The sequence below is a fragment of the Apus apus genome, chromosome 2, assembly GCF_020740795.1.
Source record: "Apus apus isolate bApuApu2 chromosome 2, bApuApu2.pri.cur, whole genome shotgun sequence".
NCBI classification, from domain to species: Eukaryota; Metazoa; Chordata; class Aves; order Apodiformes; family Apodidae; genus Apus; species Apus apus.
Genome location: NC_067283.1, coordinates 2,484,955 through 2,629,133, shown reverse-complemented (window position 1 = coordinate 2,629,133; position 144,179 = coordinate 2,484,955). Strand labels below are relative to the sequence as shown.

The following is a 144,179-nucleotide window of genomic DNA, read 5'->3' as shown; positions in this document are numbered from 1 at the left end:
TTTGGTCCACGTGAGTCCTGAAAAAAGACAAATCCTTCCCAGCTGATTGCCTGGTATGAGGGCTATGATATAGATGTGATGCTGTTTGGAGCAGGGTGCACCATTAGAGGCTGGTGGTTCCTGCTGCTCCTTCCTCCTCAGGGAGAAGGATTCCTCACAGTCCTGCCCTGCTTCCCCACGGGGTCCTTCCCATGGCAGAGTCCTCCACCAACCTCTCCTCCATGAGTCCTTCCCACAGGCCCGGAGCTGCTCCAGCGCTGCCCGCAGAGTCACGGGGGCTTTGGGAACAAACTCCCCTGGCCCAGGGGCTTCCAAAGCTGCTCAGTTGGAGTCCACAGGCAGCAAATCCACTGGCCACAAAATGCAAGTCCAGTGGCCAAGTTCACCCCTCCTGGCATCTTCAGGGAATGTTGCACCACGTTCCTCCACGAGTGCAGGGGCACAGCTGCCATCTCGCCATGGGTTGCAGGGAAACTCCTGCTTGGGCACCTTCTTCCCCTTCTTCCTCACCAACCACCAGCACTGTTGTCCTCTACCAGCACCCTCTCCTCCTGCACAGCTCTTCTCCCCTCAAGTGCTCCCTCTGCTCAGGTGTCATAGCTGTTTTTTGGTATGTTAGTGGCAGAGGTGCATCTATTGTCCCTCTAGTGTCTCCTGGGCTGGTTTTGGAAGCAGGGGCAGCTTCTCAGCTTCTTCCCAGAGCCACCTCTGGGGCCCTTCCCCAGCTACCAAAAAACCCACCAAACGAAACCAGAACAGACTGTCACCAAGACTATACCAAAACTGCCACCATCTTGAGTGAGAACTCCATGTAGATAATTTTTTGAAGATTAGGCACCAGAAACTGTGTTACAGAGGTTAAAGACTCCTTCCTTCTTCTTTGCAGAGAAGCATGGCTACCTGGGGAAATTGCCTGAAATATCTCTAATAAAGCAACATTTGCATGTCCTTTTTCTCACAATAGCCACACTTTCCCCCTCTATATGTAACTCATCCCCCCCTCACCCCATTTCTAAAGCAGAGCTGTTTCCTTCCACAACCTCATCCTTTGGAGACAACAGAGCAGTCAAGAAAGCCCTAAACCAGCAGGTCTGACTGCCTGTGATGGATGTGTTTTCATAGAATCACAGAATGGTTTGGTTTGGAAGGAACATCAAAGCTCATCCAGTTCCAATCCTGCTGCCATGGACAGGAACACTTCCTACTAGACCGAGTTGCTCCAAGCCCCATCCAACCTGGCCTCAAACACTTCCAGGGGTGGGGAGGAGCATCCAACTGGGCAACCTGTGCCAGTGTCTTACCACCCTGACAGTGAAGAATTTTTTCCTAGTATGTCATCTAAATATCCCCTCTTTTAGCTTGAAAGTGTTCCCCTCATCCTATCCCTCCACACCATTGTATAAAGTCCCTCTCCAGCTTTCCTTAAGGCCCATTTTCAGGTACCTTTCCTGGTTAACAGCTGCAAACTTGGAGAGATGGGCTGAGGTCTGGTTCTATGGCCATTATTATGTAAATCACAGCTCACAAGGCTGCAGAAGATTATCATGGCTCCATTTTCTCAAGCCAACCAAATATCCTACTTGCTGAACTCTCTACAAGAAGATCCTAATCCCTCTCTGTTGTTTGACCCTCTTGAACTGTCAACCAACAGCAGCATGAGACATGGTGTAAGGAAACCCTTCTGCCTCTCTTTAGGGTTGCAGTGGCCAGGGGCTGGTGTGCCAGACTGTCTCCAGCCCTGGTGTTGGGGCTCATGCCTGGCCCATCTGGCCCATCCTGAGTGAGGCGAGACAGCCATCACCTCCCCTTGTTCTGCCAACACTTTCCCCCTTCACCCAGGTGCTAATTGCAGTTCACAAGGAGATACTTGCTAACACCTTTCACCACCTTTACCTTCTTGCTGGGAAATTGCAGGACTTTATTGGCCCGGGAACAGGCATTCAGACTTCAAAAGAAATACTAAATGTCTCTGGGGGAGGGGACACTGTTTGGGGCTCAGGAAGTGCATGCAGCACATTGCTTGGAGATCCTGCACAGATCCACCAAGATGTGGAGGGACTTACATCACTAGGACTGCTAAACCACTGGCAGATTTAGCTGCAAGTGACCAATGAACTTAAAAAGTTACTTTAGTGTGAGGGTGATGAGACCCTGGTCCAGGTTGCCCAGAGAAGCTGTGGCTGCCCCATCCCTGGCAGTGTTGAAGGGCAGGTTGGATGGGGCTTGGAGCAACTTGGGCTGCTGGGAGGTGTCCCTGCCCATGCAGGGGGGTTGGAATTAGATGGTCTTTAAAGTCCCTTCCACCCCAAACCAGTCTGTGATTTGATGAAAGGAGTGGGTGGGTGGTTCATGTGTTTTAAAATCATGGATAGTGGCAGCCAACACACTCTGATGTATCTGTCCAGGTGGACAGAGCCAGAGCTGCAGGCTGAGTTTGCTCCAACATCAGGAATCTCAGCTCTCAGTGCCAGTGCTGGGCAGGTGGAGGATGGTGCACAAACTGCTGTTTTTGGTTCACTGGCTTCCCAAATTGCTCAGACAACCAAAAAAATGTCAGAACAATTTTGCTTTGAGATGAATGGAATGCTGTAATTGACTCCAAAAAGATCCATTTTGGGTTGTTCATAAGCTCTCCCTGGATTATTTTAATTACTTATTTTTCTTTTTTTTAATTATTTTTATTTTTAAAGACAAGTAGAATGAATTAGAAAGAAGTTGAGAACTTCTACTTTTTAAAAATGTTCCCCTACTTCCCCAAAACATTTTGTTTAAATCAGCATAAATTTTCCCACAAAATCATCTTGAATGAATCAAAACTGTGTTGCCTCACAGATCACTTCTCCCCTTTCACAGATGGTGGAGCAGAAACCACCAGAGAAATGGTGGCTTGATTGCTCACTATATAGAAATACCCACCCAACCCTCACCACTGCAGTGTCCACATCCTCTCGCCTGACCAGTGAAGAAGGCTGGATTATCTCCACTGCTGAAAGGGAAGGGTGGGTAACACACAGAATTCACACATACTTGTCCTCCAGCTGGGACCTCAGACCTTCTGTGAGGTCCAGGATGAGTGTCAAGACTCTTAGATCAGCTTTGCCTATCCCTCTCTCAGCCTATAGGCCTTTGGCCTGGGATTTATTTCCCTGAAATGGATGTTTTCTATAAAGAAGAGGAATTTCTTTGGGATGTAAAACAGCTGGTGGGAATGAAGATTAACTTGGGATGAGCTCTGCACAGCCTCACTGAAATGAAGGTGGCACTTGTAGCTGGGTGGTGTGAACTTGAGATGGACCCTGATGAAGGTGGGATGTCTCTGAGGGTGTGTGTTGGATCCTGCTGGGCTGTGGGCACAGATCCAGAGCTGTTCCCATGGGACCTCAGCAGGACACTCATCTTCACAGAGGCAGGGTTAGCCTCCCTGCTTGTCACACTGCAGCATTTTCTGTGCACAGCCCAGGACTCTGGTTTTCTACGGAGTGATATGGAAGGCATTTGACATCTAAAGCCCTTAGGCTCCCCAGGCAAACAAACAAACAAACAAACAAACAAACAAGATAAATTCAGCTTGGGCTTTGTCTGAGTTGCACAGAAATGCAAATAGCATTATTTAGCTGTTCTCTGGCATGTCCAGGGCCTGGAAACAGGTAAGGGAGGGCTCAGTCACACCTGCTGCTCACCCTGGAGAAGCTTGGAGTGATTGTGGAGCAGCTTTTGGGCTAGTGGATAACAACAGCATCGGTCACTCCTTGACATTGACCTGGAAACCACCTCATTAATGCAGGCTGGAGTGGAGAATCCCACCACTGGGAGCAATCCTACCTCCACCCTCCCCATTCTGTAGCCCTTCAGCAGGAGCTCTTGGAGTAATCTGCAGAGGAGGCCAGTGAAAAACCCTCCTTCCACAACTGGGGAAAGCAGAGGAACAGAGTGGTGATATGATACTCCTCTTTTATTCCTGGGTGTAGAACCAACCATGCCAAATCCTTTTTGGCTGCCCTACCTGCCAGACTGTGTCATGGGATGCCCACAACGTCCCGTGATGCTACACCAAGGGACACCATTGCTGTAGGGAAAGGATAACCTTTGTATTTGAAATATGACAAATGCAGCTGGTTGACCAAAGCACCAAACTTCTCAAGTGACAAGCACAGCTTTTCAGCCTTGTTGAAGAGTGGACATGTTAGTCAAATTCATGAACTTCAGCTTGCTTCTTCTGGCTGGGCTAATGCAACAGCTGTCAGCAGCACCTGGAAATATGGCTTTCTTCTCCATTTTACAAGCACAACTCCCTGTGCAATTCACAGTCCAGCCCTAATTTAAACCACAACTTTTTTTCTCTCTCCCTTAATGAGGTAAAAATGCCCATCCAGAATTTCCATTTAAATCTAATCAGTTGCTACCTGGGCCCATCATCTTTGCTTGGAAATGCAGAGGACATGTCCATACAGCTCTACAGCACTACACTCCTCCCTACACCCTCTCCACCCCTGCTTCCCACCTCCCCCACTCCCCAAACTATGACTCATCTTAAGGCAGAAGGTTAATTTAGGTTAATTATCTTCCTGGTTAGCAGTGCATACATGTCCTGAGCAGCAATAAAGGTTTGACACCCCTCCTGCTGCTGCAAATCAATTTTCTTCCTCATTTACTGTAAATGGAAATGAGCCAGGTTCTCTGGCATCAAAGTAAACATTTCTCTGCATGAAACTCAACTTGTGAACCTGGTAATTTCAGATTTGCTTATAACATGCACATTTGCCAAGAAAAAAGAAAAGCAGCTGTTTGATGTCTCCAAAAACTAGAATTAGCCCTGTAGATCAAACATCAGTTTGCCTGCTGCTTTAATAATGGAAGGATCCAGTTGCATTAAGCAGGAGGATATCATTACATTATGTAGGGTGCTTACATATAAGCTAGCCCCTAATTCCCCTACTTAACAGCTAATGCATATTATTATTCTTTACTCTTTTGAGTTCGAGGCTCAACCATGATCCGAGTCCTGCGGTGTTAGGTGCTCTACAGACATGCACAAAAGGAGAGTCCTTGCCCCAAAGAGCTCTCAGTCCAAATAGGCACAGGAGACAACAAAGGAAATGTTCTTGCCCCCAGGGAAGAGGAGCATGAAGGGGCAGGCAAATAGCCCACAGCAAGTTTGCAGCAGAGGCAAGAATAAGATGCTTGTGGTTAAAGTCCTAATCTAGTCAGCTACCACTCCTGGCGGTGGATATCTTTACAAGGTGGAAGTGAGTTCCCCCTGAGTTTAGCCCCTTGAAAATTCAGCTTTTCATCTCAGCTGATGGGTCGGGTTGTCTCCCTAGTCAAGGGAGACAGGTCAGTGCTTTGGGAGGATGATTCACTGCATCGTCCATAGAGACTCTTTTCTCGCTGACCACAGAGTCTGAGGGCAGATTCACTTGCCCAAGCTGCTACTTTAGAGCCCTTTGAGATGCCTTGAAGTACCTCCAACAACCAAAAATATTGGCAGCTATAGCATATGTATTGGAGACCCTGCACTGGGGAGCCTGGTGGACACCAGGAAGGAGCCAAAGGGCATTTCAAGGGAGCTGAGCCCTGGATGAACATATAAAACTGAAAATGTCAGTAGGGGAGGTGAATCCTGAACCAAATTCCCAATCCTAAGTGCAGAACTGTAGGATTTAGGGTATTTCCCCTCTGGGATAAGTGTCCCTTTCCATGAGGTTTAGGAAGAAGGTGATATGTGAAAGTATGAGAAGACTGGTGGTCTTCCTAATGAAGAGCAAAACTGCTCACTATAGGTACAAATTCTGTTAAAAGACATTCTGTATCCTCTTGGATTTGTTATTTCTTCTGAAGAGAGGGAATGATGATTCCTGCTTTCACCCAAGATGCTGATGAAAGGTTCTGCTCAAGTTTAACCTGTTGCTCTGAGACACTTGAAGGAAAGAGGTTATCTTCTTCTTCTCTCCCATCCATGTTTTTGGCAGGGGTAAGATTTCAAATGTATTTCTCATCTGAGTGAATCCTTCCACCTTTTGGATTAGCAGGTTATGTCAAATGACCAACTCTGTCTCTTCCAGCCTCAGTTGTTCTAGGAATCTATGACTGAAGACAGGAATTTATGTTGACCTGATCAAAGCTGATCCTGGCATCGTGGGATCAGTACATAAATTTCATAGTAAACAGGGAAAAATATTTATTGTGATACATATTCATACTTAGGTAGGAGGGACTGGAGCAATAAAAAGGCAAATTGGCTTGAAAAGCTTCCAGATGGTTGGATTTGTTTGTAAGTGTTAAAAGGCAACTGGTAAATAGCACTAAAAAGGTCCATTGAAAAATCTGGTGGAGGGAAACTCTGGGCACTCTGACAGGCATCATGGTATTAGCTCTGTGCTCTCTGTTTTGAAAAATCTGTAAGTCAAGGGTGATTTTTTTCTCTGCCTTGCTAAAATCCCAGATCTGACTTTATTAAATTTTCTTTTACTACTCCAAGCAAGCTGAGAGTGCAAAAGCAAAAAAGTTTCTGTCCCTTCTGTATCTGAAACTTACACTGAGTCTGGTCTGAGTGGGTTTGGCAGCTTTCTGCAGGAACTGATGCTCCTCCCAGCTTGTGGCCCATCAAGGATGAGACCTTTCTCTCCAACACCTCAAGAGTTGTCCAAGAAATACGTTCAATTTGACTGAGCAATGGCCCCTGTCAACGATGCCTCCAAGTAGGTTTCTCCTGGAGTTCTGCCTAACCTGTGAGCAGAGAAATGGGCAATTGAACATAAAATTAACTCTACCCCAAAATATAAAAACTGAAGAGAAATATTACTAGCATTGTATAGGATTATTTTTGCAGGTTGTGAAGTGTCAGACTTCAAAACTTGAACTGCTCCAGGAAAGCTTAACAGCTATATTAATAGAATCCTAATTTCATCCCATTTGGAAAGAAAACACTCATATCCTTCTGTATTTTCCTTCCTCTCATTTATGAAGTTACTTGAAAGTTCTTAAGAGATTGGGACTGTAGCACTATCTGCTTCAAGAAAGGAAATGATAAGTAGACAAAATGATGTCACAGAAACCAAAAGTTTCTGAAAAGGGCAATTAATTACACAAATCTATAATTCATCACAATGAATCATATTTCCTCTCTGACAGCAAGAAGCATGAAAACCCCTTTTCATGCTGTATTGCAGCAGCTCAAAGACTGTGATAAGAACAAGCCAATTAGGAACCTCCTTGAAGGGATGTTCTATTTTAGCTAGAGTCAATTTTGCTCTGGGCAAAGAGATAGAGTAGATTTCTCAAAGTTCCTTCAAGCAGGATTATTTGTGCCTCCAGATATGTTTAGATCTCCAAGAAAAAAAAACACAAAAAAATATCCCAATCTCTGGATTATTTAGGTCAGGAATGAAAAGATATTTGATGGGTTTGTGTCATTTTCTAGATAGAAGTTTTTTCTTGTTGAGGATAGAGCTGGCAGGTCAGTGCTGCCATCCTGCAGCACATACTGCTGGCTAATTTGTTGGGGTTGCAAAGAAAAAGTTCAAAGGTGTTCATTTGCCTTGTCAGTTTGATGAAACAGTGATCAGAGCAGTAAAACCTGGAAGGGCATCAAAAGTGTAATCGGAAAAGAGCAGCTTCTCTACCTTACCCTAAGTCACACACACACAGTGTGATCTCATCTTTTGCCTTCTTGACTCTCCTTGACTTTCCTACAGCACAAGAATAAACCACAGAATCACAGAATGGTTTGGGTTGGAAGGGACCTTAAAGTTTATCCAGTTCCAACCCCCCTGCATGGGCAGGGACACCTCCCAGCAGCCCAGGCTGCTCCAAGCCCCATCCAACCTGCCCTTCAACACTGCCAGGGATGGGGCAGCCACAGCTTCTCTGGCCCCCTTGTGCCCCTGTCTCACCACCTTCAAATAAACACACAGTTTGGGTTGTGATACCTCCTTACCTTGGCTGGTCTTTACAAGTGAACTTTCTGTCTCTTTAGCCATAATTTCTCCTGCTGGTAGTGATTCCCAATGTTTTATACAAGTGGTACTGAGTCTTCTGTGCTCTTCCTGCCCTGTTTTGTGAGATTCAAGAGTGGAGTGGTTTTCTCTGCCATCTGAGCAAACCATAATAATCCTGCCTGAGAAGGAGCCACAGAAGACTACTATGCCAGGATCTCCATATTGAAAGCAGACAATTGGAGTTGAACAAGCAGCTCTTTCAATGAAGGTAGCACTAAGGCTTTTTTCTCATGGCAGGACATTTACTTCCAGCCCATTAAAGAAGATTCTGTCTCTTAATTTTTTGTTCGGTCCATTGGTGGCATCTTCCATCCAGCTACACCTTTCATTTCACTCAGGTTTCACTAAGCCATCTCCTTGAAAGAGCTGTATGGGAGATAGTGGAGACACTTTTTTTCAGTTCCGTGCTTGGTTTCCCCATCTGATGCTCACCTCTGCAACATTCAGAAGCCCAAAAATGATAAAAATTGCTGATAAATATTGTGTTGATACTGGAACACAACTGAGCAAACAGATGATGGACAAAGTTACCACCACTGGCTAAGAGGTCCATGAATCACAGATGACTGGAAGCTGAGAGGCCACATGTTTATGTTGCCATATTAAACATTTGTTTTATAGCAGTGTCTCAGTCTGTAAATAAATTAAATCTCCACTGTGCTCAGTTCAGTGCAGGAGCAAAAAGTCAGCATCTGTGCTTGGGCCAAAGGCTGTTCTTTGGTCATGTGGCCAACTGGCACAACTTGGCTTGCATCAAAGCTCATTTTCTCCTGAAAATGAGGTATCTGCATCCAATCGCCTTCCTTGGTCTCCTGAACTGAGGTGAAAATCATGACAGTTAGAATAAAACTGCATATTTTAAGCAAATTACACTTCTCTTGAGGTCTCAGAGCTTCCAGGCTGACACTTCAACCAACTTCTCATCCACAAAGGACAGCAGCCTGACTACCTTTAATGAAATGGTCATAGTCACAGGACTCAGGAACCTGAGTCCTGCTCAAAGAAAATGCTAAAAATAAGAGTCTAAAGTTATCTTCTGCTTGAACAACTCTGCTATAGTGCAATGGGTACCAAACTTTCTCACTCTGTCCCAGAAGTGTTGCCATCTCTGCTTCCACACCTCTAGATTTCTACTTCTCTTTCTACAATGCCTTGGTTAGGATTTATCTGCCCAAGTGTACCCGTTTAAAATAAATCAGATAAACTGCTCTCTAATGGTGCTTATTTGTTGACCCTGGGAAGATTCTTGTGTGAGCAGCTCAAACCTGAAGTGAGCTGAGATGAATCCCATCCCTGCTGCCTGCGCTCTGCTGGCTTGTGCTAGCTTGAACACCAGACTTGTTCAGCTCTGTGTGATTATATTATTCCCAAACACCTGGAATCCACATCCTAGTCCTGGAAAACGAATTATATCCCTTAACTCAAACAATCAGGGTCTAGGTGGTAGGACAAGAATGCTCTCCGTTGGGTTATGCCATGGGAGGTCTGGTGGAGCAGATGTCCCCTGTGCACGGGCAGCAAATCTGCAGCTGCAGCCAAGAAATAGCCTGTTGTTCTTTTCTTTTCTGAGAAGGCAAACTTTGCTCCAGGATTACTTATGCAAACAGCTTGCTCTCTGCATGGTTATAAACACTAATTTGGAGACCCACAGCAAGCCAAATAGTTGTTTATGAGATGTTTATGAGGTGGAGGCCAAAGAGGTGTTTATGAGGCAGTGGTAGTGCCAAAGTCAAATAGCACCTCAGAGCGATGACTGGCACAGAACCATCTCTTCAGGCTGAGCTGCAGAGGAGATCTTATTGAATTCACTGGTGCTTCTGATGAAGCACTCTTTGCAATTAACCCAGTGGTGAGATGGATGGGAAAGAAATGAGCCCTCCCCAGGTCCTGGCAACTGGAAACAAGAGACTCATTGCAAAGAAGACAAGAAAACCGACATGAGAAGAAGAGGCTGGAATAGAATCCTCTAGAGCCTCAATGTCCATTATTTCCCTTCCTCATTACTCTGCTCAGCCTAAAAGCACAACTCCTTGACTGTCCTAGTAGTCTGGACTCACCTAGGAGCTACAAGCTACTTTCAGACCTTTCCCCCAGTGAGACTTGAGGTCTCATCCTTTTGTAACTTGAGGCTTCCTATGCTCCCAACACTTCTTTTTAAGTATGACATGATTTTGAGCTGTTTACCTGCACTGGCATCAGAGTCTTCATTGTCCTGTGGAGATCCTGCAAAGCTCTTGGACACAGAAATGACATGACTGAGATCTATTAGAGGTTTTATGGGTAAAATACTAGATGTTACGGACAGACACTTGTTAACCTTTGTTCTTAAACTCTGTACTGAACTATTCTCTCTGCTTTAAGTTTTCAGTCTTCTCTTTCCCAGACCAGCAAATCTTTTTCTTCTGAGCTTCCTTAATAGCTTTTTCTTTTTCTAAGTAATTTAGCATTTTCCTCTCTCTACTCTGAATCTTTTCCAGCTTGGCTTCATAATTCTTCAAATTTGGTGTCTGCAATTACACCATTAACTCTGTCCCTTTATACAAAATCATTTTTGTGTAAGGAACTTCTCTCTCTTCTATTTATTCTTAACTCCAGCCTTTGCAGCTTCCCATTGTCTTTATGTTCCCTATGAGCATCTCCTCATATCTCACAAATTAGATATCAGGAGAATCACTTCAGGAAGAGTCTCAGGGGACAGAGTCTCTGCCCCCTTCTTTACAAACACCTGACTTGCTTGGTTTTGTGGATCAGAGGTCTGAGGTCTTTGGGGCAGGTGAGATGCATCCTGGAAGGTCTCTGGTATGAACTACTCTGGCAAGGATGCAGGTGCAGAATTCAGTGGTTAAAGGGGGAACCTCATTTTAATTTTCTGTGTAAGTTTTTGTGCCAGTGTTGAGGTCCCAGCTGGAGCAGGGAGCTCCTGAGATAGGGGAATGACTGTCTTCAGACTTCCCAAAATTAGGAATGGTAGATTCTGGCACAAAAGCTTGAAATAGTGGGTCATCCTCATGGGGAAGATAAAGCAATGTCACTGTGATGAGAAGATGGCAGGAGGCAGGATCCTGCCTGAGTCCTGGGCAGAGATCCTGCTGCAAACAGAAGTGTCACCTGCTCCAGAGGCAGAGCCCACCCCTTCCCTCCTCTGTCCTTGCCAGTACCCACCCCATGAAGTGTGCTCACTAAAAACAACAGGGTCACAATCCTGCCAGGACAAAATACCCCACCAAACACACACAAGCAAAACACAAGTACTAAGTAAGCCATGTCATTTAATCCTGGAAGGGGGTCCGAGATTATGATAAGAATATAAAAATCATCAATTAAAAAATGAGCACAGGAAAGAAGAGATACCAGCTACTGCCCTGTAATAACACTGCAGCTCATGCAATTGCAGTAACTTCCTTTAGAGTATCTGAACATGCAGACATCAGCAACACCACATCACCCCTAGCTATTTAGATGCTGGATGTTTATTTACACAGCAAAAAGCCACGTGGGAAGGTGTTCTGTCTGTAGTTAGTGAAACCATGTGGCCTTATTTAGAAGAAAGATATTACCAAGATAAACACAGCTGGTGTTGTGGCACAAGAACACGGGACTGAGGGAAAAAAATAAAAAGGCAAAGATGATGAGCCAGCATCTTCTCAAGCCTTGGTTAGGGGCCGCTGGAATCATAATTCACCTCAAAGGCACAAGAACAAAACCCTAATCACTCCCTCCCACCATTCTAAGATCTGAAAGCCTAGATATTGTGGTGGACACAGCAGGAAATCCTCTGTCTGGTGGTGAGATGGAACTTTAGTTGGGCTGCAGGTATGTGGAAGGGAGCAGAGGGTGTGCACAAAGTAGGGCAGATGAGGCACGTGGTGTTGTGCCTCCATGGCTGCCCTCTGAGCCACAGCTCACCTGCAATGACAGACCTGGTGCTCCCTTAATAAGACAGGTTGGCTCATTATTTACATAATCACCTGGAAAATGTATTTCTCAGGCTTGTTCTTGGCTGTATCAAAGCCTTGTTTCTGCATCACTCCCCTTTTGTCTTTCCCCTCCCCTTTCTGCCCCGTGAAGCGACCAGGGATGGCTTGCAGTGCAGCCCTTGCCTGTGATTACTGTGCTGACCTAGCAATTATTCACATCTGCATGGGTCTTTGTTCTACTTTGAAGTCTCTCAATGACTTCTCTTTCCCCCCCACCTGTCTTCATTTTCCCTTCTGTGCCCCCCATCCCACCTCCTCCCTCTCCACCTCGTCTATGACTCCTCAGAAGTGTCAGTGGGTCCAAAATGAAATACAGGGTTGACCAGAAATTCCTCCTTAATGGGCCCAGGTGAGCTTGGAGTGGGAAAGGGAAGGCCCAGACCTTGAAGATGACCTTTCCAAAGTGCTTAAGTCAATAACAGTGTGCAGCCTTCCCTAGCCCCTTGTTTATAGTTGACAAGGTGGAGATAGACTGGAGGCTCTTTCTTCTCTTCAAGTGTGTGAGACTTTTTAATCTTAACCAAAAAAAAAAAAAAAAGAAAAAAAAAATGGGGGAGAGGGAAAATGATAGAAAAACCCCTGGGTGATGGAAGAGATAGGGTAATTGGTTCACCACAAAGTGAGGCTGAGGAGCTGTGGCTCCTTCTGAGACTCTTCTGTGGTGGGAGAAGCATCAGTTGGGCGGCATTTCCTCTCACAAGTCCTTTTTTGTACGGCAGGAAAGGAGGTGGGGACGCCTCCCTCTTACACATTCTTACATCCAGCTACTGAGGGAGGTTCACCAGCAACTGGTTAAGAAGAAAGATTAAGGGTTGCAGGGCTCGGGGGAGTGGGAAGTCCCTTTGCTTTGAGGAGATTAACTTTTGAGAAGAAGTAAAACACAAGGCGATAGTCTTTCAAAATTGCCTTCCAGCCGTGACAAGCAATGGTTAGATTAATTAGATTATGAATGCTCTTTTATAATCACCAGATGGTTGAGACAAGGTGGGGTGGGGGGCTGGGAGAGAAAGACTTAATTTTTATTTTTTTTCCCAGTACTATTTTCTAATGCAACACAGGTGCTCTTGGCATGCAGAAAAGCTCAGTGGTCAGCCGAAGTCCCCCCAAAGGTCTGAGAGTGAAGCAAGCACTGCTGTAGAAGGTCGTGGAGAAAAATTGTCCATGGTCTCAAAGGATGCAGAAGCAGTAGATATGAAATGTAAGATGTGAGAAGTAACATGACTAACATTAGATTTTCCTCCACTATGTAGAAGGTTTAGGTGCAATGATCATGGGAAAATGCAAAGGTTTGGTACCCAGGGGGTCACATCCCAGGGAAGCTGTGTCTCTTTCTAGCACAGTTTCACTGAAAGATCAGGCTTAAATTTGCATATTATGTCCACCTATCCTTGAGAACCACCTTTTTCCAAGGCTTTCTGGAAGTAAGGAAGGAAAGTTGTCTGCACTTTGTTCCTATGGGCATTGGAAATATTAAGGATAGAAAAATGCACAGGTCGAAGAGACATCTGGGATAGAGCAAGAAAAAATGTGGGGTTGAAGACACAATATCTTAAAAGGGAGACCTGTTGTTCCTGGAACCATCCTCATGAATCTTTTTAGATGTCAAAAATATTCATGCCAAATAAGACACCTTACTCACTTTTTGTACCCAATTGGTAGAAGTAGACATGTCTAAGGATGCATCTCTCACTTTAGAAATCCTTTGATTCATTCTCCTTAATTGTCTATGGATGAGGACAATACAGCCAGCTGTCACTATTAAATCCTGAGCTACAGCAGAACACAGATTTTTTAAATTAATTTCCAGCTTTTGACAAATCTGAAGATGTTCCCCTCTGAAACACATTGTCCATTGGGCATGAGCTCCAGTCTATGCAGGTTATGTGAGGACATGTAACGCAGAGGGGTAGGACATACTGGGTATTTTAAAGACATTGCAGGTAGGAGAACCTCGAGGAACCTTGTGAAGAAAGACACTGATGGAGACACTTGTCACTTGTGTGGGAGCCTCAGTGATGTGCAAAGTGGGTGTGTATGGACCATCTCCACTATCTCTGCCTTCCCAGACCTTATTGTTCTCTGACAGGGTGAAAGGACCTCTTCAGAATACCTCACTGGACTACTTGTATCAAGAGTGTCCAACATTCCAGAAATTCATTGTGTACCTGCAAACCACAAGCCATTTTCTTCTGATCTCAGGCAGGAAAGAGGGGACTTTAGAAGTAATTTGCAGCCAGAAGATGCGTCTAATGAATGCTGTTGCTCCATGGTGGGCAGTCTGCAGTGGGAAGGGGCAAGGACCCATGATGCAGCAATTCAGAAGCCTCTCCTGACAGCATCTCCAATGACCTTGGAGGGAGCCATGCTTGAACTGCTCTGAGACATTGCTGTTTGCCCCCCTTCCAGTGCAGGAGGAGACTTGGAGACATGCTGTCTAGAAGGCATGTCCTGGTCTCTACTCCTGGCCGGTCCAACACTGCCACCTCTCCTGGCTCCCAAATAGTCCCAGCCAGACATGCCACACCCCAAAGGTGACATAAACACCACATGGGTGGTCGACTGAACAACATCTTTACCTTCCTTCCAGCTCCATATGCCTGTGATTTTGCCTGTGCTTATTGTAAGTATCACCACGGATGGGCATAAAGAGCTTTTCTTAGTGGTGTAGGAAATGTTTGTCCATCAGAATGTCCCATCCTTCTGTTTGCAGCTCCTGAAGGCTATTCTGATTTGTTCCTGTACCCCTCTCAAGGCCATATTCTTCATATATTGTTTTATTGCATTCCTCTGAGCTGAGTGGTACAGAGAACTATGTCAAAAAGTACAGAGAGAGAGAAAATAACATGGTAGAAATATGAATACTGAAGGATTTTGACCAAGGAACTGAACCTCATGGGTGGATGGTTTTCCTATTGTAGGCTCTGGTGAGAGTAGCTGACCTGATCATGCATGTGAGTTTGTTTCGGATTCAACCAGCACCTCCCCATCCCAAAGTGCTGTTCAGTGCCAGATCAGCCAACACTGCACAAACCAACCCCAGGCATGGCTGGGGGGGTGAATCAGCTGTTGTGACTTGATCATGACTGGGTAGATTACTCTGAGTTGTTTTATTTTTAAATTTTTAAACCAGTATGTTGGTATCCTGTGATAATCTAGCCAGCTCTGTTGGCTTTATCTCTTAATTATGTAGGGATTATTGCAGAATTAAAGGTGCATTTATAAGGCTTTTAGAAGGAGCCTACACTCTGACACTGGCCCTGGAGATGAACCAATCTAATGACTTTTATCTCCCTTCCAACCAATGCAAAAAGCCTCTTTTCTCCCCAGCTTCTAAACCTGCCTGTAAATAACCTGCCTTGAAGTAACCCCCCTGACCCTCCCTCCTCCCCCCAGAACTCCTTCCACCCGGTTTTCTTCCTGTAATAGGTCTGAAAAGGTTGAAAGGTGCTGAACTCTTGTGTGGGGAATTCAGCTTGAAAGACCCTGAACTTTTAGATTCCCTGAGGGGTGCAGAGGAGGGGAAGAGGAGGAAAGGGGGAGGGTGTCTTCTGCTTGAGCACAATGACCTAGATGATACATCTCATGTACATGTCATGTCAAGTGTCATCTCTAGGGCTGGAAGTACTCTGAATAACCTGTCTGGTCAGTAGAGGTGACTGAAAATACTTAGCTGCAAGCCATCACTTTGAAAAAGCTTTGTCTTTTATACTTCCTTTCTTATTTATTTATGGGCTGGGGAATTTTTTTCCTCTCCTTGAGCAAGATCCACCAACTGGATGACTGCAGAATGGTCTGCTGAGCAGCAAACAGCAGCTGGAAAAGAGGAAATAAGTGGTCAGCCCCATTACTGAGTGGTTTTGGTGTCAGAAACGAGAAAAAGTGCCTGGGAATGACAACTGAGGGCAGGAGCTGGAGCAGTTTAACTTGCCTGGGCTCAGCAAGAAGGAAGACACTTGACTGAGACCACTTGATGGAGCCTTCACACCTCATGGGCACATTTTAACATGCTCCTTGGGAAAATTAACAGGGGCTTGTCTGGAGAAGGTGGCAAGGGGCTCTGCAGCAGAGGGAAGAAGGGAGAGAATAGGTGGGTTGTGGGGTGAACCCTGATGGACAATGGTCATAGTTCTGATACTGCATGAATTAAAAATAGAAATAAGGCAGAGTTGCTTCAGGAACGGGTTTCAGTCCACTTGTTTCTCTCTAGCAGCACCTCCAGAAAAAGAGGAAATGGGCTCAAGTTGCACCAGGAGAGGTTTAGATCAGTTATTAGAAGAAAACTCTTCACTGAAAGGGTAATTAAACATTGGAACAGGCTGCTCAGGGAGGTGGTTGAGTCACCATCCCTGGAGGTATTTAAAAGATGTATAGATGTGGTAGTTAGGAGCGTGGTTTAAGCACCGGACTTGGTAGAGTTGGGTTAATGGCTGGTAGAGTTTGGTTATGGTTGGACTCAATTATATTAAACAACAATTCTGTGATTCTGTGGGATAGGAAGTCACCAATAGATGGAATGGCTTAAGCCAGCAGTCTTGTGGACACATCTGAAAGGGTTTTATTCTGCAGCAGTTTTCTGGAGGACAAGCAAACTCTTACAAAACAACAGTCGCTGGTCCTGCACAACGGGGGCTGCCAAGAGAGGACTTTTCCTAACTCAGGTGCTGCTTTAGTCTTTATACCAGCAGGATATAATTCATACTTGAGGTTTCAAGGAGAGGAGTTAGATTAATGATTGGACTAAATGATCCTAAAGATCTTTTCCAACCGGAATGATTCTGTGATCCTGTGAACAAGCCTTCCCAGAGACTCCTTTTTAAAAAAGAACACAAACGTGTTTTAAAGCATATGTCTACATTATGATGGAATTCCCTTCACTTTTGATAAATGCTTTGAACTTCCAGCTGTTCTTGGGAAAAGAAGAAACATCAAAGACATGTCTGCAAAGGCCATTTGTATACCTGAGCAGAGCAGTGCTCTGTTCTTCTGCCTGGATGCATCTACGAGACTGTGTAGGGGCACCAGGGAGGGTGAGCATCTGAACTTAACAATGAGAGAAGAAAATCCATCACAGGGAGCCCCACCAGAAGAGAAATGCCAGCTGCACCCAAGGACCTTCATATAATGCACTATCAATTTGCATATCAAGAAGGAGTGAGGATGACCAGGTGGGGCTGCAAAGCTCTAGCAGAGACGGTGCAAGGGCTGTAGAGGGGCTTGAAGTCAGCAAGGATCCACCTTGCCTGGTGAGTCTCTGCATGAAGACAATGTTCCCTCTGTGGGGAGCTCACTGTGGCTCCAGACCTTCAGTGCCTGTGTTTTCTGGGGAAAAGCAAAATTATTTAAGCAGCCAGGAAAGTGGGAGTGCATGATTTATCACGGGGAAAATCCACCACTTCGGCTATTGCTTAAATAATTGCAAAGGCTGTCGTGGGGAGAGGTAGGAATGACTTAGAAAGCAGCATCTATTTCTTTTGAAATCAGAGCTTCAGTAAATGCTTCCTGCGTGTTGTGACTGGAGAGATGAGCTGCCCTTTTTCATTTTTAGTTGCTTTTGTTTTCTCTCTTTTTCTGCCCTCCCTCCCCCCTTCGTTTCCTGAGAATAAAGGGTTGCTTGGAATCAAAAGAAACCAAACCAGGAGAACTGAAAGTGAAGGGATCCGACTGTGCAGATGAATTACTTTCCAGTTCCAGAGCTGAAGTGACTGGAGAAGGAGAAAGGAGGAACAAACACATGCAGCTTCTTGAGAGAGAGAGAGTCTCTGGGCATCTGGAGTGGGTCTGGAAAGAATTGCTAACACTGGATTGAGACCTTTCACCTGAATAGTCATTTTAAAAACACTTAATTGTCTCCTGTCCCTGTTTCTTGTGCTCTTGTGTCCAAATTGAAGGATGGGGGTGCTCAGTGAAGGCACAGTTTGGAACAGGGGTCTTGAGGAAAACTTGGGGTGTGTTGAACTATTTTGCCCCTTTTCATAGGAAATGGGAGAAGGAATGGTTGAAAACGAGGGAGAAGTTCATCAGCTGGAATGAGAATGTTGGAAAAGGCTCAAAGCAAAAAAGAAAAAAAAAAAATCAGGTTAAAATCTCTGACTTGGGATGGGGATGGTAACTGAGAGAGAAAGATAAGAGGCTGGTGATCCAGCCACTTGGCTGGCCCTTCCAAAGCCCCAGTGGTCTCTGAGATGTGAGAAGGAACTACAGATCATCAAAGCCAACACCAACCTCATCCAGCAAGAGAAACCCAGGAGAGGGGTTTTTTTATACTAAGGACTCACAAGTGTATCCTGTGCTAAAGAGCATTCCATTTTTAAACAATGTTCAAGGTTCAGCCTAAATTTTGAGGGAAAGGGGAAGGGGAAAGGGGTGGAAAAACATGTCTAAATTATTTGGGACACCTGGGTCTTCCCACCAAGCCAAGGCATGACCTATGTGGATCCAGAAGGCTGGGCCTTAGGTGGTGAGTGTTGGATCTGACCTCTTGGACTCTGTCCAAGTAGAAGCAATCTGGTTGCAAACTTGATGCCTTATGGTGAAACGTGGCTTCTGCATTCAGCAAGAGACCATCCCCAAAACGAGCAACAGCACATTAAAAAGGGCTGTGATACCATCAAGCTCTAAAGTTCAATATTTAATAAACTAAAAGAGTCAAAGAAAGTGGCTCAAACTCATGGAGACAAAGTTAGTTCAATTTTTCAGACGTGTTCAACCTTCATGTTTAGAAAAAACATATTTGTTTTAAACATTGAAAAAACAGTTTTTATAGCAAACATGGCACTGAGATATGGTGAAGATCAGAAACCATATCTCTTCCTCTGGAAAAACTGAAATAAACCAATTCCATTTTCCTCTGACCCTCCACAGACATTGTTTTTCGCCCTATAAATCAAAATTTAAAAAAACTCAAAAACATAAACCCCAACTATACTGACACAGGCCTGAAAAGCATTTCAGGACTAGGACTGTGAGGCAAAAAATGTTGATGGCTGAAGAAAAGTAATTTTGACAGGCTCCTGTTTTCACTCCAAGAATTACCAGTGTCCAACCTGAGCCCGTCCAGGAAAAGCAAGAGGAATTTTGCTACAAAACTTGTGGTTTTGGGTTTTCTTTATCTGGGGACATAAATCTAGGATGCTGCAGCTGGTTGTTGCCCAAACAGACTGCTCTTAGACATCCCCAGCCCTCGCATAATCTTGTGATGCTCCTCAACATCAAAGGCTGAATTATTCGTCCTGGGGTGTGACATGTGGGAGGAACGTCCCCAGCTTGGGAAAACAGTTCAAATAGCTCCTGCCACAGCGGTGGGGATGTATAGATATGCAGGAACGTTGTCCCTCCGGGCTGTTCCCCCTTGGCAGGGGGAGAACAGCAGTTATGGCCACGGGGCTTTGTGTGCGGGATGCGTCCGAGGGAGGGTGATTGCCCTGAAAGCTGCCCCCGACCCTTTTATATGGTCATTAGGAAACCTGATTGAGGGAGGCTGGGGGGGCTTCTCACGCCTCCAGCCCAATCCAGCCAGCAGCCCCTCTCTCAAGTACCTGCTAACAGGTTGACTTGCCTTTGGTCTCAGTCAGGTCTCAGCGGAGACCGGGCACCATTTCCTAGCCTAATAGGTGTGAGGCCAGCCAAGAATTTCACTCTTTATTTAGTTATTTATTTATTTATTTTAGGTCCTTTCAAGGCAGGCTATAAACCTCTTGTTTTCCTCCTCCTCTGGGTTCATTTTGTTGCTTCCTTTTTTCCTCCTCCCCCCCTCCCCAGGTGGTGTTAAAAGTCAACAAGCCCCTTTATCTCAGGACTGGCCTTTTCCCCAGGATGCTGGAGCAAATCCATGAAGCTGAGGGGGTGGCAGTCCTGCATCCTTTGGTTCTTTCCAGTTCCTCACAGGGACTTTCCCCACCTTTTGCTATGGCAGATGATACCCAGGCTTGGGGCAGGGCCCTTGTTAGGCATATTGCAGCTGGACAGGGCTGGCAATCCTCATTTTCTTTTGGTTTGCAGTGGTGCAGGTCAAGAAATGCTCCATGACAAGCTGCAGAAAGTTGTTAGCTGCTAACGAGCTTCATAAAGACCTTCAGAGAAGGTAACTTGGGCTCTACTCTCCAAAGACCAAATTTCAAAGCTGTGGCAGTTGGAAAACAGCTGAGCTGCTCTGCATCTTCAATCTTCTCCAGGCAATGGAGAGATGTAGCTCTGATGCCCCACTGAGTCCTTACTCAGTGGATTTGCTGGTCCGTGCACCAGGTAAATGCCTTGGCTTCTTGAGCCAACACAGTAGAAAATATTGCTCTTCAGGTCACTGAGTGGAGGATGATTTCTTACGTGAGCAATCAGATCTATAAGCCATGCAGCCCATCTGGTGTCTTCTTCTAGCAAGTGTCCCTGCCTCGGTTTCCCCACTGGCAAAATGGGGATGGTGAGGGACAGCTCTGAGCTGAGCTTTGGGAGCTGCAATGCAACTTGGATTGAAAGGGCTTTATGTTCTTTCCCCTCCTGCACTACACTGTCAGGGACCTGTGTTTTTTTTACCCCACTGCAGGAGATGAATTGGGCCTCGAGACATTTTCTATTTTGGTGTGGGTTTTTTTTCATTGCAGGCTTGACTTTTAACTCCTCATATGCTGTTTCTATTGCTCAGAGGGGGAATAAAAGGATGGCATCCAAGCCTCTCTTCCAACCACCATCTCTCATCCAACCAACCTCAGCCTTTCCTCATCAGGGAGATGTTCAATTCCCTTCATCATCTCTGTGGCTCTTTCAAACAGTTCCCTGTCCTTCTTGAACTGAGGAGCCCAGAACTGGACACAATATTCCAGATGTGACCTCACCAAGGCAGAATAAAGGGGGAGGAGAACCTCTCTTGACCTACTAACCACCCCCTTTCTAATGCACCCCAGGATGCCATTGGCTTTCTTGGCTACAAGGGCACATTGCTGGCTCATGGTCATCCTCCTGTCCACCAGGACCCCCAGGTCCCTTTCTCCTATCCTGCTCTCCAGCAGCTCAGCCCCCAACCTGTACTGGTACAAGGGTCTGTTCTTCCCCAGATGCAAGACTCTACACTTGCCCTGGTTGAACTTCATCAGGTTTCTCCCCGCCCGACTCTCCAGCTTGTCTAGGTCTTGCTGAATGGCAGCACAGCCTTCTGGTGTGTCAGCCACTCCTCCCAGTTTAGTGTCATCAGCAAACCTGCTGAGGGCACATTCTGTTCCCTCATCCAGGTCATTGGTGAAAATACCGAGCAGTACCAGTCCCAGTACTGACCCCTGAGGGACTCCACTAGTCACAGGCCTCCAATTAGATTCTGTCCCATTGACCACAAGTCTCTGACTTCTTCCTTTCAACCAGTTCATGATCCACCTGACCATCAAGACCACACTTCCTCAGTTTATCCACGAGGATGCTGTGGGAGACAGTGTCAAATGCTTTACTGAAATCAGTGGAGGTAGGGGGACAGTTTGGGCTTGAACAAAAGCTTGGCACAAAGAGCTGGGGACACTGTCACTTTAAAACCTCCAAAAAATGAAGATGCACTTTTAATAGGGTCTCTGAATATCCATGTCCAGTTGAGAAGAATGCTCTTTCTGAACTCTGCTGGGAGAGTGGCAGAATCTTCTCACACATTTTTTGGTTCATGGGCTGGGTTTTGGTCACCATGGTGGAGGTGGTGGGGCTGGATAGGGACTGAGGGGGCTCTTTGGGAAGTGCAGCCCAGGATGTGGTGTGCAGGGGGTTAATTGTATTAGAGTGAATACCTGAGGAATTAATAATGATTTGATGCTCATCAGGCTGCCTTCCTTCAGAAATGTAACACAAGAAAAAACACGTTAGGAAATGCCAGAAAAATGCAGCAAAAAAAAGAAATTGTGGTTGTGTGGGGGTGGTGGTGTGAAGAAGCAGCCTGGAACCTCAGTTGGGTTTGGTGTGGGAGTCACATAAGAAATTTTAGCACCTGGATGGGACCACTCAGCACCCTCAGGGCCTCACTCTGCCCTTCACTCAACTCCACCAGCCTCCTGGAGAATAAAGGGTCATGGGGACTTTCATGTAAGGCAGGATTCAGCTTGCTGTGGTGCTGCAGCTCTTGGGGAAAGCATCCATCCATGCTGGGAAGGAGAGGTGCAACTGTGGTATGACAAGCATTTGTGCTGAGGATGGATCCCCTGGGTTCCAGTCAGGGTGAAAGAGGTGGGATGCAAGCCCCCCACAAGCCATGCACAGCTGTGATGTAATGTCTCCATCTGGGGATCTGCTTGCTGCAGGACACTGCTGTGCTATCATAAAGAAAAAAGGGGGAAAAAAAAAGGGTAAGAAGAAAAAGGAGAGAGTGATTTAGAGGAGTGATAAAAGCATCTGGGGATCGCTCAGACAAAACTTAAGGGCATAAAAATGCTCGTGTTTCAGGTTATAGGGAAGTGAAGAAGGAGTGTTTAACAATGAACCCTGATTTTGCACATCAAGGATGAATGGAAACAGCCACCTTGTCATGGCAGCATCTCTGAAGCTTGCATGTCCCTACCACCATAGGATGTCTTTGGAGGGATGGGCATGCTGTGAACCTCATTTCATGGGGGGGCAAGCCGAGGTGCAGGGAGGTGACTGTTTTGGCACCATGTGTTGTGATAGCCCACATCCACCCCAGGCCTGAGCCACGTCTCCACAATAGTCCCCTTATTGCCTCTCTGGGCACTCGTCCAACTTGCCATGAGGATGCTCTGCCAGGGAAGGCAGGCATCAGAGGATGGCAGGAGCTGAACTACTGGAGAGGTTCCTGCTCAGCATCCTGTCCCCCACAGGGGATGTCCATAGTCCCCTGTTGCTTTTCTTTGGAGAGTGAAGCCCTTTGATTTACGTCAGCCCTACATTGTCCTCCTCATGCTGGTTGGTTCCCATCACTGTCTTTCCATAAGGTGGGGCTGCTGTTAGCCTGGGTCCTGCTTGCTGAAGGTTATTTTGACAGCAAAAGACAAGAGACTTGTCGCGCACTTCCCAATGGCCACCACATAATGACAGACTTCCCCAAACCATGAGAGGTCTTTTATTTTCCTCCCTTTTTGGACTTTTTTGGGATATCTACCTTAATTATTAAGCAAGCCAGCAATGTCAACACAATCTGCTGCCCATCTTCCTCTTTCTCTCCTATCCTCTCCTCCCCCTGTCTTTGGTGGGTTGGAAACGGCCCAGGCTGGATGTCAGCTGTTATCAGAGAACTGACACAGTCATTTTAGCTGTTGAGATACACTTTTTGATAGCCAAGGTGCTGCTCCCAACTTCCTTGTCTGTCACCCACTCAGAGGAGGGAGCAGCCTCGTGCATTTGATTCCGAGCCAGCCCGTTGATGGAGCAATTCTGCTTTCTTGTTGGGCTGGAAGCTTGTGCTGCTGCCAAACAGCTGATGAGCCTCTTCTCAGCCATCCCTTTCTCTGCCTTTTGCTAGGTGTGATTTTTGTCTAGGTACCAAAGAGCTGTCGGACCACGGGGGATGTCTGATTTTGAGAAGAAATTTATACTTACACTCTATCCAAAAAACATGCAGTGGAAAGAATATATGTGCTTACTTCCCAGGCATTTATTTTAGTGATCCTGATGAATATCAGATTTTAATTGACATCCAAGAACCTGCACTGGCCTAAAAAATGCAGAGACTGGACTCTGTCCCTTGGATTTGCAGCACCAATATAATCCTTCCTGCATGGCTTCTCCTGAAGCTGTCATCCCTGTGAGGAAAGCATAACAAAAAAATTAGGACAATTTGTGTCCATTTCCAGATCTGTGGTTCAACACCCCAGCTCATTCTCTCCTTTCTAATTGCTGCTTTCTTCTCTTCTCAGGCTCCTTTGTTTCTCTCTGCAAGCAGCCACAGCTTTCAGATGTTTAAGGGTCATTTCTCCATGTGCTGCAATGCTAATTATTTCTTCTGCCCTAATTCAGTTTTACATATCACTCCCAGCCACACAGGCCACGTAGCACACACATTCACATGATAAAACCTCCTCAGAAACACATGCAGGACAACAAAACCACAGGATCCCAATCCTGGAGAAGAAACCACCATTTCTGTTGTGCTGCCATCACTTCATAATTGTGCCATCTTAATTAGAGGGCTTCCAAAGCTAGAAATCTGCTGCTGCCAAATTTGCTCCGTTGATGCTTTGAAATCACGAAGACAGCATTGATAATAATTGCCAAGACTCCCTTTCTTGATGTTTATTATGGCCTATCCACGGCATCCAAAATATGTGAAAACTACTCAAAAGACTTTCTGGTTAATGAATGATCTGTGAAAAGCTTTCTCTTCCAGAAATGACCGATATTAGAATTGGGGCTGATGTCATGTAACAGATCCCATTCAGAAAAGCTATTGAAAACAATCCAAATTCCTCCAAACTGTTAAATTGCTTTTAATTCCTCCTCTTTGTGTATGTATAAGCTGTGGGGGTTTTGTTTGTTTGTTTATTTCCCTCTTGCGGAGACCAAGCTTTAATTTAATTTGCATGTTGGGTTGCTGCTCTTTTTGTGTTGCATTTAATATATTCAGAGCATTCGGGGAGCCTGAGGTTTGGAGGCAGTGGAGACTGAGATTGTTTCCATTGATGAATGTGGCTTTCAGAAAAGAAATGAAAAAGTTGGGGGAAATAAATTCCACGAGTTCCAGCATGGGCAAGGAAAGGGAGGAATTTTTTTTCCTTGTATTTTTCCTGCATAAAATCTGCAAAAATCCTGTCCTTTCTCTTTTAAAAATTGATTTTATATTTTATATTTCATATTTCATATTTTATATTTTATATTTTATATTTTATATTTTATATTTTATATTTTATATTTTATATTTTATATTCTATATTTTATATTTGATATTTTGTTTTATGGTTTAAATTTTATATTCGATATTTTGTTTTATGGTTTATATTTTATATTCTATACTTTATACTTTATACTTATTTTATAATTTATTATTTTATTTTAATTATTTTATCTTACCATTTTTAGATGGCATATGCCATATGCTTTAATAAAAATAACTGCAGTAATGGCAAGGAAAAAAAAATGAGGCAGGGATTAAGGTGGATAATGTCCTAAGGAAAGGTTAATGAAAAGAATGCATGAAGACATGCAGCTCCCATTTAAAAAATATACTGGAAAATGAGTTTAGAATTGTTTACGCAGAGCTCTGCATGCACAATGTTGGGTCTTGCATCTTGGCATGGTGTTTTGCAACCTGAGGGCTCTCCACCAGGATGAGGGTGTGTGGGATGGGGATGCATCAATGTGGCATGGTTTTCTGATACATAAACGACTCTTTCTTCCAGATCACTTCTTCCCTTCCCTCTCCCCTCCTCAAAGTTGTTTCTTTGCAAAGTGACATTTCAAATTTCATGTTTTAGAGCTTGAAATGAGCAATGTGTTATGAGGAGGAGGTTTCTTCCAGGCTGAAGAAGGGGAAGGTAATGCTGAGGACTCCCTGCTAAGGACCCTTGTCTCACCTAAAGGAAGATGTAGTCTTTTTCAAGAAGAAAAAAACCAAACAGCTGTAGGAAGACTTGTCCCTGGGCAGGAAAAGGCTGTGTGATCTAATCAGGTTTTACCATCCTGAGCTGGTGAGGTTTGGTGAGGTTCAAAGACACATCATGCACCTGCACCCAGAGCCAACCTTGCAGACTTTCTCTCAGGAGCCTTTGTAATGGTCTTCGGGAATGTGTGGCCAAATCCAGACTTGCCTTTCAAAATGAAAGAGGAGAGTCCCTAAGAGGGACCTTGAGGATGTTTATTTTTCTCTTCCCTCCCCCAAAAAGACACATTTAGAAAGTGCTTCTGTTGCCTGCCCAAGGGGATGCAAGGACTGGGGAAGAGGTGATGCCTGGGGATGCCCAGACAAGGGTCAAACCCCTTCGTTTCCAACTTAATGCCCCAGACCCGTCTCCGCTCCGATGTGAATTCCTGGGGACAATGTGAGCTACCCCCAGCCGATGAAAGGCTCCTGTCCTGCTGGGACTTCGGGGAGATAACCCCAACAAAACCCCTGCAAGCCTCCACCGAGCTCCTACAGCCCTTCCCCCCAGCTTGTATCCCCCCGTGTTGGTGTGTGTGGCACCATTAAGAATTGATATGCTCGATATGAATGGCCCATACTTCAAAACGCCTGAATAGACCCCGAGCTCCCCCTTCCCTCCCCCCCCCCAACCCCAAGCTTCAAAAAAAACCCCCACAAAAAAACCCACCACCACAACATTGTTGAAGAAAGTCCCCTCCTCAGCCTGGGAGGGAAAGTTTGTGTATCAATCTAGTTTTATAATAGTGTAATTTAGTGTCTAGGCCCGGGCTCTGGTGGTGATATTGTACTGCAATGAATGAGACAGAGGGCTCCAGGCTGAGCAAGAGCTCGAGGACCCGGCTGGTTCTATTCAGGCCAAACTAATCGGCTTCAGCTCAGCTCTCCGCCAAAGCTCCCCTCTCAGTAGTGGGTTTTTCTCTGGGTTTTTGTTACTGTTTCTTAAAGAGCTCAGCTGGCTGCTGAGGCTGAAAAGAATCAAATTATTAAAGATTTTGTGGAAAATCCAGTGAGAATGGGCTCATGCAAGAATAATAGCATTGTGCCACCGTGGGCCATTCCCAGCTTCCAGTCGGGAGAAATTGTCAACTCTGTCTTTGTTTTCTTAACCCTTTCAATGGAAACAAAATAATATTTAGCTCAGCACAAAATACCTTCTTTTTAATTTCTAATCCTTTAAGGTTCTTTTTTTTTTTTTTCTTCCCAGCTTCTCCTCCTCCTCTTCCTCCCTCCCTCTCTCTTCTGTTTCCCCTCTTCTTGTTGTCTGTCCTCTGAAATACATTTATATACCTCATACATTCCCCTTTTCCTTGCCAGTTGGCCAGAGGGGCATCTGTTATCAGGAAGAACCTTCTTTTTTAAACAGGGTGTAAAATGGGTGATTAAATCCTTTATCAACAGTCACCACCAGAAAAGGGAAGAGGAAAATGTCTCCTTTCAAGCTTCTGTTTTTAACATTTAGTAGCAGTTAATAAACCATTAGTATGTTGTTCAATGGGCTGACTACATAATGTGTCATGTTTTTAAATGTCTATGCATTGTAAAATTACAAAATTATTTAATTGGGACATTGTAATGTCACTAAAGAACAAAAAAGAAATGTCTGCCTGTCCATCCTCGATCAATCAGAGTAAATACAGACAAGCAATGTAATCACTCTCCTCCTCTTTTATTTAGGGACTAAGTAGCTTTCCATTTGTGGCCTGTATCTTTTCTTGGCTCTTTCTCCCCTGCATGTGCCGATCCTGGATGTGTTGAGGAGCAGCATCGTGTTGGTGATGGGAGGAAAAGGGCCCCAGGCTGGACATCAAACCCAAATGAGCTGCAGGTCTCTCCAGGTTGCAGAGCAACTGGGTGCAGGGAGCTTGGCTGCACCCCATTTGTGCAGGGGGGGCACAAAACCCCACAGCTGCAGCTGCTTTGTGTGGGGAAGTCAAAGCTGCTGCCACCCTTTCAAGGCTCCCTCGGGAATGGGGCAGAAGAAGAAGGGATTAAAAAAAAATATGTAAAAATCATCAAAATAAACTCAACCAGCTGGCACCAAGGATGGGATGAAAGAGAGCAGTTTGCTCCTGGTTTAAACTTGACACCAGCAAGTTAGTGAGTTACAGACTGTGAGTTACAGATGACCCTGTAACCCACCGAGTCATAATGTTGATAGAGAGCCCAGTATTAGGGTACAGGGGGTGAAAATGCAGGGACAAAAGGGTACTCACCGTCCCATTGTGGGAGATCCTCCTAATCAGGATATTCTCCCTCAACTTTGCTCCGCTCTAACCTATTGACAACAGAACTAGGTCATCTTGGTGAATAGGGTAGATTTTCTGCCTCCTCAGTGTCTTTGAGGCTGGGAGGGATTGTGTGTTCAGTGTTACAAACAGACCTTCTGTCTTTATTTCCCGACCAGCAGCTCGCCGCTTAACAAGGAGAACTGGACCAGCCATTTTTCCCGTAACAAATGGAGGGTCCCATCCAAGCTGTCCTTGCCAGTTGGCTTTCAGACAGGGGAAGCTTATTCATGTTTTTAGACCTCAGCCAAGTCCAGTCAGGAAGCTTGAGATGTTTTAAAGTGGGGGAAAGGCGGGGGTATCCAGGGCTCTTTTGCCAGCTAGGAGGAGGGAGGAGCTGCATTATTTTGGCATTGAGTCTTTTTATTTATTTATTTATTTATTGGTACACTCCCAGGGATAGAGTTGTCTCTCTCTATCCCCGGCATTAGGATGGCTTGAAAGGGACGTGGGCAAGGACTTGTTTTGTTCTCCTGGTGCTCCTGAAGAGGACAAGTCCACCCCTGCATGCTTGAATCACCTACAATGGCGGGAGAAGAACAGAGGATGTGCGCTGAGGTTGCTAGTAGTGAGGGATCTCACAGAGGAGTCACCACCAGTGTAGGTGGGTATTACACTATAGCCCAAGACACTAAAATGTCTCATGATGAGCCAGACACAGAGAGGCTGTTGACTATCTTCCTTTAGAAAAGATGTTTATTCCCCATCCCACCCTAGGATGTTTCCTCTTCAGTTGTCTGCTTCAGGGAAGGACAGAGCATCGCCATGCTTTCCACCTGAGGTCATGGTGCAGCATCCCAGAAAAACACTTACACCACCTTTGTGTAATGCTGCTCCTGGCCCTTTTCAAGTGTAACAACATCCTCGGATCCTTCAGGGTAGGTGATAAGAATATTCCCTTCTAAGGAATAGCATTACCCCGTCCTAGAAATCCCACAGACATTAGCTCATGGCCTTACACCCATTTTCCTAGTTAGTCAAACCTCATCTCTATGACTACGAATGCGTGGCTGATGTCCTGGATCCTTCTCTGCCTATTTTCAGGCATCACACAGAAATGTCACCTATACCTCACTGAACAGCCACCTCCTGTGGATACGCAGCAGAGCTCACCCTGCACTGTCCATCAGTTGCCCCATGACTTTCCCCACTCCTGATCCCACAGCCACCCCTCAGCATCCTGTTTTGGGACATCTGAGATCAGGACAAAAGGAGAACATGTGGACAGGGCTAAACAGGAGTGGCTGACACGATGTCTGGTGGAGAAAAACCTTCTCAGTGACATGTCTCATGCTGGGAATACTCAGCTTTCCTCTTCACCAGCTTGGAGATTGGATGATGAGGATCGGCAGGACAAAAGAGGGATCATTCTCAAAGTGTCCTTTTGGAATCCTGTGGTCATCTCTAGGTGTCCCTTTTAGTCTTCTCTCAGAGACAACATTTGGGACTCAGGGGACTTTTGGTCTGATCCACTAGAGCTGTTCTCAAGCTGTAGGATTCTTGTATAACTGCTACAGCCAGTGGTGAAAATATTGTAATACAGGAGACAATGTGTCCTAAACTTGGCTATATGCCTGGATTAGAAATTAAAGGCAAATAAGGCAACCTAAGCTCTGGAACTGCATCAAAGGCAAATCCAGGCTAAATGGGAAGGATCCAATTTCACAGTTAAGTTTGTTAAATAGGTGGGTGGTGGTTGCCGGTGGTGCGCACGTCCCTTTATTAACAATTTAAAAATGAAAGGTCCCTTGCTGGAGATAACTGGAGGATCAGAACTTTTTCTGGCTGCTTTTCCACAAGTAATCTTTCCTCATGCAAGCTTTCTACTAAAACTGACAGAGCTACTTGCAAGCACAAGGATCATTCTGGATAAATAGAATATAACGGCAAAGATGATGGCAACATTGCAAGGACAGTCAGACATGCTCAGCAGACCAAATCACTGCAGAAAGCAAGCAGGCAAATGTAGCTCTTTCTTTGTCACTTGTAATCTGGAAACAAATAATTCCCAGCCAGAAATTATTCAGCTGTTTGTTCATGCAAATGTGTTTTTTATTTTGGGATGGCTTCTGAATTTTGCTGGAATAAATGATACTTCAGCATGTGCCCCTTGCACGGAGCCTCTGACTGCTCTCCCTGAAGTTCACACTGGTTAAGGGTGACAATTTGCAGTAGAGAGTATGTCAGATTATTTTCTTTTTGGTGCAAATCACAGTGTCATCATTAGTGGGTAATCATTAAAGTTTGTAGAGCTGGCACTGTTGTGATGCATATTTCCCTTACAGACTGCTCTTTGGAATGTAAAAAAAAAGGCTCTTTATAACCTTAGAAAAAGTTTAATAGTTTCATTCAAAGACTCTTGTGTATATTTGTTTACAGTGTTCACTGGGCATGAATTATGAAAGGTGTCTTCTCTACCTACATCAACATCAGGATGAACAAATACAATTATAAGTCACTCGTGAAACCTTATATATATATCTTTGTGTACAATGCTGAACTATTACTACCTTTTGGCTGATTTTTTTTCTGCTTATGCTAATTTATTAGTATACTTCACACTTTTTATATGTGATTTTTTCCTACTGTTCTCCTTCTCAGCCAAATGAAAAAATTAGTTGAAAAGAAACAAAACCTCTGCTCTGGATTTTTAATACTGAGAACCAGATTTGAGAAAAAATCCCCACAAGGATTCATAAATAAGAAAATGAATTACATGAATCCAGCTATTTCTAAGATGTCATGATTTTTAAGTAGATATCATAATTTTAGCAAGGAAATGACTAGAGATGTTGGGCTGCTTGGCAAGGGCAGTGCTGTGGTGTGCTACATGAAATGGCCCTGTAAACAAAAGGAGGTAATTAAAATACATTTGCCAGAAAAGATCCCAGATTTCCCATGCAACATGCAATACTCTCTGCACAGCAGAGCTTTTCCTTTCTGTGCTCCCCTCAGCTCCCTGGTTTTATCATCTCTCAGTCAGAGGCAAGCAGGACAATAGATATTCTTTGAGAAATTCACTACAGGGGATACGAAGCTGAGGTCTGTGGTGCCAGTTTTACATCTCCTTAGCACTTGTCTTCATGGCAAATGTGACCAGAATAGCTATTTTAGAATTAGCTTTCTCTGGTGTCACTGTTCCAGAGGAAAGAGATTTTATTCCAGATGAATTGCCCTGTTTAGGAAAGTGCTTGCTATTTTGCAGCTAAAATGCATGTGTAGAACAACACATAATGTAACAGAGATACCTGATATAAGGAGGGTCAGAAGCACTATGACCATGTTACTGTCATGGTCAGATCATGTTTTTATCTGCAGCATCATGGAGTTACAGGCACCTAGAAAAAAAAAATAGGGTGTTCCTCATTAAAATATAGTTGCCTAAAATACAGTGTCCAGAATGAGCTTGTCACCTTGTCTCTCTCTACAGTTAACGGTTTGAAGGGATTCTCCTTGGTCTCAGCTGTCCTAGGTATTCTAGGGCAGGTAAACTGCTTTGTGTAACCGTTTCCCTCTCTGTTGATTAGAATGCAAGCCAAAATTCAGAACTGAACCTCAATTTGCAGCAGTGGTGATGAAACAAATCCTTCTTCAGGTGACTTGTGTTCTCAGACAATGGGTGCGACTCAACCTATTAGTTCAGATCAGGGGACACATTGCTCTTTCAGGGGTGAGCATACCTAACCTAAAAGTTGTTGCAGTCCCTGCACCTGAGTTCAGTTGTATATCTGAGTTTCTCACCTTCTCATGAATATCCCACACCATTTCCTCTTGACAAGCAGTGTCTTTTCAGTGGCTCAGCTCCCACTGTCTGCATATGCTGTGTTGGAGTTAACGTGTACTCAAATGGCCCTTGGCTTCATCTGGAAAACTGGCCTCTGGTGCTTGTTAATGACCTGCCTGCAAAAGCATCCATCCTATGTCTAGTGGAGATTGTAGAATCACAGAACAGTTTGGATTAGAAGGGACCTTAAAGATCATCATCCCTTGCTACGGGCAGGGACACCTCCCACCAGACCAGGTTGCTCCAACTTGTCCTTGAACACTTCCAGGGATGGGACAGTCACAATTTGCCTAGGCAACCCATTTCAGTGTTTCACTAACCTCACAGGAAATAATTCCTTCCTAATATCTCATTTAAATCTCCCCTTTTTCAGTTTAAAACCATTTCCACTCGTCCTATCACTACATGTCCTTGTAACAAGTCCTTCTCCAGCTTTCCTGTAGGCCCCTTCAGGTACTGAAATGATGGTGCTTCTGTTTTGTTAAGCATGTGTGACCCATCATGTCCAGGCAGCATCAGAAAACATCCCTGAGCAGCAGGGTCTCCGTGCCAGCTACCCCAGTGGAGAGATTCCTGCATGTTTTCTATCACTTTGATGAAAAATGAGGAATCTTAGCAGCTTTTAGCAGAAGTAGAGAAGAGTGAGGGTGTTCTCCTGTAGCTGAGTATTACTAGGGAAATTCCTCAGGCCCTCTGTCTTGTGGTGAAAGGTGATCCACAAATGCAGGGGAAAATCAATGTGAAAATGGATATAGGCTACTCTGAGCATGTGGGGAGAGGGAATATCTTTTATTAGGCCATCTGATACAACTGGTGTAGAGAGATGTGCTGCCAGGTACACAAGATCTACTTTTCATCTAGATTAGTCAAAATTAGGAGAGATCAGACAAATGAAGTAGGTAGATTAGATTGTGCCCTGTGGTGGTAAATGGTTTTCAGCCTCCTAGCCCTGACGTAGGCTGAGCCTTATCTCATCAAACTATGCTCAGAATGAACCTTGGGGGCCTTTTCCAGTTGCAATAATTTGTACAGGTTGGTCTTACGTGAAAGACAGTCCCTAAGGAAATTAATGGGCAGCTCTGGAGAGCGTGGACTGCAAGGTCAGTGTGTTGCAAGGCTGATTCCCTACTCAATATGTGGATCAGATGTTTTTCCTGGTTGCCAAAAGGTTAGGGTGAAAGACTGCCCCTTGGGATGGGGACACTCAACCCCTGTGAGGCAATTCCTTGCACAACATTGGGGAAATTATTTGATGTGAGACTCATCTCACATTATCAAAAATTAATATATAATCCAAGCTAGTCTTTCACCTTTTACAGTTAATTAGAGAGATCTGGTTGTCTAGAAAGTGATTTATCCCATCCATGTCAGGGCAGAGTGAGTCTGTAAGCTCAAGGTGTGGCAAATCAAAGTCTCATTTCAGCAAGCTTTGCAGAGTGAGACATGCCCATCTGTCTCTCCTGAGGGCAGCAAGAGACTTGATACCTGAATTTGAGAGGACCCAAGTCAGGTGAAATGACTCGTCTTTTGGTTTCTTTGTGCCTCTGCTCCTCATGTGTAAAATAAAGGTAAGGGCACTTAATTTATTATAGAAAAGATGTGGACAGAAATATGTTGAAGACCATGAGCTGCTTGCATGCTGTGGTTACAAAGATGGAGGGGTGGTGTAGGTTAATTATCCTGACATCTGCTGTCTTCTGCTTGGATGGACAGTGGGTGAAGGTGTGCAGCTCAGAGCAGGCAACCTGTGCAGTAACCTCACCCTTACTCCTGTATGTTCAGTAACCACAACCAAATGTCACCACTGGGAGGCATCACTGGTAGGAGAGAGTTTCAATTGCACTGATGAGTTTGGACTAGAGCTGAAGAAACCGACCTGGTCCCGGCATGAAGAAGAGCATCAACTTGCCTGAAACAAAATTGACTCAGGGAATTTTTCCAGGTGTTTATACACTGTCAGGAAAAATAGTGGTGGAAAACCATGGAGAAGTTGTTGAAGGTTCTACTGTTGATGCCCAGTGTGACATCCGGAGTAGGTCAGCCCACCACTGTGCTGTCACTTTTGGCTTCCTGAACCTGACTGAAATGCTGATCTAAAAACCTTGGCCAAAACTGACAATTGAGAGTGTATGGGAGCACTTTAGGTGGGGGATACTTCACAGCCTACAACAGCTGTTACAGATCTGTGTACCTTAGTGAATCCCATAGCAAAACAGGGACAGCAACAGTTAACCAGTTCTCTGCTGTACTTCAGTCCTTGAGGCACCAAGAACAATGGAAAAACAATGTCATGTGGGGCAACAGTGCAGAATGAAGCTCATTTTTTACTTGCCCTTTATTTAATCCCATGAGTAGACAATTCCAGAAAAAATTTCTATGCTGGTGACTGTTCAGGCTTAGTCTGGAGAAAATAGCAGCCCAGGAAAGGTGTTTTCTCTCCAGAAATGTATCAGGCCTAACATCTGAAGATCTTGAGGAGGTTTCCAAGCTAGTCATTCTGTGGAGGATTAGGAGGAGTTATTGACAGTGCCTTCAACTACTTTCCAGCTGCTGGTTTGAAAGCTGTGGCTCTTCTCTTTGGTGAGCTTTTGGCCAGGAGGACTGCAGGGATTAACTCTCTCACTTGAACCTCTGCTACCAAGTGCAAAAGAAGGGCTTCCTATGAAGCCTGGTTGGAGAAAAAAATTCTTTTTGCTAATGTTTTGTTGAGAAAAGGAGAAATCAATACCTGATTGATCAACACTCTTTCATTGTCCTCTGGGGTGAAATGAAAGATGGCAAAGAGACAGGGCTGGGAAGAGAGATATGGGCTTGAAGGCAGGACTGGAATTCATAGGATTTAGTTTCTATTCCCTGTTTATCTGCAACACCCCTCTGAGGTAATTTGATTCTGCTGTAAATCGGTTTAACATGATTGATCCTTCCTATCTATTTTTAAGATTTAATGAGCACAAAATGCTTTACCATGAAGTGCAGGCACAGTAGCCAACCTTTGGTTGTGACATAGTAGAAATTAAAAAGGTATTTTCTTGTGGCCATTCTGTCAGTAACACTCCTTAGCACCAGCTACCCTGAACCCTTTTGCTGCACTACAGCTGTGCAACATAATTCTGAGATTTGAGCCCTTTTGTGCTGGTATGGCCCCCAGCACAATGGAGACAATATCATTGTGGCATTCAGGCTCTATTTGAACCCCGTGGCTGAACACTGTGACTGTGGCATTGTGGTGTAAGGGACAATATGCACCTGCTGGCCATTGCCCTCTACCAGGACAATGCTTATGCAACTGCTCGTGTGCAGGTTATTGCCTGTTGAGCTCAAGTGGTAGATAATACAATTTTTAGAGCAAAAGGAATTGCATATTACGGTTACAAGAGGCTGCTTAGACAGATGTCACAGACCTTGACCTCCTCCTGTTCAAATCTAGACTCATTCTGCCATTGTCTTGGTGGAAGAAGAGGTGAGAACCATGCTATGTCCACTTAATTTCAGTTATGTCAGCAACTTCCAGTGAAATCCAAAGTTTGAGGCATCAAGAAGAGATCTCTTGTGTCAGAGACATTTCTGCCACCTTTTTTTTTGCACCAATGAACAGATGGCAGATTGGGTATTGAAGTGGGAGATCTGGAGGTGAGTGATGGTGCTTCAAGTGAACTGAGCAGCACGGTGCCTCTGAAGATACACTATCTTCTGGAGACATCCCATGTATCAAAGACACGTCCTGGGAGGATGTGTTTGCTTGCAGAAAATCATTCAGCCACCAGATGTCTCTCCATGCTTCCCTGGTGAACAACGAAGACAAAACTGGAACTCAAGTCATATGGAAAAATGCTCTTTTACAGTTTGCAACTCTTGTCTTTGTTAAACGTCTTATATCTGGAGTTGGTTTCACAGCATCTCAAGAGATACTCTGGTTCAGGGGTGGATTTTGGTGCATCTCCTTGGGTTGAGGAAACTACAGTAAATATTCTCTGGAGCTTTGTAAATCAAAGGTTTTTGTCTGCCTATGGCTATACATGACAGGACTGTTGAAAGATTAATACTAAGAAGGTCACTTGGGAGGTCAAAGGAGCTTTATGGAAGAGGTGGCCTTTAATGAAGGGGTTTCAAGATGGGGACTGAAGTAAGGCAAAGAAGCAATGGAGTGGAGAAGTCCAAGAAGAATATCTGATTTACAAGCTTATAGAGGACTCATTTCCAACGTGCATTGTTTCTCCAAACTGCTGACTCTCAAGTTTGTCACCCTTCAGATACCCTATGCTCAAATGATATGGAGCCTGAAGTAACTTTTACCTCCTCTTGATTTCAAGAAGGTTACAGTCAGAGACCATTGTGTCAGGCTGATATTTTGAAGTTTTCCAAACAAAAAGGGAGAATTGCACTTTTCTGACATGAGTCCATCATGGACCTGGAATAAGGGAGTGCATCTTCCTCTGTCCTCACAAATTGCAACTGGCTTTGGTTCCCAGTTGAATAGATCATTATAGATAATTTCATTCTGCTTAGTAGTCACTCTACAGCAGGCTAGAAATGAAATGTTTGAAAGCATTTGTCTCTTTTTCCACAGTATATTGATGTTTCAAAAAAAAAAAAAAAAGTTGCAGTATGAGTTGAGCTTGTGGCACTTGCAGAGTTACAGCCACTTACATTTACTTTTCAAAGTCACTCCCAATTCAGATTTACAACTGGCTCCTGAATCTGACAGGAAGCCCTACAGATATGGAAGTGAGAAGACAACAGGTCCCATGACTTTGGAACTGAAAGAGGAGTCCCTTCACCACCATTGGCATGTCCTGAAAGCCTCCCTGTTAAGGAAGGCATTGTAGAATGGTTTGAACTACCTAGATTGCTTCCAGCCACAGAGTCAAAATCCAGCTGACTCAACTCAACCATTTTGTGCTTCTTCAGCAGCTAAGTAGAGTTTGTTCAGATTACTCCCACTAAGGATGTGTTTTTTAATGGTCTGGACAGATATTAAGGCCATTTTTTGGTCAGAAATGTAATTCACTTCAGTGTCTTCAGTTAGAGGCTTCTTCCTAGCTAGAAGTGACCTTCATTCTTCAGCTCATGTGGTTATCAAGAGCTTTTCCTTCTTACAGAAAACAATGTGGACTTCAAAAGTTCTCAGGGAGAACTATTCCTGAGCCAGGACCTGGCATGTAAACCTGAGGGGTTGAAAGGGAATTTTGGTGCCAAAATTCACTTAGTCTATAGAGAACAATTTTGAAATATGTGTGCACTTTCTTTAGTCTTTAATAGATTTCTTGGTACCTTTCCTATGTTCTATGTCACGGTTGAGATTCCTGTAAATTTGAGGTGAGGCTTGCAGTTCTGGGAGGGTTTCATTAGCACTAATTTACACCTCTAAATGTTAGATGCCCAGGTCCAAGTTAGTCAGCCCAGGCTTGCTTTGTAGTCAAGGGAGAGGAGAGTCACCCCTAGGGGGAGATTAATCTCAATACCATGCTTTTAATGCATGACCCAAGGTTGGTCATGCAAATCACTTGCTGGACATGTCCCATTCTCTCCCTTGGCTGTAAAGATTTGTCAGACTTTTAATCTTATTAAAGTTAAGTGAAACGATCACTGTCTTCAGGTTTTTTAGACAGATTGAAAGAATAAATCACCTTTTTCCTGAAAGTCATATGATCACAGAATGGTTTGGGTTGGAAGGAACCTTCAAGACCATCTAGTTCCAACCTGGCTCCCATGGGCAGGGACACCTCCCACTGGACCAAGTTTCTCAAGCCCCACCCAAACTGGCCTTGAACACTTCCAGGGATGGGGCTTCCACAACTTTCCTGGGCATCCCGTGCCAGTGTCTCACCATTCTCACAGGAAAGAATTTCTTCCTAATATCTCATCTAAATCTCCCCTCTTTCAGTTGAAAACTTTTCCCTTTGTCCTGTCCCTCCATGACCATATAAAAAGCCCCTCCTCACCTTTCCTGTAACCCCTTCAGGCACTGGAAGGTGCTCTAAGGTCTCCCTGGAGCCTTCTCTTCTGCAGGCTGAACAACCCCAAATCTCTCAGCCAAAGGAGAGGTGCTCCAGCTCTCAGATCATCTCAGTAGCTTCCTCTGGACTTGCTCCAACAGCTTCATGGCCTTCTTGTACATGGGACCTCAGAACTGGATGAATTTGGGCTCTCACCAGAGTAGAGAGGGAGTATCACCTTCTTTGGCCTGCTGGCCACTCTTCTTTTGATGCATCCCAGGACACAGTTGGCTTTCTGGGCTGCAATCCACATTGCCAGCTCATGTTGAGCTTTTCATCACCCAACACCCTCAAGTCCTTCTCCTCAGGGCTCCTCAGACATCTCCCCTGAAGTGCAGAAAGAATATTAGTCTCTCCCAGGTTTGTTTCAAGAACATTTATGTGTCAATGAATATACGATCAGCTTTCCTGGATCAGACAGGAGGTTGTCAGGAGGTTGTATTGGCCGTGTCTCTGACAGACACCAAGAATAAGTGCCTGATAAAGAGCAGAAGAACAAGAAAAACACAGGGTGATATTTTGACTTTGACTCCTGGCATCCCCTGGACAGGATTTCTGTTTGAGGAGTCGTATCTTTGAGTGTAAGAAGTCCTCATCCAATTTTCTTCAGCAAATTTTTTCTAGTTGCTTATCAAACTCAGGTAAATTTAAATATCCACCCCTCATGAAGCAAAGGTTTCTACTGTCAAACCATGTTCCATGAGAAGAAGCCCTATTTTCTGTTGTTCTCCACCTACCAGTTACAGTGGATGTCTCCTAGTTTTAATAGCATGAGAAATGGTGGTAATTTGTTCTATACTCACTTCTCAGACCTATTGTCTGCACAGACCTGGTTGCTCCAAGGATTTCTTTTGTGGATCATGCCAACGTGCACTCTATGGCCTCTGCTTACAGAGCAGTTCCCACCTTCTTTGTGCCAGCAAGGTATAACCACATGCTTGGTGAGCTAGCAGAACTGTAACTTTTTTATTGACTTGTACTAATTCCAAGCCACAAGTGAAAAAAGTCATTTCCTTGACATGACATGCTTGATAAATGATGCTAGAAGGTGGACCTCACTTTTCTTTAGTTAAGAGAGACACTGTTACTGTTACTATCTTGATGTTACTTGTGCTTTTGGATGACTTGCAAGACATCTGCTTGATATGTACAACTTTGTGGCCTAATTGGGTATGGCTGTTGTGTCTACCAGCAAACTGGCTCAGGCAGCTAACAGTAATGGCTAGGAGCTATTTTTATGTATCAGCGTCACTGATGAATGTAGACAGGGTTAGGTAGAAACAGATCACTTGAAATGGAAGTTCTTTAGAACAGGGTCCACCAACTTGTTTCAAATTTGAGCACTAAGGGTGACCTTCAGCTGTGATGAGCACCAGAGATGGTCGCAAGGCAAGGAGTATGATTATGATTGGGATTATAGTAACAATGACACCTGGGTCTTATTGTGTTCCTCAGATATTGAAACGTCGTAATTAAAGGGGAGGAAAAAATAATTCAACCAGGTTGCACAGCCAGCCTTTTAGTTATGTTTTATTCTATATGAATTTGGCATATCTGCTGCTTTTTAATGTGTAACCTTTCTCTTTGCCCCAGGAACATCTTCTGCTAAGGTGAGGCATGTTGAGCCACCCCTCTAACAGCAGCTGGGCAGCCAGAGAACTTCTGCAGAGCTCTTGAGGACCACTCAACTATCATTCATTAACAAGTCCAAAGGTTCACTCCTTGCCAGCCCTCCATGTGCCAAACTCCTTGAACACAATGCCTGGGGGATGGTGTTCCCACTCCATGGTTGAACCAGCAACAAGTGTTCTTAGTGATTTAGCTGTTAATACAAGCCAAAGTCCTTCCCTTTACCCACTTCAGGGCTATTGACTTGTCCTGCCCTCCCAGCTTCATTGAGACACCCTAGTGTCCCAACGGAGGGCACGCCTGAGAGCAATCCTTGCAAAGTCTGGTCTGCTATTCCAGCCTGGGTTAGCAATGTGGAAGATCAAGGCATCCGTTAGGTGGTTGAAAGAGCTGTGTCTCATCACAGTCTACATGCAAAGGGGTAAGTCTTTGTCAAAAACCTCACTCATCTTCATTCACATTGACTAGCCACGGGCTACTGTCTAGTCTCTACTGTGAACTTGGCTTTAAAGAGTGGGTGGGACCCAAGTTACTTCTTTATTTTTGAGAGCACTTGGAATCCAGGTGTACAGATTGTGAGGGAGCAGCATGAGGAACAGAGACGGAGCAGCCATATCACAGGAGGCATTTTTTTTTCTTTGGAAAGCAGCAGTTTGTTGAAACCAGAATTCCAGCGAGGTTGCTCAAGACTAGACTGGAGCTCTCAGTCACTCAGAAATAGCTGGTGACTCAGGCAGGATATTGGCTGTGGGTTCAAGCCTCTGTCTGATAGGGATGGGAGGCTTGCACATGGCTTCCCGTATGCTGCCAGTTGTCCTCGCTTGTGGCTGTGCTGGGATACTTTTCTGACTGAAGATATCCCATTTTGCATACAGACCTTGATATTCCCAAGATGAAAGACACTGCCTGCATAACCCAACAGCATTGATTAGGACAGAAAAAACAGGTTCAAGACTCTTCTTGGATGCCTGCATGAAAGGCAGTCTCAGTGTAACAAGCTGACACCCCACCACTGCCACTGCTGTTTCCCACACACGCCAGTGCTGCAGAATGGAGAGCCAGCATGGTCTCACATATCCCAGGAAAAAATCTCATAGAACTACTTTATTTCTCAGAGCACAGATGCTTGGTGAGATATATTCAACACTGCCTTGCTATACCTCCTCTTTGACAAAAGAGCAGATGAAATGTAATGTATTGAGATGCTCATGAACCAGGAAGGACTGAACAAAGTTTCAAAGGGTGAGATCAAGAGCACAGATCGATTTTAGATCACTGTTAAAGTTGATTTAACCTTGCTGCCTTTGCACAAAACTAACTTGCGGAGAAACCAAGCTGACCTCACCTTAACACTACCACCAAGTTCATTAGTTAACACTTCACCTGTTGACACTCGCAGGCAAATCCCAGACCGGATTGTAGCCCTGTGGAATGCAAACCTGGCTATGTGCCTCCAAATGACTGTATGATGGGGGAAAAAAATCCACACCTGCAAATAAAAAAGATCAGTAAGCAAATTCCAAAGCCAGGCTGGGTAGCAATGTGATGGCAAAGCTTTTAAATTATGTTGGGTCACAGCTTCTTTCTTTATGGCCTGGTTAGCTGCTGGTCAGGAGTTGCTTTCAGCTGGTTTTTACAGCTTCAAAGGATGCTGTATTGGACTGATTGCTCAAACGGGATTCAACTTGCAGATTAAGCCATCTAAATTTGGGCAGCAAAATGTAGTGTGCTGCCTACATGTGCTCAGAGAGCCTAAACTCCCATTACAACCAGTGGAGACTGAATTTTCAAACTGCCTAAACACAAGTATCTGGTCCCATCTGCAACATCTTAGTGTAATTCCTCTGGGTGTCCTGTCGATCCAGAAGGATATGGATCTCCTAAAGGGTTTGTAGTATTGTATGTGCTTAGCCCATATAAATTTGCAGATGCCCTAAGTGATATAAGGCAGCAAGCAGACTTTATGGTAAAATGACTCTTTTGTTAGACTTTACTAACAATGATGGGAACTTGAAAGTCAGACCTCAAGTTCAGGCAAATTTGGCTCGATTCGCTTGACTTAAGTGTCTAGTGCCCTTTTACATGTCTTGGGGTATCTGAGACACTTTCCTGGAGCTGTAAGACATAACAGAGACCTCCAGGAGACCCACAGTTGTTCTGGAACAGCACCTGGAGGACAGGCAGAACACTTCAGATGGAAATGCCTTGAGGGCATTGATAAGCCTATTTGTGGTTCTGTGGGCACCTACATTTGTCTGTTTGAATCTATGAGTTGAATCCCACTCCTTGTAACCAGTGAAGCCTGTGTGGCAAGTCTGCAAGTTTGGGGAGACTTTGGGTTCCTTGTTCACATGCAGATTTGTCTGAGTATGGGTGGTTTGTTTCCACCAGACAGGTGCACAAAGACTCTGGGGGCTCTCAGAAACCTTGGAATCACTGCATGTACAGACCAATTTGCACAGGTGCCACGGATCTGGCACATCCCAGACTGGTTTGAGTTACTGTCTGAATGTGACTGAGAAGTCTGTGCATGGAAAGCAGTCAGCAGAGATGATGTTGTACTACCAGGAACGTGGCATGTGAACTGGGCCATGGATTTGCTTAGGAGTAGTGAAGTCAGTACTGATTTTTTGCTGGGAACCAAACCTTCAGCCAAGTGCAGTGCACCGTTTCTCAAAGAAACATGGAGCTCTCAACTCTGTTGATTACAAGGAAGTTAAGTGCCTAATTACCTCTCTACAGCAAGACCTGTGTGCACATCAGTCCTTAAATTATACTTGGGAATGAGGTTAGACCCTTGGCTCTGCCTATCAAATAGCTGCCACTTGGTAGTGGAAGGGTTTTAGGAGACTTCTTTGAATTAGGTTGTCATGAGCAAAGTCCATTGCCATGGCTAAATGTGATCATAGTTAGATTGTGATGCCTACCTACAGAGTGGAAAAAGACTGTTCAGCAAAAGAGAGGACTTTTTATAGTTTTCCTAATCATGAAAAGTTCAGGTCGTGGGACACTCCTTTAGTTCTTTGAAGGAGCAGTACGGGTTAATAGTATGTATAAGGTAAAGAGCAACTGAGATGTCCACTCATTCCTTAGTTTTTCCCTTTTAAGCCAAAAAAAAAAAAAAAAAGGTTCTTGCTCAAACCTGGTGAAGCAGGCAACACAGCTTAACAAATAAACTTATCTCAAGTGCTCTTTAATAAGAATGTTTATCATTTATTTCTGGAAAATATGTTGAGTCCGGTATGCTGAAAGCTCTCCTTGCTTTGACCCGTGTCACTCAGAGCAAGGTGTGGGTGTGTGTTTGAGGGGGGGCATATTTTGTCTGGGGCATCACACTATGCTACTTGCCTCCCAGCCCCTTCTCATAGGAAAGGTGCCCTTTTTTTTTTTTTAATTTGGTTTATAGATGTGCTCATTTAGAGTGTCTGTAGAAAAAGAAGTGTCTCTGGAAGCTGATTTATACCAACTAAGGTCTATGTTTTAAATAGGTGGAATAAATCTCTGAATCTGGTGAAATATGTCTATTATAAAGCAATCATCAAGGATGACTATAGAGGGGACACCTGATCTCTCATAAGATCATGGAATCACAGGATAGTTTGGGTTGGAAGGGACCTAAAAGATCATCTAGTTCTAACCCCCTGCCATGGGCACAGACACTTCCCACTAGACCTGGTTGCTCCACACCCCAACCAACCTGGCCTTGAGCACTTCCAAGGAGCTTATACAGCTTCTCTGGGAAGGGAATGGTGAGGACCACAAGAACACCTGTGGGATCTGATCTGCTTTAGTTTGTATGAGTGGGGTAGGAAGTGAACAGGCACAAAGCCCTTGGAAATGCTGCCTTCTCTGCTTGCAGATGTCTCTGCAGCAAGCCCATCACCTCTGCAGTGAACCCATCACCTCTGCAGCTAATCCAGTCAAACTGAAAGTGTGGAAGAGAAGTGTGTGCACTGCTTTCTGAATCAAACGAGCCCACTCAATGAGGATGCCTTTCCTCACTGTGGGCAGAAGAATGGGAGAGGCTGTAACAGGGTTTCTTGAGGGAGCAAATTTCTCTGTACACAGTCCATGCTAGGTGCAATGGAAGGCCAGCTATAATAGGCTCCCTCTAGAGGAACACCATGGGTTCCACCATCTTGCCTGTCAGCAGTGTCTCCCCCTAGTTGTTCCTGCAATCTCTTCACTTTTCCAGCACAATTATAACCTTGGTGGTTGCATGACTATGTCCAGCAGGCTCCGAACCTCATGTACTGGCAGAGGAAGAAAACTGCAGGAAATGGCAAAAACAACTCAAAATTTCTTAAGTCCTTCCAGGGTCATTGTGTAAAGTGATGTCTTGCCTATGCCAGGCTTTTTTTGCTCCAGAGAAAGAACAGTAGTCACAGGCCACAACTGTAGTGGCTCCTCATGTAACATCTCTTAACCTCGAGTAGCTACATGGTTGGTCTTTGTCCTCCCCAGGCTTGAAGCAAGATGCATGTTTTTCAGCCACCTCCTTTACATTGCAGCTGGAGTCTTGGAGGGAAACTGGGTCTCTGCTCTAATGGTGCTCAGCTGAGAAATGGGCTTGTGGCAGTTTAAGTGTATGTGTTTTACTCATAATTGGCTTGTCACCTACCCAAGCAGCTGGGCATGGCTTAAATCATGACAACTTAGGTGACATCTCTTCTTCCAAAACACAACTTGTGTCCTACAAGAGGAAGACATATTTGTTCCCTGTTTCTCCCCAGCTATATTTCAACCTCTGGTACCTTCCCATCAAGCACCCAAACACATGTTAAAAATAACACTGTTTGTTTTTTTTTTTTTAATTTTTTAATTTTCATTATAAAGTTAACACATCTATCAAACTTAACTGGTAACAAAAAACAGTTACAAGACATTGCTAGTGTGCTGTCAGTAGAAAACAGGGTAAAAGCCAATGAGGTCTCAAGCACAACAGCAGAGCAACAACACTGTCCCAATGAGTTATTTCCGCAAATATATACTCTTACTAATATATACATTTATTCATAAAATAAATAATCATAAAAAAATCATCAGACTTAACAAAATGGGGGGGGGTGGGGGTGTGGGGGGGAAAGGTGACAATCCTACTTTGTACAATAGCTTTGGAATTTCAGGTTGTATCATACATGCAATCTGTACAAAGGGGCGCTCAGGTGGGGTGAGGGCAGGGGCAGGCTGGGGAAGGGTTACAGACAGTGATGTAGCTTTGAAGAAGGCGATGTAATCAGGCAGACAGTCTGTGGGAAGGGAAAGCAGTAGTGAAAAAACCCACCCACAAGAAGATACTTGTCCTTGACTGCCGGACAAGCATGTTTTTGTACCATGGGGGAATCCCCTGGGGTGCTACAGGTCTGTGTTTTATGACTTCCACACTGCTGGTGGGCTCATCAGACAGTCCAAAGCTACGACAGGTCTTGTTCGGGCAGGTTTTGTCCTGGGAGTGACAGAAAGTGATTCCATAAGAGATAGATTGAGCAGGTCTCCACTGAGATTTAGAGGCATAAGGCTGAGCTGCAGTCAGTCGGGGACAGGAGGGCAATGGGGCAAAAAGGTCTGGAGGAATTCACACCAGTGGGAACCAGAGATTTAGTGGGGAGGATTTAATCACACACAGGAAAATTTTGGAGGATCTAGGTGCCTGCCTTGGAAAGACTCAGGTCTTTTGTGCTTTCCGAGGTGGCAAGTGCATGTTGGGAAGGAGCTCTGACAAGATAGTGCCTTCCCTCAAAAACATGGGTGACACTTGGCTGCTTGCTAGCCTATGTCTGTAGCAGACATGACCTCAGGAATTTTGGTGGAATAGAATGAAAAGTGAGAAATAAATAAATATTAATAAATAAGAAGAAGGAACTTGGAAGAAAAACAGAAAATGAGGAAAGCATGTCCTCACACCTTCCCCTTTCTCCATTTTCATGCTGGGCTCTCCGAGACCTCTCATGGTCCAAGAAACATGCATAAGAAAAGTAAGGTCTGCAGAGACAGAGGAGGAAATGAAAGTAATGTGGAAAAGACCCTTGTAACTGTTGTGCTTGCTTGAGGAGCTTTCTCTATCTGGATGGTATTCATCCAGATCTGTAGATGACTTGGTGGGACTTGTTTGTTTCCATTATGTGCTCACCAGCAGGAAGAGCAGAGGTCCTCCCTTGGGGTCGAGCACATTATATATCAGTCAGTAAAGTGGATTAAAATAATTATTCTTACAGAATACGTCCACCTTCTGCTCCCTTTGACACACTTGTAAGTCTGGCATTATGGAAATGATGCCCCCTGATTTATACCAGTTTAAGGGAGAGCAGAATTGAGCCCATAAACAATTTTCCATCTTAAAGCCTCTAAAGACATGAGAGTTAGGCATTTGGAGCAGGATCCACATCATAGATTAAGGTACACACTTGTAGATGTCCATAAGTTTGTGTCTCCATGTGAATTAGACATCTAAACACCCATATCTGATAGAGATCTAGCCAGAACAGTTAGTGAAATCTGGAGAGTCACTCAGCTTGCTCTACAGTGGACATGTGGATTTGAGTAGCTGAATTGTTCTCTAGCTTCCACCACTTATTGATTAGGAGCTCAAGTGAGCTGCGTTGCTTATGAACAGGTATATATTGCCATCTGAGGTGCCCTGGGGTTTCTGAAGCATCTGCATGGAGTTGGCAGATATGCCATAGGAATTAAGGGAAACCCACACTCTTCCAGAGCAGCTTCCAGAAGCCAATGGGGTACCCTGGGGCATTCAATTGGCTCTAGACACCTATCTTCAATAATTCATTTCAGCCCCAGATGCTATATTTAGGCAAATAGAGACCATCATTGGGCTATTATGGGATTTTAAGCACCTAGCTCACATGTAGATGCCTGCATTTAAGTATCTCACTTTGTATTCCGAATCCCACCTGAGTTACCACTGCCTCAGAGTTAACTGCTGGACTCTCACTTGTGCTTGAGAAAATCTACCCCTCCAAGGTAGAGATACATCAAAGACATCTCTGGAAACTGCAGCAAAGTGGGAGCAGAAAGACTTGCCCAAGTCCATGAAAACACTGTAAGTGTCAGGAATGAGGACTAAACACCTCTTTCTCAAAATGGAGGCCACAGGAGTCTCTGTTTCCCACCAAATGGAAGTGTCTGCATTCTGCAGCAGTTAACAGAGGTCTAGGGTGGGAGGGTCCTGTCCCCTTGCTGAGTGGTGATGAGCTGAAGATCAGTAGTTTTGTTGAAGCACACAAGAGAGGGCAAGAAACATGAGCATGAAGGGGCCAAGCCATTCATAAAACAATTCAGCAAAAGCAAGCCAGATCCTGCTGCTGCAGGAGAAATCTAGAAGATAAATTCTCCCCTACGAAGAAGTCTCTACCTCAACAGCCAAGATTTAGCTTGGAGGGAGGTAGAAATTAGGAGGCATATAACTATGAAGAAAAGATGGGATCTCCTGCCCATTCCACCTTCTCTCCCATTGCCTAGCTGTCTCTCTACAGCTTCTCATCCTAACAGCTGCTTGGGCACACCACGGACAGACCTGGGTGAACACCCCACTTCATCCAACCACTGACAGCAGAACTTTGCCTCCTCCGCAGCCTCAACTCTGGAGAAGGTCTCTGGAAGAGCTGGGAGTCATTTTCCTATGGGAAAATACCTGTTTAACTCCATGCAATGGCTGGTGTCTGCAGGGCAGTTTGATTTGGTTCAGTTTCATGGCCTTTTATCTTCCCAAAGCGATATCTTTAAGCCATCAAGGGAATAATTGCCATAGTGCAGAACCTAGGACTGGATTCACAACTCCTAGCTCTTGCGGAATGCTCATACTGTAACACTGAATATCCCCAGAATCATCAAATCCCAGATTTTCAGCACCAAAACCTCTCTTTAAAGCTAAAAAAGTGACTCAAAGCTCACAGTGTTTCTCCCGCATTTGAATTTAAGGATCGGGACATGACAAGCACACGACCAATGTATTATAATCCATGGACACCTCTGTGACAATGGACCTGAATGCACTGAAAACACCAAAATTATTTTAGATCAAGTGGCAGAAGAAATTGTTCTCTGAGATTTGCTAACACAGAAATCTGGCAATTCTTACCTAAGACTTCAGCACTTCTGCCTGCAAGGCTGATGTGGTGGGTGCTGATTGAGAGATGTCTGTACCAAGTTGCCTTTTGTGGTGTGGTTGTCTCTGCTGTCCCCTCCTAAAATTAAACCCTGACTGCTTTAGTTCTGCACGTGAAGCCCCTTGTAAGGAGTGGAAACAATTCTGGAGACTTCAGAATGCTTTGGAGAAGACTGCCAGTGTGGAGCAGGACACTCAGCCAAAAGAGGTACATCAGGGGGCAGAACAGAAAATGGCATGCACTTCCCTCCCCATGTTTTTCTTTTGTCTCAGAAAGAGAAGCCCCCACATCCTAAAACTAAGCCAAAACAAGAAAAAAAAAAACCCAACCCCAAAAAACCCCAAACTCCTAAAGTTTTCATTTCTTTCATAGAAAGAAAGAAAAGAGGTCACGTTCACCCCTCACAGGTAATTCCACTGTCTTCAAAGAGGTTGGATGTGGAACTAGTGGGGCCTGTCAACCCATCTTTTCAGCTAAAGGAAAGGCAGAAGAAGGCTCTAGGTTCGACTTAGACCATCTTAAATGAGGCCCAATGTAGGCATGATGATGTATAGGGAGGGATGGCACCTCACTCATCATTGACTCTATCTTTCATACAAGCACAGAGGCAACCCTGACTTAAGACATATCATGTAGGCAGTGGAGTGGGATCTTAGTTTTCCAAAGACACTTCTGGAATTCATGTGTATTAGAAAGATATGGCCCAAATTCCTTCTCCAAAGCAGTGGAGTCTGATGTAAGCCTAGCATGTGCACTCAATGTGCTTCCATCAGGCTGTGTCTCTTCCCTCCTCATAGGAGGACAGAGTCAAACCCAGGACTAGGACCCTCAGGTGCCCTTGGGGTGAATAATAGAATTCACACCAGCATTTTTCATTGACTTTAGTAGCAGCTGCTCAACCCTTTACATTACGTCATCATGGTGGATGACTAACTACATGGTAAAACCAAACAAATGTGCATAGAGTTTGTTAAAAATCCCTTGGATGTGGTGGAAGTCCCCAGCCACTGAGCTGCTTCAAGCCTGACCCAGCTTTGAACAGGGTATGACTTCCAGCCCATCTCAGCTGATGATCAGATTGTAGCTTCACCTCCTTGACTCATGGTGGACCACATCATCAGACTGTACCCATCTAAGAGCTCATCATCTAGTATGAGCTCATCAGCTAAAGTCAGTGGACAGACAGAGGTACACCCAGAGGGCAATTTACCAAACATAGCTTAGATACAATCCTAAGCTATAATGAATCACCTTCTGGACTCGTTTCTTGTCATTGATCCCAGCAGAAAACTCCATCAATATCTTAAACTAGATGACATGGTCAGATGAAATAAATTCCACTGTTGCAGTCAAAATCTGTTTGTCCACGTCAAGAGGCAATTGCTCAGCAAATGCCTCACGTGGGCTATTTTCTTTTTCCTTCCCCATTCTTCCCAAAGAGTTTCACCTGCTAGTGATGTTGGGCTTGGTTCTGATGCAAAAGCAGAAGCTGTGGATCTTTGCATGTTGTGGATGGGCTGGGGTCAGAGTCCAGCTCCCACATACGGAAGCCAAGTCCTTCAACCCATTACTTCATTGGTAATGTATAAAAGAAGGAGTCTGAAATCACCTTGCTTAAAAATATTAGGGTAAAATTAGTTGCGAGTGTGACCCTGCTGAAGTCAATGCATTCAGAGTGACTGTGACCTGCAATGATTTGCATCTTCACTGTTGGGACACTGTTCACTGACAGAAGCTCCTGGTGGGATGTGTCTAACATCTCTCTCTGTGCCTAGCACTGCATCATATTAAGTATGTCAGACTTGTTTTCCCTTGTCCCATCTTTTCCAGTTTGTCGATGTCTTTCACCATATATGTGGTTTTCTTCAGCATTTGCTTCCCTGGGAGCCTGTGTTTGAATATTGATTCTCCTGGTAATTTTCCCCTGCTGTAGCTTCCTTCTGTATTTGCCATAATGATCAGATTTTCCTTTTGTCCCAGTTTTGTCTCACAAAAATCAGTCATGCACCCATCAATTGGTCCATTTTCCTCTCAGCTTTTATCACTTTCTACCAGTTGGTGTCTGACCATCCACTGGGTGCAAGGTTTAAGTGTACAGATATGATTGAATGGTTTTCTCCCCACTTTTTCTTAGTCTCTCTTGATCTCTTCCTCTCTCCTTTCCTCTCCCTTCTGTCTCTTGTCTCTGCTCTTATTTCATTGCAGCTTTTTTTTTTCTTTTTTTTTTTCTTTTTTTCAGATCATTGATAGAAGTACCTCCATCAATAAGCAAAGCTTGCTGGTGCCCTTGGGCACAGCCCTGAGACAAATGGGTGACGCATCAACTGCACCAGCCTAGGAGTAGTCCCAGGAGACGCTGTTGACTCAGACTCAACCCTTGGAGGCATCATTTCCTCCTGTTTTCTCTCTGATGGGATTAAGCTCTGTTTGTTCCCTGCCTCTTCTGCATACTCCCTCCTTTGGTTCCCGGGAAGAAGCTGACATGCAGGGAGAGAAGAGCACTCTGATTTCTCTACTTTGATGTCCAAGAGTTAATTAGCCAACAGCCATGACTACATTGCCATGAAAAGATTCTTTTGGGTCACTGGGAGCTTGGTCATGCCCCGTTCCCTTTCCTGCACTGAAGAGGAGGAAAAAAATGCCAAGTCCTTTTCTCAAGAGAGGAACCCAGAGGAACTGGTAAGGCAAAGAGGACATAGAACAAGTGCATCTGAGGTTGAAGAGGCTGCAACTCCTTCCTTGATTCACTCATTGACACCAGTATTGACTAGGAATACTCAAGCAGAGTTACAGTGCTGTAAATAGTGGGGTGATGGGCTGAGATTCATGCCTGAAACCAGCGTGGCTGAAGGACACCTTGGTGCCCATGGAGGAGATGAAAGCTGTTTCTGAAGCCTCGCAATCCTGATCTGAAATCAGCAGCAGAGCAGCATGCAAAGACGGGGAGTCAGAAGTGAACAGCAGAGATGGGCCAGTGCTGCAAAGTTGGAATGTGGCTCTGAGTCCAAACTTGTACAGAGTCTGGGTTGTTTAAGATTCTGGGTTTTGTGCTTTTTAATCTGTGTCACTTTTAGAGACTGGAATGGCTGTAGAAATTAGGTGTGGAACAAAATTTGGCTGGAGTCTTAAACTGTTCCAGCTTGTGGGGGGTGGTGGTGGTGGGCAGGTTCACCATCACATAAATTAAAGGGTGACAAGCAGTCCTTCAGAGTCATGTTCCTGACAGACTTGTGGTCTAAGGCTTTTTCTAAGTGCCCAGGAGGAAGTTTGCATGAGGTGCAGAGAGAAGATGGATTAAGTGCACTTTCCACTGTTGGTGACGATGTTCTCTAACAAGGTGGGACGTGTGAACACTTTCCCTTTCCTCCTCTACGGGAACAAGCTGGGATGCTGAGGAGCTGGATGCCTTATGCCCAGCAGCGAGTGTCTAGCCCCAGGAGTCTTGCTCTCCATCACATGTTTCTAAGGAAGGCTCTTTGTCAGAGCCAAGTACTGAGCCACAGCTGGAGCAACATCTCCTTTTGTGGGACTGTCTCCTTCTCAATGCACACACCAAGTCCTCTTCACTTCACTTATCAGGCACTGAACTTTTCCATACTGTGCACATCGCCTGTGTGGCAACAGGGAATTTGCAGGAGAGCATAAGCAGTTGGTTCCTCTCCCTCTCCTTCTGCTTCCCTCCCTCTCTACAGGTGTCACTGCATGCTATGTCAAATCTGGCAGAAGTTACTATACTAAAAAGTTCATGTGAAGAGTCTGCCCACTCTTCAGCTCTATTTATATATTTGTAGACTTCTCTGGTTCCAGGGCAAAAGCAAAGGAGGATCTGCATATTTTTTATTATTATTATTTTTTAAATAATTATTTTATCTGCTTTTATTTCTTTTGCTGCTGCTGTTGTTGTTGCTCGTATTATCCACAGAGTCGGGCGATTTGGGTGTGTAGATGGAGCTCAGGAAGCTTAGTGCTGCTCTCCAACACAGCCTCTGCCTGGCTGAGGGAAAAGGAGATGCTTAGGAAAACACAAGTCTTTCAAAGGACACTTAATCACACGAGTCACTTCAGGTGGGTGGGAGCAGAGCAAACCCATGCTGTTGCTGATGGTCTCCTTTCGAACTCTGCATTGTCGGCTGGTTGAAGAACTGTTGTCTCCTACGGGAGGCATCGTTGGGGCGTAACTTGTGTGACTGCCAGATGTACTTTGGGATAGCCCAGAAGTCATTAGACCTATTCTATCCAACCAGTTTTAGCCTTTTTAAAAGTTTTTATTCTTTTAATATCAAAAAAGTAGACTTCTCTCATGTCTGCAACCTCGGAGGAAGTAGGCTCGAATCCGTTTCTCCGTTTGGAGCCCAGAGAAGGGTTTTGCCTGCTTTATTTGCACGTGTGGACATCGTAGACTCGTATGCACTCCTGGCAGCGGACGTAGCAGCACCAGTGGAAGATACAATGACACTTCTCTTTACGTTTCTCAGTCCTCGTGTTGTGCCCACGGCCGCAGCACAAAAGGTCGCAACCATCAATCCCGTGGGAAGTGACATTACAGATCCTGTCACGGGTCCCAAAGGAACCTGTCTCAGGATTGGGCTCACAAAAGTTTGGTGAATTCTCATAGTAAACCAGGTCCTTCTCAGTTGGAGCCTTGAAGAAGTTGTATTTGGGTCTGAGGGTCTCGACCCAGCCACGGGATTCCCGGTGTTTTTCCACCACCATTTCAGAAGCACTGTCGTACTTGTCCTTGAGGTAGTCACCAATGACCCTGAAGTCTGGCTGAGACCACCAGCAGGTTTTCACTTCACAGCTGCCAGAGAGGCCGTGACATTTGCACTTAAGATGCATGAGTTCAATAATAGACTGAAAAAGAGGAAAAGAAAGGCAATCACTTTATCTTTCAGTCACTGCTCTGCACAGATATCTGAGGCAGATAAAACCTCTGCAATTTTATTATTTTCAGTGACTACAGCTGATTCCCCCCCAACTTTAAGCATCTCCCAAGAGCTTTCTCTAAGGGCTGAAGTAATTTCTGTGCATATTGACTTCCGTCTTATTAACATTCACGGGTGAATATTGCAGTCCTGCTACCCAGGAACACAATTCAGACACTTCTGGGCAGAGAAGTGAAGAACACAGAAATCTTCTAAAAACAGTATTTTCATAAATGAAAAATACAGCTGGGAAACTACGGCAATATGAAATGTCCTAATGATCTAGTCCAGAATTCCATTTATGTATGTTTTCATTAAGCAAATAAAGTTCTAGCTTTGTTTGTGGCTATGTTTAGAAGCCTGAAAAGTAATGTTTTTATTTTTAAGCCACTCATTATTTTTTCTGAAACCATTCGGAAGAAAAATAAACATGACCCCAACTTTTGATTTTGAATATAAAACACTACCCTGGAACATATGGAAAGGTGATTACTGATCTCAGAAATGTATTATTTGCTTTTTATCTCTTACGAAATTAATATAAAGGTTTCTAGAGGTGTTGTCCTCCGGTATTCTGAGGTGGGAGACAGCCTTATGCAACTTGCTTGATAATCTGCATTTTCAGACTGATCAGCAAATTTCCAGGTACGTGAACAGACTAGTGCCAGCCTGAGTCCAAAAGATTTGCCATGAATCAGCACCTTGGTGCTCACCAGGTGCTTTCCTGGGTTATTTACGGAGTATCACCCGCCGCAAAGGAGGTTGTAATTAGCGATGAGAGAGAACCACAAAATGTTTGGTTCATATAATCATGCTGAACTTAATCAAAGCCTACCTGGTGGTAGGGTTTGAATTCATATGGGAACTAAGATGAAACATTGCCTATGGCTCAGGTTTAGCTGGAAACGCTTGAGCATGGAGACACAGAAGAGCTACCCCATAAAGGCTGGCACTGTGAGAATGGAAAACACCAGTGCTTTATAAAGCAGTAGGGTTTCAGAAAGTGATGTGACATCTGCTCCCTAATCTTTGGTATCTCTAAAATATTAAAAAATGCCCTTAATGTCAAGTAACAAGACTTACAATAAAAAAAAAGCCCTCTGCAGGCCTGTGATCACAGGAAGGATTGCTCAAAGATCAGTTTTTCCCATGATTCTCACGTGAAGGCCAACTCCTTCTTTCTACTCTACCCACTCCTTTTTATCTGATTATCTGTCCCAACAACTGCCACCAGCAATGGACCATACCCTGGGGTACCTGAAATAAATTGGGTCAGTGCTGAAGGAAACCACGTTACTGTTTTTGGTCATCTTTATTGTGGACAATTTTTGTTTCTTCCGTTATTTCATTTTGAAGAGTTGTCTTCCGCATTTCAGACCAGCTCTCCTACGGTGTGAGGTGGGATAACACCACTGGGGATGGACGGTGTTCACCTGAGGTGCTCACACCGAAGTCCTACACTGCCTGAGGACAGCTATTTCCAGGCACAGTGCAACTGTAGTGGCTTTGCTATAGCTCACTGCACAGCTGGACGTCTTAAGCATGTGTAAGGCCCACTCCTGAGGGAAGAAGACCATATTAATCTCTTTTGATTACAGTGAGGTATCTTTCATCCACTAAGGGATAAACTATCCCAAGTTTATTATTAGGGAAAAAAATGCTGTTAACTCAGACAATATGGTCTCCATTAGTAGGAGTTTCGTGACTGAATTTCACAAATGGTTTCCCATAGATTACATTATTCTGGCATTCTTGAGATGAAAAATGATTGTCCTACTGCAGGAATTGTTCCACCTTATGGAAAAGATTCACTATGTACAAGGCAGTTACTGTGATGAGGGCAACACTTCGTGCTTTCAGTTCCCTTGTACATTTTTTTCCCATGGCTGTTTTCAATGAAAACTCATCAGTTGGCTTTGGGGCATGGTCCAAGTTTAATCAGGTGGCACCAGAATCACATTTGTTCCCATTTTCTTTAAATATTCCCTGGGAAATGAAACCATGTTGAGAAGAGGAGTGGTGGGAAATGGTCTCCTGCTCTTCCCCACCCTCAAGCCTGTAGAGCAGAGTGGTGATCCCAGGGGATTGGACAATTTCACTCAAACAGGATTCAGTTGCCCAAGCCCATGCATTTAACACCATTTATGAGCTTCAGGGGTGTCTAAGGCATCAGTCCTAAGATGGCAGAGAACTTGCAGAAGACACACAGTTTTTCCCAGTAGCAGTCCAAGGACAGGCTGTATAGTTCAGGGTGCATTAGTTTATACTAAAATGCATTTACTTCAGCAGCTGAATCCTCCTCATAAACCCTGGCCCATCTTTCTTAGCTCTGGATGTCTGCAGATAGACATCTCTGGCTGTCCAGCTCACCTTCTTCCTAAAGCCAGCTGAGGTGGACAGGCTCAGTTAGGACACTGTTAACTGAACCATTTCAAATTACTTCTTCAATCTGGGATGAAATCTCATCTTAGACCTGTCTGTCTTGATCCAGTCTCTATAAAGACATGTGGAACACTGACTCCAAGTCATTTACATTTGGATGTGTAAGTTTACCTACAGTTTTCAGAGGTCAAGTCAATCCATCCCCTCCCTGACAAGAACTATGATAGGGCAGGTATAATTTCATTATATGAAACAGCCCAGATTTAGGCTTGGTTCTTCCCTCCCACTGTTCATTGTGGCAGGTAAGAAAAGGATTAAAGGGAGATTGAGAAAAGTGAAACTGAATGTCCTTTACCGTCCTTCCGGCTTCATTGTTGTGCCTGTTCATGGCTGAGCGAGCGTCTGGTCTGTTCTCTCGGGCGTCTGCAAACTCCCGAGACACCATGCTCCCAAACTCCACGTCCTCACTGCAGCCCCCCCATTTCCAGCCTTCCCCAGGGGAGCCCTTGTGGCGGGTGTCACAGCCGCAGATGGTGGCCGAGCCCTCAGCGCAGGATCTGGTCACGGCGAAAGCCACTCCGGCAGAGGCAATGGCATGGACAAAGGCTGATTCCCTGGTGGCTGTGAAAGAGAGAATCCAATGAGTAGTGGCCAGTGAAGGGATCACACACGGCTGTGATCTGCCTTGTGGATGCCTTGTCTTGAGGGCATGGCAGAAGACCAGGAAACTCTCCTTTTCCCTGTGGTCCGGCTTGGACCTACTCCAAAGACATTTTTTTATACTAGGAAATCAGCTCCTGTGTAGACAGAGCCAGGCTTGCTTCAAGCCCACAGAGGTCAGCCAAGAAGTTTTGACTAAGGTCATCATAAGGTCATAGGTTGAGGCTGTGGCAAACCATAAAGCCCGGGAAACCTGAGTTCCAGAGGCCATAGAGAAAATGCCATCTGGTACTTTGCAGACAGTGCACTATGTAGCCATACCCTGAGCTGCAGCCTTGGCATCAGATGCTCAGAATTTGGACTGTGTTTCCATAACATGGAAAATGCAGGTCTCCACTTAGTGACAACTTCCATGCTTAGTGGTGGGACCTACACAAGGTAAAGCACCTCTTCCTTCTCAACTGGGAAAACTGTCGACGGCTAGAAGGTAGGAAAATGTCAGGGTGGACAGATACTCCCCAGTCCCCAGTATGGAACTAAACATTGTCTTCACCCTCCATCCTGAAGCCACCTTCTTTTTCCCAGGCTTTCTAGCTCACTTGGAGACAATGGTCAATATACGGTGTCTTGCATCTATCCAGTTTTGTTCACTTGCTTAATTGAGGCCTGTGCCAAAGGGAATAGAGATGAGTTTTCCTTTTCTGCTCATTGCCTCAGGGTGGTGCGTGGCATCATCCAAAATATTTCATGGTTAGGGATTGAGGAGCTGAGGTGTCTGTGGAGACCCTCCCTCAAAACCTTTCACTCTGCTGGGGCTGGGTGGGGAAGGGCAGCTCAGTATTAGTCTGGATATCAGTGCTTTTCCTTCACTGTACCAAAATGAAACCCAAATATTTCAGACTGCTCTGTAAATGGGAAATACACAAAAAATACCAGTTTTTATTCCACCCCCCTCCACCCTGCCCAGTTTTGGTTTCATTATGTTTCTTCACTCAGTAGAAATGACACCACACCTCAGAAAACACCACTGCAATGTTTTTTGGCTTCAGCAAAATGACATTTTTACCATGAACAGGGCTGTTCTTAAACCCTTGAGGCAATTCTAAGAATACACAATGACTCTGATAACTGGCCTCCCTTAACCTCCTATACCATTCCCCACACAGTCTCTCCTCATGCTTATGGAAAGCTGGGGAGTGTCTTTTTACAGGGGCTTGCAGTGAGAGGACAAGGGGTAATGGTTTTAAGCTGAAAGAAGAGACACTTAGGTTAGAGATCAGGCATAAATTCTTCAGTGTAAGGGTGGTGAGACACTGGAACAGGCTGCCCAGAGATTTTGTGGGAGCTCCAACCCTGGAGGTGTTCAAGGGCAGGTTGGATGGGGTTGTGAGCAGCCTGTTCTAGCGAAAGGTGTCCCTGCCCATGCAGGGGAGTTGAAACTCGATGATCTTTAAGGTCCCTTCCAACTCAAAAAATTCTGTGATTCTGTGACCAGGTAGCCAAGAAAACATGTTGTCTCTGACACCTTTCAGATGTTGTCAAATCCAAGTCAAATGTGTCAAATCCAAGTCAAAAGTGACATTAGGCTAGGATAATGTTGAAATATTAATAGATTTATAAAGGCAGAAGATCAAGTTTTCAGTTGATGCAGCTTCACCAGTTTCTACTGAATCACAGAATGGTTTGGATTGGAAAGGACCTTAAAGATCATCTAGTTCCAACTGAGCTTTGCATCAGCTGATGAGGTGCTTACTCAAAACCACTAAAACATTCTCTGCACCATATTTTGCTGATCTGAGCATTCCCTGGGCATTTTGGCTTAATCTTTACCTTCTGGATGCTTCCAGGCTTTACTAACACAGGGAGAGTCTAATAAGCCAAGCCAAAAAGCCAACATGTTCTTGGGGAGAAATCAAAACTGCATGCTTGCAGAGCAGTCCCGGCTGGATTGAAGGCTGGAGCAAGAACTTGTGCAGCACCTCTTTGCTTTGGGAAGACTACCAAACACAACAATATGCAAATCAAATAATGTGCATGAACTTACAAGCCGAAGGTATGAGCAATGTCCTGGAACATGTTGTCAACGCACATCATGAGGTTAGTAAGTCACCAAGGGCTAGAACCAAAAAAGGAAAACGCAGGAACCCTCAGTTCCACAATGTGATTTTGAAAAACCCTTGTTCAGCATCTGTCCAGCCTGAAGGATCCAGCTTCCTGCAAATGGTGACCATGCAGTTCCTGAAATGTGCGAAAGCATGTGCAGATGAGTCCAGTTCTAACAGGACTTGGGACTTGGCATCTTGCACTTGCCTAAGCCTAGGTAGGATCCAGAAACCAAATCTTAGGGGTGGGGAGCTTGGTATGATGTCTCTAAAGACGCTGATGACCAGCCTTGTGGGCTGTAAAAAGCAAAGGCTTCTAGTAGAAGCCAGTCAAATAAACCGGTGAGATGAATGCCATTATCCTCTGTTAGGAAGGCAGAGGATATAGGACCTGACCAGTGAACATATAACACACCTTCCACCTCCTCCCATGGTGACCTAATTAATCTTGAAACCTTTTAATCTTGAAACCAATGGACATAAGAGAAAGATGATAATTCTTCTTCATCTTCTGCCACCTTCTGACAACTGTAGTGGTCAAAGTATGTGCTTGGGTAGGTTATCTCTCATCATGTGGGAGTCACCCCTTCGTCTGCTCAGGAGGAGAGAACCTGCAGGCTTTTGGCTACTTGGGAAGGTGCTGTAGCTGCTGAACTGATGTTTGCAAGTGCTGTGAAGAACCCCTGTTCCTTGCAGTGCTAGGATTGACAAGAAAGCATTTAGAGACAAGATCTTTGTGCAGAAAGCCTTCTCCTGCATAGGGATGACAGAGGTGGCCTTGGCTTAGAAGTCCACAGGTCATGGATCTCACCTGGGCTTTAGCAGGAGCCATTAACTGAGAACAGAGGTGTTTGTGCATACAAGTGCAGAGCTCATCAAGCCCCCCAGCAGCTTCAGGCAATGCAGCCTGCAGAATTTCTTCATTTTCCAGGACTTGGTGGCAGCAGAACAAGGAGTTATAGGAGCATTGTATGTAGATACTCAATTCTGCCTAACTCCCAGGTCTGTTACCTAAACTCTGCACTGTTCCTAGCCCTCACTGCAAGCCTTCATCTCCAGGAATGTATTGGTAGGATTTGCTTTAAGAAGCACCGATTTTACTCAGCTCTTCTCTTCCCAGAAAGAGCCCGATGCTTTTTACAGCCCGTATATACGCAATAATCACTCCTCTGCTTTTGAAATGCAGCCACCCCTGGGGTGGAGTGCAGCCACCACTTAACAGCACACAACAGGAAGCAAATAGCATTGTATCTGATCCTAACTACCTGGGGAATGCAGGCAGGCAGAGAGAAGAAGCTGAAATCTGGCCCCGGGCGCTGAGGTTAGGAGTTTGTCTCTTGAGAAAGTTGAAGCGATCCTTTAATGACTTCATGAAATTAGGGCACTGGGTTTACATCTGCTACCCCTAACTTTAAGGCACCGAGTTCAATATTGACGCAGATGGAAGAAAGCCATGGCCTGACTCTCGTCCTGCCACCTCCAAACTTACAGGACTGTCCTGCCATTACTAAGTAGACCTGACCCTGCTGAGCTCTGAAGAGCTCCCCGGGTTGTAGCCAGAGGCGGGGTGGCTGCAGGAATGGAGAAGGAGTGTATAGAGATACAGATAAGCAGAAGGAAAGCATGCACTTGTGATGGAAATGAGGGGTTATTAAGTTGCCATATAAAAATGCAAGAGACTTAGCAAAGATAACAGGAAAGTGCAGTATATTTGTCAGGTCGCCTCATTCCTCTCTGGATGGTTCTGGTAGCAGGAGACAAACAGCTCATTATGGCTTGAGGAGACATTCTGGAAAGTCATCTGCCAAGGGAAGGTTAATAGGGACTAAAATCTCATGAGGATGTTAAGAGCATTTTAACCACTTTGCTTTCAGTGCAGAACAAGGTCACCAAAGCTCTAGCTTCAGCTTGTTTAATTCCTGCCTTGTCCTGAGTTTCCCTGCAGGGCTTAGATACTTGGATGGCTGGTGCTCCAAGGTACCCCATTTTGGACCCTTTGGGGGTTTGTCTAATGGTGAAAAACATGTTTATCTTATAAAGGGCCTTTAGAGATGCTTTGTAGCCACCCACTCATGTAGACATCTCCAAGTCACTGGTCACTTCTGGTGATAGTGTCCCAAGCAGCTAAATCTGAGGCTGTGAGCATGACTATCTCATGCAGACCACCTCTGACCACCCTGCCTCAGAAGCAGAAACATCTTCAGATGCAAAACTACTCATCTGGGCAGTATCAACATGAGAATTCAGAGGCCTGTGGATGATTTCCTTCTTTCACAGGGTCTTTTTACGTGACTTTGGGAAAATCCTTTGGTCAGTCTGTGCCTCTACTTCCTTATCCATAAACTTGAGGACAATCCTGCTTATCTTTTCAGGAACCTGCAATGCTAAATTTACTGATGTCATCAGAATTGTGGACAGAAGGTGTTGGAGCTGAACAAAGGGTCATCAAGATGTGGGATGAGGAAGGCAAACGAATAACTGCATAAATATCTTGACTGTCTAATATATGAAACCTGGTCTCTTGGGTTCTGCTGCCCAGACAGTGACTTGTTTTTCCTCTTTCTCAGAATGACTAAATGATTAACCCCAGGTCAGGTAGATATCCCAGATATGAGGGAGGAAGGACTATGATGAAGTAAAAGGATGAACATAATGGTTTATTTTGGTCTTAAGAAGATACAGTCCCATTTTACTACCTTTGTACCATAGTACTGAGCTCTGTTGCACACTTGTCACCTTAAATATTTCTATTCTGTCTGCACAGTGGCCTGGTGGTAACAGAAGGTTCTTGGGACAGGGCTACACAACCCAGTTTCAGGTGTGTCAGGAGATGAAGTTTCAAGTCTTGTGTCCCAGACCACAGCTCAAAGAGCCAGGTGACATTTTAGAAAGTGGTTCTAGGTTTCAGACCTCAGCAGCATGGAGAACAGATAGCCAAGCAGTAGAGGTGGGTCCTGCTCTAAAAACTTCCCACTCATCATCTGGCTTTCCTAGATGGTCCTCCTGAAGTTGTGGAAGCTCCTTTGCATGGGCAACCTTGATGTCTCTGGGACAACTACTGATTCTGTTCTGTGGAGACAAACCTCCCATACTAACAATGTTTTACTGCCCAGGACCTTGTCACCATTATTTTTGAAACATGTCCTTTGGAGTAAAACACCAACTTAATGCTTTTTTGGGGTGGATAATATATTAACAACATAAAAAATTACACGATTGTCCCAGATTACTCTGGAGATGTATGACAGTGAAGAAAACAATTCCCACAACTTAGCCACTCCCCCCCAGCCACCATTAGCATGTCTGCTCTTGAATGGAGGATCCTAATCCCAATTCTACACTAGGAAAGACAATGCAATGGCATGGATGCAAGCCTTGAACTTCTGACATCACAGACTTCTTGAGTGATCCTGGGAAAGTCAGTCAGCAAGTGGGTTAAAATGGAGAAAATATCATATCTGCTTAGCAGGACTGCAGGGAGGAGACATTCTGTTTTCTCTCACCTTTGTTTTTCAAAGTTAAACAGAAAGCTATGTGTTGTGTCAGCTAGTTCAGATACCCAGACACCTATCTCTGAGGGGCAGAAGATGTAAAGTCTTTCCAATATTTGTCTGGTAGGGCATGTACCCAGGGATTGTGAGAAAGGGTTTCAATTCCCTCCTTGGCCCGAGGGGATACAAACCCACAGCTTTCATGCTAGGATTTGCACAACAGTTGACACTACATTGACTCTGGGTTAACAAAAGTGAATCTAAATAAACCCCTAGAACTAAGAAACTGTAAATGAAACTGGGAGCAGGAGTGCTTCTTGTTTTTGGAGCCAGCAGCAACATTCCTCTTACACTGGGGGCCTGTCCTAAAACTTCAGTCTCCCCCTGATTACTATAGTTAGGGTCCTTCTTGCAGGTTAGACATCATGTTGACTACAGGAGAGGAAGGTGTTATCCAGAGGAGGAAGATGGTGAGGAATTTGTGAAGTGAACTTGGAGAGTTTCAGAAGCCCAGTCTTTGACTCAAGGTGAGGTGGATTTATTTTTTTTTTTTTACTGTAGTATAAAGAGGACTACCCAGCTGATATCAACACACTGTAGTTTCCTCCTTGAATCTGGAGAGAACCACCTCTCCTAGATATGGGAGGAGAGCTGTGCCATTCCCTTGTGGGGACAGTCACCCATAAGCACCTCCTTGGTGAAAACTAAACCAGAAGAGCTTGAATGAAAGACCACGTAGCATCACTTTAGAGGGAAAAGGGTACCAGAAAAGTTTAATAGCAAATGCTCCTCACCATGGGTGCAGGAGCTGAAGTACTGATGGTGTAAGGTCAGTGCCTGCTCCTTACTTGCAACTACAGTAAAGGCAAGGCTGAAGAAAGGCCTCAGCTCTAAAGGGTACCTCTCAGAGATAACTCAGGCAAAAGCCTCATCAGATATTAAGCAGATGGTGACTCCCAAGAGCGGTGGGTTTCTTTAGACTCACACTGAGAGCTTTGCAGGCACAGCTAGCTTCTGAAGAGCAGAAGTGAAATCCAATGGAACTGGTGAGTCAGACCTTAGAGGAGCTGCAAAAACATGTGCAGAGTTTGCTATTGGCTGATGCAGATATGACCAGCATTGCCTCTGGCCCTGAAATCCTTGTATAGGACAGGAAGAGGACCACCAGCAGCAGTGCAGCCTTGCTTTTCCCAGATACCAGGAGAAAACACTCCAGTCCCCTCAGCCATGCTGGCCCCTGTGCTAAACTTGCCAATGGGCAGAATCCTCAGAGTCAAGAACCAAGGGCTCAGGACATGGGGATGATGTCACCCATCTTTCAATGCTCGTCACACTAGACCAATCCCCTTAGCCTGATGAGGAAATAAAAGAAGGGTCATGTCTCAGAGCATGGAACATATTTATCCTCAGGGAAAGGAGGAGGGAAGGTCAGAAAAAAATGTTAAAAGGCTTTTTTTTTTTTTTTTTCTTAAATGATCACAACGAAGCAAATCACTTGCCAATCAGAATTATTAAATATTGGCACAACATCAGGTGAAGATGGAGAAGAGGGAACCCTTTGGCACACGCCAGCTGACAGATCCATCCACACTGCAGAGATAGTGCCCAAGTGCTGGAGGGAAACAAGTGTTGTTCCCATAGTAGAGGAGGAGGATCACAGAGATGTCACGGCTGCTGGTGAGCCTGACATTGCTTGTGGGGAAAATACTGGGAACGTTGGAAACAAAATATTGGCTCTTGTAGCCTCGGAGGCAGGCGAGCTTCAGCTTCACCACATTCCTCTTGATTGTAGCAATAGAGGATCTGATCTCAGATAAACCAACTGAAAGGGTTTTACATAAGCTGCTTGGCTCAGCCTCAAACTTCCTTCAGGACCTCTCCACAGAGGCCCCTGTTTCAGTGTCTGTGTTTCCCCTGACCCATCCTCACCAATCTCAACATGTTGGCCTCCTGCTACAGCATCTTCTGGCCTGGCACTGAAGGCTCCTCCATCACCCCCTTACCCCAAAAAGGATTTTTTGTATCACACTTGTTGTTTCCTTTCAAAGATGCACGTTTTAACCATTAGGGAAGGTGGAGAGAAGCGAGTTCTGTCTTTGGATGTGCTCAACAAAACAAATACAAAAGGAGGGGACAAGTCAGTGTTCCTGGTGGGAGGATGAAACATTTCAAATAATACATTCCCAAATTTAACAGCACGTGCTGTATTTGTACTGAGTATACTGGAAAATGCTTTCAAAAAGTCAAAGCTTTAGGAAGAGGTCCTGAGCTTGTTTAAAGCTTTAATTTCTTTACTTGGTGTCACTCCAAGTCTAAATGCCAAGAAGCCATGTGCCCTGGCCCTGATTTTCTGCTCAGTCACAGCAGTGTCAGGCGTGCTGTGAAGTTCTTGCTGTTATTCTGAGAAGGCTCTGGAGGCTTTAGGAAGATCAGAGCCTGGTGACTGCCTCACACAGTTGGCTACAAATGCTGCACAAAGTCCTCCTCTGGACACAAGTGGCTCTGAACTCTGCCTCAATTTTCCCATTTTCAGAAGTGGACAAAATTCATGTATCATGGCACATAAAAAACCCCTCATGGATTCATTCAAAAGATGATCACAATTGACAGACATCTCAGATCACATCGGGCATACTGTCCATACAGGACAGAGACAAAAGGCTCGACTTAGCTATTAGGAAGGAAATATTTCCTGTGAAGGTGGTGAGACACTGGCATAGGCTTCCCAGAAAAGCTGTGGCTGCCCCATCCTTGGATGTGTTCAAGGCCAGGTTGGATGGGGCTTGGAGCAACCTGGTCTAGTGGGAGGTGTCTGTGCAGATGGCAGGGGGTTGGAACTAGACGATCTTTAAGGTCCCTTCCAACCCAAATCTTTCTGTGATTCTATGAATCTACATTAACTTTGAGTCTCCTTTCAGCCTACAACATTACAGAAGACATGGGCAAAAGGGAGGACTTTTCTCCTCACCCAGTGCTGCACAATGCCTTAATACCTTAGGACCTTGCTCAACAGGGCTCTCCATGTGAATATCAGTACCTCGAGCTGCCTGTGTGCTGAGCTGTGTGGACATGGCTACTTTCTTATCAGCACCTCATCTGAACTTATAGCCATTGTAGATCTAGGTATTAGTATCTCCAGGACTTTCTGTGTGTTGCGCAAAGAAGACATGTCCAGAACTACATAATCCTCTGTCAGCTTTCTCCAGAAGAGCAAGGTTGTGTGGGATCCCTTGTATGCAGAAGGATCACTAAGTCCATTTCTAAGACTACAGTCTCAATGCAGACTTAAGAGACTGACATTAATCATTTGGAGCCATGCACCAGTGAAACCCAAACACCAGCTGCTGTTGTCAGGAGTGCAGACTTGTCTCAGGTCCCCTAGTCTGTAGCAGCATTTCCTAAGTGGGTTTATCCCCAAGTCTCCAAAGCATGCTTTACAAAAGCACCAGACCTTGGGTGCTGCAGGTGATCATGGCTTTCAGGTCTAACCCTTAAGTGGGGTGGGGGTGGCTCCAAGATGTAGTGGTGGGAGAAATGCTGCTTTGGAGCACCCACACTGCAGCAAGTGATACCAGCAAGGAGCTGCCCCATGGATCCACAGGCTGTGCCCTTCTTCACACTGAGCCATGCCAACATCATGCCCAGCTGATTCTGCATGTTTCTCATCAAAATCCAGCTCCGGGGTTTGTTTGGCCTTTTTATCCTTTTAAAAAATCAGGCCCCAAGATGCAAAGATTTATGCAAATATAAAGCATAATAACAAGAAGCTAACCACAGTTTTGCATATCTTAAAGGAGAGGTTAGGTTTGGGTCCCATCTGTGTTTTGAACAAAGTTCTGATTGAGTTCTTGTTTCCTCTGAACCAGCGTGCTAGTGTCAACACATCCCTGGGAAGATGAAAGGCCCTAAAAAGACATTTGATCAGATTAGCTGTGATTCAGATCATTGGAGGGAAATTATTAAATGGGCAGTTCCTGCCAGGGAACATGAAGGTGATACAGATAAGAGGGAATGTTGGGTTGAAGGAGGTTGGATCAACACAGCTTGTAAAATTCTGAAGGCCAAGTTCCCGCGAAATATCTGAAGAGTGTTTTAGTTTTTTTGGTGTTATTTTATTATTTTATTTTAATTTATTTTTTTTTTTATTTACCTTTTTCCTGCTGGCTGCTCATGGTTATCTTAGCACCCAGCACAACAAAGTTGCAACCTCCAGCACAGTGCTCATGCTTCCAGACCTTTCAGGCTCTACCTGTTTCAGGTAGAGCCAGACTGTCAGACACTGGAGCAGCCTGGGAGCCTTGTGCCTGGCTTTGGGAGCAGGGCCTGTGCTCCCTGCCACCCTTGGAGCCTGTGTGAGCCCAGAGTGGGTTGAGGGCTGGAATGCTCTTGCTAATTAGCTACTGTCAAAATAACCCCAGGTGATCAGGTAACCAGACCCCCAAGATAGGCAAATCAGCAGGACGGTCTGGTATCAGTAACCCAAGTCTGATACCTGCAAAGCAAACATCTCTTTATCTCTCTCTCCATCACCCTATCTCTCCGTTGATCTAATCATTACCATGTATGTCTCCTTGCCTACCCTGCTTAATGCAAGCATGTTTTATCTGTCTTTCTGTTGGCTTGGTCATGTGTGAAACACTCAGTGTCTGATCCCCCCTGCTTCTTCTTCTGAATATTTCATGGCTGTGTTGAGTCCTGAAACAACACAGACCTCTCGGCCCATTGAACCACCCAAATTACCTCACACTCCTCGTCTCCCCAACCAACCGATGTCCCTGGGAGGCTCTAGACAAAAGGAAGCTGTGTGCCAATTGGGGGTTATTAGCAGAGATACAGCACGCTCATTGTGGCAAGACTAAGTCCTTAATGAAAGGGGAAGGAGCAGGGAAGGACTGGGGTGAAATTCTCTGGGGCTGGTTCCAGGTTAAAAGATCATTGGGGTCCCTTCTGGCCTCAGAAAAAAAAAAAAGACAAGAAAAAATGGAAAAAAACCCCAGTTCCCTACAACCCCTATGCAAAACAGCCCCATTGGTCGATAGGATATGGGGAAGAAAAAACAAAAAAGGGAAAAAAATTGTATTCTGTTATCAGAAGCAACATGGGCTAACAAAAGGACTGCCTTCGCCCACCTGAGAATGGAATGTGAGGCTCCATTTTGCTGCTCTGATCGTATTTGACAGCCCCCCTCGAGACTGCCTGGTTGGTATGGCAAATCGTCCTTATTACCTGCTGGGGTGAATGAATCCCCCTTTGTGCTGGCACTGTCACGCTGCATTAGGTTGACAATGGCTCGAGATATTTTATATGAAATTTGCCCTCACTTGTGATTAGCCAGCACCAACTAAGTCATAGCAACCTAGAACTATGCATTGGCCGGGCCCCGTTGTCGGCCGAAAGGGAAATCCCTATTCAAATGGTTTAATAAAACAATCTAAAGGGCGTGTGAATCGTGAAAAGCATTTTCACTTTTCTCTTTAGCTTAATCTCATGGTCGCTGGGATATTGTGCTCTGAGCAGACCCCAGCAGGGTGTGGGCTAAGGTCCCCCATCAACTTCTTTTACAGCCTCCTTTTCTGCGAGTTAATGATATACCGGTGTGATTGCCTCCCGCAGCAAGAAGAAACACGCATTTGATGAAAAGGATGGACCTCCTAACACATCCTAAATGGCAACAATTTCTCATCCAAAGGTCACAGGTCATAACCTGGATTTTGAATCACCACCCAGATCTTTTTCAAAGCCCTGCTAAAGCTGGGGGATTCTGCAAGGCCATTTTACACACAGAGACACACACACACAGACATCGCGTTATCTCCAGAGGTTCCCGCTCTGCTTGAGGCCTGAGCTTAGTGTTTGGAAACAATTGGATTTTCCCCTGGTTTTGGGCTACAGTTTGCTGCCTTTTGTGTCCTCTCAACCCTGGGCTGCAAGGCAGGGAACAGCACAAGAAGGCAATGGGCAGTGCAGAGATGCATGGTGTCTCTGCAAGACACCTCCTGAGCATCCCCAGGCGGGCACCCAGAGCTCAGCAGCACCCAAGGTACAGACAAGACCTTTGGTTACATCAAGAGCTGGCTGTTCACCGAAAACCAGCCACACTCCCAGCCCTGAGCATCACCTCTAGCCAGGCTTCAAGGTTTCAAAACTCTCCTTATTCACTGGCAGGTTTGGGAAACCTCCCCCAGTGCTGACTCCTCCATAAGCAAGATCTCCCATGCACAGGCAAGAAGCAGCCACAGAAATTCAGCTGTGGAGTGGGAGGAGGGGGGAAGGATAAGCCTAGGGTTCCCCTTTGGTATTTTTGCTCCTCTTCATGGCCGTGATGAGAAGCAGAGGAGGACAATGGGTGCAGGGTCTCCGCAAGGCTAGCTGAAAGCTGGGTGCTCATCTGAAATGTTTCCCTGAAGAGAGGAACATTTTGTGTCTGCAAAATGAGGCTGGAAATCCCCGGGGAAACAAGCTCCCTCATGAACCTCGCTCAGCTGAGCTTCCAAGCACAATCCAAAGGTGAAAGGGAAAGCAGCACAGGAACCTGTTGTGTTTTACCTGCTTTTCTTTCCCTTTCCCTATTTCCCCCCCTTCCCATTATGAAACCTTGGGCCAGGTGAGGGGTTCCTTGGTTGATTGTATGTCAATATCCTCCCTTGATTTTTTCCCACTGGAGCTCAGCACAATGAAAAGCAGCCTGGGCTGTCACAAGGGACCCTTTTGGCTTTTGAAATCTACATTAGCCTCTCCTAAAAGGTGTTCACATGAGCTTTGGTATGTTTCCACTGCAGCTCTCCACGTAATTGTAAGCTATCTGGGGCAAGGAGTGATTTTGTTATTATGTGCTTGTACAGTATTTAGCACAATGGGGCCCTGATCTCTGCTTGGGGCCTCAGAGTCTACTGTAATGGAAATAATTAACCATAATAGAGCTGGGCAAATATCTTAATAAAACCATGGAATCAATTTGAGGCAATTAAGCAATTTTTCGGCTTGCAGAAGTTTTTGCTTTACAGGCTCAATTTGGAGAAGGGCGAGGGGGGTTTGCATCCTGGGAGAACTGCAGGGAACTTCTCACCCTCCTGAAGCAGGCTTTGGCAAGCTGCTTTTCTTTTTCTTTTATTATTATTATTTTTTTTAAGTTTCACCCAGTTGGAGAGGCAGAAAAGTTTTATGCAGCTCCCAAAGCACAGAAGTCCCTTTTTCTAAATAGCCCCTGGGAGGAAGCACAGTTTGGAGGCTGGATTTGTGTTTCCTGAAGGAGAAGGGGCTTAGACCTAAGCAGCGTGACTTTTCAACAGCTCATCTGCCCTGTCTCTGCCCCAGCTGGCCACCTAGGAAATAGAAAGCAATCGTTATCTTCCTGCTTTCTAATCCCAAGCACTTGAGGAGTCAGCGAGCTGCTAAAGCAATGGGGATTGCAGAGCTATTTAGACAGAGGAATAAGAAAATAGCAAAGCCTGGGATACAGACTGGATGATTTACAAGCAATTATAAGTCAGCAGATAAGCTTTGGATGACAGATACTCTGATTACAGTTGTATAATTTTCAAGTGGAAAAGGGAGCTAAATATATTGAACACTTGTCTAAAGTTGTATTTGATTCTGTACTTGTCATAGAGGGAGTGCATATGAGGACACTACAGTAAGGAGCACTTGTTCTAAAGGTGGAACCCTCAGCACAAGAAGGACATGGAGATGTTAGAGTTAGTCCAGAGGAGGCCAGGAAGATGATCAGAGGGCTGGAGCAGCTCTGCTATGGAGACAGGTTGAGAGTTGGGGTTATTCATCCTGGAGAAGAGAAGGCTCTGGGAGACCTTAGAGCACCTTCCAGTTCCTGAAGGGGCTCCAGGAAAGCCAAAGAGGGACTTTTTACAAGGGTATGAGGTGATAGGATGAGGGGGAATGGTTTCAAGCTGAAAGAGGGGAGATTAAGATGAGATACTAAGAAGAAATTCTTTGCTGGGAGGGTGGTGAGACACTGGAACAGGCTGTGCAGGGAAGTTGTGGCTGCCCCATCCCTGGAAGTGTTCAAGGCCAGGTTTAGACGTAGCTTAGAGCAACCTGGCTTAGTGGAGATGTCCCTGCCCAATGCAGAGGGGTTGGAACTAGATGATCTTGAAGATTTCTTCCAACCCAAACCATTCTGTGACTCCATAAAACTAAGAAATCTACTGGCTCACTCTGCCAAAACAGTAACTTCAAGAAACGAACTACACCACCCTTTTCTGAAGGGAACAGCTGTACCCTCCATGAACATATTTGCTGGCCACGTGGATGCAGACCCTGAACTTTGTAATGCATAGCTCTTTCTTCTATGGCCAAGCCTTTGTAGGAACTTTTACTACAAATAGTCATGTTCTAAAAGGCATTCCCTTAAATCTTCCAGTCCAAGGAATATACAATTAGAATAATCACCACAGAAAAAGTGAAAAATAAATAAATAAAGACATACTTCCCTAAACCATTATGCATTGACTGTATGGCTAAAACAAGTCTGTGAACTGGAGATCAACCTGGTGTTGGTCCCAGACTCGGATAAATTAGGCTTACTGCTTTAAAACTGAAGAAAAAGTTCTGCACCAAAATGCTTTCAAACTAGAGCTCATCCTCCACTGCAGGTACGTGCTGATAATGGCTCATTTTAGCTATCATGAAGAGTTAGCTTGTCATTTGGATGGGCTGAAGATGTGTCATCAGTTTGATTTGGGAAGCTGAGCCAAACGTGGAAGGTGACTACCTGGCCAGGAGAATACCTGGCAAGACAAAGAGTTTGAGCTCTTGGTGAATATAAATCCACAGAACTGAGACACATGGAAATTTTCTGTGGGTTTCACTGTCAGATGAAACACAGGGGTTATACAATTATAATATCAACAATAAAATAGCAATAACCTGTGTCTACTTAGGATTTAAATGAGTGAAGCTCTCAGACACAAAACCACTGTCCACCTTGCCCCCACAAATGTGAATGGGCTACTAGTCATGGACAACTGTTCACCCACATGCCTGTGACCACACTGGTGTAGCAAGCCATTCTCATCCTGTGGTGTGCACAAATGCCACATATTCTTACTGCAGGGACAAGAAGACAGGTCAAGGAGTGAGCTCTCTTCAAGTGAAACATCTGTGTTTGGAGAATGCCCTGGTTTTTCTGATGCCCACCAAGAAGCTCTCAGAGATTATGATTACTATTCCCCACTAAGCCACACTGATTTTTGAACTGGTGACCCCAAAGCCATTTCAAAATTGTGGATAGATGCTGTTAATCCTTGGTTGTCCTTCTGCTACATGATCACTTTCATGACCAGAATGGCAGCATAATTGTTTCAGCATCTGACAGCTTCTTGGCCTCCAAAAGAAAAACTTCCTGTAGAAGAAAAAGATACCAGACACCTCCAGACAACTTTCTCAACCGGTCATCATTTGGATTCATAAGATAAACCAAATTCTTATGTTTACCTTATTTTTGCCAAGGTTTCTTAAGCTTGAATAACATCCACCTACTTAATTACAGAGATGAAGTCTCCTCACCCAGCTCCGTGCCATACACTTGTCAGCCCCCATGGTGAGTGGAGCTGGAAGTGTGCAGAGATGCTCTCTCCTATGGAGATTATCTCTTCCAGTCTGAACTGCACTTGAGTTTTGCCCTCCCAGGCAAGGCAACTGATGGGCACCCTGAATATGAATAACCACCAGGTAGGGACTGGAGCTTCTCTGAAGAGAGACAGGGCTGTGACCAAGTGGGATGAAGGAGCAGGTGCTGTGTTTTTTTCATACAGCTTCAATCTCATTTTCTGGATTCATATATTTAACCCGTTTTAAGCCAAATGATAACATTTTCTTTGATGAAACATTCTCTTCCTCAGGCTATACTCATTATGGCAATTTTGCCTCTTTTCTTTACATTGCAAGGCTTTTTCAGAGCTTCATCAACTTGATTGCAAGAAAACTTGCAATCCCATCTCATGCTTCTCATTCTTGCTTCTTTTAATTCACCAAATGCCTGCTAGCTCCTATGTCAGCCCTGCCTTTTTATTTGAAAACTGGACAAGAAGTTATTCCTGATTTTGCACCCTAAATGCTCATGTAATTCTGCTACAGGTTCTTAAAGAGCATCCATACCCCATGGCTATGGGTGTGTGCAGAGTTGGTGGGAACAACTCATGGCTTCATATGCAGCAGGGTAACTTGGGGGGAAAGGAAGGGTGATGACCTGTTCCGCCTACTTCATCTTCGATGACTTCAGTGGGAGTGAAAGGGATTCGTCAAACTGCTGGAGGAACTCAGTACCTTAAGGGTTTCCTGACAGTGCACATTGCTTTCATCCCTGCCTGTCTTAAAGCAACGAAATCAAAGCTATGCATCTTGCAGTCTCTTGGGATGGGAGCTGGGAAGGATTCATCTTTAAATGTGAGCTCCCTTGGTGGCAGCACTGCTGCCGTCGTATGTAATGAGTGGGGGTAGATGATACATGAAGTGCAGGAAAAAAACCACCCAGAACAACCAAGAACCCTTAGGAAATGTCTTTGAAAATCAGTTACTGAATAAATCGGGTAAAGTAAAAAATATATTTTGGCCAAGAGCAGAATAACATGGGGACTGATTCTCTTGGCCTGGTGTAAAACAGAATAGCCTTTATCTAATTCAGTGGGAAGGCAGAAAAGTTAAGTCAGAGTCATTAGGGATACATCTTGGTATAGAAGTGGGTTTTTTTTCCTCAAAAAACCTAACTTTTTCTAATGAGACACCTCAGTTCTTTTTATTTTAAATGAAACTGATGTCTAGATGCACTGCCAGGCTCAAAACCTCCTCAAGAAAAACCTTAAAATCATAGATATCAGACTTAGACCTTGCACCCTTCTGCCCAAAGGCAGGATCTGCTCTGCCTAAACTATCCCTGACAGATGTTTGTCTAACCTGTTCTTGAAAACCTCCCAGGTCGAAGCTTCCACCCCTTCCCCAGGCAATCTATCCTCATGCTTCACTGCCCTGACCGTTAGACTTCTCTTCCTAAAGCCTAGCCCCAGACCCCCAGCTGAGATTGAAGTGGACATGGAGGAGAACTTGTCAAATGAGCCCAGGCAAACCAAAAGAGAAAGAGATGGAAGTGCAACGAAGAGAGGAAAACAAAGTAATGCTGCAAAGTTGTGTAGCAGATCCGTGGCAGAGCTGGGAATCCAGTTCAGGTCCCTGGGCTCCATGACTTATGCCTGTGTAGGCGAGGGAGCTCTTACCTTATTAATCCCACTGGGTTCCTTGCCTTTCTCCTGGCCTTTTTATCAATGCTCCCTCTTCTCACTTGCTTCCATCTCTCATGTTAATTTTCCTTGCCTTTCAACATCTCACATGTGCCCTCAGAGGGAGAAGCTGTTGTAACATACACAGTCTTTGACTGATTCATCCCTTTGCTTATATATGACTAACACTCATGCTATTTTTTTCTAACTGTGTCAATTGATGTACATTTAATATGTAAAAATTTAATTAAAGTGTTATTCATATAAAAATATCTGGGCCAATTTAATGTTGTTTTTTTTTTTTTTAATACCCAAAGGGAATATTCCAATTAGGGACTAAATGCCAGCAAACACTGTCAGATATTTTTTTCCCCCATCTCTAATCAAAGCAGCAGGTTTTGATATTACAAAGAAAAAGCCACCAAAACCACAACAATATTCACAGGCATTCACTCTGCAGGTGCAGAGATCAATCCTGACAGAAGCTGAGAACTTCCAGCTCTTGGAGGAAACCAGTGCAAGTTACTCTGAGGAGAAGCCAACTACATACCCAGACCCAGCTCCTCACCTAGTGGATCTGTGTGAATGTACCGATTGGAGAATTTGCTGAATCTTTCTAATCAGCATGGTCCTGTAACCTTTAATCATGCAAATAGCTCATTGTCTTCAGTGCAGTTCCAGACTTGCCAGCAAAAGGCTTGCAGGACTGAGTATGGAAAGGAGAACTTGGTTTTGTGCTGGCACAACAAAGTTTCTGACAGTTATGGGCCTGAAGATGCATCCTTCCAAATAGATACTTCTCCCAAGTTAACTGGGAGGAATAAAAGGTTTTGAGCTTGCATATTCCATGGCTGAACAAGTTTTTTGAGTGGACAATGTCATTCAGGATCTTAGCAGATACATTGGTATTTCCTGCTTCCAGACAAGTGGAGGCTACCAAAATGAGTTAGATGGAAACTATCCTCCCCAAATGGGAGGTGCCCCTCCCCCCTAAAAAAGCAATCAACCAAACCAAACCAAACCAAACCAAACCAAACCAAACCAAACCAAACCAAACCAAACCAAACCAAACCACCACAACCAAAAAATATGGCTCAAAAATCCCACAGGAATAGTATGTTTATCCTAAAAGGACCAACTTGATCTTGGGAAAAGGCTGAAAGCAAATTGTCCAGCCTTCAGTTCAGCATCATCCAGACCTGATTCACAACCTTGGTCAGAAAGTCTGGTCTCCAGCAATTTCAGGTAACTGTGTGAGAGTGGTTCAGTTAAAAACCTCTGCCCAGGACAGCACCCCACAAGAAAGCTGGATGTGTTGTGCACAAGCCACAGTGGGTGGTACAACAGTGAGGACACAAATGTCTTGTGTGACTCAGAACAGGGTTCCGTACCAGTCAGTGTTGATGGTGCCCTTGGCTTCCTTACCCCTTCCAAGCCTCCTGCCATCTACCACAAGCCACAAAACCTTGTTCTCCTTAACAGTTCCAGTGCTCCCTGACAACATTAAGACTTTCTGTAAGAAACAGCAAAGCCTCCAGAACAGGAAAGACCAAAATGTTCAGTCACCCACAGTCCCAAGTGGACACCTTTACCCCAAAACTTTCGCTGTTCCATGGCTGACAGGTGCCTAAGTTTCTGAGCTCTTTGAAAGGCTTTTCAGGATTTGTAAATGCCTTTAAAGTTTTCACTCTTATTTCAGTGCAAGCTCAAAGGAGCTGCAGAAATCTGAGAAGTTCCTCAGATTGGAATGCCTGGTTCCTGCCCTCACCAAGGAAGTCGGAGCTGCCATGCCAGAAAGGAGCTCAGTGGAAATGCTATGCATCATGTAAGGATTGGTCCTTGAACTCTCCAGCAGCAGGCTGTGGATGAGTCATGAGATTCATTCTTTAGGAACACCTCCAAGCCCATTTAACCCAAATCTTCATTTCAGGCATTTTTATGAGGTCTTCTCAAAGGCTCAGCCGTTCATGTCTTCACAGGGAGATAGTAGGGCTCCTGATGTATGTGTTGGTATGTGATTTACCTCCGTGGGGCACTAGACTTGCAGTGCACACGTAGAAGCTGTTAGATATGCTAATATGGGAACACAGGCCTCATCTTGAAATCTTAAGTGTGGATTAGAGCAGATGAGTCCTCATTTAGTTTTCCAGCACAGCGGCGGAGATAAATCTGGCTGCTCCTTTGCAGGGTGTTAAAGGGGGATTTCCTGGTGGGTGGGTCTCCTCAGTGGGGTATTATTGTATTGACAGTGGGGCGGGAAGGAATGGATTAAGCAACTGGCAATGGGATATGGAGCCTTTGCATGTGCTGACAATAGGTATGAGCTGGGGAGGGTGGAAAGCTCTCAGTAGGCTACAGGAAATCAGGTCTGGTTCCTGGCTTGTTCCTGGAGACCACACCATTACTCTTCAGATGAGCTTTACTGCCCAGAAATTCAACTGTGGGTCCCATGGTGAGTATGTCACCAATGACCAGCAATAGGGCTCAGGTGGTGTGGACACTGCTGGACATCCTGGTGTGGAAGCCAGTCAGCCAGGGTCACCCATACACTGCCCAGTCCTACAGTGGAGCAATTCCAGTGCTGGTAAGAAATGTTACCCTCTTCACATACCACTGTCAGGTCCCAGCATCCTCTTAGCTTTCTTGAATATGTGCAATTTTCCTGCTATGTTTCTTGACCACAGTGAAGATTTTGGCATGCTTTGTTTCTAATCTGCATGCTTCATCTTCTATTCTGGATAAGTAAAGGTGCTGTGAGCATCTACATCAACTTTGGTTGCAATCTGGAGGATTGGTAGGAGCCTGCAGAGAGTTCAGGACCTGAGAGCAGAGCTGAACAAAGTGGAGATAAGTACGGATTTCCACTTCACCCTGGAGATGCAATCTTATTTAAAGAGGAGAGGAACTAGAGGGATTCTTCAAATTTAGAATCATAGACTCATTAAGGTTGGAAAAGACCTTGAAGATAATCAAGTCCAACAATCCACCCTACACCCTCTTGACCACTAACCCATCTCCTGAAACACCACATCAACTCATTTCTTTAACATGTTCAGGGACAGGGCCTTCACCACCTCTCTGGGCAGCCTGTTCCAAGGCCTCACCACTCTTTCAGTGAAGAAATTTTCCCTAATATTCAATCTGAACCTCCAATGGTGCAACTTGACCCCATTTCCTCTGGTCCTATTTCTAGTCACCAGGGAGAAGAGGCCAACACCCACCTCACTACAACCTCATTTCAGGTACTTGTAGTGGGTGGTGAGGTCTCCCCTCAGCCTCTTCTCCTCCAAGCTGAACAGCCCCAGCTCCCTCAGCCTCTCCTCATAAGACCTGCTCTCCAGACCCCTAAACAGCTTCGTTGCCCTTCTCTGCACCCTCTCCAGCACCTCAATGTCCTTCCTATACTGCAGTGCCCAGAACAGCACCCAGAGCTTGAGGTGTGGTCCCATCAAGGCTGAGTATAAGAATATAATATCAGGGCCTGCGTTTGCCCTTATTTTACTGCTTAGTGTAACATGCCAGCCTCTGAAGCTCCAAGTCCTGTGGAGGATATTTAACTTTAGAAGCAAAATGACCGTGATCTGCAGATTTGTGAAGTCTCACAGAGCTGCTTAGAGATCAAGCACACAAATGAAGAGCTCTCAGCTGGTAAGCCCTACACAAAGAAGGTGCATGCTTCACCCTGGCGGGTTAACTGCAGTTGGCTAAGTCAGGTTAAAATGGTTTTTAGGGCAAGGCAGTTTGTGTGTTAGTGCAGGTGAGCAACTTAAGTTCAAGACAGTTTTGGGTATTAGTTTGGGTGAGTAGTTTAAGTTCAATCTGTTAAGGCATGAGTGGCTTCCCCAGAAGCTTCTGAATCACATGTGGCTTTCCAACATTTTGCATATGGTTCTTTGCCCTGGCTATGGCATGTGGTTGGTTGGCAGTAGGGCTGTGTTGTGTGGGGGCTAGAAGCATCACTGGGCTGTATTACTGTGGGATGTGGCTTGCTTGCCCAAGTCAGCTCCAGAGGAGCCACCATCATCCTCTGAGGTAGTCCTAGTTCACTGCTACCTTGGACTTTCTGATGTATGTCACATGTGGCTCACAGAATGAAGAAGATCCACCATCCCACACTGAGGTTCATCCCAAGCTGTCTGATCTCAGTCAGCACCAAGCCTAGATCTTCCAACATTTTCAGCCAGGCTAACTGGTTCACTTCCCCAGTCTGACATAGCAACACTCTTCTGACAGGGCTGATGGAACCAAAAAAAAGTCTAAAACATCAAGAGGCACAAACCTCACAAAAGAAGGAGCAGCCCTGGATTAAAAAGTGAGCAGTCAGCCTCAAGCTTCTCAAATATCAGAATAACCAGCCCTAGCTAGAAAAACCTAATATGCTTTCAGCTTTTGGTCAACCATGTTAGTAATCAATGCCATAAAAGAGGCCAATACGTGTAATTAGTTGTTCAGAGTGCGTGATGCAGTGACCTCACTGAGTTGCAACACTGATGATTACAAGCTCTTCTCCACTGGAGCTATAATGCTGATACGTATATTTCTAAATTGCATCTTTCCAACTCTGCAGATTTTGAACAACTGCTATTTTGTAGCCAGCACCCGTGTGTGAAACTTGTGCCAAAGTTGTGATGGTGATTATATCTGAGCTGAGTTTTATCCATTTATAAAACATCTACATGGAAAGTCAGGTTAAATAGGGAGATATGTTTCAGTATCTTAAAATAAAATAATCTGCAAAACAAATCCCTTTTTCACTTTTTCTTCTCTGTTCTTTTTGAAAAAACACTGACATAAGTCAGGTTGAGTTAAAGATTTCAGGGAAGTCACAGTAGCCTGAACATTAATAATGAATAAAAGTATTAATTTCTGACAGGACAGGAATATTCTGAAGGTTAACGGTTGGCTTTGGTTTTGGGTGAGTTTTGAACTTTTGCATTTTATTATCCTTACATATTGATTATTGATTATTAGGTATAGTTTCTGAAGCTTTGGAACAAACACTGGAAGCCTGGAACTGAAAACCAAGATAGTGCTTTTCTGCTGCTTGAGAAGTTCAAAAGCTTCAGTGTCCATCTGGGCTCTTGGGAATCAACACAAGGCAAGACTCCATTGTCTTGCTCAATGGAAGAATGAAGTATTGCATGATAAAACATTTGTGTCCTCTTCAACTCTTTCCTGGTCCAGAAGAATCAATAGCACGTTATGGGGATGTCTTTGGACCAGGATCATAATTAATAAGGCTATAAACAGAACACTACATAATCTTTTGTTTGCCAGGGTCTTGCCTTCAGAAGCTCACTAAGCCATCTCTGGTGTGTTCAGGTGCAAGTGATGTGCACGTAAACTTCTGATTGAGAAGACACTGCTCTGGTGATCTAAATACAGAGAATAGTCCTCATTTCAGATGCTGGGCACGGGTGATGCTTCAATTACAAATCTCACCACAGTGCTGCCGTGTTGGGCACAGACTGAACATCTAACATAGACTGGCCATAGCTATCTGCCTCTCTTGAGATACATCTGTGTCTTCAAACTCATCTGTCAAGGAATCTATATCCAAAAATGCAGTTTGGAAAGCAGACTGAAAATGTTGTATGAACAGAAACACGTTTCTCCACTCAACCCAACACCTCTAAAATACTTTTCCGTCTTCTGTTTCTTCTCTAAGAAGGATCTGTGCAATTTCCTGTTGAAGCATCTTCATGACAGGCCTCAGTGTTTATAGCAGGGGAGAAAAAGTCACAAATCTGGGGCCTGTCTGTAACAGCTCTCATTTTATAGAGCTGTAAGGATGCTTTAGGAATTTAGAGGCGTCCTTAGCAGAGCACTGCTAACGTTTCATTCTCAGTTAATCTGGATTTAGGCAGCCTGTCAGAATGAAGGACAGTATGCAATATCTAAGGGTAGTAGTGAGGGCTAAAAAATCACATTTCCATATTATAGGAAATTCTGATTTTTGGTTCTGTGTGGGGTTTTTTTTTGTTTGTTTGTTTTAGAGTTGAAAATCAGATGGAAAATATGAGAGTCTGAATTTTTCCATGTGATGAAAGACTGGAAAACAAAATATATTTTTGGCTGTTGAAATATTTAGTCTTGTTAGTGTCAGAATTTTTTTTTTTTACAAGATAAAATAATTCAACTTCAACAATATTTAAGCCCTCCAATATTCTATAAAATATTAAAGTACAGCAGTGCTGCTTTGATACCTGACTGACTTTTTTTTTTGACATAAGATCACATCAAATTTAAAGAAGTAAAATGGCTTCTGTTCAAGAACTCAAAAGAAACTATCTGAAATGTACCAAAAAAGTAAGCCAAAGCTGTGCATTTTTGCCTTGAAATTGAGGGGGGTCCTGCAGAACCACCCCATCTGGTTGCAGCTGCCTTTTCTGATGGAATACTGGCCCAGAAAAGAATTTTTGACAAGATATAATATCTCCTAGGTTGGATCTTACATGCTTAGCCTAAGGGGTCTGCAACTATTTTATGGCTCCGGGTAAACAGAAAAATCTGCTTGTGTCCTCCCCAGCCATTCTCACTCCCACAGCATCCCTGTAGCAACAGCTTCCCTGGGAAAGCAGAATTATTAGGAGAGGATAAACCGTAATTATTAGCTATCATTTAATGTGACTTAGCACCTGCAAATAATGGAGAGGAAATTGTGTCAGATGCTTAGTCAATGAACTGCAGCCAACCAGGAAGAGTTCCGTGAAGCATTACTGCCCTGTCCATCAAACTTAAGAGCATAAGTAAACCAATATAACTACCTAAATTATGTTGCAAGAGCTACAGGGCCCTGCACATGACCTACTTTGGTATCACTCTCTTTGAAGTATCCAGTTGTTTCTGTGGTGCATTTCATGGAAAATGGAGATGCGGAGGAAGGAGAACCTGCTCCATTGCTCCCATCACAGCCAAAAGCAGAGCCAGAACCTCTCTTTTCTCTCTTGCTCACTGTCACTGGGCTGGGCTGGGTCTGGAGAAGCCAGCTAAATGGCATGTATGCTTTGAAAACTATTTTTCTTGTCTAGGAAGGGTGAGATGAGTCAAATCGAAAGAAAAAGTGAGACACTCTCCGTTCCTCCACCCATGACCCACACCCACCCTTGAGTTCATAGAATCATAGAATCCTAGGGGTTGGAAGGGACCTCGAAAGATCACCACCTGAAGACGTGGATAACTCTATGTTTCCCAGGATCTGATGACCTCTCAGGCTTTCTGTCTGTGCTTTACCATCAGGTTTTACAGACAATTACAGCCAAAGCTCCAGAGCCTCCCTGAGGTTTGCTATGCCACCTTCTAATTCCTAAAAAAGGCTGCCCAAACCAAAAGAAAGCCACAACAGTTTCCTCCAAGTCCTTCTATAAAGCATATCCATACTATGACATATCTATAGACCACTTTTATGGGCCCATCTAACAGTGATCTGCTGTAGCCAACATTCTTCAGAATCATCTCAGTGACCCATGGGAGCACAATGAAGATGAGCAGGAGACAGAACACCATGCATCTGCTTTAGGTCTTGGGGTCTACTTCACACAGTCCTTAGCTACTCTGGCTTCATACATCTCATGATGTTTTCTAAAAAAGTATCACTTCTGTGCATCGTCCCTGCCTGCCCATGAGTAGTGGAAGTCCCTGCTTACTTCACCTGGTTGCTGCCAAGAGTGAAGCTCTCTGATTGGTGACTTTATATCTCTCAAGACTTTGGAGGCCCCAAAAGCCAGCTTACCTCTTGCTCCTGCTTTGTCTTCACCACTCAGTCTTAAGTCAACTGTTCCCTAATCATTCCCATGAGCACACTGCTCACATGCACAACAGAAATCCGAAGACAGTCATAAGAACTCTTTCAAATCATACCCTCTCCTGGTGGCTGATCCCTGCCTCTTTGTTAATTCTACAGATCTTGGGTGATGAATCTTTTTTTTTGAAGGATCTGCTACCTGAGAGATGGGGATGAGGGAGCAAGGAATAGGAAAACCTGATCCATCAAGGCTCATGCAATGCACCTTAGCAGGGAATACAGAATCCTAGAATCCCAGAAGGGTTTGGGTTGGAAGGGACTTTAAAGATCATCTAGCTCCAACCCCCCTGACATGGGCAGGGACACTTCCCAAGAGATCAGGTTGTTACAAGCCCCATCCAGCTTGGCTTTACTTGCTGATTCTTTTGACATGCCAAGCTTGTGCATGCTGACCTATCTCCAGCCTCAGCAGCTGCCCTGTCTGCTCAGCAGGAGGCAGCCCCATTCCCCTGTCATGCAAGCCCATAGTGCAGAAGGAAGCATGCAGGTCACCTTTATTTGCTGTGTTTTTCCCCCTGTTGTCCTGCTCAGGGAGGGGTCAGAGGAAACTCTCTGCTTGTTATACAGGGATCCAACCAGATGATCCCACAGCCCTTTCTGGCCTTCCGATCCCTGTGTCTATTCAGCACTGCCAGCTCATAACGTATCTCACAGGAAAGAAAAGCCACATTCAGGGGCTTGGATCCCTCTTTGTCAGGAGACTTTTCTCCTTTTGGCTGTTAGGTACAGAGGAGCACGGGCAGACAAATGTCAGCAAACACCACCCTTGCAGACCCAAGGGTGGTGCACTCAGGGTTCAGGACCTATCAGGGGTGACACCCACCGTCTCCTCCTTACCCCCCTCTCCGCCCCCACCAGAAGCCTCGATGAAGGCGACCAAGCCTTCATTTCCCTCCCTGGCTCCCTTCCATGCGTGTGTGTGTGTTTGTGCCGCCCGTTGTGCACCCAGGGCTCATTTGGGGCTGGGATTCTCCCGGGACAAAGGGATGCTAATCAGCTCCCTCTGCTGTTCCCTTTTGTCTAGGACCAGCTCCCACGCTTGGACTTGGCACTCTGGGATGCAGCAGAGGGAGCTCCTTGTTGCAACCAGCCTGAGCCCACTTGGGGAATGCAGTGTACCCAGCAGGGAAAGGGGAGGAAAGAGAAGGGAGGAGGGGAGGGAGATAAATCTATAGCTCGACTCAACCCCACTCCCTGCCAGCCCGTCACATTGTGCCCCAGGCAGAAACTTCCAGTGCCTCCCACCGCCGGGAGAGACGCCACCGGTTATGTAGCCATGGGCTGTCTTGTTCCGTCTCCCCTCCCTGATCCCCCATCTAATGTTTTAGTCGCCAGAAAAAATCTCCATGTCAGGGTTGACAGATGAGGGGTGGTGCAGTGGGGGGTAGATAGAACACGGCAAGCAAAGAGGATCGGCTCTTGGCACTGCTGCTGTTTCCTTTTCACCATTGCTGCTCTCCTGGGTTTGCAGCCTGCCTCTGGGTGTTGCCTGTTTACAACTGTTTACATGGGCTGTCTCATCTCCAGAGAGCTGTACAGATGCACGAGAGCCAGATCTTTATCCCAGGATCACTTTGCAGGCAGGTGATGAGGTCAGGGCCTCTTGCTAAGAAGCTCAGAAAACACTTGAGCCCGCAAAACCCAGGCCGTGCTCAGCATCCTGTTTGCACTGGGGAGGGAGAGACAAATGCAGCTAGATGTAATGCTAACCATAGCCTTCTGGGAACTTTCCTGCTGTACCAGAGGGCTGTCCAGTGCTTGTCCTTCAACACCTCTAAAGTCACAAGAGGGTGAAGTGACCTCTTCTGATGGTGATCTGGTGGTCCAGCAGATACAACAGTAAGAGAAAGAGCTCCTCTATTACCTCACTGGTATCCTGCTCCCAAAGGCTGAAAGATTGACATGTTAACAAGTTTCCTCAGCATCTCTGTTTGCTGCCATTGCAACTTGCAGCTCTTGCCAAGGCTCAGTAGAAGCTGCTAATCCCCCAATACTGCTGTGGGCTACAAACCAGAGAAGCGGCTACAGCTCATTTAAATCTCCTCAGACTGCATTTCCCCCCAGTGCTGCTGCCTGTATGGATCTAGCTAGGTAAGAGCTGATTCAGTAATGCTGTAACCATGATTATGGACTGTTGCCTGTCTGTGGTCTGGAGGGTGGACTCACGCTGGTGCTAATGACTGTCTCATCTCCTGCAGTAATCCCAGTGTCCAAGCTCGATTTACACCAGCACTAAACACAACTGATGCTCCTGTCTTGAGCCAGGATCTGCAAGTCCTTTTCTCAGCAGCACTGGCAAATCTCTGGCCTGCAGTATTTATGCACCTTGACTGCTGAGTGGAGCTTGCATAGTCACATTTTCAATCCTGATCCTTCCAGTTTCCTTCCCCATAGTTACAGGGTAGAGTTTGTAGATCTCCGTTGTTGATACCAGGGCAGCTGCCCAAATTGCCATTAGCGGAGAGGTAGACGGGGTGTGGTTGGAAATCAGATCCTCTTGGGAAGAGTTTCATGAGAGAGAAGAGAGTACCTCCTACATGTAACTAACCTCCTGGATGGATCAGTATCTTGTGGCTTTCTGCTCATGCCTTACTTTATTGCAGAAGTGGAGAAGTCTAATCCAGAGCAGAGAAAGGGGGGGAGGGAAGCATTTGGCACAAGGACGGCTGAGATGCCAGAGTGCCATCAGGAAAATATGATGAGGTTTGCTAAACACATTAATTTTAAATCGTGCAAGACATTATGAGATGGGATTTTGCCTGAAATAGCAAGGCCTGTATTCAAGAGTCCAGGAGATTCTTTTCAGTGCTGTGCTCTTGCATTAGTAAAACAGCCTCTCCAACAGAGGCTGGATGTCAGGACTGCTTTCTAGCAGGAGGAAGATGGGAGTGGGAAGTATTTGCCCCCAAACTGGGCCTCTAAGAAATGCACATGGAAGTCTAAGCATGTAGCCCTAGGCTCCCTCTATAGTCAATGGAGAGAAATAAACATCTTCGTATGATTCATGTTATCCCGAGATAGGTGTCTAAGATAGGTCAGATGAGTTGCTCTCTGGAGATGCCAATTGCTCTCCACTGACTACAAAGGGAGCCTGGGGTGACTAGCTCAGACTTTGCCATCTAACTATGGTAGATGACATCAGGCCTATCAGAGAGCCCATGGAGTGATATTGTTACGACACCGTAAGGAAAAAATACGGAGGAGACTTGTATCTCCCAGGGATTATAACTGAATTCAAAAGTCTTGTTCTTATCTTCTTAAACAGAGGAAAAAACTCCAATGGATTTCACTAGACACAAGGTGGACTTTCTCATCTCATAATAATTTCTCATTGTTAATAGTGATAAAAAGCAGTGATAAAACGCAGCTACGTTTCAGCTTTCTTGAGATAAAAGACATGAGGCTTATCCCCAAAAGGTCTAGAGTATCTTCAAAATAAACCCAGTCCAAAATAAGCCTAGCTGCAAAGTTAAGAGTGCCCAGCATTCCATATGAAACTGGATGTGACTTGAATACCATAATTGTCATCAGCTAGACATATGCCTGCTCTGCCCTTCACGTGGTCCCTGGGAGCAGGAGTCTTCTCATCAAAAGCCAGTCTCCCAGGATTCCCTCAGTGATTGCTGGAGAGATGTAGAAACTTTAGGGTGTGAATAATTTAGTCCTAACTGTCTAGAATATATCAGATGAATCATGCCCTAGAGGACCCCAGCATCAGATGGAACTCCTTTGACCTCTCTTGCTGTCTGACATAATGGACCCAAACTTTTGCTGACTTACTGCTTTTCTGCAGGCCTTTTAACTTTTTATAAAATGTAATTAGCAAAGAAAATACTCAGTCCTAGAAGACTTATTCTGAATCTAGCAAAGAAAAATGTAGTGGCTGGTTGTCAACATCAAAGCCATATTGTGTTAGAAATGAGGAGACCTGTAAAAGAGGAGGTAGACAGATTGCCTATCTCTTGATGGTATGTCAAGGCAAGATGTCCTTGGGGAAAAGATGTCATAGTTAAATCCAGATTTTGGTTTTGTTCCAGAAGTCTTGAGGTGAAATTCTCCAATCTGCATCATGCAAGAAGTCTTCTTGGATAAGCTGATAGTCCTGACAGGCTATAAACATGCAGTGTGGGGAGGAAAGAGGCATCTGAGACCCAAACCCCTCATATCTCTTCCAGTAACATACTAATAAAGCTGTTCCTTTCCATTGCTAAGTGGCCTTCAATGAGATTATTTGATACCATTTTGTGAAGGACACTCTGCCATGTCTATAAGACATTTTTACCTGCAGGAACACTGTGAATGAAGGTAGTAGAAAATCTTTAGGCTTCATGGTCTCCCTAGACAGGGTGACAGGGAGATACCACTCCATCCCATCCCACCTTGATTTGAATTGGAAGTGCTGGAAGGCAAGACATCTACCCAAATGAATAATGAAAGAATCAAGTGGTCTCGAATATTCCACATTTCGTTCTCTGCTCATTCTGCTAAACTGCACAGACAAGATCTGTATCAAAAAGGAAACATCTTTGCTGGACAGGAACAGGGTTGACCCAGGAGGCCACAAAGAGTGGGTCACTCCACCGCATTTGTGGCTTCATCATAATACCCTTCTAGCAGTGCTGATGGCCAGCAATTATTACTGGAATTAATTTATGTCTCCGAGCTCCCACGTCACCCGTTAGGCTCTCATTTGTCCAGTGGGGAATTTGATATATGTCCCCAGAGGGCACATCCGACGGGCGCAGACACTTGACAAAGCCACGGGCCGCGCGCGCACCCGCCCCGGCTCCTTCACACCCCCTCGCGCGCCGGCAAACGCCCCGGTGGACAAAAAGGGACGGGGTGGCTTCCCGAGGCTGCACCAGTGTTAAACTCTAATAAACAAGCCCCCGTCGGCGAAAGCTGAAAGAATCCCAGCCCTCCCCAACAAAGCATTTAATCCAGTTTGGCGTAACCTTTGACATTATTAGGGATCGCGGTGACCCTAATCCAATCAGATTGATTAACTAAAGCAGAGACCCCATAAGCTGACCCCCCTCTGGCCTCTGCTATTTAGTCCTGACCAAACAGTGGGAGAGACGTGCTGTATTTACACCACAATGGGTCCGCGCTGAGAACCTGTTTCATTACAGAGAGACTTAAACTCCCATTACTCCATCAATGTATCATTCTTCAATAGTTCATTAAAAGCTGCTCCTCCACAATAACTATTAACCATTTCTCAGTCCAGCTGGCAGGTTTAAAGCCCCAGCCAGTCTTTAGCAGAAGGAGGTGGGAGTGAGTGAAAGAAATAGATAGACAAGGGCTCCCTTTTTAAATTTAAACCGACTGGGGGGCTTAAATAGTTTGAGGTAGTTTACTGTTGTTGAAGTGGGAGAGGAGAGGGAGGAAACTTTTATTTTGGCTTAATTATGTGCTGAGGTCCTTTAAAGAGACAGACTTATGATAAGCTTTTATAGTATAGCTTCTCTTGAGATCTATTAATATTTCTGTCCAGAGGGGTTTCCAAGGGAGCTGGCAGAGTATTGGGAGACTATAGAATACACCACAACGTAGACATGAGCAGCATCTTCAGTCCACAAAAGTTAAAACCGGGGCAAAAGACACGATTCCCAAGACATGGCACTTAAGGTTTACATGGAAAATACCTGCTAGGTTGCACCATTCACTTTCTGTTGTCAGTGATGGCATGTACCTCTATGGCACCTTCCAAAAATTTATCCTGTATATATTTAAAGGCAACGGCAAAAATCCTCCCTCATCCTTGGGGAACTGAAAGAATCAGCAACTGCCTTACAAACAGCCAGACCTCCCAGGTAAATGGCTGGACACAAGCTGTGGCTAAGGTGATCACTTAAGGTTATGTGGCTATGGCCAAAGTTCTGGTCTGCTCCTTCAAACAATACAGGTGAAGAGACAAATGAGAACAATTTTTTTCCTCTAGAAAGTACTCTCCTAGAAAAGTTCAAGTGAAGGATTCTTCCTGCTGTACAGTAGTTGAGTTTTGAACTTCTGGAAGACTAGAAATTTTATGGACTGTGAACTGTAGCTCCGTATATATAACTGATAGACAGATAGGTAGGTTCAGGCAAAGGGAAAGAGATCAAGCTCACTTCTTTTTCTATATAGACATCCTGAGTTTTTTTGCATTCCAATAATTTAGGGTACCCAAGCTACCTACTGCCTAGTGCTTTTGAAGAAAGACCCAACAGTGGCACCTATCTGAATGGTTCTTCATGGAGTTGCACAGATGCTTGTACACTCCCAAGACCAAAAAGGAGGAGGAAAACCCTCTTCCAACAACCCTGTACCAATTTGCCCTCCTGCTAATGTCTGAGTTGTTCCCCATGCAGTTAGCACAGCACAGGGAACAGTTATTCTACAGCCAATGACAGGAACTGAATAACTGGAGAAGATAGGGGACTTCTGCTCTTCATATGTCCTGAGTGACATATGAAAAGCTAGAAGGACAAAGGACCAAGCCTGTCAAACATTGCCTTCAAACAGCAGTAGGTCTGGATTGCTTGAACATCACCACTCCCTTGGTATTGGGCTCATTAAACCCACTTCCATGTAATATGTGGTCTGGCTATGGAAATATTAAATATATATACATAGATACATATATATGTATATATATACACACACATATATGCATGTATGTATGTATATATATGTGTGTGTATATGTATGTATGTATGTATGTATATGTATTTATTTGTAGCTAAAAGATGTGAGATTTCTTTCCATAAATAGGCTGGTAGGGAAAAGAGTCCAGTTTTAGATGAGATAGCAGAATATGGCTCTTAATGGGACCAGAGTCTGGTGACAGTTTGGCATAGCTGAATCAGAGCTCAAGCCTAGCTCTGAATAAGCAATGAGATAGCAAAGCAACAAGGACAGCCCAGACAGTGAGGCAGCCTCAGTGAGATTTGGACCTAGAAAGTGTTTCCTGCAGGCATTAAAACTGGTCCTTTTCAATTGCAGATAGTCACGTAAGGCAAGAGGGAGTTGCTTTGGTGACTACGCTGGTTTATGCTGAGGGACGATGTTTCTAATGAGAATCTGCAGTTAGATTTTGGGTGACTTAAAGTCCAAGCTGCAAAATAGAGTTTTGCTTGCATGCTTGTTTGCTTTCTCTCTTTTTCTCCTTCTCTCTTTCTGGGTAGGAGCTCAAATATGTTCCTACCCTGGGGGATCTGCCGCACAAGAATGCGACTGAGCTGTTTTTTTTCTCCCCCATCCTGCTGTAGGTGCAGTAAAACTGAAGGGTGGTTTGATTCTCCCTCAAGGAACAACATTCTTCAGTTATGAAATCGTCCCAACCTTCTTTCCTTCTCTGAGCCCAGCTACTGAAAGCCTGGACTCTCAAGCAGGGACTGACCCTTTGTGTTGACACCGTTGTGAGATAAAAGTATTTGGCAGCCTGTGGAACTGGGGCTCCTTTGGTCAGTGAGGAGGTGAAGATTATTTTCCATGTGCACAGGTTACAATGGCTACAGGAGATGTGGAGCATCTAACCCAAGAGCATCTGGGAGCTCCATGTGTCCTTGAGGACATCCAGCCTCATGATGAGTCAAAGGCATTGGGTAATGGGGTTCACTTGCTGCTTGTACCCAGTGAATGAGCTTGGACAAATTACATTGGGCTTGTGCCTATGGGAAAAATATTCAGTTTGGCTGTGCTGGCCTAATTCAGCCCGTGTAGTCACCCAGGGTTGATGTACCCGTTAATGACACACATAGCATTGTGGTATGACACCTTGATACGAGCTTCAGTGCACCAGAGTGTGCAGATCTTTCAGGTGTAATTATTTTGGGATGATCTCTCACCACTAAACCCAAATAGTGACACCAGGCTTAATACAGTGTCTTAGCTCGCCAGCTCTACAGGTGCAAATCCACAAACTGAAATCACCTCTTCTCCTGCTGAGTGTACATAGACTCCTGTCCTGGCTGGTGGAGGCTCTGCCATGATCCAAACCAAGGCTTTGCTTTCTCTTGGCTGCCATATTTTTCCAAATTCTTGCAAGAGGAAATACCCAAGTTTCTTCTGAGTAATGCAGCAGGGGAAGAACAAATGAAGTCCCTGTCTCCAGATGGAAGCATGTGCCTCAAGGTGGGTGTAGATAAGCTACACACAACAACTCAGAAGATTCCCTGAAATTATTCCAGATGCTCCCTCCTCTCCATATGAGGCCAAATGGTGTTATTCCAGTGTTCCAGACAAAGTAATTCCAACTCTCAGACTGTCAGGGATCTGTAACTGTTACTCTTTTGTAAAACCAAAACAAAAAAGAAAAAAAAAGAGGATTTCCAAGCCTATTCTGCTGCTGCTCTCCAAAGAGAGTATCCCTGCACAGGACACCTGGAATTATCACCTGTGCAGGAACAAAACGCAAAGTGATTCTGCCTCTTGGATTAACTCCTTTGGGCTAAAGGGTAAGGCAGAGCTTGGCCCAGCCTTACTGAGCCCAGCAGGAGCAGGCTGGACTTTAAAAGGCACACTGTAAAGACAATGAAGCATGAAACAGTTCTTATGGGCTAAACTCCAACTTTCAGGGCAAAAGACCAGATACTCAGACTTAGTCAAATCTCAGATCCCACTGCATTTGACAACCATCAACATGTTCATAAACAATGAAAGCAGAACCATTAATAGGTAGCAATTTCCTCAGGGCTTCCATCTTCAGTGTATCCTATCACATTATCAAAATTGATGTAATCTGATAAGCCCAGCCCCTAGGAACCACCCCCAACATCTCACCATTTCCCCTCTGCAACATCAAGAGAGCTGAAAATGTGGCATGAAATGCCATGGGGTCAGAAAAGGAGCCAGACATCCAGCTTGACCACTGAAAACACAATAATCTTTTGTGTTCCTTCCAAGAGACATAGAATTACTGGATAATTCATGTGGAAAGGAACCCTGGGAGGTGTCCAACCTCATGCTCCAAGCAAGGTCAGAGATGACCCCACTCTCTGTGCACTGTCAAATGGGGCACTTCTCAGTTCTACCAGGTCACCTATACAGTCACATTAGAGATCTGAGGTAGAAATAGTGGCTGCCTGTGGACTGGATGTTGGCTCTACAATGGAGGTGGTGGGTAACCATCCTCCTTACATAGGGGAAACACACATGTACTTGCTGGGTCAAGTTTGAACTGCTTGGAGGGTGTCCTGGGCCAAGAAATTTTTCCCTGCCTGTGTGACCTGTCTCCTTTATCAAGGTCAAGTCCTATCTCTAGCAGTGCATTTTACATGACATTTTATCAGAAGCAAATGAGGTCACAGTAGGCTTCTCAAGACCTCTGCTGCTATTCTATCATGGGTGTTGCTGTTGCCAAATTCATAGCACTGCACTCACCTTTATCTAGCACGGGCCCAAAGATGGCCAAGCTGTCATTGACAGTCGTGCAGTTCCACCTCCTCCCTCGAAATTGGTGTTGGCACTCCTGGATCCCAATCTTCACACCTTCTGCTACGCTGGGCATGATCTCCACATAGTTCCGACAGAAGCGTAGCTGCTTGGGTACCAGTCCTGGGATGCTCCCACAGAGGATGGGCTGAGTCCCCAGGGAGGAATACTGGTGACCAATTGCCAAGGACCTGGTGAAGAAGCAAACAAAAAAACAAGGGAAAAATGTTACAGTCAGTCTAGCTTTTACTTTTGTTCACAAGAACGGGGACAGAAAATCAACATCTTCAGCTCCTCCTGTTTTCCCCTCTCCAGAAAACCACCTTTCCACTATTATCCCTCCCCAAGACAACATCATCTCTCTTCTGAAGTTCTCTATAGGCCCAACAAAGCAAGTAACTGTACCTTTAATATCTTCCTTCCCTTTTCTTCATCCTTTCAAAACCGTAACATGTTACTGTTCTGCTTCTTCCCAAAAAGGCTCAGCTCATACAGTTACTTTCCTTTGCAACCAGAGTCAAACCTGTATTTCTTTCTTTGAAAGCCAAGCACTCCAATACAACAGCAGGTAGGTTTATAGGAAATTTTGGCAGCTGAGGGAGTCCAGGGATTAGGCAGTAAAAAGCTATACAAAGTAATAATGCCAACAGTAGAAGACACCATGCCCCGTGTCCTTGGAAAGGGAACACCAAAAACTGTCAATTGTCTTACAATTCAGCAGTGTGCTCTATACAATTGAACCTTACCAGGTAACTTCTGTGCACTGACTCTAATGACCCACCAGTCTGGACCTTGAGAACTTATAAAACCCAACTGCGAGCTAAAAGCTGTAAGAATGTTACATGAGCTCACTGTCAAAAGCAGTTACATTTCTTGTACTCTCAGGGGATGGAAATCTAACCCTGCTAAGATAGAAATAACTTGCAGGAAAACTCTCCTATGACTTAACCTTCCCAGGTTGCCCAGGGAAGCTGTGGATACTCCATCCCTGAAAGTGTTCAAGGGCAGGTTGGATGGGGCTTGGAGCAACGTGGCCTAGTGAGAGGTGTCCCTGCCCATGGCAGGGGGGTTGGAACTAGATGATCTTGAAGATCCCTTCCAACCCAAACCATTCTGTGATTCTGTAGTATGGGTCCAATATCACTGCTATTCTCCTGTCTAAACAGTGGAACTCGTGTTACTGGAAGTACTCATGCAGAGGTACATGCAAGTTGGGAACGTGTCTGGCTTATTGGTAACAACCCTGAAAGTTAAGTCTAGAAAAGATTTCTACTGTTCAGCAAAGCATTTCCACACCTGCTTAATCCAAACACGTGCCTTGCAAAGCTTAATGCTGGGGTTAAAAATCAGTTATTAGAAAGGCTGCCTGTGTCTTTCTGGATATTAGTTTAACATTTTCACTTTGCTTTTACACCAGTTTCAATTTGGGAATTTTCCAAAGCAGGATTGTATTTTCACAAAGCAATGCCAGCTTGGTTCTGCTGTCACAAGGATATGGAGAGCCTGCTTTGACCATCAGCCTGTGAATTGTTTTGGTTAAAGTGAGGAGACTAAAATAAATTAAAACCCAAAACCAAAACAACCCAGCAAAACTTGAGTGCAAATTCTGTGCTCAGCCAAATGGAAGTCTGTTGAAAGGAGTGTCCATGAACCATTATGTTGGTTGAAGCTTTAGAGACAAACAAGTCAGCTATGCACAGAGATCAACAGATATGTAGCTAATTAGATAGATTTTTAAAGCGTTTTAACTGGTGCTTCTAATAATAACCTTGATTACTAAAACTGAAGGGATTTTTAGAGTATAATTTCCTTTTCTTCTAATTAAATCTCTTGATTGGCTTTTCTCCTCAGCATTAATGACAAACAGAAACCTGCCTGGGCAGTGTGTATTTCTGTTTACATTCATTTTTGCTATGTGGTTTTCATTTGGGAACAGCCTGGTGAGGCTGAATTATCAACAGGGCACCCAGGGAATCAACCTTCTCTTACTCTGACCTAAAAAGAAGTGCAAGAATTGTATCATTGCTGGAGTTCATAAGACAATTACCTTGACTTTAGCACTTCTCTAGGTTAGGATAAAAATATGTTTGAAAGTGTCTGTTATTTTTCTGGGAGAAGGATCCTTGCAGCCAGTTATCTCCCTTCCTGGTGGCTACCTAGTCAAGAAGGGACAGAAGTGAAAAGGAGGTGGACATTCGGATGGTCAGGTACCATCTCAGTGGCTTTGCTAACTGTGTGTAGATCAGGCTTTACAAATTGGTCCTTTCCAAGCAAAGGAGACAAAGGAACATCTATTTCTGGATCCCAAATGTCTCTAGACAGGAGTTTAGAACCAAGATAATCACCTCAGTCAAGAGCGTGTTCTCCAGTAAATGAACTTTAGGTGGACAAGGTAGGAGATGCTTGGAAAAGCAAAGGATTTTCAGCTGAATATCTAAACATTTTTGAGAAGATTAGTCTTCAATAAAGAGCACAATTCATCCTACCCCAGGGAGGGAAGATAAGACAAATAGCATCAGCTGCCCTCCAGAAGTGCCTCTCTCTTTACACTGCATTAAAAGAGGGAAGAAAGTGGCTCACACTGACCAGGAACTGTGTTCATCTCACCTATCTTCTGATTTCTGCAACATGGACGTGTCCAGCTGATCTACTCATCTCAGCCTGCTTTTGTAATCACTAAGTGGAGAGAAACAGGCACTTCTAGGGCACGATTCATCTGCCCCATTTTAGACGTCTGCTTTGGGATGAGATGAATCATGGCCTTGCCTCCATTGACTGTATTGGCTAGACTACCAAGACAGTCTGGATGACGGGTTGAGAGGAATATGTCTGCGCTGTGAAAGTCTCCAGATGAATCATGCCATGATACCAAACCACTGGGAGAGCTAAGTTCCTTGCAAAAGTCCCACCCAAGAAAGCTAAATGCTGCAGTGAAGCCCATGCAAAGAGCTCAGCTGTAGGAAGGAGGCAAGTTCCTGCAGCAGCCTGCAGGAACTCACAGGAGAAGGCCAAGGAAAAGACCTAGTTGACATGTTTCCCCCATCTAAGGGGCTTGATGTGGGTTTTCTTGAGCTTTAATTTAATTCAGGAAAAAACTAGTGGCAGAAAAGCATCTGTGAAATGGAACCCATACCAAGCCAAAGGGTGTTTACACTTTACACACTGTACATCTTTTGCTTCATTGTTAATTTGTATATAAAACACTGGATCACGGTTTCTGGACTAAAGACACCTTCTGAAACTCTGTTTCAGGCTTCAGAGGACTTGTTGAGTGCATTGTCCCTATGGCTTTGCTGGGAATGCAGTCTTAAGGTGCTACATCTCCAAATCTCAACCCATTCAAATCCCTGAAGGCTGGGAGCTAGGAGGTATTCACAGATGTTAACTTTAGGCTTGGGAGCTAGGTGGTCCTTATCTCTATGAACAATAGGTAGAAATAGATTTCTTAATCGAAACCTCCAGAGAGGAGCATTAACTTTGTTCTCTGAGTCATCTTTTGGAAAGCAGTTTGGACACTCACTACACAAGGAGTCTGGGGTGGCTACTTACAGTTTCTAAAGTTAACTTTGGTGGAAACATCTGCAGAACTTCCCCTCACATCAACTAGAGTCACTAGCATCCACCCCAAAGCTTCCAAAAGTGCTCCCTTCAGTTCTAACCAAGGACAAATTATCCTCTGAGTTAGAATCCACTTCCTGTAAGCTCCATCCATCATGTTGTGAAGCCAGGAGGACTTTCTTGAGCTATTTCAATAGCACCTGGATGAAGCTTTAGGCTTCCAGTCTCATAAACTTCAATTTATGTTGACAGCCAAACTATTGCCTGTTTCTATTGCTTTTTAGTGGTTGCTGAAACAGTACAGTGAAAGCACAAGTTCTAGTAAGAGGAATTTACAAATTGGTGCCCTCAACAATTCATTTCCGTTGCTGGGAAGATCATCCAAGATTAAAGAAAACAACAACAACAACCAAAACCATGTAGAAATACTTCTAATTGCTTTTCACACTGCTCCCTTCTCAATACAGCAGGGAAACAGTCACACCTTGCTTTGATCTATGTTACAGTCTGCAAAGTTTAATCTGCAAAAGACAATCTCCAGCAACAGTCTTGTTCTCAAGGCGTCATCAGGCACTGAGACAGTGTCATGCAAATTTGGCATTTCATGGAGGAGTGTGTAGTCACTTGACTTTCAGCTGAAGATACAGGGTGGAATCTCAAATAATCTCTCCATGTGCAGTTCCTCTGCTGTTAAACACAGCACAGGCTTCTTCCTAGCTCACTTGCAGACTCTGGAGTGTGATAATATCTCTCAGAGCACCCTCTTTTGGTGCCCACTTTGCTTCCAGCTTCCAGATGTAAACACTCTCTTCCTCTCTCTAAAGTCAGTTTATCTTTAGGAGAACCAAGCTCTTTCTGCTTCTTGTCATTTTCATTGATCATGAGAGGTGAACCTTATGAACCTTCCAATCCTCCCCTCCCTCAAAAAAACAACAACAACCTGACAACCAAAACTTTTAGAAAACATTGGGAAGGTCTATAAAGATCAGAATCTCATTCCAGTATTACACAACTCTCTAGTAGCTCCCATCATTATTTTTTATGTTTCCAATAATTAAGTCTGTCCTTTCCATTTTCCACTCTCCTGCAATCTGCTTCTAACCTGTCTTCTGCTTGTGGGTGATTTTGAAAATGTGGTGTTGAGAAATCAGCCAAATGTTGTCAGTTGTGGTCTAACCAGGCATCTGCAAGTTTCTGAAGCACCAACACTTCCTGGATGCATTGACACCAGCTTCTTCTTTTTCACTGGAGAATTTGTGAAGCACTCCAGATCACAAAATTGCTCATCCCCAGAACAGGTACAGCTCAAGGAAAAGGGTCAAAGAGCTGCTCTTTTCAAACCAATTAGCTTTTTCTTCCCATTAGCTCAGGAGGAGCCATGAAAACTCTATTCTCTATGTCCACAGCCAAAGTTCGTGGCTTATCTTTAAGTCTTGCATGCCCTGGAGTGTTTCATTCAACCTTCAGTGAGCATTTTTCTTTGCCAACACACCAAGAGAGCTCTTCATTTCCCTTATCTCAACCTATCTACTCCTTCAGCAGAGCTGTTGTAAATAAGTACCTGGCCACTTTCTTAATTACATGTATCCTACCACTTGGAATGGACACCCCAATCAGTTTATGGGGTAGAAATATGCAGGAAATATATGCTCATAGCTTTTCATAAAACGAGATGGCTTCAATCTGGATGACCTTGCTGTTCAGCACCACTCTACTGACTTTGCAAGGTCCCTACCTTCTCAGTATGGCTGTCCAAAGTCCTCAACACATTAGTAGCAGCATGTAGAGGTGCACAGACCTACTTGCTTCTTCCTGAATTCTGTTATTCTTGAACTCTGTAGGACCTCTGCTTTGTCCTTCAACTTGGAGAGGCCTTTTGCTGACTCCAAGTGCTGCTGAGAGCTTCCTCAGTGGACCTTTCTGGGGTCCCCAACGCAGGTAAAATAACTGCATTTATTAATGTTGTACAGCAAGAGTGTAAATTGCTTAATGACCCAGGATAAGACCCAGAAAGCACTTAAGTCCCCACTGAATATTGAGAATTGACTGCTCCTTTTGTCTTGCAAAGATGCAAAGTGGCAGCCAGTCCTGCTGCAGAAGTCAAAGTATTTCCATATGCTTATAACAGAGGAGATTTATGTTTGTTTGCAGATGTTCTAGGTTTTCTTCCACACCACTCCCTTTGCATGGGATCCCCCAAGAGAAGGGTGTCACACCTCCTCCCAATCCACTCTCATCATCTGTTCAGATCTCCAGAGGTTTACCTCACTCAGTTTTCTTTTCTCACCCATTTCCTCTGCCTCTCATTGGTGCCACATCTTACTCTTTGAAGCCGATTCTCAGCCACACTATGAAGAAGGGGACAAGTTGTGCAGAGTTGTCTATCTAAAAAGATGAACACTCACAAAACAGCCTTCATAGTATGAGATGAAGAGACTGAAATGCAAAAGATGGCTGGAGACCTCTTCATAGGTCTTGTTAAGCTATAAGGAAAACACAGCAAGGGTTGCCTCACGTCTCCTAACAGGAGGGCTCACAGGGCAGATCCTTGCAAGTGGTGAGTGGGCAGCCCTTTCTCCACCCTACAGCATCAGAATACACCACCCTCTCTGGTGTCTGACCTGTAATCCCCCATGGGCTGCTAAGCCTGACCTGCATGAACTTCATGTATCTGAGGCTGCCTAAAAATGTATTTGGGGAGAACTTAGCTACTAGGATGCTCTGAAATATCAAAAAAAGAGCAATTGCCATGAAAGGAAAATGGCACCCAAATCTTAGAATTATAGATAGTATCATAGAATGCCAGAAGGGAACTCAAGGATCATCTGGTCCAATCTTTCTAGGTAATACTATGGTTTATACCAGATGGCTCAGCACCCCATCAAGCTGAGACTTAAAAGTGTCCAACGGGGGTTGAATCCACCACTTCCTTTGGGAGACTATTCTAAGGTTTAACTGTCCTCATGGTGAAAAATTTACCTCTTGTATCCAATCAGAATCTCCCCAGAAGTGACTTGTGCCCATGACCACTTGTCTTTTCCATCTGACTCCTTGTAAGTGTCTCATGGGGCAGGATCAAGTCAGCCTTGATGCAGTTCCCACAGACCCTCAGTACACAGGGTTGGCATACATGACTGAAAAGCTATGGTTCCCACCTAATATGGACAACTGGAAGCTGGGAAAGATACCCTAGAACAGTTCAAACAGAGCTATACACCAGGCATAGAAGACGAGTTGAGCCTTCTGTGTCTTCTTTTACACTCCTCTAGCATACATCAATTCCCAGTCTCCATGAAACTCTTCTGTAGAGTTGAACCACCCGCCCAGTAGCCTGGTGGGTGAATGGACAGAAAAAGGAATGAATCTACATCCATTTAATGGCATTCTTTTTCACAGAAAGACACCAGTATTCCAGGATATTTTGTGACTAATTGTCTGTTTTCCTAAGAAAATGAAAATAGAACTTTTCACAAGGGCTTGCAGAGAAAGGACAAGGGGGAACGGATTAAAACTGGAAGAAGGGAGATTTAGGTTAGACATCAGTGTGAGGGTGGTGAGACCCTGGCACAGGTTGCCCAGGGAATTTGTTGAAGCCTCATCACTGACATTCAATGACAGTTTGGTTGGGACTTGGAGCAACCTGCCCGTGCAGGGAGGTTGGACCCTGGTGATCTTTAAGGTCCCTTCCAACCCAAACCATTCCATGATTCTATGATAGACAACTCCAGTATCTGTCCTGCCAGAATTCTTTTTTTCCAGTATGGGGGGAAAAAAAAAAAAAAAAAAGAAAAAAGACTAAAACCTACTGGATTAACTGTTCTTTCCACTTCTCCTGTTGGATAGTTCTGCTTCCATCCTAAAGTAGAGCACGATGGCTATATTTAATTTTTTTATTTGAATTCTTCTAACTCAGAAAGTTCATGCATAACTTTGTGGCTGGGTCTGATCCTGCAAACATGCAGGCATGGAGGTAACTTTTCTCCCATGAATAATTCTCTCACCCTTGCCCTGCATTTACAATAATGATGGTGGTGATGATGATGCAGCATTGTATTTCTCTAGCACCTTTCATCAGAGGATCTCTAAGCGTGGGACTCATCTCACCCGACTTTGACCATTTAAAAGTCAGGCGTCTCGGCCAAGTTAACTGTCTACTAGAGTCCGTGGAGAAAGATCAACATCTCCAGAGGGCAATTCAGCCCATCCTAAGATACGTACCTCAGATAGGGGGGCTGAATCACTGGAGATGCCTAGGAGGCAGCACTGGCTGTGGAAAAGTGATGAGCATAAACTAGACACCTTGTTTTTAGCAAGCTAAAGGTAGGGACCAGGAATCTCATCCTTTTTTTGCTGAATCTCAGAAATCCCTGGAGGGGCTGGTAAGAGGACACCAAGGAAAGTCTTTGCTGAGAGATAGATTGTAGAATCACAGAATGGTTTGGGTTGGAAGGGATCTTTAAGATCATCTAGATCCAACCCCTCTGGCATGGGCAGGGACACCTCCCACTAGACCAGGTTGGTCCAAGCCCCATCCAACCTGGCCTTGGACATTCCCACTGATTGGGCAGCCACAAATTCCCTGGGCAACCTGTGCCAGTGTCTCACCACCCTCACAGCGAAGAATTTCCTCCTAATGTCTAACCTAAATCTCTCCTCCTCCAGTTTTAATTCGTTCCCCCTTGTCCTCTCACTACAAGTCTTAGTATAAAGTCCCTCCCCAGCTTTCCTGTAGCCCTTTCAGGTACTGGAAGGTGTTCCAAGATCTCCCCAGACCCCTCTCTTCTCCAGGATGAACCACCCAACTCTCTCAACCTGTCTTCATAGGAGAGGTTCCCCAGCCTCCTAATCATCATTTTAGCCCTTCTCTGGTTTCTTTCCAGCAGGTCCATGCCCTCCTTGTGTTGAGATCTGCAGAATGGCAGCTATTGCTAACATGGCAGCATATTTGTAACACCCACCAGAAGTTTGGGTCTGGATTTGGAAAATAACGTACTCAACTGCAGTGGATGCTAAGAAAGTCAAGGATAATTATCTGAGTTGAGGTTTGGCCAGGACAGTGAATTCCCACAGGAACTAAGGCACACCACAACACTCAGCACCTTCCACTCTAAGTGCAAGAGATGTTTCTTTGACTTTTTCTTCCCTTAGGATCTACAGAACAGAATTGAAGAGGACAGAATATGACTATTAACAACCCAGTTCCTTGCGAAAAGTCTCAGGAATTCTTCAATTACCCTGGACAATTAACACCTTTGTTATACATGTTATCTGAAAAACAACCCATCCAACAGAATAATGGCCCCTCAAACCACACTTTCAAGCCTGACTCCAGGACACAGCAACCCTGATAATGTTTCTGTACCACATCCTACATTTGAGACTTCTCCCTGGAGGTGTCCCTGCTGACATCAGCCTCCATCCAGCTTCATCTATCTTCTAAGCTTTGCTGGGATCACAATGCAGGGTATTAGAGTTGTATAAGCCTTAACATTTTAATCTGCCACCTACACTGCAGTTTATGAGAGCTGTAAACCTCGTGGTTATAATGAACTCATCTAATGATATTGCTGATGGATAAATTTACCTGGGATGAGGAACAGCAGTTACTTGCAAATGAAAGAAGAGTAATTTAAAGTTTCATGTAAACACCCTTGCTGCCTTTCTTCTGACTTCTCCCAGCCTAACCCCTATCAGGGTTTCATGACAAATGGAAAGTATGTATATGTGTGTGTTTGCTCTGCAGCGACTGGCTGGCCTATGAGAGAACCTGCTTCTTCTACCCAGTACAATGCTCCTGTATCTTGGGCTCTGGAATCAAGTTTTAGATGAAAACAGATTAATTTTTCTGGCTTAGGTGTGTCAAATTAGGGGAATGGATAGAAGAGAGAAGACCACATATTAGGCAATGAAAAATGCCTACAGTATTTAAAGATATTTAAATTCCTACTGTGAATTTCAATAATAATTAGGAGTGTGGCTAGTTTAACCCTCTTAGCTCCCCCCTTCCCCCAGTGCATCCCAACTTGAACCTTTTTTAAATGATCAGCAATATAAATTACATATTGTGGTTTCAAACCTCTCATTAAAGCTCATCCCCCTGAATTGAGGTCTGTTCTGGGCCATGTCAGAGCTAAATACCTTGGAGGACTGGGCTCAAAGACCTCAGATCCTTGTGAAGATTGGATTTGGACTTCTAAATTGCTTAAGTGCTTAAGCGCTTGGGGGAATTTTATCCTGAAACTCCTCAGTGATTAAGCCAATTTTGAAATGAGAACCCTGGATGGAAAGCACTGTCATTGTGGTGGTTAGGTAACCCTGTAAGAGCCACACAATTTTCTCTGTCCACTGTTGTACAGAGCAAGTTACTTACATTTCTCACCCTTTCCTCTAAGGATGTGTTTTACATCTGCATTTGGTCCCACCGAACACACGCACGTACCCCCACTCACTTGTACAGACACACACACATCTGTGAGTTCCTTCTTTGGCTTTCACTGAGTCATCAGGCTCACCAAATGTGTGAACTCACGCTATAATGTTCTCCCAGAAAAATAACAAATTGATTTCATTTTTACAGGCTACAGCATGCTATATAATTGGAGACACTGCCTTGTCAACTCAGACCGGTCTGACCCGACCAGAGACATTGCTTACAGCTGTTTACGGAGCCATAAAGTTTCCTCCTCTTTGTTTTTCCTTCCTTTTGCACTCTCTCTCTCTTTTTCTTTCCCTTCTCCTTCTAATGAATCCTACAACTACTTTTCGTTCTGGTCATAAAATGCTGTTAAGGAAAATGCAGGAAGCCTGGGTTTAGCAAAGCACTTCAGTCTATGCTTGAAGATGAAGTTGTAATCAGCACATATTTAAAACTGAGCAAGTGTTTAGGGACTTTATTACCCCAGAAAGGAACTTTCTGTTACACTTGTGTGTGTTTTTTGTGTTTTGTTTTTATTTTTTTGTAAATTATCGACACCAAATTAGTGGTTTTGATTGAGCAATCTCAGGCATTATTTCCTTTTCAGACCCAGAGCACAGATCCAGTTGCATCAGGAATTTTGCCTTTTCTTATTGTTTCTGTGCCCATGCTCTGATCATTTGAGGAAGAGCAAACTCTTACATCAGTTTATCTGCTCTATTGAAACTGCCAGTAAGGACCAGACACATTTATTTTACAATAATCTGTTTCCCATAAATACATTAAAAACCCCACCCTGAAATCCTCTGAGTATTTGTCACTTATCTATATCTTTTACCACATTTGCCAAGTGCTCAGGATAAATTTAAATTTTCTGAGCATTGTAAAAATAGAGTTTTATGGAGTCTTATTTTCTATACAATTTGACACGGTGTGAAAACCTGTCATGTTTGTCTTAAAATACTCAGAACCTCAGAACTTGGGTGAAATATTTTGATTTCTGTGGAAAAAGAATTCATGATCAAATGTTTGATTTTCCAACCCTGAAAAAGATAGTCAATTTTGAACTATTGAACTTAAAAAAAAAGAAAAATATGCCAAATCTGAAAGAGCTTTTAATCTAGTTGCACTATTCATCAAAATTCCATTTAACTCCTTTGCAATAATTTATAGGTGTGTTTCCTTTCCTGTTATCCATTCATCACAGAATCTGCTCCTCCTTTTGTCTGAAATGTCACAAGAGTCATCTCATTCATTCCCTCTGAATGGCTCAAGGACTGATCAATACTGAATTAACTGTTCCAGAGTCACATATAGATATGAATATGTTTTGCATCCTCTTTATGGACTATTTTTGTTCACAGGATGGACTTAGGGCTAAGGAGCATTATTATCTGGATTGTGGTTCAAGTAATACATGGAACAGGGGCATGAAAGTCAGTCAGGGAAGAAAAACTTTCCTCCAAAAACACATTGAACTTTTAAGCTTTATGCCTTTTTTATTAGAAAACAAAAATAATGGAAAGGAGCAAAAGGCAGTAACCTCCTTAATCTCTCCTTCCTTCCTTCTATTTTGAAAAGGCTGCAGTAAAAGATGACTTGTTGTTAGACAACAGAGGATCCATAGGCAGGAAGTCTATGAGGAACATCTCAGCCCAAAGGGAAGTCAGCTCTTATTTAAAGCTCAATTCTTGCAGGGCTGCCACAAGATAAAAGCTCAGACTTTTTCTGCTGCTTATAAAAGTTGGTGTTTTTTTTTAATGGAACAGCAATTTTTTGCTGCAACAGAACAACTGGGTTACTTTTTTTTTTTTTTTTTTGCAAAGAAACTACTTTGCATGGGAAAAAATCCTCATGGCTCCTTGACATGTTTCAGCTAGATCTCAGTAAAATTAAGGAGGTACAGACTGATGAGTCGCTCAAAGGTACAGGAAAAATGCCAGTGTATGTCCTGGCATTTGTATATACTTTGAGAGAGAGAAAAGTTCTTCCTCACAGATCATCTCTCACAACAGAAAGAATAATAACAGCAATAAACCTGATGCAGAGAGAGATTTAATTTTACAGCACTGAGTTACACCACTTTTTTTCTGCTGAAATGTGTGGATTTCCTTCAGCCCCAAATGTATTCTAATGTGAATGGAGCAGGCAGGGAAGTTTTAGCTGTAAGGCAGCTTAATTTTTTTGGGCTGCTAAGAAAAACTCCTCAACATTTTACATCTGTGGCAATGACCTAACATTAAGTTAAAGTTTTATGACCTGTTTTTGAGGTAGGAAACCCTATACATATGTAATGTGAATATACTCAGACCAGTTTGCTTTTCTTAGCTATCTTCTCTGGACTTCTAAGCAACAGCCCACCCGCTTCAAGAATGACCAGATCTCTTGGTCAAAAAAAGGTGATTCAGGTGAAAAGCTCTTCCAGTCCTTTGAGGAACTAAGCAACAGACCTGGTCTCATTTCCTGCAACACAGCTGGAAAGTTATGGCATCATGTGTGCATCACCAAACCATGCAGAGAAAGCCCAAGCTTTCTTCTCCAGCCTCCTCTCCCTAAGCTTGCTGGAGTCTGGTGTTTGCACACCAGGAGCTAGGGCTTGAAAGCTTCTTTTCCAAGTGACTCAGCAGATGTGGTGCCTTGATGTTTCTCAGAAAAAAACATAACTCTTCTCCAGCCTAGTAACTTCTCAGTGTGATTAATGACTCAGTGCCTGGCTGGTGGTGGTCAGACTGATGAACAGGGAAGAAACTTGGGTGTGAGAAGAGGAAATGTGTAGGAGGGGTAGGATTCAGAGGAAAGAAGGTGGGCAGGGAGTTGCTCTCGGAACAGGAGAAACTAACCCAAACCTCTTGAAGGATGAAACAAGATGCTGGGTGAAGACCAAATAACCAGAGTGGTGGGCTTGTTTTCCCTGGTGGCTGAGGGTAAAGGACATCTCAGTGCTTGGGCAAGGAGCAGACGGACTCTCTGAGGGTGACAGCAGCCAGGAGCAGCACCTGCAAACCTCCCTGCACAGCATCAAGCCTTAATGATTTCTTTCTGAAAGTGGCTGGGGCAATGCAGACAGGCTGCCAGATAGTGATCAGCTCACGAGGGGTGATCACTATTAGGCAAAGATACCAGCTTTGACATGCAGCGAGGGAAGCGGCCAAGAATTTGGGAAAGCAATCCCAGCTTCTGCTGCACGTTTCTCTGCCAAGTTACCTCCTGTGTTTACTTTAGAAACCAGAGATGAGCCCTCCTCTTCATAATAATAATAATAAAGCTGCAGGGTCACTCAGTTTAGCAGATGGAGTCCTTCCAGCTTGGATTTCTCCTCCTTTACCTGCAGAACTGATGTACCTGGGGGATTATGCAATGTTAATGATTAGGTTTCACAGGAGATCTGATCAGTGACAATAGGAGGCTGTGGGAAGGAAGCTCCACCACAGAAAATCAAATCAACCCGTGGATCTCATGTGGAACCTATGGACTTTGCTCAGGTCTAAGGAGCCCGAGTAGCCACAGGGAGCAGGCAGCACTCTGCAGCAAGAGCTCACTGCTTGCCAGCAAACTGCTCTCATTCATGCAACAGAAGCAGCTGTCTCATCAAAGAGCTGCCGAAGCAATCAGCCAGGCTGCTCACTCCTAATGTTTGGCTCCCAGATCCTAAAAATCCAATGGTGCCTATGGTAGTAGGGAAAGAGACAGAAAGTCTGCAGGAATACTCCCTTGCATTTCTTTTTTCTTGGTACTGAATCAAATCCTTAAGCTCTGGATGTGCTCGTGCTGAAATCCTCAAAAGTCTAAGCCCCTCAAAGCTTTTTGTGCATTTTTTTTTCAATTTTCTTCCAAGATCACAGAATCACAGGATGGTTTGGATTGGAAAGGACCTTCAAGATCATTTAGACCCAAGCTCCCCGCTGTGGGCAGGGACATCTCCCACTAGACCAGGTTGCTCCAAGCCCCATCCAACCTGCCCTTGGACACTTCCAGGGATGGGGCAGCCACAATTTCTCTGGACATCTTTTTCCAGTGTTTCTTCACCCTGACAGGAGAGAGTTTCTTCCTAATGTCTCACCTAAATCTTCCCACTTTCAGTTTGATATATAGGTAATATTAAAAACCTCAATGCCTCTGACATTGTTGGGTTTAACCCAATTAGGTTTTCTAATTTTAAAGTCCAAAATATTTTGTTGCAGTACAAGTAGTTTATTTTCCATATTGAAACAACTTTTAGCGTTATTCTTTTTCACTATAGTCCTGCATGCACTAGAACATAGAAAAGTAGAAATCCAAAGGAGACATTCTGCCTGGCCAGAATCTTTCAAATGAACACCCTTGATGCCACCATCAGATGTTTTCTGCCTTCTGTTCCCTTCCCTTCCTGTGTGTACCCACGCAGAGACACACCTATTGACACATCCCTGTCTGTAGAGGCACGATGTAAAAGTTCTCTCCTCTAGTGCACCCCAAGCATTGATCAGAAATGTCAAATGCCCTCAAGGAACTTCTTCTTACATTTTTTAATTTTTTTTTTTTCCTAAGAATATTGACTAATGATATTTGGAAATCAGAAGCTCAGAACTAGGTGAGCCAATTTTTTCAAAACCTGGAGAAGTATTTCAAGACATAGAAGGGTCTGTTTGGTTGACTGCACTAGGGCATCTCACACCCTTCCAACTAGTCTTGAGGATCCTAGCTGGCTCCCAGCTCCCACATCAAAAAGGCTTAGCCCTTCTTCTGTAGGACCTGTGTGGTAGCTGCCAAACCCCACTTTGGCGTCTTGGGTACCACCAGGAATTTATAGCAGAACTTGGTGCCTGGATGTGGCCCACTCAGCTGTGTAGGATTCAGCTCACAACCCTGTAGAAGGCTACAGCATAGACCTGAGTTAGCCATTCTGTGTTTCTCCACTGCCTAATGGAGAGAAAAGGGCTGAGGGGAGACCTTATCACTCTCTACGGCTACCTGAGAGGGGCTTGTAGCAAGGTGGGTGTTGGTCTCTTCTCCCAAGTTACAAGAGGAAACGGTCTCAGTTTGTACCAGGGGAGGTTTAAATTGGATATTGGGAACTATTTCTTCACTTAAAGGCTTGTCAGACCCTGGCACAGGCTGCCCAGGGCAGTGGTGCAGTTACCATCCCTAGAGATGTTTAAAAGACATGTAGAGGTGGTGCTGACGAACGTGGCTCAGCGGCAGCCTTGGCAGTGTTAAGTTGGACTCCATGATCTTAAAGGTCTTTTCCAACCATAACAATTTTATGATTCTAAGATACAAGCAATTTGGGCTGGTTTAGATATCTGTTTCAAGGTGAAGTCATGTGCTGGACTCCACTTGCTATGAAACAGTTAAACCTCAGGTGTGAATTACTGACACTGCAGGTGTTTAGTGACATGAATCCCAGCTCAAATTCAGGTTTGTGTGGTCAAGTGATAAACAGGAGGTTTGTGTTCACCTGTACCAAACTTTTTAGACCTGGTTCTGAAGGAGTTCCAGAGAGACTTGCTGATAAGACAAGGCAGGTTATGTTGGGGTAGGAACTACTTCCATGGGAAATGTAACATACAGGAACATACAGAACTCCAATCCAGCAACTCCTGAAGTAGCCTACATCAGGACAGGAAATTTCTCACTGAGACAAAACATTCTGAACTGGAGATTCAGGTCATTTCCCTTCACTTGCTGTGTGAGATGATGGCTTTTCTCAGTTGGGACAGGAGAACTGATGAGAGACAATCACAAAAGTCTAGGAATTCTGCTGAAATTCTCCAAGAAAATAATAGCTGCTTATGAGTTTCTCTTTGACAACATTGTAATCTTATTGATTCATCAATGCCTACACTTTCCAAGCCTGGCCACGCATTACCTTTCTCCTCTATGCCACTGGCCATTGCATGTCAGACACTAGCTTCACCTGGAGAAAGCCCAGCAGCTTTCATTCAGCTGAATCACTTCCTCCAGAAAGGCACCCAGTCTTGATCCAAAGACATCCAGAGATGGGGAATCCACCAGTTCCCCCTGGGGACATGCTGTGATAGCTAAACCACCTTTGCTGTTAAGAGCTGCTAGTGCTGCTGAAGCCAGTTGCTGGTAGCAGGGGTGGCAACTGCAGATCATGGTGCAGAAACTCGTGCAAAAGGAATGTGACTTTCCAGATGTGAGCCTTGCAGGTGCTAATGTTGACTCCACTGAAATCAGTGAGACCTTAATCCCATCTAGAATAGGAGGCAAAAAGGCAAAGAGACACAGTCCTCCAGCATTTTTAATCTGGTTTTGGTTTACTTCCTTAAAAATGATAATTAGAGGCTTCACCCATTCCCTACAGGAGATCATTTACTCCTGCTGAAAAATGAGTTTGTAAGCAAATATGCTGGATCTCTCCTGGAAGTGCTTCTGCTGGGTATTCACATTTAAGAGGATGATCTCACCAACTGAAGAGGGAGGTGGTGGTGGGGAGGAGGGGAAGGTTTGCACTGTTTAAGGAGGCTCCTGAGGGAGGATGGGGGATCTACCTCCCCTCCACCCCAAGCTGCTCTCCCCTCAGCTCCCCACCACGCTAACCTCCTTTTCCTTTCTGAGCAGCAAGCTGCTGCTGCTGCTGGTGTTATTGACACATATTTCAAACAAGCCCGTGCAAGGGACTCGAGACACATTACATTGCACATGGTGCCCCAGGCCACAGATTCGCCTCCTTACACCGACAGCACGTTTTGCTTCATAAAGAATGTGCAGGCCTTCACCTCGAGCTATTTATCTGGTGTGTTCAGAAGAAACAAGAGAGGGAGAAAGCCCTACATGCCCATGATGGCTGTTAACCCTGTACTACATACCCCATAAGTGGCCAAACACTGACCTTCCTCTCCACAAGGTGTAGGCCACAGTCTGCCCAAGAACCTGGATGGATGCCTGCAGTCCATTCCTCATTTTTCTGTGCACTTATGTTTAGGAAAACAACTCCTCACACCTCTTTGTAACTTCACTGCCAGCCTTTTTCATGGGGCTTTGAGCAATCTGGTCCAGTGGAAAATGTCCCTCCCTATTGCAGGGGTCTTGGAACTAGATGGTCTTTAAGTTCCTTTCCAAACCCAACCATTCTGTGATTCCATGACTCTGTGTTTCTATGATTCACTTAGCTCCTAACACATGCACCATCACAGAGCACAACCAGAGCTCCCAGACTCGAGTATCAACTCACACTGGAAAAGGAAGACTATCTGGTGATTAAAAGTTGCAGATACACACCTCTTTCCAGGATCAGGATAATCTTCCCTTGCTGTTAGCAACAGTTTTTTCCCTGCTTTCTCTAAATCTTTCCATCGTTGTTATTATAATGATAATAATAATTATTACTATTATGCCTTGAAGTTGAGTCTAAGATTAGGGCCCTTGTTGTGTTAAGAGCTTGATGGAGAAACATGAAGGAGGTGATTCCTGCTGTAGAAAGCTCGTCGTCTGCTTTCAGGCAGGACATGAAGGGGTGAACGAAACAGAGAGAAGGGGCCAGGAATGAGGTAGGATGAGAAGCAACAGTAAGGAGAAAATGAAGAGCTGTTAGAAGAATAGCAGGAGTCAGCACTGGTGCCTTGCCTAAGCAAACCCAGCTCCTTGTCTGTGTCCACACATGTCAAATCTCAGCAGGGAGAAGGGGAATGCTCCCTTGAATTTCCCAGCTGCAGAAATGCAGATTTTTTTCTTTTTTTTTTTTTTTCTTTTTTGACATAGCAGTGGGACAGCCTTTTGCAGCTGCACATGGGTCTGATCTCTGCCATCTTCACTGATAGAGCTCTGTTCCAAGTAAATAAAATACCTAGAAAAAAAAACCTTCCTCTGTGGCAAAATCAGGGTGGGGATCTTTCCACCACAAAACCCCTCCATCTGCTCTTAGCTGAAGAAGCGGTATCTGCAGTCGTGTCCCCTTTTGGGGGCTGGAAAGCTGCCAGGAATCTGGGGTAAGGAGTTGCTAACATCGTGCCATACTAATAATTCTTCATTTCACCCACCTTTTTTTCTGTCTCTTTAGATTAGATGTGAAGTGCTTCAGGGCAGGGACTGTCTCTCCCTGCATACGCATGTGGGGCTTAGGACAAGGAGCCTTTCGACTTCCTTGGAACTGGCAACAGCTACTGTATTGCAATTAATAAACAATTTGAAAGATCTTGAAAGAAGTGACCTGAAATGACAACAGGCTGACTGAGAGGGTCTGGGGAGGGGTCTAAAATTTTTTTTTAAAGCTTTTTTTGGTGTGGTATATGTTAAAAAATGTATTTGTTTCCTGGTGGTATCCAGGAAAAAGCAATTAATGCCTCTACCTGGACTGTGACATGTGAGCATTGAACTGCAGTCTGTGTCAGGGAGGAGAAAAGATCAGTCTGCCCAGGTGGAGTGGTGTGAGAAGTTTAGGCAAAGTGAATGTAATTCCCTAAGTGAACACCTTTGCTGTTACAAATAAAAAATTACAATGTAGGTGAAAACCTGTGGGATAGTTTCAAAACCATCCATCAGCTTCTAGCGCTGCCCATGGATCTCAGACTCTGTTTCTATATGTGAGAAAAGTGGGAAACTGTGAATATAGGGACTATAAATTAGGACTAAGTAAGGCAGAAGAGCTTAAACCATCAGTAAGTAATCCACGGTTAGTGCTAAAAACACAAGAATGACCAATAAATAACTGTTGTGTGTGTTAGAGAATACAGAGAGGTATTTACACAGACTCATACTCAAACACACTTTTATAGTCTCTAATAATATATTAGCCATGTGTAGACAAACAAGGAGATAAAGAATGAGGGGAATCTAGGATATTTCTGAATAACTGCTGTTAACATTTGTAATAAATCTCCAAGTGATGATGGAAAACAAGGGAATGCCAAATAGGTTAGGAATCTACTGTGTTGTTAAAGAGCAAATGGATAACTGTAAATCTGTTATCTGGCCCAAAAGGGAAATGGATAATACAAAACTGAACCCACAGAGAATGAAAGAGTTGTAATATAATTAGTTGTAGCAACAACAGTTATATGAAAATTAATTTGATGTGATTTTTGAATGGGATTTTTATATGTAGGTGATAAAAGTAATTCTGCTAATAAGGGATTCTTGTCAGAATATAAAGAAAAAGGAGTAAAGAATTAAAAGTAGGATTCCTACGTTCTCAATACAGTCATAGTAAATAGGTGGACAACTGACAGCTCTACAGTATCTTTCTCGTAGGCAATCATCATTAGGTGGGGCTGTTACTAACTGAAATTCTGAGATAATCTCTGTGCTATTTAAGTTTCTTATCAAAGGTCCAAAAAAACCCCCATCACATCACAATTAGAAAAGACTGTAGGATACTGAACACCTGGAGAGGGACAGTGAAGGATAGAGAGACAGGACAGCAGCACTAAGTGAGGGATCAGATCAGGATGTATCCACCTAAATCCACCTTCACATTCCAGATGCCAAATCAGGCTTACAGAGAGTGGCATGAGTCGTGTCAAGGCTCCAAGAAGATGCAAGGATTTGGGGACTGATCCCCATGATATGAATGCTGAGCACAACAGGCTTGGCTAGGAGAGTGAAGACAGAGGAGGAGCACATAACACTGGTGAGGACACCACTAAAATCATAGAATCACAGAATGATCAGGGTTGGAAGGGATCTCTGGAGATCATCTAAACCAACCCTCTGCTAGAGCAGGATCCCCTAGAGCAGTTTACACAGGAACATATCCAGGCAGGTTTTGAACGTCTCCAGGGATAGAGACTTCAAAACCTCCCTGAGCATCTTGTTCCAGTGCTCTAACTGAGCATTCTAAAATACCACATTTCAGATGTACTGAAAAGCTGGAGAAGCCCCAGAGAAGCAGAAACACCTCTAAGTTTTAGAGAAACAATTGATTCTTACCATCTGCAGTCTACAGCTGCTACATCATTCCTCCCTTTACAGACCACAAAGATAGTGGACACAGCATTGGAGCCACATACAGGAGGTGCTTTGAGTATTACCAAAGCCTCAGGAGAGGCAGTTTTCTTCTGAGTTAGTGATTTCTTTCTTGATCTGTGATACCTAAGTATGCACTGAAAAGTTCCTCCAAGGTCTAAGGATGATAGTCTGAATGAGAACTGCAGGAATTTTTGGAAATGCCACTTGGAACAGCTTTCTGAATGTTCTAGCTCAAACACGAGTTATTAGACACAACGAAGGAGTGACCAGGTGTTGTTCTCAGGCATCATGGTCATAATGGTCCTGAAGGGACAGAGTCATACCAAGATTTCCGTGAAGGCTTCTCACCCAAGTTGTGACTCAACCTGCTTATTGTTTTAGAGAAGGAATCTGACACAATCAGGCCCAAGATGGTCCATGGCCTCAGGCCATAAAGTTCCCTATCACCAAGTGCTATAAAATTCTCTGATCAGAGGAGCGTTCACCACAAGGCCTCAAAGGGCTGAGTACCAAGATCTGCTTTAGACAATGGGATGTAATATATCTACAACCATATAAATAGCTAGCTGGATGAGAGTTGGATAAGATCATGGCTTTACAATGCTGCCCCTCCTGCTTTTAACCCATCCCAGCGTTGGCTGAAACCGGGATGTGGCAAGCCTCAAAGGGATTTATGCCTTGAAATTACCAGCCTTCTTCAGCCTTACAGGAATAGGGATGTTGATTCTCACCAGCAAATTACTCCCACTCATCACTGACTTTCCTTGTTGATCCTTTTAGCACCACCTTTTTTGTTTAGAGCATCTAATCACTGATCAGCAAAGGTCTTAAACTAAAAACGCTGTTTGGAAATGTGGCCCTTTCATTCCATTGTCCTGCAGCATCCTGCTCAAGAAAGGGTTTTTGCACCCCTGACTCTCTCTCTAAGTGATACTCTCCTCGGTTTGGGTTGTCATTGTGAAAGACCCTGTGCTAGCAGAACAAAAAGGAATTGCCTTGCTGCAATTCCTATGCTGCTTGCTGTGACAGGACAGAAATGTCTCTTCGGTACCCAGAATCTGGTTGGCGCCAGAGCTCTGGGAACAGACTGAAACGCGTGGGTTGTTTTTGGATGATTCATGTTTTTAATCATCAAACACTGCCAATCAGAACAGCAGCAGGTTTGCCCCACTTTATATATATATTTTTTTTGTTTATTTTACCTTACGAATGATAATTTTTAGACTCAAAACTCAGGATGAAGGACAGATAGGAACTTCACAGGTATTGAATAATGAAACCTCAGAGCCTTCTTGTTTGAGATGGAGAACCTTCAACAGCAGAAGATTAAGTGATTTATGAACCTGTTCGTAATGGAACTGACATTAGATTTGAGATAATAATCCTTCCAGTGTGCACATGGATCAATTATATCAGTGACTAACTTTAATTAGGAGAGAAGATGGCATAATTATTAAGGCATGGGTAGAGGATTGTGGGTTCAATACCTCATTGCACAAAAGATCCCCTGCGGACTTGAAGCAAATCTGGCATTTTGGTTTGCCTCAATTTCCCATCTGTGAAGTGGGAATAATATTACCATACACATTCATGAAAATAGCCATGTATTTAAGGAATTAAATACTAAGGCCTTTAACACTTAGATGATTGAGTATTAATGAATGAGACATACTGCAGTGGTAAACTGAGGCTCATGCCAACCACAAAAGCAGAGGAACAGAATATAGCTGATGGATCACTGGGTGTATTTTCTTCTAGAAGGACTTCAAAAAGATATATCTCTGTCTATAAACATCTGTTTAGCAGTAAGTATGATAGATTATACAAACCTTACTTCCAAGTCTCTGCAGCACCTACAAACACTATTCTGGCTGGGGGAAGCTTCACTTCTATTTCTGTGTAAGAATCCCCCCACCTTATCCAAAAAGTTTTCTCCTGCAGTCTTCAGAGTAACTCCAAACACAATTGTTTTCTATGGTTCTATTGAAGCCTTGTCTGATCAGTAGTGCATTTTTCTCTTCAATCTTTCAACCTTTCGACCCACTTTACTAGATAGGGCAGATGGTGAGAAGCTGGAAATTTCCTTCTCTCACTCCAAGGTCCATTAATTTTGCTCCTGATTTACCCAATCCCCCAGTTAAGCTATGGATCAGTAAGACATAAGCAAGTATGAAAGAACAGGATGTCCTGTCCCAGGTGCTTAAACATGTGGTTAAGTGCTTGGTTGAACCAAAGTTTTCATAAGGATTAGATTTAATGCAATAAAGGTGAGTAATCCCACGCATGACCCAGGTTCTCCTGTGTTAGGTGCTGTAACATTGGACCCCACTCAGAATAAATTCCAATTCTATTTTAAATGATTAAAGACTTCCCTAATTTAAGACAATGAAAGTCTCCAAGAGTTTAAAAAGAAACAACAATTAAAACCCTTTCAAGCAAAACTGCCAATGTTCAGCTCTACTTTACCAACTGTAAGATCGACTTGAGGATTTAATTCAAAATTTGTTTCCTGGGGGTAATATTTCTTCATATTGGTGCCTAAGTTGGTGAGAATCTATAAGGATGCTTCAGCAATCATAGGTTACTATGGACACAACATGCACTTACATTAGATTGAAGGCTTGAGCCATAGCCTGGTCTATATTATCCAAACCCTATTCCTGAGCACAGATCTCCCATAAAGAGACCTCTAGGAAACCTCTGCCTTTGCAGCTTGCTTGAAGGGGAGCCCAAACAGAAACATGAAACAATATCCTTAGTTAGGAAATGAGAGTACCAAGATGGCATGTTTTTTTCTTTGCACAATACATATTTTAATTTACATGTTTTCACCTATTCTTTCTATTGAAGAATCTGGAATGACAGCCAACAGGCCAAATTCAGGCAGCAAAACACAAGTAGATAGGACACTCAGACGAACCCAGAGGAGAAGCAGCTTACGGTTGTCTAAGAGCTGCTGTTCATAGAGCTGAAGGCAATAGTCCTGAGCAGACATTGACCTTTGAGCCAGTTACACAAGTACAGTTCAGATAAGAATCCTGAGCTCTCATCTTTACTTTACCTTTCCTCAACCACTGTTGCATGTTACATTTTTAGTGTCTTCTTATATCAAATATCCTTTGAAAACAGTTGGGAGCTTCTGTTTGTATTTCTTTTAAAAGATACCACTGGGGCAGCCAAGTCAAGCACTGTAATTTTTTATATCAGGTTGCCTTTCCTGTTATTTCTTCTCTTTTTTTTTTTTTTTAATTTTTTTTATTTTCTTCCACAGAGACAAGTAAGGAATCATGTGGTCAAGCTGTCCTTTGGGAGAAAGGCTGGATTCAAGTGGCCACAGCTGTCACATACCTTGCCTCAGGAGAAATTAGTTCAGAAAAGGCTGTCCTCATCTGACCCAGGAGCTCAGCTCCTGAAGAATGGAAACTGAAAGACATTTTGTATGTTCTTTTCTTTGGATGTGCATCACTTCAACCTGTTTTGAGTGGAGGCAATATTGCCTGGCAAGAGCTGGCCTCAGAGCTTTACCAAGGCTTTGGATAAAATAAAGCAGGATCCTGGTCATCTTTTTACACCCTGAGTCCCATGCATAGTTTCTGCCAGGTGTCCTTGTCTGCTCTTGGGTGCCCATACAGGGCAGACAAGATCAACTTAGCGCACCATCAAGGTTCAGGGATTTGATCAAAGTGAGGAGATAAGAATCACAAAGACCAGCTTTATGACTCTGTTACTGATGAGGTGGCAGAGCAGGGACTAATCTAGAAACTAGCATAGTTGATAATAACCTTGGAACTTCTTGGAGCTGTTTAATGACCCAGGAATCTGGGGAATGCTGTTGCATGGCAGAATTCCTGCCATGTGTCTAACAAAATCTCTACCTCAGGCTGAGAAAAAGAAGGCATTAGGTCAGTTAGATTGGATTGATAGGTCAGTACTGAGCAAAAGAATTACTTCAGACCCAAATGTTGGGTCTGAGATCTTGGCTTCTGGTGTAACCCAGGTCCTGGAATACAACAGCATGAAGGTAACAAAAAAAAATAATGCATCTATCTCTCTTGGATAATTCAGCAGCTGGGAGACAATCCAAATGCACTAGGTAAATTTGCTTATATGAGGTAGGAACCTACATGTCACTCCTCAGCCTGGAATCAATCATATTCCAGTAGCTATGGTAAAATATGCAAACAGTGACTTCTAGCTGAGACAAGTTCAGCACAGCTCGCCCAAAGGGGTGGAGGCTCCATTTTTGACTCACCTAATAGAGTTACTGCCTAAGGACCATGAGGGTCTCAGGCAGTAACTCCAAATGCAAAATTCACATGAGCCATGAAGTCCAGCCAATGCTGGAAGAAGGGGTGGGGAGGATCTGCTCATGGATTTGGCTGCCAGCTGGATGGGAAGTGTGAGATTCTGCTCCTAAGCTTGTCTCAGCTGGAAGGAACTCACCACAGACGTAATTCATCTCGACTCTGTCCTCTGCAGCTTTCTCTACAAATCTCATCCCAAGGCGTTTCAGAGCAATGCATAATGTAACAAGACAGCACTGCAGAAATCCAGTGATCTCTATCAGCTCTGAGGGGAAGACAGATCCTCAGGTGGTGTCAAACAGCAGCACTCCTGGACTCTCAGAAAACTAGGACTCAAGCCCTTAAAAGCATTTAGTAGCCAGTCTGTCTCTAAAGGCACTTACCCCACTTTGTGACTACAAACCCCTTCCTCCTTCCTACCAGCTGCCTACCTGTGCATTTACACAGTCATCTAAGCATTGATGGCAACTCCACAGCTAACAGCATTGTGGAACTTCAGCACAGTCTTGAAGACCCAAAGATTAGCTGGCAAGTGACATAATCCCTTATTCTGTCTGTATCTTGTCAAGGCAATCAATAAACTCTGACACTTTGCTCCATATATATGCATTCCTTTGGCCATTTAACATATCCTGTGAGGAGCTTGCTCTTTAACACCAGCTCTTTGATTGCATGAACGTGTTGGTTGCCCAACTTTTCAGCAGAGTGCTAAAGAGAGAGGTAGCACAGTGCTTGAATAGTCTTGATCCTGGAGTCGTTTTACACCAGCCCTAGGTACAACCCTTTCACACTCTGTTAGACTGGAAAGTTGAGAAAATGACCATCTAACACTCTCAGTGTGTCCAAAAGGGGGGAATATCTAGGTCCTACTCTAGCAAGTAGAGAAGAAGGAAGAACCCTCCTTCACTTTATCTGCATCTATGAAAATCTAAGTTAAAGCATTGATTTTAGCTTAGGGTCTCTGACAAATTATGATCTGCTCTCATACACTCCGGAGCTTCTCAAATGTTCATTTGCAGCTCTGGTAGGACCTATTTCACCTGACACAAGCCATCTAAAATGTAAATATCTAATGCCACCTAATCACCCAGTTCCTACTAGATTTGACAGAAGAAAAGGCACTTTCAGGGGGCAATTCAACCTACCACATCTGAGTTACAAAAACCTAAAGGAGAAAAATCACAGAATCACAGAATTGCTGGAGTTGGAAGGGACCTCTAGAGATCATCCAGCCCAACTCTTCCACTGAAGTAGCACCACCTAGAGCACTTTACCCAGGACTGTATCCAGGTGGGTTTTGAATATCTCCAGAGATGGAGACTTCACACCCTCCCTGGGCAGCCTGTCCCAGGGCTCTGTCACTTCCACTGTAAAGAAATTTTTTCCTCATATTTAAATGGAACTTCCTATGTTTCAAACTGTACCTGTTGCCCCTCCTTCTGACACTGGGAACTACTGAGAAGAGCCCGTCTCCAAAATCCCATTTGTGGAATCATAGAATAATTTGGGTTGGAAGGGACCTCTAAAGATCATGTAATCCAACCCCTCTGGAATGAGCAGGGACATCTTCAGCTACATCAGGTTGCTCAGAGAGCCCCATCAAACCTGACACTGAATGTTTCCATGGGTGAAACTTCTACCACCTGTCTGGGCAATCTGGGCCATTGTCTCACCATCCTCACCACAAAAAATTTATTCCTTGTATTTAGTCTAAATGTCTTCTCTTTCAGGTTAAAACCATCACCCCTTGTCCTATCACTGCAGGCTCAGCTAAAATATTTGTCCCCATCTTTTTTATAGCCCCCCTTCAAGTATTGAAAGGCCATGACAATGTCCCTGTGGAGCCTTCTCTTCTCCAGGCTGAACAATCTCAACTCTCTCAGCCTTTCCTCACAGAAGTAGTTTGATATTTTTTGTACCTCCTCTGGACTTGCTTCAAGAGTTGCATGTCTTTCCTGTGCTGAGGACCCCAGAACTGAACCCAGCACTGCAGGGGGTTCACACCAGAGCAGAGCTGAAGGGAAGAATCCCCTCCAGTGACCTGCTGGTCATGCTGTTGGTGATGCAGCCCAGGAAACAGTTGTTTTTCTGGGCTGCAAGTGCACATTTCTGGCTCATGTCCAGTTTTTCATCTACGAGGACGCCTAAGTCCTTCTTGGAAGGGTTGTTCTCAATCCCTTCATCCTCCAGCCTGTATTGATACAGAGGGTTGCTCTGACCCAGACGCAGGACGAAGCACTTGGCTTTGTTGAACCTCACTAGGTTCACATGGGCTCACTACTCAAGCTAGTCCAGGTTCCTCTGGATGGCATCCCATCCCTCAGGCTTCTCAACCACACCACTTAGCTTGGTGTCATCTGCAACCTTGCTGAGGGTACATTCAATCCCAGTGTCTGTGTCATTGATGAAGATAGTAAATAACACTGGCCCCAATACAGACCCCTGGGGGACACCACTTCTCACTGATATCTGTCTGGACATTGAGCTGTTGACCATTGTCACCATCCAACCAATTCCTCATCCCCTGAACAGTCTGCCTGTCAAATCTATATCTCTCCTATTTAGAGAGAAGGGTGTGGGGGGGATCCAATACAGTTACTGGTTGGGCTAGAAGATATGCTTCATGATTAGCATTGTGAAGGCACACACACTTGGTCACAGCAAATGATGGAAGTCGATGGGAAATGAAGATTTTATGCACTTTGTTACACCTTGTACACAAAGTCACAAGGTGGCAGGTTCACCATTTTATATCTAAATAAATGACTGTCCAAGTCCTCCAGTTGAGTACACAGATTAACACCCAGATAGCCCCTACAGTAATGTACTGAATTCCAGCTCTTCAGTGGCTTTTTTAATGTCTTTGGATATTTGCAGCATGTCCCTCAAAGCCAGGGGAGCTCTGGTGATTCACACCAGCTGAAGATAAACCCTCACTGATTCCATAAAAATATTGCTGATCTACCTTGGTTCCACCTGACCGTAAAATAGAAACTTACATCACAGATTCTCCCTGGTCTTGCCTGGGATCAAGTTGAATAAGTCAAAATACGACACTTCCATAATTTTAAAAACTCTCCTCTGCACTCTAATACCCTAAGATATTAGAGAACTTGCCTTTCCTCTCATCTAACTGGTATCTCCTTTTCTTTCCTCCTCCTGGTTATGCCCACAGGGACCCCATGGAATAATCCCTCCTTGCTTTCCTTTACTATATACACTTGATAAATGTTTGAGAGCTATTATCATACCATGATTTGGCCCAGATTAGCACTTGCTAATCTTAGCTCATCAGCATCAGTCCTTCCAACCCTCTGGCTCTTTGAATACCCTCCAGTTTGTCAGTATCTTCCTGCTGTGAGCATGGGATGAAATGCAGTAGTCCAGGTGCACTCACTCTGGAGCAATATTATATCATCACAATTCAGGGGCTCAGTGCATTGAATCAGGTGGGTTCTTCTTTCCTATCACCTTGCATTTCAGACTGAGGTGGAAGGATGCAAACCTGTGCATAGCTGATCTGCTCACGTGTACCTGTGTGAAGTTGTGTAGGTTGACATGGCAACACTTTTCATAAATGTGAAGGTAGGGGCTCTGCCTCCGTTTACTCACCAAGGTGATGAGAAGCAAGATATTGGCAGACAATGAATGAGATCAGGTAATTGACAAGTTCCTGCCTGCCAGCAGAGCTGCTGCAACTGTCCATGCAAGTTCCCTCAGCCTGCACCAACTGGGAAACACTGAGGCTTCAGTCTCTTCCCTTCGCTTTGACACTAGATTAAGTTGAGGCCATGTACAGATGTCACAGTGCTGCTGATGGCTGGTAACATCTGGAATTAAAGAAACTATATTGCATGGGCAATATTGTTGCTCTCCTCCCACGGCAGGGAATTGGAACTAGATGATCTTTAAGGTCCCTTCCAACTCAAAAACATTCTATGACTCATGCTGTTATCTGAAGATGATATATTTTTTTATCACAAGTGAAGTTACATACTGTGATAACCCACCTGTACTTAGTGCAGCTGCTGCATAGTGAAATTAAAATTATTCTGTGCAACACCATAACTTATCCTTCTATGTAAGACTAGCATCTTAATTTTCTTTTTTAGCAGTAATCAGACACAGATCTAAATCAGCAATACTTGACTATTCTCAAAAGTGAAAAGTATTTAAAGTCAGTTTGTAATTGATGAGTGGTGCTAGGTTGCTACGTTTTTGGAAACTGTGGTCTGCTTTCATCACCACACATTCACTGACAGTGAATTTCAACCTCCTTGGACACAGGCTGAGCCAGATACTAATGAACTGACCTGAAACACAAGAAGATGGTTAATTCTTCTCTCTTATGTTTCAGCTCACTGCTCCATGGCCAGGCTAGCAGACCTCCCAACTGTAATTTGCATTGCCAGCATAATTGCTCATTGCTGCACATAATTTAGATAATATTATTTTACATAACTACACTTTTAGTTGGGAGATAGACATTCAGAAGCCAGCCTGCCAACAGGTGCCTTTTGGGAGAAATTGTATGTGCCTGCTTGAAATTATCTTGATTATTTTTTTTTCCACTTACTTTATCACATCGAATTCTCAGGGTGGAATTCGTTGTTTAAGCACAGGTGTGTTGAGTACCATTTGAGGTACTTTACAGATCCTCCTGGCTCCAGCCTGCCTTTCTAAAGCATGTGGATACCTCAGATGACATAAAACATCCCTAATGGCACTAAACACTTCTGTGTACATAACTATAATGAATCTGAAATCTCCACTGATGGTAGTGGGACTAACTAGGCATTGATGTCCTTATTGCAGAAACCCACATGAAAATAGAGGAAATGGCCTCAAACTGTGCCAGGGTTTAGACTAGACATTAGGAAGAACTTTTTCACTGGAAGGGTTGTCAGACATTGGAACATGTTGCCCAAGGAGGTGGTTGAGTCACCACCCCTGAATGTGTTTAAAAGTCATCTAGGTGTGGTGCTTGGGTGTATGGCTTAGTGATGGACTTGGGAGAGAAGACTTAATGGTTGGACGCAATGATCTTGAAGGTCTTTTCCAACCTCAGTGATTCTATGATTCTATCCGAATCTGAAGCTCAGGAACCACATGAATTGCCTAGATATTTCCACATGAAAAACCCTATATGATATACCTAAGACTTGCAGATCTGATGTGGGATCTATGGGTGACCTGTACCCCTCTGGAGCATCACATGGGCTCCAGGAAAATCTTAGATGGCTTTAGGCACCTACATTTAGCCAAGTGCATCGAACTCTCTATGAAAACTTTCTCTGTTTGAAAATGTACTATGTATGGTATAGGACTAAAGTCCTACTTCTTTTCTTTGCTTAGATTTGTGCCAGAAATGAGGAATCACAAAAGAGAGATTGAAGAAAAGGCTGTGTTAGGGAAAGGAAGCTAGCAGTATTGCACAGGCTACTGAAAGATACTGATTTAAAAATAAATAATTCTCAGTCAGGTGATTATTTCTGCAACTCTCAGCCTTTCTATTCATCTCTTATGGGCTTGGGTACCCAGCTACCTTGGACTTTGACCAATTCTATTATTTTGGCATGCATGAAGGCAGGAGCTGCATGGTGCAGAGAATCTCCAGTTCTCTGAGTCATCATCTGCACCTATAGAACATGCATAGAAATCACTAATGATTTACCTACATGGAACATCATTGCACAGCGACCTGGATTGTAAATATATTAAGTGCTACCTATTCCACACAAACCCTGACATACAAATTATCAGCACTTCGTGCATTTGAATGATCTGTCTTGGAATGTCTCAAAAGTTACTCATTCTTCTTTGAAAGGGGGTAAATCACTCCACAATTTAGGGCAGAGTTTCTAAGACATGCTTGTGAGATTGGCAGAGGTGACACAGGATCTTTGGGAGACCTGAGCCCTTTTGGAGGGGCAGATGGAGGCCCCTCAGATGACACTAGACCCTTATGGTCTGTAACAAAAGAGATTCCTCAGTGTGCACTGGGAAGTGGGATTCGTTTGACAGGTTAGTGACAACTGCTATGTAGTGGCCTACATCTCAGCAAGTCATGCAGATTTTCTTTTCAGTAATTAAAAAACGACACCGTTTTAGGCCACAGTTCAATTTTTCCCTCACGCATTTCTTTAAACATCATTAGGGTGAAAGAAATGTCTCACTATAATCATCCATTTCCCCTCTTTATCACCTGTAAAGGAGACAGAAAAAGATGTCTCTGTTGAAGATGTCTGGACATGGATGTCCTAGAGTGTGTCCTGAAGGAATCAGCACACACTGCACAATGAATTCACTTCTCCACTTAGGGCTCAATCTCCTGGTCAAGAAAGTGGAGCTCAAATTACTATGTGCTAGTTGACCCACAGCAATCCTACATATGTGGATTTCTAGCCTACAGCAAATGCTAGCAAATGTGATTTAAATTAACCCTTTTTTATTGTGGGCAAGCAAAGTCTAATTACCTCACTTGCTGCAGGCTAGCCGTGAGCATGCAGACAGTTACCAAGGGTCAGCTGATGTGTGGTAACTTGTTGTGCTGCAGAAACTCGATCATGAGTTTAATTTGCTGTAGCTTCCACACACAGGCAAACCCTTAGACCTGGATTCTAATTTCTTCTGAAGCCTCAGGCAGTACAAAGTTGACTAAAAGTTGTACTAAGGGGAGGGAGCAGTCACGCTGATAACCAGCTCTGCTGGGAGGTGCTACGACGTGGCAATGGTTTGAAGCTTAAAGAGGGGAGATTCAGGTTGGACATCAGGAGAAAGTTCTTTCCTGTGAGGGTGGTGAGATGCTGGAACAGGTTGCCCAGGAAGGTTGTGGCTGTCTCTTTCCTGGAGGATCTTCAAGACTAGGTTGGATGGGGACTTGAGCAACCTGATCTAGTGGGTGGTGTCCCTGTCCATGCAGGGAGGTTGGAACTGGATGATCTTTAAGGTCCCTTCCAACTCAAACCACTCTGTGATTCTGTGATTCCATGACATGGTGAGAGTCAGTCTACATTACTCTAAAAACTTCCATTTTGCACAAATGAAGTATCCAGCACTGGTAACAATGAAACCCCCTACATTCCTGAATCTTTTTTTCAGCTTAAACCATGAAGAAGTACTTGTATCAAATGACAACAAATCAGTTTCTCTAGAAGCAGCCAGCATGCCTTGTAACAGAGCTGTGCCCAACAGAAACAATAAAATGCATTCATTTCTTACAAATAAATAGTTATATATAGTAGTACTCTTACTTCTGAGACAGGAAACAACAAATAAAGGTCACTAAAGGTCCTTAGTCGTAAACACCTTGACAGTCCTGCTAGTTCTAAGTTGCAAACACAACCTTTTTGCTGTTAGACTTCTTCCAAGAGAGACATTGATTAATTATTTTGATTATTATTTATGTTGTCCAGGTTAGCAGCAATCCCAGCACAAGAAACCTGCTCACCTCACTAAGACCAGGACAGAGAACAGAAATGCTGACATCCAGAAGTCCATAGGGCACTCTTGAAATGACATAGCAGGGAACAAACACCCAACCAGGTATGTGGATTATATTAGGATGGGGTTTTTTTCCATCTAGCAGTGAAATGAGAACCAGTGATAGTTCACTGAAACCAGCCAGATTCAGCTCAGAGGAAGAAGTGAAGCACAGTGAAGCTGGTGAATTTCCAACTGGTGAAGTCCATCAGAAGAAAGGGTGGATTCTTCCTCCCTCTTGACAGCTTCAAGATCACAACTGAAAGCTCTTGCCAGACTTGCATTTCAGTCCCACACAAGTTGCTTGGATGAGTAGGGAAAAATGTGGTGAAGTCCTCATTGTCATCCTAAGAAGTGAGCCCATAGAACCAACATTCCAGATCCACTTTCAAATGGTTTGAGCTATCAGCCACCTAGTGCTGAAGCTTCCCAGGATAGGACTCAGTTCACAGACCGAGACACATACACAGATGTCTGCACACCAACATGTCCAATTGGGCAAATTCTCACTTCACGGAATCCTCCACACACAGAGTATTTTGCAATTAAACCTTGTCTAACCAGGACTGCAGAAGTCCTCAAGTCACCTCTGGGACCAAGCTCTCTGTATTTCTAAGAAAGCCCTGGAAACATGAACCAGTGCTATGCTAAAAAGCTGAGCTTGTTACTCCCACCATTCCCTCTGACTTCCTAAATAATGCATACATGTAGATTGCACTGTACTGACAAATGTTTTCTTCAAATCTGGGTGAAATATGATGCAAAAAGCAGAAAATTGAAGGGGAAAGAGTTCAGATACTGTGGAGTTACAGGAACAGAGGTGAATATTTCAGTTAGAGGAAAAATAAGGTTAATTTTGTTTAAATTTTTAAAGCTTAAACTCTGCATTTACTTAGAAATTCAATTGTTATCACTTTTGCCATCAGGGTAAGAATGTGATAATCTTCATTAAAAAACCCCCAAGCATTGTCATAGGACTTTGAAGGTTGATGGAGGCCAGACCTGTATTCTGCAGAGCCACACAAACTGCAAGGACATTTCTCTTTTGCTCAGGATGTTCTGAGGAAATCTCCCTGTTTCCAGGTTGCCTCATCTGAACACACATCCACAAAAACCTAATGAAATGCTGAGGTTCATGCTTATGAAATCAGTCTGGAGACAGAGATTTTTTCACTGTAGAGGTTTGAAGCAAAGCAAGAAGGAAGCTTCCAGAGATTCATTCCTGGTTAAAAACTTCCCTGGAGTCAGGGTTGCTATAGTGTTAGCACAATTAGACTTTGAAAAGACGTGTAGGTACTAGTAAACTTCTCAAGCCATAAAACTCTTAAAGCAGCTTCCGTAGCTTCCTCAGCCACAATGACCTCATATTTCATCTCTGCACATTAATTCCATTGGTGTGATATTTGTCAGCTGTGGTCCTCAACCTCTAGGCTATAGAGCTGTGCCAGTTCACACCATTTTGGATTTAAACAGGTTCTCAAGGCTGCAAGACTTCAACAGATCTGCAAAAACCCCTCAATTCACCAGGGTAGAAATCCTATGCGTGCCCATGGCAGAAACCAATGCTCACGTCAAAGCTGGTCACCTAGAATAGAGTTCAGCTCATCTCTCTCTAGCTGCTTAAAAGTTAGAAATCCAGTTAAGGTTATCCCCCAGGCCCGCTCTGTCCTCAGAGAAACTGGGACCTCAGAAGAGCAAGCTGCTCTGTCCTAAGATAGATGTCTAGGATAGGTGGGCTGACCTGCCTCCTGGAGGAGTTAGTTCCTCAAAAAGAGCCTACATGAAAGCCATGAACTAGATGTTGAATTTTTAGATGGAAGAAACTCACTAAAATGAATCTTCCCCTTCTAGTGACCCATATGCACACATAAAAAAAAAAAAAAGCTTCACCAATGAGTTCAGAAAAGTTTTTAAATCACCTTTCAGCACAGTTAGCAATCATTGTTGGCAACTCAGCTCAATATTTCTGCAAAACATTGACAATACTGCACTGAGCCACTGGCCAGTCAGAAAAGAATGCAGTGATGAACAATTACTTCTATTTTCTTTACAAAGATGCTGGTGTCCCCATTGCACTCATAAATGAATGAACACTTTGCTCACCAGGTTGGGAAAAATGGTCCAGACCTAGGAAAAAAATGTGCTTTAGCAGACCTGAGGTCAGTAACCCTTTCCTAGAGTGGCCAGAACCAGCTGCTCCAGAAGAAAATGTAAGCACCCTGCATGTGACATTTGTGGAACATTGTTTCCTTGCATGAATCTTATCCTGGTCTTCAATAACCAGACATCACCTTAAGCCCAGAAATAAAAGTGAAAAAAAGCCAACCCTCAAACATCGTTGTCATTAACTATGACATTCCTGAATATTTGTAATATCTTGTAAATATTGCCTTGACAAATTCTACTGAAAAATCCTCTTGAGCCTTGTTAAGTTTTGGCCTGATTAATATCTTGTTTACCCAAAGCTAAAAACTGGCAGGTTCTCTTTCTACCTCAGGACAGAATATAAAACTCATTTTCCATGGGAAGGAAGATAATTTTAATTTCTTTCTGAGGCCTTTTTGGTCTTTGGAGTAGACCTGCCTTCCCATTCAGTTTTCCACTTTAATGACAAGCTTCTCCTTTCTCCTGAAGTAACTCTGAAAAGCAATATCTACTTGAGTTTATTTATGTGCTTAAATTGGAAGAGTTGTACTGTTTACACCAGAGAGGATTTGGGTCTTTTACCTCTTATCTCCAGACAAAATCACCGAGGAAGGTCAAGAAGCTGACAAACACTCAAAGCTTCTCATCAGCCACTCTTAAAATAGGGATAAAAACCTTCCAGACACTAACTGGCATCACATCAATGGCATTTATTGGGTGTTCAGGTGCTCACTCATACATCCCAAATTTAGCTGTCTAAAAGGTAGGTGTTTAGACTGCTTGTAGAGTGGATAGAGAGAGACAGGCAACTCCAGACAGTGATTCATCACATCCACTAAAAAAGATACCCATCTGAGGAAGGATGAATCGCCTTCAGAAGATGCCCATCTTTCTAGAGGGAGGTAAGATGATTAGCTCAGATAGTTAAGCATTACATGGCTAAAATTAAGCTAGTGAATTCCACTCAGAGGTCTGTTAGGGGAGTGTGTTGTCACCTGGTGGAGTACAGATACAACTCCTCTTATGTTTGGTAACAGAAAGTACCTCCAACATTTCTGAGAAAGTCCTGTTTTCAAAACAGAGTTGTCCCAGGTTGGTGGAACATCTTCAAGGATGAAGAAACTTCCTGATCTAACTTGAAGGAGGTGCTTCAAGATAGCTTGAGTCAGCCAGCCTTTGGGATCATCATGAGATAAAGTCCCACCCCATAAACAAGTGTTGTTTTCTCTTGTTTTTCTTTTTACTAGAATATTAAGTCAGCTCCTGGATAATTTTAAAGACATTTTCCCTTGTTCAGTCACCTGGGCTGATGAACAGTTATGCTCAGCCTGCTCCTGGGCAAAGTTGTCTATCTCTGTAACCCCAGAGGGCTCCCAGACCAGTATGTCAAGAAATGAAATTAAGGTCTTCTTTTCAGAGCTGCTGCCTTCTGTTGTGGCCATTTCCCAGGCCTATGGGAAGTGCATGAAAAAACTCCAAGCACCCAGTTGACCTCAAGGCAACCTGCAAGCACTGCTCACCTCACAACCACACTATCTTTCCTCCAACGACTACAGAGTGTTTTGTGGGCCTAATTTAATATTTTCACATGATTAAACCTCTTCAGGGCTCACAGACTGGCTGTGGGAAATGAGAATATTAATATTATGTCAGGGCCCAGAAGGTCTCTGACTATGAGGTAGGCAAAGCTTGTGAGGTGTCAGTAGACTCTGCCCATGTTGGTCAAAGCTGGCCACAAGGATGCCAAATGTTCCTGTTCTCTGCCAAAACAGGGCAGTGGAGTCAAGCTCAGCAAGTCATTTCTGGCAAACCAAAATTGCACCGAAATAATTATACTTGAAAATGCAGAAATTGTAGATTTGGGAGTTTTGTGAAACAGAAGAATTTTACTTATTTTTTTTCCAGGGTAGATTCTCAAAGGTACTGATGTCAGAGGCGCAGACCCAAGTTACTGGGAGTCAAACCAGGGTGTGAGCCATGTGAACACCCATGTGAACGTTCTTACCCCCTGGTATAAATGAACCATCTTGTATTTATTGCAGGGTAAGAGCATTCACACGGGCAGTTACCACAGAAAAACTGGCATCTTATTAGTTCACACCCTAACTTACCTCCTGGTAATTTGTTCATGTGCCCATCCCCTAGGGTGCCATTCCCAAAGTGAAGTTAGAGGACGCAATGTCCCCTTTATACTTGTAGTCAGCAACTTAGTGGTTAGAGCACTTACCCATGGTATGGGAAAATGAGCTTCACAAGTTTCCTCTGCTGGATTTGAAGGGTTTTGAACCCAAGTTTCCCAAATCTCAGCAGTTCACTCTAGCCAACAGATTATGCTGTTCTAACAGAACTACTGAATCAATTATTCGCATTGGTTGAGTCTTGGCCAACCCTAGAGATTCAGCCAGAAACCTCTGGAGCTCAGAGCAGAAGTTCTCAACTCAACAGCCATGTATCTGAGACCTGGGTGCAGGTCAGGATAGGTAGTATATGGATGGATTTTGCAAGTGCTGAAACCCATTAGGATACACACAAAAAATCTGCAATTCTGTCTTTGCATGCCCCAAAACCCCATTCAGCTCCCAGCCAAGTTTTGTTGCATGTTGTCAGATATATACAAGCCTTAACTGGGTTCCTTCTCTCTCCTGCAATGGGATAGGAGATGGGACTGAGATATGCCTGTAATTTACATATATTATTACTGTATGTCCCTGATAGCATGTATAATAATGTGCTATGTATCAGCCCAACACAGGAAAGACTCTCCCTGCTCTCGGGCTTAATCTCAACCTGTGTGACCCAGCTTGGTGCCTGTGCATAGCAAATGAACAGAATTGCCCAGATACTTAAGGATAAACATAAAGCTCAGCAGCACTTTCCTGGCCCAGAGTCAAAGTATGAAACAACTTGCAGGATCAGGACCGAAATTTGCTCAGAATCTAAGACACAAGACAAAGAGATTTCTCCAGAGTCTGTTAAAGTCAAGGGAAGCTTTCCCTTGAGCTCAACCTGTCTTTGGAGCAGAAGCTAAAGCTGAGGAGAGGGATACGTGCAGGTACTTATGCAAACATTGATACGTATGTATACATAGGCATATATATCACATCTGTACATAAATACATTTTCTCATAAGAAATACTTTTTGTCAAATAATCCTCAAAGTTGTTAACTGGATTTTTCTAGGAGATTATCTCTGGGAGCTGCTATCTCCAATTCACCAGGGAAGTGGGTGCATTTCTCCAGCTCTGCTACTCCCATGTTCACAAAACAGAAGCTGGCCATTCTCACAAAGCCTTCATCACTCTCCTTCACCCTGTCTTGTGACCCTCTACAAGAACACCCGCAGTACACAGCAGTGCTGGCAGCTGCCTACCAGGTGAAGAACACAATAGTATGTGTCCTGGCATGGGAGACAAACCACGGCTGGGCAGCATAGATCTCCCAAAACTGTAGGCCTCCATCCTACTTGAAACTGATGAGAAAGTTCATTCACTCTCTCTGCTTCCTCAGTCAGAGGATACAATATATCAATCAAGAAATTCATGGCAGTATTCACTCCCTCCATGTTCTCCTTTCTCCCAAAAATCACATATCCAGAACAAGAAGGCAAGGGAAAGAAGCAGAAGATCAATGGATTACAAAATAAATAAATAAATACAAATTGAGCAAGGAATTATTCTGTGGGCGCTGAAACTCATGAGCACTGACTTCTCTGTCCTTCTGTCCAGATTTATGATGTCCAGAGAACGTTGTGCACACATATTCATGCACATGGCAGCCTCTCCCTCTGGAGAGGCCATGTTTCTCATCTACTTAGCTGTGCATTTTTGTGAGACTTGTGGGTGTCCAGTATCTTTGAGGACCTCTGCTAAATGAAGCTTGTTAGGACAATAGGTCCAAATGTCATTAGGGGGACAAACAGACAGGCAGCAGGATTGCTTAAGTCTTGGTTCCTGCAGAAACCAGCTGTAAGAGACAGAGCAGAGGAGTAAGGTTTCTGAGAGCTCTTCCATGAGTCCTTCCCTACCCCCAGCCAGTCAGCCCCATTGGAACCACAAAGCACATGGCCTAAGGGACATCAATCCCTTTGCACAAGTTCTCCTCTTACAATTAAAGGTCTGCATTTAAAACACACTTTGGAAAGGCCTTAATTTCACAGAGAAGGGGACCAACTGGCTGAAAATTACACAAATTACACCTGAGGTGTAACTATCTATTCTCTCCTAATATTAATAATGAAGTCTAACTTAGCATAATAGTGCCTAAGGGTAAGTTCATGCCTAACTTAGCACCCAGACAGTTTTAGTAGCAAAACCTACACAAAGACCTGACATTTAGGTGGTTTAGAGAGATGTTCACATCACTTCTCTCACTCTTCCATTATATTATTGCCACTATATTATTCTGGCATCAAAAGAAAAATCCCAGGCATCTTCCTTGACATCTTTAAGATCAAAGAAAATTTAAGATAAGCCAAGCTCTTCCTTATTCACAGTAACAGAAACAGTCTGGGAATTTGAGGACTAGACAGCACAAGTGTGTGAATATATTTGTACAGATCTTATCTACAAGGTCAGCAGAACCGTAAAAACCTCAAGCTCAGGGGAAATCAACATGAGTTGGTGACTCTTGCCACAGAGATTTTGGAATTGTGATTGGCCTTGAGAGTGGTCTCTGTCTTGATATCTCCACTTGGAAGCTCATTATTGGTTACAAAATCAGTCCAAATTACTAGTTATTTGATCATTTATGCTTCTGCAAAAGCATCTTTCTTGATCCAGCCTTTGTGTTGTAGGGCAGCACCACAGAAAACCAAAAAGGACAGACTTGTGAAGAAATACAAGTTCCTTGTCCCTACGGTCTCACAGCTGCAGGCAGGATGAGCCTAAGGATTTGGGCACAATGGAGTTAGAGCCTTTGACCTAACTTTGTTCATCCACAAATCAGGCACCCAACTAATCATCTTGTTTCTCTTGATCGCCAACATAGAAAGACCAGCTGCTACAGAGAGAGTCGTGGCATCCAAAGATTGGCACTGAAGAAAAGTCTGATGAATCACAGTGAGGAAGTGTCAGCCTTCATTCATTGACTAGAAAGGGAGCTTAGATGACTACTTCAGATGAGATGTGCAGCTCTGAGATGGAGTATGACGAGTCCTGCTCAGCACGGCCACAGAACGTCAGCATTACGTACGTCTCTACAACAGAGTGAACCAAACTAAACTCTTCAGTCTTGGTCTCCACTGTACTGACTCATGTGTGTCCAGCTGCCCTGGTTCTTATTCTCACTGGTTTTGTTTTGTGTTTTTTTTTAAATAGTGAGTCAAACATGACTCTAGCACAGCTTTTCCTCCTGTACCTCAGGCTCTGCTCACTGACCCCATACGGACATTGAAATGGGAAGAATGCAACCAGCCTCTGCCAGAGACTAGGAAACTGTCTTCTTTCCCAGATTTCTATCTGTTTAGGGTTGTGGAGGACAGAGAAGGGATGTGATCTGATGTCCCATATCCTAAGGATGTGACTTAGCCCCTGACTTTTTTTTCCCTTGGCTTATCACAGAGTCTGCAATGAATTAGATAGCCAAGGTCTTGCATATTCCCCTACCCTGCTTGTACTAGGGATGGACAAAACTGGGCTCTTGCATGCAAGAATCCAAACCAGAGCTTGTATTGCCCTATTTCTGGAGCTGGTGTGCAGGATAGAATTTATCAACTTATTCTGAGTACCAGTGTTAGAAGTAACTGGAGCTACCCCTGGCATCACTGTTAGTGGCAGACACCACCTCTGTATCTGTGGCTGTAAATATATGCTAGACTATATAACCCTTGAATTGTTTCTGTGATACAGCTTGGAGACTCTTCTGTTAAACATTACAATCTACTTGGAGTTTTAATGAAGCTCTTAGAAAGCTGTACTGAACACCCTGCCTTGTATCATGACTGAGCTTCAATCTTTCATTTGCCAGGAGACAGTGACTACACATTGTGTCAGCAGGACAGATGGACTTGATGCTCCTTTCTATCACAGACTTCCCATATTCCTGTGGGCCAGTTGCACCAGAGATTTCAGTGGCCACAGAATTAGCATTTCCCTGTCTGATTCCCAATCTTCTGCTAATGTGTCTTATCTATTCTCTTTCAACTCAGCTGTTTGCCCCATCTGTCTGGACTTTATACTCTTGCAGGCAACACTGAGTTCCCACTGTGCCCTTAGTCTTCTGTTGTGCCTTCTAGGCTTTGCAATCAATCCATTAATAACCATGACCTGTCCTATTAGAAAAAGACTGTGATCCAGGAAGCCCCTTCGTTAACCAAATGATATTCTTGTTAGTAATTAGTCAGTGCTAACTACCTCTTACGTCCATTACTTCTCCACAATTCTGATTTAGGGATGTTTCATCCAGCCTGGGGCACATGAGGACGTAGGAGGTGATTTTTGGATCGAATGATTTAATGATGGTAGAACCTGTTACACCTATTATTGCAAACCCACAGTGGGATGCATCTCAATTAACTTAAGGTGTTTAATAGTTAGATAGCTAAATCTGTCCTGCTTAACTTCTGCTCTCCCTAAGGCATGTGAGGAGAAATAAGCACTTCAATAAAAGCAAGAGAGCTAATCTACTTTTGCTCACATTCAGAATGAGCTAAGGGTATTCATGGACCAGTCACTGCATCCCACTGACAAGGGGCAGCTCAATAAAATCAGTTAATTGATGAGGTTGCAGCAATGCAGTCAATAAGTCTAAGGCATAAAGCAAGAATTATGTGTCTGACTGACCTGCACTTGACTTCTTCTGTCCTCTTCCACTTAACCTCTTGCTATTTTGTCTGAGCATTTCCACCAGCAAGTCTTTACAGATGGTGACCAACCACACCTCTGCTAATGCTTCAGCAGAACAACTATCAGACCCTGGAGATCAGGCTGTCACTTTCTTTCTCTCTCGAATTACAATGTTTGTGAATGGGAGTGTATCCAGGCTTTGAAAAAAATCATCATGCTTTCTTCAAACCAGGTGGTGAACGAGCTAATTTGGACTGAGCTTCCCAGTCCCCAGATTCTTCACTGTCAGAAAAGAATAGACTATATCAACACATATTTCCAAACACTTTCAGTCCATCTTCCTAGCACCTACACGTCTTCAGGGGACCACTTTCTTCAGAGCCTTCAGGACATTTCTCCATCACCATTACAAAGCCAATCCATAAAGAGAGGTAGCACTCCTGTGGTATGCAGGGTCAAATGAAATACCCATCTCATGTTCTGGATCAGTTAGGCAAATTATTTCACTACAAATGCATCTGGACTTCTCTTCCCATGCATGAATGTGCAAGAAATTGATACTTCATAAGAATTCCCTTCAAACACCTTTCTGAGTGATGGGATATTTGCTCTTCTACGGATGTGGAATGCAACACCAGGAATTCACCTGATGGCTTCTTACAGGTAATTTGTTTGCTAAAGATACAAAACAATGGCCCCCAGGATTTTCAAAGAGGTCTTCCAATGGAAGTATCTTCTTCCAGTATTCTACAGGTCTAAGGAGATCAAAAGATGCTGAGATGCTCCTAACCTCTAGGAGTGTGTTAAAAAATAGAAAAAAAAAATAGTTGTGAGAAAACTGGCACAGCTGGGTGTGCTTCATCTCACTCCAAAGAAAATGTCTAACATAAGTCACAGGAGTTACATCTTATTTCTCACCAGTAACTCTAAAGGAAACTTGGCTAGAGGCTGCTAAAGTTGCAAGATGATTCTGCCTCCAGAAGGGATGCAAATCAAACCTGGACCTCTCAAAACCCAACATTGATCAGATTATTATGCCTCTAAAGAGGTGGTGGGTCTCAGAGTAAATTCTACAAATCTTATCTAACACCCAGTGGTGTTTCCCCAGTCTTCACTAGGCTTTGGATGGGGTCCTACCTGTCCAGCAAGAGCTGGCTGTTTTATTTCTTCCTGGCTACTGTAGGCTCATAAAAAAATGGAAAGACTCCCTTAAGCGTGTCCCTCAGCCTGCAAAGGATTTAGAGTTGCTTTCTGTCAGGCCACACAACACTGTCAAGCAACAGGCTCTATTGTTGCTCTTCTGGGGACAGAGGGACACACTGAATGGTAGGCTTGGCAGCTGTTCAAGGAGCTTCATTCCTGCCTTCCCACCTCTTAGGAAATATCTCTATTAGACAAGGTGCACCCCTTTGGAAGCAGAAGAAACTCCTGCTCTGCTCAGAGCTCCTTGGCTTCATTTCACAAGCTTGGCTACAGCTCAGGTGGGCTCTGCCTTTTCTCTCTGCTTCATCCCACAATGGGAATTCTGTTTAAATAACTTCCACAAACAGCTGAACATGCCTAACTTCATAAAACCACATCTGCCAACAGAGATGGAGAGGAAATACAAACCTGGAAAGTGAAATCAAGAGATGCAGACTGGGAAAGGAGAAAAGGTTTTGATTTCAGAGAATTAAAAGAAAAACAAAGCCAGAGGAACTCTCCAAAATGCAGGTAGAACTCTTGCATTAATAACAGTGATCTTGTCCTCTGCTGAGGTAAGTGTCATGTCAAGGAAGCAAGAAAGCCATTTTATAGATTTTTTTAAGGTTTTGAGGTAAAGTTCTATTACAAGTTTGAGCCAATGACCTGCGGATGTGGTTGGAGAATTGTGGGAGACACTGGATGTGCTTGGGGATAAGGAGCATAAGCAAGATGTATTTGTGCTCTGGAGTGTGCTGGATTAGAGGCAGCATTAAATGTGCTGTAAAGAAAGCTGCAAAGCATTCAAGGTGCTGAGGCTTCAGCAGCTATGCTGAGACATGGCAAAATACAAGATGTTGTGAATTTGCTCAAAAGAAGGTGTTTTTAAAGAGGTTTTTTGTACCAACCTGGGTGGCATGTAGATTCCTGCAATAGCATTCCATGACTCTACCCCTTCCAACACACCAATGAGCTTTGTGCACTGAAGAGTTTATTCAAATACAGGTAAATGATGGAGGAAAAAGTCCATGACTTGATTTTAGCCATTTCAAAAGAGAATTAGAGCTCATGTGTTAACAGCCAGGAAACCAGCAAACTCTCCAAGAGGATTCCCTGGTTTGGGTATAATCTGCCTAAAACTGGGTCACAACGGCAAAGAGATCTCTGAGCTGGTTGCCTCAGTTCTTCCATAGTCTCAGAAGACTTAACCACACAAGCTCAGTCGAAGGACTGAGACATAGAATCATAAAATAACTTGGGTTGGAAGGGATATCTAAGGGTCATCTAGTCCATATGAGTTGCACAATAATAAAGTGCCCACTTTGAGGATGAGGATCATCAATTAAGGAGCCAAGAGCACCTGGCTTGGATGGAGACATCAAAACTGCAGACACTTAAAGAATAAAATGAATGTCACCCCAAAAATAATTTCACCCTGCAATAGGCATCAAGTGCCACTGAGCTGCTCCAGAGTTTTCTTGACTGGCCTCCACCTGCTGCTGAGGAAGGACAGTGTCATCAGTGGATTGTGTACAATCTCTGCCAGGCCTCTGAAGGCAACCAGGATGCCACTAGGCATCTTAACTAGAAGCAGAACCTATAAATGGGCATCTGAGGGGAACCCAGGCATCAGCTTTTTTCAACCAGATCTCTGGAAGACATGCTTACATTGACTGCAAGGATGAATGCAGCCATCAGGAGAGTTTACATAATCTGTGACAGACATGAAGCCAGACCAGAAATGTAAAAGGTTACCACGATCTGAGCTCAAGGGACCCCTAAGGTACTCTCTGATCCTTCCAGAAAACCTGCTGCAAAACACTTTGGGCCTACAGAATGCCCATGGAAGAAGAGAAATGGCCATCCTAAACCTCTGGGATGTCTTGTGAGGCCTGTGATGTGAGAAGAGAACCAGCCCACATGCTATGATGTGACCTTGTTGATGAAGCCTGAGAGTGTGCAAGGATCATAGAATGGTTTGAGTTGGAAGAGACCTCAATCTAGTTGCAACCCCCCTGCCGTGGGCAAGGGCACCTTCCACTAGACCAAGTTGTTCCAATCCCCATCCAACCTGCCCTTGAAGATGCAATAGCAGAAAACATGTAATAAGAGAAGAGCATTTAACACCAGTAGAGTGTGGAGGAATATCCATGTTGGAAAAGAGTAACAGCATCCTCACTAAGAGCTCTCACTATATCAATACAAAACATAAGAAACTATTATTTACCCCAGAACAGAAACTGTGATGAAGAGACCAAAGGAACCTTGAGCTCCTTTGATGGCCCAGGCTGCACAAATGCAAAGTGCTCTCTGGTTAACAACAACATCCAAGTGGGAAGGGAACTGTGAATATGCAAGGTGAAAAACAAGGCAAAGAGACAAACAACATCTTTGTGATGCATAATGCTCTCCCCTGGCTTACAGGCTGTTTTTAAAAGCAGTGCCCTATGTTAGGAGTTCAGAACAAGAGAGTTAACAGCTTGGTTTCTTCTTCCCTTCCCTTGTTTTTCGCAAGTACCAGTAGAATTAGGAGTGAACTGTTGAACTGATGAATTTTCGCATGTTGTGCTAAGATGTTAACAAGACTTAAAGCAAATCTTGCCACTTTTAAAGGGACAGAAGGGGTGAAAAGCATCAGGATCGGTCCTGATTAGATGGAAACCATTGGCATAGACATGCCAGGAGTGGCTTTTCTGCAAGACCAACCCTGGGTCTGATCCAGCAAAGCCCTGGTGGGTATGTGATGGAAGGGGTCCTGTCCTTACAGACTTTCCTGAATGTTCATCTCCTTTCAGTATTAAGCCTCACTGAACTGTCTTTGCTTTTACAGACCTTTACCTTGCTGCAGCCCTGGGGCTGTGCCCCATCCAGCCTTAGCTGAGCTTGTGGACAAGACATAGACGCTCTGGCCAATACTTCTCACCCTGCCATTTCCCTTTCCTCTCTAATATATTTCAGCTGTTTTAACTGGCACCATCAGCCCAGCTCCTGCCACCACCTGACTGGGTGGAAAGCACCGAGCTCCACATCACCAGAAGACAGTGGGTGTCCATTTTGAGCCTAGAAAGCCCTTCTCCTTTGCAACAATGGTCTCCAGATCTCCCACATGCTCCACCTCCCCTCTTGCCATCTGCACTCTTTGGCCCCACATGGTTTTGCTTGGGATCCAGAGCTAGACCATGAATCCAGTCCTGCTGCAGGAAGGAAATTTCAACATGGATGTTGGTGGAGGTAGGACCAGACCATCCCTGTTTGCAAGAGGCTCTGGGGATGAGACTCAGCTCCTCACACAGGCAGCCACGTCCATCGTGCTTCCTCCAGCTCCGCTGCCCAAACGGAGCATCCGTGACTCAGAGGCCGGAGGATTCCCCCTGTGACACATTTGTGCAATGCCTGTTAAGTGCGGTCATTACGCCCAAGAAAGGCCTTTGAAATGCAGCCGGGCTACTTGAATCTTGCTCTCGAGGAACTGCAAGCACAAATGCCGAGCAAGGGGGAAGGGGCCACATCAAACCATGGTTGTCCCACCAGGCTTTTCTTGCACTCCTATACATGCAAAGCAGAAACATCTGCTTTTCACAAGGTGTAGCAGGGAACAGCCTCCTTCCCCTGCTGCTTTGCAGCCGTGCTAAGCACTGCTGATGCAGGAAGAGGTGCAGGGACTGGCAGTTCCTGTCTGGAAAAGCAGCTGTTGGGGTCGGGTTGGCTCAACCCAGTCGCAGGAAGCAGGATTCAAGCAGGAAAGGGATCCCATAGATTTGGGATGGAGGCACCAATGAGACAGCTTCATTTCCCCTGGTACAATCAGCAATCCTTCATTTTTCTTTCCTAGTAAAGACCACAGATTCACAGCAAAAGTCAAAGCTCCTCCAGCCTGACCCTTTAGAGGGAACAGTCAAAAAAGGGGTTTTTTGACCAACAGAAAGCAGGGCTATGACCACCCTCATGTTCTAACTACTCTACCTGGAAGAAGCAGTGCTATGTGGACGAGTGAAACAGATGGTCTAGGTGGCACAAAAGCTCAGAGAGGAGAACAGGACCCAGCTATTTCATTATTGTCCCCTGCCACTGAAGCAGACACTGCTTCAGAAATGCCCTGGTGCCATGCATGGCAATAGCACCCAGGGACATGGGACCTGGGCAGAAAGGTCTTTAGAAAGAAGACAAGACCTGTCTTCCCCTGGTGAGCTGGACAATTAAGTGTCTTGGTGCAGTCTCATGGCAAGGTCCAGGGCAGGACCCTTAAAATTTTCTGCCTCTGTTTACCCACCTGTAAAATAGGACTAAAAAACATCCTCTCTCTTCCTGGACACATATCAGAGCTTAAGCCATGTTAGTAGATGCACCTGAGAAGGGCTGGGTTACAGAATTATTCTCTTTCCCTTATTTTAGTTAGGTAAGGCTTGTTTGAAGCGAAGCCTTCATTCAGTGCTTCGAATAGCAAGTTCATGGTTTTCAGGTAAACTTATCTAATAAAGTCCTCAAACCTCTCAAAATGGAAAAAAAAAATAGTATTTAATGAATACATAGTAGGATAACACAATTTAATAAAATGAGTCTAAAATCTGAGTAGATGAGGACTCCTCTTCAGCACACACTGTGTGTCCAGAAGGGTCCCAGCTCTCCCTGTGTCAGACACAGGGATTTCTTGCTAAGATCTCACAAAATTATCAGTTCTTGCCATGAGAAAGGCTTCTTGTGGAATCTTGGTCCAGTCATTTAATCTCCTCAGTGAAGCTCCTCCATGCCTGGTCTATCCCAGGAGCAACATAAATACCCTTAGAGTCAGTTTTTCCAGCCCCACCACGAAAAAATGGAGACAGGAAAATATTTCTCTTACTATTTGCATGCTACATCCTTCACATGGAGCAGGCAAGGGCTGTTTCTTACCACTTACATCTACACACCAAGATCCCCTAGACCCCGTTGCTCTCTATCCCCATGGCTGTTTGGGTGCAAATCACCCATGTTGTGCTCCAGAAAAGCCAAGCTAGTGGTGAGTTGATATCTGAGACCAGGGGATGAATGGATTGAGAGCAGCCCTGTGGAGAAGGACTTGGGTGTAGATGAAAACCTGGACATGAGCTGGCAATGTGCAGTCACAGTCCAGAAAGCCAACTGTGTCCTGGGCTGCACCACCAGAAGTGTGATCAGCAGGTCCAAGGAGAGGATTTTTCTACTCAGCTGTGGTGAGACTCCCCCTACAGTGCTGGGTCCAGTTCTGGAGCCCCCAGCACAAGAAGGACATGGAGCTCTTGGAGCTTGGGATGCTCAGAGGGCTGGAGCAGCTCTGCTCTGGAGACAGGCTGAGAGTTGGGGGTGTTCAGCCTGGAGCAGGGGAGGTTCTAGAGAGATCTTATTTCAGCTTTTCAATACTTCAAGAGGGTTTATAAAGAGGACAGGGACAAACTTTTTTTAGCAAGGCCTGTAGTGATAGACCAAAGGGGGATGGTTTTAAACTGAAAGGGGAGATTTAGACTAGATAAAATGAAGAAATTGTTCACAATGAGGGTGGTGAGACACTGGCACAGGTTGCCCAGAGAGGTGGTAGAAGCCCCATTCCCAGAAATATTCAAGGTCAGGTTGGACAGAGCTCTGAGCAACCGTTCCAGGTGAAGATGTCCATGCTCACTGCAGGGGGGTTGGACTAGATGACCTTGAAAGGTCCCTTCCAACTGAAACCATTCTACGATAAAACATCGTCCCATGATTATACACTGCCTGGCAGAATAGGGCCATGTAAAACACTGCTGTAACAGAGGTACATGTACATAAAACCAATTCCCTTGGGGCGAGGGTGGGAGAGGGCTGCATGTACAGGGATTGCACCGTGTTCAGCTGAAGTGCAGCCACCCCTGCAGAGGAGCGAGGCAGCTCTGCAACCCCACACGGCAGAGGAAATGCAGATGAACGGCCTCGCCTCCCAAATGCCAACCCCCTCAGCTCCAGCTAATCGAGGGGAGGAGAAGTGGGTAGATGCAATTCATATTTCCGAGCTCTAGAGATTGCTTTAGGAGCTCTGGGTGCCCAGGCACATGGCTGGTGCTGTCCCTTGGGTGACCTTCCACAGCTGTGCCTCCCTCCTGGCTAACCAGGGATGATCACCTCTCACTTAACAGGGCTGCTCTCTGCCAAACCTAAGCTTTGTTTCCTCAAGCGTGGAGCCTGCCAAGACTCACTTTGGTCCTCCAGCATTTGCAACAAAAGGAGAATCGGGTTTCTCATGGGATCCAGGACCTGGCCTGACTTTCACCCACTCCAGTGCAAGCTGGGTGCTGTTCCACCCGCCCTGAAGGAGACAGATCTTAGGAGAGACCTGAACCAGGTCACAAGCCAGGACCTCATCCATGCTCTGCTTTTGTTGAGGTGATGTCGTCAAACTCTGACAGGGACATGTTCAGGTGTTGCACCTGCATATTGCTGGAGTAATGCCACTGGGTTCCTTGTCTTCTGTTGGCAAGGCTCCCTCCCACCCTGCTTCCATGCACTTACATTTCCTAAATAACAAAAAAATAGAGATTGAAAGATCTTTTAGATCATTCTTTCCAACCCTCACAGGCTGTAAAGTAGCTACTGCAGGACATCATAGGCTTTGGCCAGCTTCATCCTACATGGAAGATTCAACTAATAGAGATTTTTGTTACCAGCCTTGGGGAATGAGCAATAAGCAGCCAACTCAGGTCACAGCCAGGACAATATTCCTAACACATATCCTACATGTCCAGTTTCCAAATACCAGCCTGGCATCTCCAGTAACACTGCATTCATGGTGTTGGTCCTGTCTCATCTCCTTGTTCAGTTCATTATGGGGTCAATCCCACCCCACTTAGGTGATACAGGTGTTAGAGAGAGCAGCAGAAGACACAGGAGCTCCACCACAACCAGCAGAACAGAGGAAAGGACAAACATTGGTGCCTAAAACAATGCCACCACATGAGGTTCCAGCCAGCACCCATCTCTTCCAGCAAGATGTCCTCTTCCAGTACCTCTCCAGGAACATGTTTTTAACACCTGAATCACTCAGCACACACCAAGCTGCCTCTCACCCAGGAAGAAGAAGGTTTGAGATGCCAGTTGGCAGGATTCTCCCACAGAGAAGAGATCTGCCTCTACTTCTAATGCAGCCCAGACACCCTCTCCCATGATTCTACTACCAGCCTCCTGGGTTACGAGTTAAGATCCCCAGCACTGAAGGCTTGTGTTAATATTTATTGCTGGGTTTTTTTTCCTCCTGAATCAAACCCTTCTACCTTTTGAATAATTTCTGCACTTAGGCTCAGACCAACTCAGGCCTCATGCCAGTGATTAAAAAATACAATAAAAAGCTTTTTCCACTCCATGTTCAGTCAGCCAAGGCAGTGTAAGTCAGTTGGGAAAAATTTATATTTTTTTTTTCATGTTACTCCTATGACTCTATAATAAACCCCAGGCCCCCACAGGACATGGGGACAGGTTACATCTAACCCACCCTCACCACTCACTAATTCTGCTTCTGAATTTCCTAAGTTCTCCTACACTCACTCCAGTCTCTCTTCTTTTTGTTATTAAAAAAAACCAACACCGCACAACAAAACACAACAAAACAAACAAACAAACAAAAATGAACAGCACTAACATTTGAAAAAAGAGCCCAGCCTCATTTTTGCTCTTAATCTGGCCCCCTGGGAGTGGAAGAGTCTGTTGCTGCTACCAGTAGCTCCTTTAGGTTGAACTGTGCAATGCTGGGCTGGAGAAGGTCCCTTGGGGTTACTGGGCCACAATAAATCACACCAGCACATCCCTAAAAACTTACCCCATCAGTCCCAGTGAGAGCCAGTGCCCTCCTCTTTTATTATTTTTAAACAACTATTTTTAAAGCCTTTTTCATCCCTCTCTAATGACATTATTTGGGAATTTTCTGCTTTTGAGGAGCTCCTGTAGCTTTCTCCCCCCCATCCTCACTGAAAGGACATGGATGGAGAGTGAGAGCATCATTACTCTGAGGGATCTTTTCCCTTTTGCTCCACTGAACTTCTTCCAAAGGTACCCCAGGCTGTGTGGACATGAGCAGCACTATATGACCTGATTTTAAACAGGTGCCCCTGTGCCATGGGGGGGGACAACAGCAATTTAAACAGCTCAGCCAAGTCCAGATCTCTGTTTAGAGGCAGACAGAAACTACAGTAACAGCCACACTCCCACTTAATTCCCTTGACAAACACACACTTGGTGTTTCTCCTAATTTCTTGTCTTTTTTGGGAGAAAGATCAACCAAAACCTACACAAGAATATTGTTTATCAGTCCCTGCCTTTGCTCAAATTGTCTCGAAGCTGGCAGCACTGTGAGCACCCACAGCTCTTGGTGCTTTAGGGTGAGTTTCCACTTTAAGTAGATACTATTATTGGGGGGGGGGGAAAGAACAATTTGGTAAATTACATATTTTTCTGCTGTAAGCAAGAAAGTTACTATGAGCTAATCCGGGAGAAGCTTTACACAGAGATAGTTGAGATGTATGTTGCTTGCACTACCAGACTAAAAAATCCCAGTCCCTTCAAAAAAAAGAACACCAACAACGAAAGGAATGAACAAAAAGAAATTAAAATAAAGAAGCACGAGCGATTTGCCGAAACAGCTGCTTTGGAAGGAAGCTGTTCTGGACGAGGAGAAACTCAACTGCACACCCAAATACTGGGACGTGCACGGGTGCCTCTTGGGGACCCCTGTGCCACCCTCCAGCCCCCCGGCTCTCCCGGCTGCAGGGTTGTCCCCCAACTCCAGCCGCCGGGGTGCCCGGGGGTTTGTAAGTTGCTGGAGGATAAATAAAGAGGGAAAAGAGGTGGCTGGGGGTGCGAGGAGGAATGTAGGCAGCCCACGTAACAGCACCCGGCCTCTCCTCAGACTCCCCCCACCCCAATCAAAACCTCTTTTGCATTTCCATGGCCTAAGGGGGGGTTTGCTCTCCTCGAGAACGGAGCGTCTGAAACCGCTGGGTGACACCGGGGAAAGGGGGGAGGCTGAAACCAAACCGAAACACCCCCAGCAAACTAAAGAGGCGCCGCTAAGGTCCCCCAGCACACACCTGATGTCCCAGCTTGGAAAGAGCCCTCCTGCCCCTCTCTCCACTCCCTCTTGCCCTGCATTTTTCCCTCCCGGCTGCCGCTTCTCCCGCCCCGCGGCTGCGGCGGGACCTCGGTGGGTGACAAGGGAATATTTATGTTGGTATTAGAGGAATGCGTTTCCTTCTCCAATCAGGAATGCAACCGGAGTTTCTAATTATAAGTTAGATGGTGGCTGGGAATAAAAGATTGCTTTTTAATGACTCCCCGTCCAGGTGCTCTTTCTTGCCTGCCTTCCCAAGAACGCATTTGCATTTTATTGCCTTTCTCTCATCCCAACGAATTCCCTGCTTTCAGACATACCTGAAATAGTTGGAAAGGCTGCCTTCAACACCCTCACCTCCGCACCGCCGGGCAGCGCGGAGGTACCGCAGCCGCGGCCCCTCGCTCGCCTCCGCACCTGAGCCCGGCTGCCGCCCCTCGGCAGGCGCGGGGGGGAGTGGGCGGCAGGGCTCGAAATGCCCTTGAAAAATCTTAATTCGTATTATTAGCATTTTGGGGGTGGGTTTATGATGATGATGATGATGATTCTTGGTGGTTTTTTTGGACGCTTCTCAGCTATTTCCAGCACCGCCCCGGGTGCGGAGCAGCCCCCGCTCCGCGGCCGCCCTTTCCCCACCGCTGGCGCGGAGCTGGCAGCTCTTTTTCCCCCGGGCAGGAGATCCGCACCCGCGCAGCCGACGGCAAAGAGAGGAGCCCCATCGGCTCGCCTACCCTTCCTTGCCCCGCACAGCTCTGCTCGGCGCTTCCTACGCGTTTGCCCGCGGATCAGGAGCCTTCCTGCAGCAGGGCTTCCCCGAGCCCAATTAACTCCGCGGGGTAATTAGAGCAGCTCTTGCAGTTACATGCCTTGCCCAGCACCATTTGCTTTTTGTGGGGGAAGAGAGAAAAGGCTCTTAAAGGCGTAGGGTGCAACGCGCGGAAACAAAATACATACAGAAATAAAACGGGGGAGCCGCAATCCGGACCAAAACAATCACTGAGGACTAAGCGCGTTATCCCGCGGGAAGCGGCGGGTGCTCAAGTCTCCGCTGATCTTGCGCGGGGCAGCTCCGCGGCAGCGCCCGGCACATCTCCCTCAGCCCCGGCTCTGCTCCCTGCTCTGCCTTTCCAACCAGCCCAGGTTGTTCAGGCTCCTCTCACCTCCTTTCTATCCCATTTTTTTATTTTTTTCCCTTTTCCCTAATTCCGCCCCCCCAACCCCTTTCCCTCTAAATATTCCTTAAAGCGAAGGGGGGGAAAAGAAGAAAAAAGTTTTCATCCTTTCCTCCCCTTCCTTCCACCTGACTAGCTCGAAATCACCTTGAAATGCTCATGTCAACTTGTATCATTATCTCTTTAATTCAGGCAGCGCCTTTTGTTCTTCACAGGAGAGGATCAAAGCACTTAAAAAAAAAAATAACTTTCCGATCGCTCTCCCTCGCTCTCTCTCTTTTACAGTAGGAGAAGGAGAGATCAGGTATAACCCAGTCAAAATAAACAAAGTGAATGCATAAATAAAAGAGGTGAAATGCAGGTTCTAAGAACTTGCTGGCGCTGGAACAATCCCACCTCTTTAGCTGAGTGGCAACGAAAGGAGAATTTCAAGTCATCTTAAAGGCAGGGGTTGCAGAGAAAACAGAGGAGGGGAAAAAAATAAATGAAAATGAGAGGAAAAAAAAAAAAAAAAAAAAAAAGAAGAATAAAACTTACCACCAGATTGGGTAACTTGACAGAGCCTGACTCAACCCACAAAGAAACAGGAAATATCCAAAAGAGGCCATTGATGAAAAGTTGTCTTTCTTTTTTTTTTTTTTTTAACCAGAGTTGCCAAAAACCTTCCTTTCTTCTGAGGCAGGATGATTATTTTAATAATAATAATAATAACAACAACAACAATAATTTAAACAACAACAAAAAAAAAAAGTCAAATGAAGTGAACACAACCCGACCAGGTAAATCCTCTCTTGCTTCCTCTACTATTCTCAAGGAAAAAAAAAAAAAAAAAAAAAATCTCAGAGAGGTAAAAAACTCTTCTCTCAGCCAAGACACTGAAGGCAAATATTAAAAAAAAAAAAAAAAAAAGAAAGAAAGAAAAAAAAAAAAAGTTTGAAGTAGCTCTCTTAAAAAGGACCCAATCAGCACTTATTGCCAAAGGGAGAATTCTGATGCTTTGGCTTGTTCTGTCAATCAGGAGCGCGAAGTCAGGAATGAGCTAATTGCAAGGAGATAGTGTTTTAATACTCATTAGGGGGCACGTTGGCCCACAAGCCAAGGGATAAAATGTAGTTTTAAAAAGGGGAAGGAAGATTTAGGGGGTTTAAATAGACAGGGGGGACCCCTGTGGATTTGGGTAGCTATAACAACCTGCCCGGATTTCACTCCCTGGGTCGAAGCTGCTAAAATGCAAAAAAAAAAAAAAAAAAAAAGGTAAGAAAAAAAAAAAGTGAAGAGGTTTTTTTTTTTTTTTTTTAGTTCTTATTTTTTCGATTTTCTCCTTCTTGCCATTCTGTCTTCTCAAGCCCCCATTTCCTCACGGTGATGGTCAGGATTAATTTCAACTAACTTTCTAGCAACTTTCAGCTTGTGGTTGGTTGGGTTTTTTTTGGTGGTGTTTTTTTTTCTTCTCCCCCCCCCCCCCCCCCCCCCCCTCCTTTTTTTCATTTAAAAAGAAAAAAAATAATTAAAAAAAAGAGGATTTGCACCCAGACATGCACTCGCACACACACGGACATGCACACCCCCTCAGACACACACACACCCCCCTTCCCCACCAGTCCAACCAGCCCAGATATCCAAGAGCTCCACTGAAGACATCTGCAAAGAAATCAACTTCTTCCATGCAAATCTCACTAAGGCTCATCCAGATCATCACAATTTGCAGGAGTCCCAGTCCCGGACTTTTTGCGAAGACGCTGCTGCAAACGACTTCATCCACCAGATCCACCCCACAGGGCACTAGTAATTGATCTCTTTTTTAATTTCTCTCTCTACAGATTGTAACAATTTCTCTCCTTTCAGTGGTGGTGGTGGGGGGTGAGCTGGGCTGGGCTAACGAGGTTCCAAAAAAAAAATCGGTAGCTTTTTTTTCCGTGGGGTGGAAAGAAAAAAAGAAAAGATTCATATGATCATAAAGATGTAGCTCCTCGAGAGTGGGTACGTGGTTAGATTTGCTGCTCCTCTGGAACATATTGTTTAAAGCTTGCTGGATCTGTGAGCAAGTGTCACCCAGCTGACAGGCTTTCCCCTTACCCTGGGTCATTTGAAAAGGGGCTGGAGAGACGACAACGAGGAGACGGAGGCACTGGATGAGCTAAGAGATATTTTTTTCCATGGAATGATGATTCTCTCCTCAGTGATTTGATGTTGTTGTTGTGGCTGCCTGTTGGGGTTTTTTTTTTGCCTTTTTTTTTTTTTAAACAGAAAGAACTGGACAAGATTTGTATTTATTTCCTTGCTTTTGTTTGATTTTATCTGTGAATCAGAAAAATCCTGTGGCTCACACGGAACAAAGAGTGATACAATTTTTAATGACTTTGTTGGAGGAAAGCTTGCAACCTCGCATGAGTTCAAATCAAAATGTGTTTTCTTTCTCATTAAGAACTGCATATATATTTTCCCTTAGTAGGGAATATTTCTATTTACACACACAGAGCTTTATATGCATATATATAAAGATATGTTTGTGTTTAGCTAGATGGAGAGATATACTCATTCTAGTGAAATTATACTAGAAATGCAGTTCATTCGGGGATATTTAAATCATTGGGAATTTGGCAGGGGTCGGGCCCTGATTATTTTCTTTAGGGTTGGATGACAAGTGATTGCAAATGTGAGCTCTGGCAAGTGCTTTGAGATCTAATCGGCCCGTGTAGCCGAGCTCGAGTCTCTCTGAGCGGCTCCTCACTTGCTTCCAGAGGAGGAATGGATGCTCTCTCTGACTCTCCCAGCAAATCCCCGTGGTGTTGATGCTGCAGT

The 144,179-nt window shown here is 44.4% G+C and overlaps 1 protein-coding gene across 1 annotated transcript; it reads right to left on the bottom strand.

The window, feature by feature from the left end:
* Nucleotides 1–51,706: 51,706 nt before the first annotated feature.
* On the bottom strand, nucleotides 51,707–141,993 carry WNT3A (Wnt family member 3A). Its single transcript, XM_051610772.1, has 4 exons — nucleotides 141,915–141,993; nucleotides 89,299–89,540; nucleotides 55,003–55,268; nucleotides 51,707–52,194 (listed from the first exon to the last, which is right to left on the bottom strand). Exons 1-4 carry the CDS (start codon nucleotides 141,983–141,985, stop codon nucleotides 51,715–51,717), a joined length of 1,059 nt encoding a protein of 352 aa, XP_051466732.1. The 5' UTR covers nucleotides 141,986–141,993; the 3' UTR covers nucleotides 51,707–51,714.
* Between the last annotated feature and the right edge of the window lie 2,186 nt (nucleotides 141,994–144,179).

What these genes read in the sequence shown, in the direction of transcription:
- WNT3A (XM_051610772.1), bottom strand. Translation starts at nt 141,985, where the DNA reads ATGGCCTCTTTTGGATATTTCCTGTTTCTTTGTGGGTTGAGTCAGGCT. An exon ending in TGGGCCCGTGCTAGATAAAG is followed by an intron (nt 55,269 to 89,298) that starts GTGAGTGCAGTG and finishes TCTCTTTCACAG; the next exon opens with CCACCAGGGAATCAGCCTTT. An exon ending in ACAATGAAGCCGGAAGGACG is followed by an intron (nt 52,195 to 55,002) that starts GTAAAGGACATT and finishes CCTCTTTTTCAG; the next exon opens with TCTATTATTGAACTCATGCA.